Below are 144179 nucleotides of genomic sequence, written 5' to 3' on the forward strand. Positions count from 1 at the left end.
GTCTTGCCAAATATTACGATCCCTATCAGTCCATGGATACAAATTTCGGTATTTTGGAGTTGTTATAAACCTGGCTTCGTCCGTGAGAAAATCAATTAATTTTGGTTCAGGTGGTCCTTCATACACTGGGGGAACATCCGGCCAACCTAGTACTGATCTTATCGTGGATTGATAAATATCAACGACGTAATCAGGAGAATGTATTTCAATCCTCGAGGACAGCGTCGGCTCATGAACGTTAATTGATATTTTTGCTTCTTTTCCTGTTATTGATTTTATTCTACGTTGAAATTCCTCATTGATATCTTCAATCTCATAACTACCAGTGGGTATTCCAACATCTATCCAGTGAGAAGTACCATCTGGTTTCTTCTTGTTAGCAAATACAAGCAAATTATTTGCTGGTGTACCATTAAATGACTTTGATCTGATATTTGGCCAGCTGTAATATACCCGTAATTGAGCCAGTGCTATTTCCTTTACTGGAATTGCAGTAGGAAAGTTAATACTAAATTCAGGATTAGTTGAACTTACCGAGATCATCGTTATCTTTGGCGGAGTTGTATTAGTCACGATCTGCTGGAGTAATTCTGTCATTATTAGTACTTGTATCTTTAATACCGATACCTTCGTGATATATTTTAGTTATCATCGAAAATTCAAAATCAGATATAATTCCATCACTGAGACTCGCTGATAACAACGAAGATAATTTCGAGTATGCTACCGTCGTTGTGTGTAATTTTATTATGTAATCGGATAATTTTTCATTGGTGCAAGTACATATTTTTTTGCGATGATATTGAGCACACCTGCAATCGTTGTTGCTGCTGAAATACAAATAGTTACGGCTACTGGTGCCATCATTGTCACCGCTGATAATATAACACCTATTCCAGCAACAGCAGCGGATACTGAATAAACAATCACATCAACGATAACTAATCGTCGTCGATATTTCTTTACTTTTACTGTATACTGTTCGACTCGATCTTTTAATGCTGCCTGCCATTCACGCGCTTGATTATACCTGTATTGTGCACCGTCCATATATTTGTATGCAGTAACCAATTGTGGTGTTTCAGCTACAAATTCCAAACACCACCAGTAAGATGTTGCAGTTAATTTCTTATCAGCTGCTTCCAGAATAAATATTTCTTCGGTTCCGCTATTTAATATAACAGATACAACCCCGGAAAACTTATCAGTTGAATGACGCCATGGATACGTTGTAAATATTTCAAATTTTGCAGCACTGAACACAGATAGCCTTTACACGCTAGTGACTGTTGCGGTATATTTGATAGTTTTATTTTGCTGCGACCAGGTTGCGAATCCCGATGATACAGTGTATACGATGTTTGTGATATGCCCAGAGTTATTCCGGCTGGAATTTTAATCAAATTGGTTTTATTAACGATCTCAGGAATCCCCGCTACGATGTCTTGCTGTGTTCGTTTGATCGTGTCTAGGTTAGTTTTGATATCAACGAGTTTCATGTCGATGACGGGAGGAGTTCCAAAGAACTTATCCGTGGCATCATCGGTTTTTTGAAAGTTTCTTCGAAGTCTTCCAAAAGCGCCTACGTGAACGTCATACTCGGCCCGCAACGTGGATAGTTTACTATCTACGGTGTTGTAGTTGACGTCGACATATTTTTTTGTTGCTGCGTCTTCGTCGGATGTTGGATCTCTTAACACTACTATATTATTCCCGTTCATGCTGTGTTCACCTGTCATTGTGTCACCAGTGTTTCTTACACGATTAGCAACGCTTCTTGCAATTTCATCTCTGATGGTTGTAAACGATATACTTGAATCCCTGATTTTGCCGCTGTCAGTAAATACAGGAATATTATCCGTAACTGCACCGAGTACTCGTCGAACTATATCATTCCATCTGATGTTGCTCGTTTTTAGTTTACCATATCGATCCTGAAAAATAACAACCTCATCTGGGTCAACTTCAGCAAGATTCATGATATCAGCAAGTTCATCTTTAGTCGCGTACTTTGACAGATCAACGTCGCCGGGTTTTTTCTTAACGCGCGAAGATCTTCTTCCTTAAATATCAACCATTATATAAGATCTAAGATCCAAGATCTGTTTAAAATGAATCGGTTGCTTGTATAATCGTGCACGACTTTATGTGGCGGTTTGGATGATTTTGATATAGCGTTAAGTACATTAATTGCTTCACGGCCACATATTGGCGGATCTGTCATTGTTTGTGTGGGTAGCGTTGAATACCAAACCTGCGCGTGAAGTGGTTCGACATACTTGATAAATTCAACAGGTGGAGCTAACCCGTATGAATCAAAATAAACGATTCCACGTGGATCAACCGCGTATGATACCCAATGAGTACCGGGTCCTGAATTCGAATCGAGATTAATAATACCTGTTTCGAGTTTGTTTGGTCGGTCCGGCAAATGATCTCGCATAAAAACACCTCTAAAGGCTTTTATTTCTAATTTTTTAGCAACATCAAGTAAATCAAAATTTGATGCTGGAACATCTAACGTGGAAGCCTCAGACCTCTTCCCCAACGAGATCCCAGTAATCTTAGGCCGTGTCCCTTTTTTTGTATCCCTTTCCTGTTGCTTTCTTTAGAGCCTTTCCAGCAGCTGTTCCATCAGCACCTAATGCGGCTGCTTTTGCTACGGCTGGAACAGCAGCAGCTATTAACGCTGGAATAGCCGCAAGAAGTGGAAATATACCACCCGTTTTAACCATGTCCTTGATGGCGCTCGGAGAAAGATGGAATTGAGCTCCGGTTTTTGATTCTAGGGCTTTATTGAAATGTTTAATCTGATTATTTGTCAACGATAATTTGTTTGGACCACCACCAATCTGATCTCGTTTTAATGATATTTTAGTTCCACATTTGTTGGCGTTTTTTGATTGAAGCTTTTTTTACCTGATCAGGAGTCAGAGTAACATTAACATGACTATACGACATTTTTATATAAAATATATTTTTCTAAATAACATGATTAAAGATTTTCCACTGGTGCATCAACGACTCTCATTCAACCACTACCACCTTCAAGTAACATGGCTTTATCGCTGAGTATAACCGCGATTACTTTGTAGGTGCCGCGAATAAGGGGTGGACCAGCTATATCAGGAGGAGGTCTAGTAACATGAGCTCGAAAGTGTATATCAACGACAGATTGCTTGGATAAATCAAGATGCTCCAGCGAAAAGTAATAAATCGGATATAATGTTGTAAAATCTATCTGTGATATTTGCAGCCCAGTATCCACGTTTTGATCACGTCCCATGAATGACATTAAACGATGATATACACGCGCTACATGATTTTGATCAAAATTTAGTTGTATATCTTCAGTTGGTTCTTGCTGTCCGTTTATCCGCAAGGAAACTTCATTAACTCCAAGTTTGTCAAATATCATATGTGAACGAGTTTGATTATTCGTCTTAGCATTATCTTGCAGCGCAATAAAAATATGCCGTGGTGCAGAAACACCTTGTTGTGATGCTATATGCCATGCAAATAAACCATTAATAGAACTTTGAGCAGCATCTGTGGTTACTGTCAACCATGATAACAATGATTTACCGCCTTGATCCATAAAAGAGAGCAATTTTTGTTCTTCAGCAACAGATGGAATCGTTACTGGCATCCACAATGAAAGCTTCGTTATATTTACTTTGCCAGCATCAGCAGCACCAGCACCTCGCCAGATTGCACCATTATCATCACCTTTTCTTGCGAGCACAACTGTGTGTTTAGCTCCAAAGATGACCTTTCTAACATTTCTGCAAAATCCAAAGATATGAGATAATGGAATCGCACATGAAAAACTTCTATTATCTCCTAACAACGCTGCTCGGCGTGTTGCAAACCCCAAGTTGTATCTCGCATTAACACTTTTTATAACATCAAAAGCAGCAGCTGCTCTGACTTCGTGTTCAAAATCATTTGGTTGTGGATCAGATGCAGTATCTTGCGGTGTCCGTAACTTAATATACTGAGCATGATCAGCGTTGTCAGTAATATCCTTAGAAAACATCATTGCTGGACCAGCTGATCTTGTGTAATCATCGGAATATCTCGCTAGACCAATTATTGTTGTAGCAACAGCAACATCATTCTGAACTGATTCAATATTTTTTCCATCAATCATGTATGTGGCGCTACTAAACAGTGCCATAATCCCATTGTTGATAAAACCAACTCGGATATTCATGTCGTAGTTAGTATCATCCGCCTTTACAAGTTCACCTTCTACTTCAATAAACGCCTCAGCGGGCAAGAAATATCTACTTGTATCCTGAACCTGTAATTCGATTCTCCCCCGCTGATTTGGTTGTCTTGCGTCATAGGAATAAAACTGATAATCACGTACCGATTCATACTTAAGGACAGGTGCCTCCATATCAAATGCTGTGTCTGATTCGCGCTTGAACATTTTTATTATAATTACCATTTTTCCAAATGGTGATCTAAATTGTCGTCGGCGAAGACCGCTTCCTACTATTACATTTGCTGTTATATTTCTTTCTGCTTCTTCAGATAATTCAGCTAATTTTTGATTTGCAGCCTGATTTATTATTCTACTGACATCTGCTGGCATCACTTCAGTACTTGGTAATTTTACTGGTGGTTGTCGTTTTCGTCGTAATAATCGTGCTAGTCTTTCCCTGATTGCCGAGAAAACCCTACCAGCAACATTGACAATTGCACCAGGAGCTTTTTCACGAACAATATCAATAGCTTTCATCGATAATTGTTTTGCAACAGGTGCTGCTTTTGGAGCTATCCTTGCGAATAATCCCTGAATAACATCACCAAGTCCATCTCCGTAAATTGCTCTATAGATTGGTAATCGTGAGTTTACCGCTCTGACCTGTACAGGTTTACGATGATTATTATGTATGATCATCTTATTTTATTTGTTATTTATCTAACAACTAGTCATCAACAAGTTCATCGATAAGCTCTCGGTAAACGCCGATATCCATGATACCGCCTTGAAATAATCGTCAACAAATATCAGCTGCTTCGTTAATTATTTCTAATGAATTATTTCCAGCTCGTTTTCCTCCTACGAGGACTTCTAACCGTGATACGTCATTAATGATATTATCAGGACAAATAAAATTATTTCCCAGACCACTCCCCCATACTTCTTTTTCTTTTTCTGATTTTTTAGGTGGTGTCATTCCAAACATCTCTTTAATTTTCGACATCATCGGTGAATAAGATTGTGTTTGTTCTGTTCGTTGCAGAGGTGGAGGAAGTTGATACTGGGAGAGTTCTTCTTGTTTTTGTTGTTTTGTTTTCTCTCTATGAAGTATTTCTACTTCTTTATAAAGAGCTTTATATTCCAAATCATCACCTTTAACCTGTTTTTGTTTGCATATACACGATATATCCATTTAATAAGATCATCATTTTTTGTTTTTTCATAAGGGGGGTTTAAAATACCAGATTTGTCGGATATATAATCTAATATTTTTTCGGGTAATTTTTCTCTTTCAGTATTTCTAATTTCTTCAACAACCCCTTCTTTGAATCTTGCAATTAATTTTATATTTTCTTTTACTGGCCGGGTTCAGGTGTATGTTCTTTCTTCACGCCAGTGACTTCAGTATAAAGTTTTCCAATACTTTCAAGTATTTCCTCACCAACAGGTGGAGGTTGAGCCGCAGCTATATCAATTGGAAGATCTCGTAATATCTTTTTTGTCTGTTTAGTTCTTCTTGCTATTTTTTCAGTTTGTTCTGCTGTTTGTTTTGATACCGGAAGAAGATCTTCTTTGATGACAGTTGGAACTTTTTCAGTAGCTGCAGTGACGGGTTTAAACAGTTTTTAAGTGTCTTCTTCGTACTCAACTTGTGCTTCTTGCTGCGTTTGTAGATTTTTTCTGAATGAGTCTCGCACGGGAAGAAATTTTTTAATTGCTTCTAGTCTCTCTCGTGCTATTCTTGCAGTATGAGATTCTGGATGTACCATTATTTTTTAATATAACATTTTTTTTATTAATAGCAGCAGAGAGGGCGCCTACCAATATTGGTCGTCAAAAAAATAAACAAAAATAAATAAACACGTAGAGTACTTTATTTTTCAGCTACTATTTCGAACTAAGGTTTTATTAATATAATCGGCCATTACAAAAATAAATAATCTCAAGGAAGAGTTTATTTGTAAAAATCTGGACCTTTCTGCGGATTAGATTTCCATGAAGGTTTTATTTTTTTGTCGGAATTCTTTGGTCTGTTCGCCCTCTCTGCTGCTTGTTGTCACCCCCATGGACCTCCTTCCTGCACAAAAATTATAAATTTTTATAGACAGTCATGTACAGTAACTCATGGTGTCACCCCCATGGAACACTTCCTGCACAAAAATTCTAAATTTTTATAGACAGTCATGTACAGTAACTCATGGTGTCACCCCCATGGAACACTTCCTGCACAAAAGTCGAAAATTTTATAGACAGTCATTTGGGTGTCACCCCCTCCGATGGTGTCACCCGGTGCGGTCCGCACCTCCCGCATCGTATCCCAAGAGAAAAAAGTGACATTGTGATTGACCCCTAAAATATATAACATTTATTGTGTCAATTCCCACCGGTTACAGAAGAATAGGGAAAAAAGAAACTATGATTGCCAAAGTTCTTTAGTTCCAAGATAAAGAGGCATTGCTTAGTTCAGGTTATAAAACGAATTTGTCGCAAGATATGACTAACAACATATTTCCCACAATGAAACAGTAAAATCGATATGACACAAAATGCCTATCAGTTGCAAATAGTCCACGATTCAGATCAGAATTAGAGAAACAGGAATGTCACTAATTCTGGAGTTTAAGAAAAATGGCAAACGGATAACAGAACGGTCTCTTATTTCTTCGGAACTATTAGCTTATTGTCACAAGATATTATCGCTTTGGATTAACCTTTTCGCAAAGATGACACAATTATGATTTCAAATTGCACATAACAATATGAACGGCATCAAACACAAACATGACACAGTTGTGATGTAAAATTATGCATAACAAGATGTAAGACTTCCAACACAAACACAACAATAAATTAAATAGTTTGAGAAAAGGTTATGTAGCGCTTTGATTTTTGTTATACCTTGTAATATATTCTTTAACTCAAAAGTACAATGTAAGGGTTCTGTAGTCTTCTCCTCAACAAAATTTATTGCATTTTACAACTACAAAGCTCAGAAACTATATTAAATGCATTTAGCATGGTCATTAAATCAGCTGCGTAAAGATTCATATATACAAAAGTGTTTATCTGCTTCCAGAGTTTGTACTTTATAGTCTATCAGCGTTGCTGTAAAAGTGTAAGACAGGTAATCAATAAGATATCCGTAGCTGCCGTGTTCGTCATACACTTCGATTTGTTTGCTTATCGGTTAGATACAAAAAGATACTTTTTAATTTTTCCGTTTTATTTTGTTGATTTTTATGATACTGCTTGTAATTTTGGTAAGAATGCAACAGAAAGGTTAGATTTTTCAGTTAGGCCAAATTACATATGAGCTTTCAATTGTATCATCCAGTATCATTCCTTTCGAGTGCGTACTATATAGGTACATCGCAGGTTGGATTCAATTCTTAGTATCTCGAGTGGCTTTACGAAATATCCAGTCCAGTCGAGTTGTAGCGGTTGCAAATATTCGCGTTCATTTCGCATTTTGAAATATTTTGTAATTATTCATTCGCTTTCTGAAATGAACGCTTTCGCTAACATGATGAGTGCCACATATATTTTCGTGTTAGAAGATAGCTTGCGTCTTTGGCTAGACATCCTAACTTCTGATTGATTGTGTAGCTAATTCCGGTGGTCGAGCAACTTAAATACAGTTCGGTCTCGTGCATATGTTTGCAAATTAGGCAATGATTGTCTTTGCGGCGGTATGTACCCGAATCTGTGGTCTTGTTTGAAGTTACACTGGCACGTACCAGATGGTCCTTGAGATTTTTAGGTTAACGGCACGCAACCATGAGAACTTCTTAAAATGTACCTTTCATATGTTCGGACGATTCAGTATAGTGCAAATGCTTCCAAATGATCTGTTGTAGGTTTGGGGAATCAGACTGGAAAGTTATCACGAAGCGGACGAGGTAGTTGGCTTTGTTTTTTTATTTCATGAGGGTTCTTCTATCGAGGAGTCTAATTTTGTTAAAGGCGTTATCACTGTAGCTCCTTTAGTATCCCCTCTTTTTAAGGATCCCGTTGATCTCTCGGTTTGCCTCCTCAAGATAGCAGGATTAGAGCATCTGCGTTTTTTTGTACCAACACAAATACTGCATAAACGATTGTTTTATTGCATGCTTGGGGTGGCAGCTGGTCGGTAGTAGATACTGGTGAGAGGCAGTAGGTATAGAATACACGTGAACTTCTATGTTCCCCTCCAGCAGGGGAGATTGAGTATATCAAAAAAGATGCTGGACCTGACTGATGACTCCGACATAAATTTAGGGTGGAAGTTACTGAAGAATTAAAACTGTTTTGAGATTGTCGCCCGATTTTATTTCGTCAATGAAATGTCAACAGATTAGAGGTCTAAAGGGTAACTCGTTGAGAAGCATTTGCTTGATTCTTCTCTTAACATATTGGCATACGAAAGTGCCCTTTTAGTCCTCGTTGCAACTTCTCTTAATTGGAGGTGTTGGCTGTTGAATACAAAATTATTAAACAAGAACATGTATTAAATGTGTGACCAAAGAGAACGTTGATAGGATCAAGTCGATTATCACATGCTTCCTTGCATACTGCGATAACCTACCTAGTGTTGGTGAATAATGAACATACATTCTGGTGACCAGGTGATTATCTGGAAGGTTAGTTTTTGGTGTTTTGTTTAGATAGAGGTTGTATATTTGGATCAATCAAGGCAGGTTTTCACGAGAGGCCGAATGTGATATTCAACGAATTCAAACATTTTTTCACTGGAATTCTTGTTTCCGGATATGATCGGCCTCTCCGTGTTTACATCCTTGTGTATTTTAGGGAATACATATAATCTATCTGATTTGGGGTCAACTCGTAGGAGGTAAGTTAGTATTTGTCATCGCTATGCCCTGAATGTCGCCCGTTCATCTCAGAGATACAGTCTTGATGACAATATATTCCTACTTACTTAAATTCTTCAGCGAATGTCTTTCCTGTCGGGTTTAAATTCTCATTTTTGATATGGGTCTATTCGTGAGATCTTATTTCATTTTCCAAAACGGACAAGAGTGCCTCCTGAGCTGGAACATTACTTGGGGTGGAATATAATCGCTTTTTGGGCGAAATCTGTGGGACTCATCGGTGATGACACTACTGAAATCTCCAGCATCGTCACTAAACATTTTCTTGGGTCCCAAACTCACGAAGACTTCTTTCAATTACAGCAGATTCGAAGCTTTCGACTGGGGGCAAAAGCTGAGGCCCTTAAAGAGGAGATTCATGACTGAGTCAGACAACTTATTTATATGACAGAGTATTTTTAACTCTTAAAATAACATTTGTTATAAGACTCTTGAAAAGCAACACAAAATGTCCCAATTACCTGATATAATTTATCCCAGGTAGAGAAATTTACCTTGTATTGTGTAATGATTTTCACTTTCAGACTCTTTTTTATTCATTGCGAAAGGTTTACTCCTGCGCTCAAAAAACTACTAAATATATTAATGTTTGGATACGGTCCGGGCCTGCGATGTCTAAACAGAAAAGCGATATCACGTAAATTTCCTAATTGTTATTGAAGACACACCCACTTCTGGCACAGTGAAACAGCAGCATCTATAGATGAACCAGTATCTAACTCCTGGACATTGCATCCTCATTCAGACTAAATCAACGCTAAGTCAAAACACTTAGTCCGATTGCTGCGCCTTATCTAGCACGTTGTCCCACCTGGTCTTATACTTTTATTTTCATGTTATTTTCGTTATCGACTACAACAAACATCATACTGTTCGCTCAAGATTTCGACATCTATATTTATCCTGGTAGAGATTTGAATAGAATGCGAAACCAGAACGAAATTAAGTATAATACTTAATAACAGAGTTCATGTACATGGCACAATCAAACAGAACATATCTCTCTCTCTCTCTCTCTCTCTCTCTCTCTCTCGTGGTTAGAGCATCCGCCTCGGATGCGGGAGGTCGTAAGTTTGATCCCCGGCCGATTCATACCAAAGACATAAAAAAATGGTACTGACAGCTGCCTCGCTTGGCGCTCAGCATTAAGAGGTTAGTGTTAAGACTGGCCGGCCTGGTGTCAGGATAATGTGACTGGGTGCGACATCACGCTACATGTCTGCGGCATGATGCCCCAGTGCTAGACAGCATTTTAAACTGCCACACTGCAGACATCGTGGCGATATGACTGAAAAATGGTTAAAACTACGTTAAAAATCCAAATCACACACACCCTCTCGCTCGCTCTCTGTGTGTGTGTGTGTGTGTGTGTGTGTGTGTGTGTGTGTGTATATTATATATATATATATATATATATATATATATATATATATATATATATATATATATATATATATATATATATATATATATATATATATATATATATATATATATATAGTGTGTGTTTGTACGAGTCAGAAAGAGATAAAGAGAAAGAAAATCGTAGCTAAATGATGCTATTTGGTATAAGTTAAAATTTGACGTTATATAGAATCTATGTTCGGGTTTGGACCGAGACAAGGATATCCCACTCAAGGGGTTGCATATAATGTAACCCCACGACTGGGATTTCCTAGTCTCGGTCCAAACCCAACGTAAATTATTTTTCTCACCCAATATTTTCCTTTAAAGTAAAAAGAACTGTTCACTAATGTAATATAGTTCAAGTGCAAATGTTTACATAAGGCTCATTAATACCAATATGTTAATGAGGGCTGTGGTGTGACCGTTGCCTCTGAAGTACACAGAAAATACGCGTGAGGAAAGAAAAATAACAACAAAAAGACGTCGTATAGTAATGAGGTATTATCACATTTAATATATGGATGTTATATGACATTGACAATAAATAATGAATTTTTATTACAAGAAACTGTTTCGTTTTCATCAGTTCCAATTTAGAAAAGTTATATTGTAAATAATGAAACGATACTGGATTCTCAGCTCTTCTGTAGTTATACTTAGTACAAGCTGTAACGAAGAGTAATATGTTGCATTAGATTATTTCTGGGTAATTAGTGATCTGTGTCACTATCGTATATAGCTCTCCTTTTCTTTGGAGGAGGTAAAACTGTTTGTGACATACTTGTGTTGTAATTAATATTGATTGTAAAATTATCCCCGTGTATAAAAGAACCTCCAAATATGGACCCTAGCGGATAACTATGTGCTAAACTTTCAAGTTCATGGATTCTTTGAAAATGTATTTTTCTGTCTTGGAAATATGGCAAGTGCTACAGTGAAATTTGCTTATGGATAAATGATTCCTTCTGGTCGGTAAGTGCATTATTTGTCATTAAATATTGTGGGTATATTTTGATTCAACTGGGGTACAATGGAGATGCTTAACAAAACTAGAATAAAGCATGTTTGAAATAACACATTTCTTGCTGTTGCTAAGTTTTCCGTAGTTGTTAAGAGAGTTGGGAGGCTATGAAGTGTATAGGTCTATCGTCTGTGTGCATTGGTCAGTGATTTCTGTCATAGTTCATTTCACAAAGCATTGAGAATTTTATCAAATCTGTAGCACAGTCAATTTTCAGGTCAGCGTCATTAAATGTAGCTAACAGTATATAATTTGTTTCACATGAAGTATTTAAAATTAGCTAGGATGCTTTAGCTACATTTAATGACGCTGACTTGAAAATGTACTGAGCTAGGCCTGCATATAGGATAAAATTGACCATGTTGTGTTGAACAAACTAGCATTTAAAACAAAGCTCGACATCGTATGCGTATGTCTTTGTCTCTCTCGAAATGTTTTTGTATAGTGTTTGATTGACGTTAAGTTACTAAGTTTTTGTTATATATTTTTTTGTTGTTGTTGTTGTTTGATTTTAGAACAACTACATCAGGCACAGCAGAAGACAACAAGGGTTTCTTTTTTAAAAGTTGTTCGGAGCACGTGGACACCTTGACTGAGACGACTGCTCTGAGATGACTAAACTGAGATAAGAAAAGTGAGGTTAGCAAAACAGCTCAATTTCTCTGTCGCATGGGTGGGAAATACGACAGTATCTTTTTTTAATCCCTAGTGGTGACCGCTCCACTGGCTAAGGTGCTTAAAGCGTCCGCCTCGACTAGAGACAGCGACTTTGAACCTTGCCGAATCATACCCAAGACTTATAAAAATGGTACAAGCAGCTGTCTATCTATGCGCTCAACATTAGGAGGTTAGTGTTAGGACTGGTCGACCTGGTGTCAGGATAATGTGACTGGGTGGGACATCATGCCACATGTCAGATGAATGATGCCCAAGTGTTATACGTCAGTAAAAAAGAAAATGTCACAAAGCAGACATCGTAGCGATATGACTGGACAAATTTTAAAACTATTTAAAAAAAATAAAAATCGCACACACACACACACACACACACACACAATTCCTAGTGCTGATATTAAATCGGTTAACATTGATCATTGTTGATTGGCTGTTTTATTTCGCTGATAACGTAGGTATCCGAACCGTCAAGTGCCAAACAAAAAAGAAATGTGAGGCTAAGTGATCACGTGAGATGAAAGCGAGGAAAGAAATTACAGTCTTGGAGTTGGTTTGCATTCCGTGTTCAAAGCAACTGTCTGCCCCAGAATATAACTACTTCCAGAGATATATAAGTTTTCTATGTTGATGTTCTTCCGTCCCACCAACAATAAACAGCCTTTCATTATGTTGAGGCTGTGACAAGTATCGATCTAAATTTAGACAAGAAAGCTGTAAAGACGGTACAGTATTCTCAGGCGTGATCTAGTGCACGCGCTGACTATATTCCTGATGTGCATTAGGGATTTACCAAGCTTCGGGTTTGTTAAACAACGCCAGATTTAAGGTATGTATACGTTTTCATATTTGAAACTTTCCCTTCTTTGAATGCAACGTTTGAGTCTAAAATTGTCATGCATTTTATAAACATTAAATAAGACTTTCCTATACACATGAGCGTAGACGGTTTTGAAAGTAACTATCTGAAAGGTCACTCTGCCATAGAAGTGGTACAAGAATAGTTAGTTTGATCGATCCGCGAAAGACGACCTTCAGTATGGATTTTCCTTTGAACCTCGAGAGTTCCGGAAAAATTGTATATGTAATCTGCAGTATATATGCACTTTAGAGTCGGGATTACGGATACACCAAAGCGAACTTTATGCATACGTATATTCACTGCACATGTTCGAGAGCAATCTTTGCGTTTATGTAAATATAAGATGCTGTGTGTATATATATATATGCGCATTATTGTACATCTCAGAGATATGCCTAGGCATATATATATATATATATATATATATATATATATATATATATATATATATATATATGAACATGTCAGAGATAAACCGATGTGTTTGTTGCTTTGTAATGGGTCGTTGTTCCTTAGAATCAACCTGGAAATATCATTGTACCTTTTGCATTAAAAATAAGATTATTTTTGCATCCTCTACGATTTTTCATGGTGTATACGGTATTAGCTGGTTATTATTATTTGCACTGCTATAGCGTGCTTCAGATTGGAAGCACATCATCAAATATATTTTCCAAATTGAATTCTCGCGTTATCTCGTTATGGGGAAATAATATACGCTGTATATCTAACTGGGACGTCCTACGCCGTTTCCATGGCTTGCGAAAATTAACTTGGATGCAATTTAATTAGTGTCCGTTGATAACGGTTAGACAGTAAGGTAGCAGCAGAGGAGGCGAACAGACCACTTGCTGGAAGGTCCATTTTTTAAATTTAGGCTTCCTACGAACGATGAAGAGAAAAAAAGGTAGGGTGTAGATATCACTGCTGGAAGGTTTATTTTTGAAAACTAAGGCTTCCTACGAAAACGAAAGTCAATAACGTCAAACTGTTGTTTGGTTTTTTTTTTAAAACTTTGTTTACCCGTCAGGACACTTATTTGTGGTCGCGCCTCCTTTGCTGCTATAATTAGATCATTATTGTATCAACTAAATATTTTATCAAGACCTTCACGATATCTTGTTCTGGGATCGTGTAAATTTATTGTTATAAATCCGTGTGGGGTAGTTTGTGCTTTTGAAAAGAAATTTTCACATCTAATCATGTCCATATCTCCCCTGTACCAGGTTTGATGAATATTTCTTAAGGTATGTGTATCAACTCCTTTAAATACAATTAAAATATTGATGTTATCATTGATCGCTTTTGGTATTTGTGTACATCGTTGAGTGACATAAATTAAATCAGTATTGTTATGTCTGCCTCGAGAAAATATTCTAGCTGGATTTGATTGCTTGTCCAGCATTACGTCGTCATATACAACTAAATTATTAATAAATCCATCTATTTTATCAACACTCGGCGCTTCATCAGTATCGGTTATAAAATTAATAATGTCTTCGCCATCTTCATTTAACAATTTTGCATTTTCATTAAAATATATAAGTACATTGTAGCATCTCTGATCGTCAACTGATGGTGCACCTAAATATAATTTATCCCACTTTAACCATCGCATTATCAAATCAAGCAGTAATTGTGTCTTTCCACTTCCAGATGGACCTACTTTAATTATTCTGAGGGAATATGGTAATGCTGAAATATGTTTTACTAGCTCTTGTTTTCGTGTCGCTGAGAAATCAGTTACATCCATATTATAAATATACATGAATCTATATTGTTTACCTTGTAGAGTTAAAACTCCAACCACTGATTTAGTCACAGTGCCAACAAAAAATAGAAAAATGGCATATGGTGGAAGATGTGCAATATGTAACACAATTTTGTTTTCGTTTTTACCTAAACTTCAACGTAAAGATGGTGGTGATATTGCTACATTAATGTCAAAATTTCCAAAACTTCCTTGGGCTAAATACCCAGGAGAAAACATCTACCAGGATATAATTATTGTGGTCCTGGTACCCGACTTGATATTCGAATTGATAACCAAGATCAACCAAGACCTGGAGAGTATCCTATAAATTATATTGATAAAGCATGTCATGCTCATGATGTAGCTATTGAAGGTAAAAACCTGCAAGATAGACATATTGTAGATGTAAAGTTGATTCACTCGTTAAATTCCATAAAAAATAAAAATATCAGAGAATCATTAGCTATTTGGTTAGTAAGATCTGCGATGAAAGGTAAACTAGCATTAGGAGCAGGTAATTAATCAACTAATTATTACAATAATGGAATCGATTTATTATACACCAAGGGGATATTGGAGAGGTAGAGCAGCAATTAGTAAACTCCACCACCTAAAGGAATTCAGCATACATGTTTTGATGTTAGCACTCCTAATGAAGTTCATCAAGCAGATATTTTGTTTTTACTACATGATACTATTAAAATTCGTAGACGTCAAATACCATACAAATAACGCGTTAACTATCGTTGATGTTGCAAGTATATATAACGAAGCAGTGCCGCTATCAACTAAAACAGCTGCTGAGTTATATCTGCTTTTGAGCGAAATTATCAAGGAGGACCCTTACGATGGCCACAACTATTACAAGTTGATCCTGGCAAACAATTTCTAGGTGCAGTATCATCTCTGATGAAAAAATATAATGTCGAAATCAGACGAGGACATACTGCAATTCATCGTGATCAGGCAATTGTTGAACGATTTAATCGAACACTCGCTGAGCGGTTATTTGGATATCAGTATGCGAAGGAAATAATTCAAGATACGAGATCTCGTGAATAGGTTAAAAAATTACGAAATGTGATAGCTGCATTAGATAATGAAATTACTCGAACAACATCTATGAAACCTGTTAATGCAATTACAAAAAAATATATATACCAATAAAACGACACGATTTTTCAAAACAACCAGTTTTAGGTAATGTTACTGTCAGGTTTTTATATGAACCCGGCGAGCTTGAAGGTGGTAAAAAAGAGCGACTGATCCTATTTGGAATGTAACGACACATAAAATACCTAGCGTGGTAAGATCTACTAGTAGTATGCAATCTATAGATTAGATTCAACTGCTCCTCAACGTGGATTTACACGCGAACAATTACAAGTAATTCCTGAAGACACGCAATTACCACCGTATTCACTTAACTAGCACATCGACGTCGATTACATTCAAAACAGGTCATCATTACATGTTCGTGTGTATGACCTAACCTAATATTAATTCTGTCTACGGTAAATTGTCTTGGATCATTACTCGAGTATCGCCGCAACAGTACTGTATTACAGCTCGCACAGTGATTATTTTGCTGTTGTTTCACCGTAATTATAAATACAGCATCAAGATCAGATTCGCGTTTGTTGTTTTTTTTTTGTCACACTGTTTATAGCCAACTACTTTGTTTCTTATTATATCATTGTCAATAACATCGCCAGTGGTTTCTGTAACGTCTATAAAAACCCTCCGCAACTGAGATATTTTTTTTAACTCTAGGCAATGCGTGATAAACTAAATTTGACCATTCGATACGATCATAGACCATCCAAACTCGCGTATCAGAAATAGTTAACCATTGAGATGAATGAATCGGCATAGCGTATCTTAGCATCCATGGAGATTTGTCAATAGATAACACGCTCTCAACAACATTGACATCAACTTAAACAATATTATTTAGTACAAGATTTTGTTTTTCTGACGATCCTGGTATATCAACGTCGATATTCTGCCTTCGCGTATCAACCGGTCGAAAAAGTTCAATCGCGCGAGTTGTTTTACCAGAATCACCTAGTCCGTTGACATAAACTGTTTTATGTCCAGCTACGGGATAATAAACTGACGGTGCATACGATAGCTTTAATGTCTGATATTTATTTTCTGCAATAAATATCTGTAATCGGAACATCGGCGGATTCAGAATAATCGAGTATATTTTCCTGTTTGATTCACCATTCGCCCCACGATGCTTAATTACCGATATTTAATTTTACCAGTAAACCTGAATATTTGTATTAATATAAAACGAATGTGTAGCGACTCTGACAGCAAACTGAGATTTATCGAAACGAACGCGAGCATTGAAGATTTTAAATGAGTAAATTGCGGCGACTCACCGTCTGTATAACTCACAATTGTACCTAATTTAGTTCCATTTGGCAAAAAAGCTATTTCTCGACTTATAAACTTATTTTTTCTTCGTTGTATCAGCGATTATAAAATCTAACTCAGCATCGTCCATAATCAGACTTGTACACTGTCGTTTATGATCGTATGCTCCTCCTTGTGTGAACTTACCGATTATTTTTTCTGCCGAGATCTTTTGCCATTTTATTTTCGTAATCGGTTGTATCAGGATTTTCATCATCCGAATATTTCTTTTGTTGTGGTAACCAAACTTCTTTCTGCGGACGATATGATATAACTTGCTGTCAAAAATATCAATATTTTTACATCGAGCATATTGTTACGTATATCTGATTTAATATATATATATATATATATATATATATATATATATATATATATATATATATATATATATATATATATATATATATATATATATATATATATATATATATATATATATATATATATAATTGTTTATTTGTCAGTTTTAAATTTTTATTTTCTTATATGGTATTGTAATGTAAATTTATTCACTAGAGATGGTACTTTTTCATACTTTTTCAGAACATTGTCTGACCTTGACTGTTAGTTTATAAACAACAGGTGTTGATCTAAATTCGGAACTGGATTCAGAATTAGTAAACAAAGTTCTATTTTATTTTAAAATGGTTGGTTGTTGTCAAGGTCATGATGGTTCTACGTGGGTTAAGAAGTAAACACTTTTTTATATTCTGGAAATAAAATCACTGGTCTAATCAAGGCCATATTCTGTGCATGTGATATAAACATGATCATGTGACACACACACACCCGACTTCGCAACTTGGGGGAATTTTAAACTGCGTCTTATGATACAATATAATCTTTGTTTTGAGAGAGATTTCTCAGTTTTGGGGCTTTTTACACTGATGTCAAGTTAGTTTGTTGTAGCCAGAGTTTAAGTTATAATTTTCTTCAGAACAGTTGGATTTCAAAAGGATTAATTTTTTATTCTCTGGAAATATTTTGAGGGGTGCTCACATATAAATTTTGGAAAGACATTGCTTATATATTTAATTTGGATTTCCAACACCGGAGTACCATTGTTTGTATTTTTACAAGGAACTGTAGATAAGCACTGTACTGACTACAGTATACGTCATCGTCATCCATCTTGGATTTTACATCAGGATTCGAATTTGAAATTATTATAATATTTATTACTAGGACTTTTGCAATTTAATTCGTGGATTATTCTTAGATTATTTTTGGATTTGATTCTTGAAATCGTAAGTTCACCTTTTTTCATTTTTGCAAAATTTTCAAGGAAAATAAATTATTTGTTAAATTTTAAAAAGCTTGTTGTTTCCACTCTTTCTGTGTTACTGTTTATTCGAGCCTAAACACGTAACAATATATCGTAATAATACTGTTGGTACCCACAATTTTTCTGAAAAATGTTTGCCAAACCAAACATAACAAATAGGATGAATATCTTTAGCAAACTCGAATCACTCGATACAAGCGAATCCAGTCAAGTTAAAATCTGACAATTATCCGTTTAACGATAATCTGGTCATTTCGTGTGTCGGATGACCGAATTTTTTAAAATATGCAGAACACTCTCCCATACCAAGAAAACATCCGGGATGACATGCAGCCATATCAACAGAGATAACATCTTTATGAGCGTATTTACTATTCCATAATCCACCCTGTCCGTATTCGACACAACTCGATATTATATCACTAATAAAATCAAACCGAGTTGGTTTCCACGAATTTTTTTCTCTAGCAAAATGAGCTGCAACTGACGGGACAGTAAAACAATTACTGAGCAATTGTTCAGCATCATTGGTATATTTGAACGCAAGATTTTTCATTTCTTCTTGGAAAGAATCTATTCGATAAGTAACACCATTAGGTCGTATAAATTGATCATAATTTTCAATCTTCAGAATTCTGAAATAACCATACTGATACAGGATCGTTTTTACTTATTTCATTAATAAAATCAAATATGTCATCGCCATAAAATTTAACAGTTCGATTTCGTGGAAATATTGTTGCTGCATTAGTCCACGCATGCGCATTATGATTAATAATTTCAATCGAAGCTCCTTTGGATTTATATTTTGATTCGTACAAAATCTCTTCGATTTTCGTTTATAGTGTTATTGGAAATTTTAGTGTTTTTTCCTAGCTCAGCGACATCTTTGATAGACGCTCCGGTTTATTTAACTATTTCTCCCCACTCGTTTATTATTTTACGTCTTTTATCTGTTAGACCGAGTCGAAATGGCAAAATATTCCGTTACTCGTTCGGCTACACAATTTAGTCTTGAAAATTTCATCGGTTTTAGATTATCAACGCTGGGTTTTTCATTTATCGGATAAATTCCATAAATAACTGCTGTTACAGGATACGCTATTTCATAATACGGTTTGTCAATACCAGTCAACATTCCTGGTTTGGAATTTTTACTCAATGTGGCAATTTTTCCATGATGAAGGACAGGATCATATTTCTCACGGATAATTCAATTGTCTGTTTCTGCTAGTATACTAAATTTTACTTTAAAAAGATATTTTTGATTGTCGAGATAATTATTGATAGTTGCAGATCGTTTGTCGTTCATCGTAGCATCGACACCATCGGTGATTTTGAATGTTGACCATACGTGAGATGCGCCATCCTTGCGAAATTCCTTCTTGCCGTCGTGAATTTTATTAATCAAGGTTTTATTCTTCGGATCAACCAGAGCTTTTATCGATAAGTCAGGGGGTATTCTATCAAGATTAATTTTATTTTTAGAAGGCTTGATCTTGGATAATCTCTCAAATTCGTTAATATTGTAATTACGACAAATATTTAAATTGAAATATCATATATATATATATATATATATATATATATATATATATATATATATATATATATATATATATATATATATATATATATATATATATATATATATATATATATATAATGATTCAAGCAAAGGATAAATGCAGATGATTAATGATAGGTTCTACGACTCCTTGTAACAAAGCCTGCGTAAACGACTTCTGCGGACATCATTTCGTTCGTAACGGAAGTCTAGGACCAAAACCATGTTTGAAATGCGGTGTTGCAGTTAGAAGAAAAACGCGGTTGTGTTTGCAAAGTGGTGGTAAAAAATACAGAGAACCGAAAAGATACTATGACAAAATAAATAATGACAGTGACAAGGTTATACAAAGCGTACAAATATTATCTAATAAGATTATCAGAGTAATAATTTAGACAAATTACTATTTAAACAAATAATATTATAGATATGTGGAGCAAAATACGTTTATGAGACATCCTATTATAACGAATTATGAAGCAAATCGTGATGGTGTAATCCCAAACTGTCGACTAAAAAGACCAGTTGGTTTTGTTGATAATTTTGGTTATTTAAGATTCACTGTTGGGAGGAAGAATTATTACTGTCATAAAATATACGAATGTTTGGGAGGGAATCGAAGACGGTCTTGTGATCGATCATATTGACCAAAATCCTAAAAATAACTCCTTATTGAATTTTACGAGTTGTCACACAAAGCCAAAATTGAAAATCCGGTAATACTGGCAAATATTCAAAAATTGCAAGATCAGTTAAATCAACAAATATAGATACTGGCGAAGAAATAACATTTCAGTCAATGAATGCAGCTGGTAAATATGTTAATATTGTACCGATTTCGGTACAACGTGTCGCAGATAAAATATAGAAATCTGCTGTCTCTAAGTAATATAAACAAAATATGATTTTCCATTATTGTTAGAGAGAACTGTCAAGCTACGCTATCTCCGGTAGAGTTAAGTTTGTTACCTCGATTCTATTTACTAATTATTTGTTTTTCATTATTCAGTAATTAATTATGATACTGTTACTCTGAGACCTTCAGTATGAAAAATGCGCTAAAAATCTCCATCTATATACTACTGCTCCTTCCTTATGATGTGACATGAGGGAAGGGAGATACTTTTGTAGTATATGTTTCTGAGTAGATAACAATTCATGTTGCCATGGTGATTATAACCATCTATGTCATAGTTAATATCAGTGAAGTAACATGTTTATATAATAGTTCAAATTAGTAAAAGGATAATTTAGGTTTTTAACTTGCAAGAGAAATCAAGATAGAAGTACACGCGTACATTTAGTTATTTTTCGATTTTGTAACATCACGGTCACATGTAAGTTTTTCGATCAGTAAACATGCAATAAAACTATCTGAGTAATAATTAACACGCGTGGTTCAAGAAAATATTTCACTTACCTCCTGTCCGCTTCAAAATGCTAATTTCCAGACTGATTGAGAGAGAGCGATTCACTGTCTTTTATAGTCAAACATTTTGGAAAAAAAAACGTAACGTCTGGAACGTTCCAAATAGTTCGATCACATGATTCTGGAAGGTTCTGGGTTGATGATGGATGTTTTTTTCCAGAACGACTTAATCACATTATTCTCTGGAAGGTTCTCGAAGTTTGTGGGTTTTCCCAAAATACCTGACTATAAAAGCCAGAATTTCTCTATCCCCCTAGTCGGACTACAGCTGAATTCGAGAGAGAGAGAGCAGAGGTTAGTAAAACATTTATTCAGTAGTCTAGATGTTTTGTTAGCGCTATAGTACATATGTACTATTCGTCTTGGTTAAGGAATATAATTTATATATATATATATATATATATATATATATATATATATATATATATATATATATATATATATATATATATATATATAATAAAATGAATTTTGAAAATATTAATGCTATTATTTCTGCAATAACAAATTAAAAAAGATGGTATAAATATTCAACTTGATCCTGAAAAGATCATTTCTGATTTTGAATCATTACAAAATCGTAAATTTCAGGGTTGCATACACACTATCATCTGAGTTTCGATTGATGAAAAATACATGAAATTATGTTACAGTCTTCATCAACAGTGAACGATACAGAATTGGAGCTATTCGTCCCTCCTTCTATCGCAATTGATAATATTAAATCAAAATTATCTGACGAGTACGAGACAAAAAAGATTATAATCACACGCGTGAGACAACTGAAAAAAAAAATGTCAGAAATTCAAAGCGAAAACACTCTCGCTTATGAAAATGACAGTGATTTTAGTAACAACGTCAAGATTCTGTTCTATATATATATTTTTAAATATACCGAATTATTCAGAACTAGACAATTTTTTTTAAGTTGATCGAGTTTAATGCAGGAGTGTGCATAATTTAGAATATGATCTCTATCACACGTGATCATAGAAATATGTTCTCGCCGGAGCTGATTTAATTGTTCCTGCGTCCATAAAAAGTCTTCCTTACCGTATTCATCAATAACTATGTCAACATTAAATTGTTCAGCGTTTACTGGAGACTGTGTCATTATTGTTCCTATGGCGTTTGCAAGTACCTCCCCTTGTCGTGTATGAAAACCCTCACATGTTGGTACATTATATAATATACTTTTTGATTAATTGTAAACATCGTTAAGATTTGACATACAGATTTAAATTCCGATTTTCATTTCTTAAGTCAGTTAAGTGTCTGCTCTGGTCAATAAGTTTGAAACGAATTATGATACCGCAGATAAACAGGATTAATAGGTTCTTGTAGAATCAAGTATCCAGGAGATACTTGCGGAGTAAATGAATATAAAATATATCCTTGCTGAGCTTGATTTGATTTTTCAAAATCTGTTTGATAGCTGCCATCAATTACGTCACAAACAAGATTGACTGCAATCGTTGAGGTTATATTAAGGATTCCTGGTGAAATATGACGATTATTATTGTGTCTTAGAATAGGTGGAGGAGGTAATATTTATGTCCATGGCTCGAGTATTTTAGGAAAGTTTTCGTTGATAAGATCGTTGAGTGATTTTTTAGTTCATCAGGTTTATATCCTGGTGTTACAAACGTTGGTAATTCAGCATCACTTATTTTGTAATAATCAATAAATAATTGTTTTATTCCATATTGTTTTTTGACATATCCTTCTTTTCCTGTTACTGCAAAATTGCTTACTAACATTTTTTCAATTAAAACCCGGTTGATATATTCGAGCTCGGATGTAACCTGGTTTAGATGTTGTATCATTTCAATGATCTCTTGTTTTATGTCGATATTATAATATTGTGTGATACTGGAAAATAAATTTCGTAGATCTATAAGTGATTTAGAGCGTTCAATTGATAAATACCTACAACGTAATCTGGAGAATTTATCTCTATCGCGGATGATAATGTTGGTTCGTGGAGTGCTATAGCTATTTTTGCTTCTCTTTTCCAGTTACTAATTTGATTCTCCGTTGAAATTCATCATTGGTTTGTTCGATCTGATAACTCTCTGTAGGAATAGAAACAACATTCCAGCCAGGGGTTCCATCATCTTTATTTTTATTTGCAAATACAAGTGAATTATTCGCCAGTAATCCATCAAATGATTTCGATCTGATATTTGGCGAACTATAATATACACGTAATTGTGCTAGTGTGATTTCTTTCACTGGAATCGCAGTTGGAAAGTTAACAATTAATTCTGGATTAATTGAATGTACTGATATCATCGTTGTTTTTGTTGGAGTCGTATTCGTTGCGATTTGTTGTAGTAGCTCGCTTGGCGATGTCATTGTTATTTAAACCCTGAAAATTCTACGACAGACGCAGAAAAGATGCACGTACTCAATACACCCCATAATTTCACATACGTGTCACACGAATTGATGATCCACAATTTTCAGCTCACTTTCACATGAGTTGATCATCCACAGTGTTCACCTCCCTTTCACATGGGCTGATGGTAATTGCATATAGAATATCCCCTCAACGTCTAGAAATTTGATCTTGAATGAGGCACAAAAACACTGAGACGTGACACAACCATGAGACCTTATGTTAGATGAGAACCAGACAACACATTATATGCAACATCATGATATTTTCCCACCAATCTCCTGGATCTTTGATCTAAAATCCTGCCAGCTGCTTGATAAAGCATGGATTTGGATAAAATTTCATCAATGCGGTCCAGCTGGAACCAAAACACCATTAATATGTAACATAGTACAACAACTTGTGCAGCAACAAACACTTCTCCACTGCAGTTCGTATCATTTGTTGTTGTTGGTTTTGTTTGGTTTTTTTTGGTGGGGGGAGGTGTTCTGGTGGGGGTGAGTTGGGGGATGCTCATCCTTTGCACTTTAAATCATATGTTATGTAATGGAAAGTTATAATATTTAGAAGTAATGATTGGAATTATACGCCTTTGAACTATTTACTGTTATTGCAAAGACAGTTTACCTGACAATATAACTGGGGCAGGGCTGTAGAGAGCAATCATGGGCACTGGGGTAAGAAACACCCAGGCCTCTCCTAGTACTTGTTCAAACCAATTATTTTTCTTTTATAAAATTAAAAAGTGTTGTTCGGCCCGGGCCCCCACCTCTTGTTGGCCCTGAACTGGGGTGTCGTATAAGGTAATGAACACCTCTTCAACTGCTGGATCTCAATGTTGCAAGTATAGAATACCATCTTATAACCATTAGCCATTGAGAACTATAACTTAGGATTTAAATCAAAGATAATCTACTCTTTATTTGTTTAATATAGTATTTATAGTTACGACCGTCAGACAAATGAGCTGTTTATGCTGCTTGTTTGAGCATGTTGAAATAAGGGCAGATAGAGTGTGGTCCTGGGCATGTTGAAATAAGGGCAGATAGAGTGTGGTCCTGGGCATGTTGAAATAACGGCAGATAGAGTGTGGTCCTGGGCATGTTGAAATAAGGGCAGATAGAGTGTGGTCCTGGGCATGTTGAAATAAGGGCAGATAGTGTGTGGTCCTGTGCATGTTGAAATAAGGGCAGATACGGTGTGGTCCTGGGCATGTTGAAATAAGGGCAGATAGTGTGTGGTCCTGGGCATTAATTGGTAAAGTGAGAAGGAAAATGATGTGATGGTTGTGGTATACATCTGTTGTGAACATAAATGTATGGTTTTGTTTGTGGCATATAAAATTATAGAAATCTTGCTATCAACATTGTGTGTGTGTGTATGAGAGAGAGAGAGAGAGAGAGAGAGAGTGGGGGTGTGTGATTATGACTATTCTTAGCATTGCGATGAATATAAAATAACTTCATAAGCTTGTTGAGAATGCAAGGAATTGCATAAATATAAGATTTTCCAGTTTTATAATAACTGGAAACGACGGCTTGAGGACCTCCAATATTTTCATCTATTGGAAGGAAACAGAAGTCAATAAAAAAAAAGTATTGATGTGATGAGATAACCATTTTGATATGGATAAAAAAAGAAGTTTGGTTTAGCCATTTCCCTGAACAAGAAAATTAATTATGTATAATCATCCACATGTAGATGTTTTCACCAATCTCTCTCTCTCTCTCTCTCTCTCTCTCTCTCTCTCTCTCTCTCTCACACACACACACACACACACAGTAACATATTTATCATTCGTTAAACAAGGCAGCTGCTTAAGGTGGTTAAATTCAAGGGCGGTAAATTTTAAAGTATGCAAATCTGACTTCATTCAAAACTGTATTTATTTTGTACAAACAGAATGTTCTAGTTAAATGCTTCTATTATTTAAGATTTAAGGGGGCAAAGGCCTTTCAACGCTCTAGTTTTAAGGCTTTGTGTCTCTCTTCTTGTTGTTGTTTTTGTGTGTGTGTGTGTGTGGAGGGGGCAATTCTGACATTGCCGAGAGGCGGCAACATTAAATCCATCACTGCACACACACACACACACACACACACACACACACCAAGCACCTCTTCCTTTACAATCAGAAATAATGACCATGTTAGGATTGAATTATCTTGTAATTTTACGAAATGTAATTTTTATTGTTTTAACTCCATATTGTATAGTTTTAATATAAATATGTATTTGAGGTTAAATACGGTAGTACAATTTACATTGTACCAATATACGTTACAGAGTTTCTCGCTATTATACATTACTGAATCAAGTAATATTTACACAGACCAGATGCCACTTGAAGGAAGTTGCCTGTTTGGCTTCTCAGTACATGTATGCTAACGTTAGAAGTTAGATCATAGATAGTGAGAAGGTAGTAAATTCGAAATGAATCAGGCAGCAGAATTCTCGCCTTCAGCCTTGGGAAAATGAATTTATACGAAGCAGCTTTGTATTTTTCCGTAAGCTTCCGAAAACGAATTCGGCTTATTACCCCTAGCTCTGAAGATCTCGCCCAAGATCAGGGGTCTCAAACACGCGGACCGCAGGCCATATGCGACCCGCCAAGCCGTATCCGTGGCCCGCAAAATGACTGGTGTCACAAGGTGTCGTGACTTGTGTTTAGGCCATTGGGCCATCGAAAATGCCCTTATGCGGCCCTCAGAGTGGTTTGAGTTTCATACCCCTGCCCTGGACTTCATATAAAGCAACTGTCCGAACGTTCTGAAAAAGACTTATTACGAAGTTATGCTTTTTCCCATACAGGTAATAGAAAATACATTATTATATTGTATTATATTGTAAATGCATCTTTTAAGTATCGCAATGAGAAATTATGTCATTTATTCAATACTTTCTTCAACCGATTTGCGTCATTTTATTTTGGAACCTAATGTGTAATGGATTGCATAAACTTTACTAAGAATCTTTCTGTATCTGTAATCGTAGAATTTACTTGCCACGTTCGCTAAGCACCCAGCAATAAAGTCATGTATAAGCTATAATCTACCTGTCTTGGGAATATTACCGCGGCCTTGTGTTTGATCTCTAAAGATTGCCGCGGAGTTAGTTTTGAACTCTTACGCAAGGTTACCATGACCAGCCAGAGAGCGAAAACTTGAGTTGGCATAGGCGAAAGGTCGCGTCACTTAACAAAGGCTTGCTGTTATCACACCTAGTTAAACGTTAGTTCAATAGGAAAGTCCGTAAGTATCTTCTTTTCCGTCCCCACGTTGACAAACAGCGCGAGGGAAATTGTCCTCTAAGCTTGATTGGATCGGTCCACAGCGATATCCAATAAAAATTTAGATAGAAGGCGTGATTACAATTCAGACCTGAATATACTTTCCGAAACCGTAAGAGTAATTTAGTATTTGCCTTGAAGATCAATAGGGTTTACTCCGAGAAAGAATCCCTCGTAATCTGGCGGCCGACCAGAGATATACAAAAATAACAAATTAACCAAAAAAATCGAAGTGCCGCGTAAATCCATAATATATAAGAGAAATACTTTTAAATTATAGGGACAAAACAGGGCTATGGCAATTATAAATAAGTAAAAGTTATGGTTGGATTAGAGAGGAAGTAACAAAAAAGATAAAATGCAGAGTAGAGCAGGACAACTGGGGATAAACTGGACAAAAACTTGGAAAAACTTGGAAAAGATAAGATCTGTAAAAACACAAAGCATTATTTTTAAATATCTGCATAACGCCTGGCTTACAGGCGAAGAAGCACTCAAACGGCGTATGATCAGGATAATGCCGAAATGCCCTTTATGTAAAACAGCAAACTTCACCAAACTACATACGATTGCCCAATGCGATAAAACAAAAAACAATAGGATAGTGCTAATAATAGAGAAAATTTTTTTAAAAAATATAAGTATAATAAAAACAATATTTTATATATGGATGTAGACTATGAAAACAAAATTGTCTTATAAATAATAGACTACATAGTAATAACAATGATATCATGTGGCCAGGTGATACAATTTTTTAAATAATATATGTATTATACAAAAACTGAACACCTATTACAATACGAAACCAATACTTCTTACTACAAACATATATGTAGTTTTAGTTTGAGACAACACAATTTTTGTTAGATGGGGGGAGATGGAGGAGGGACTCGGCAATACCGACCAGTGTGGGGACGCGTAACGCAAATGCGAGCTGAAGCCCTGCCTCCGTCTCTCACCCCAGAGTGTCCATATTTCAAAGTCAGGCGAGCTTAATTTTAAAAAAATTGAAAAAATAAAAAGGAAAAAAAAATGTATTACATGTTTTCTTTGAAGTTTAAATTTTAAAATTTTATAATCATCACCTCTTTTTTATTTTTTATTGAGCCATATAGAGTAAGGGATACAGGGAACCCCCGTGTGGGTGAAGTTAGTTGCATAGACGTCGCAGGGCTAAGTCACAGGGCGCTACGCGAAGTGGACAGGCCTGCGAAATAGTGACAGAAAAAACCCACACGGAGGAAATTTACAAACAGAACAAAAACAAGGTATAAAAATAGATATTATAATTAAAAATGTAATAATACTAATCTAGAACTAATACCAAATATACATGGAAATTTCTTTAGTCTTTTGGAAATTTTATTTACACTTTCAAAAAATAAAGATGAGAGCTATATTCCGCTAAAGGAGAAACTTTCAGAAATAAAGAAAAATGTGGATCCTTCCCCGGATAAAGCCTCTCATTCTAAATTAAAGAAAAAGCGAGAAAAGACACACAATGATCACTCAATTAAAACAATAAGTTTCTTTTAAAAATTATTATATATTGCACCGTTTTCTCGACCAAATTTCAAACAACTCAATTATAATATATTTAAATAAAAATTTAATTATTACTAAACAACCATTTTAAACTATATGAGATGACAACTGGGGAAAAATCTGATTATGACTGCCGTCCCAACAAAGAAACGTATAGCACACATACAATATAGAAAACACATATAGCATACACGGGACTTAGGGATCTCTGGCAAAGATCACCAAACATACTAGGGAAGGAACTTCGACACTGGGATTATAACCCAGTGTCGGATGAACAACCTTATAAATCACACTAGGGATTAAATACCCCATCAAAAAATCTAATACAAAAAAATTATAATAAATTTTTGATCAAAATTTTATGATAAATAATACAAACACACATACCTTTAGGGGATTAAAAAAAAACTTTTTTTAAATTTTAAAATGGGGGGATCTGTCTGGTGCCCCCCCCCCCCAAAAAAAGTAATCTGGCGGCAAAACTTAGAAGTAGATTCTAAAGAAAGACAAAGCTTCGTAAAGGTCAGTAAGTTATTTGCTCGATTTTGCAGAATATTACGGCATCATAATTGTAATTATTGGTAGTATGTACACTTAATTACTATGACTGTTTAGTATGTAGAATTACCTTTGTAGTGTTTCATTTACATACATATTTAAGACATGGACTTGAGCCTTACGTAGAGAATTATTAGATGAGAGACGAAATTATGTAAATTGTTAGCTTGTAGTCAGAATTAATTTTGTAATCCGCTAGTTGGTTACTTCGTAGTAAATCAGTGCATTTATTAATGCGTTATGTTAGAATTTACACATGCTTGAATTGTGAATTTTTAAACATAGTTTATGTATGTAAGATTAGTTACTATGGACGTATGCATATATTAGATCATGAATATTTGAATATTTGCGTACTTTGTAGGAGTTGTAAGGTAAAGAAATGCGTCTGATTATTGTGATATTGTTTAGTATAACGAGAATAGGATTATGTAAGGATGTGACGGAATTTATTGGTGTATGTATAATAAGTAATTGATACCGTGCTGTATTATGATGTTTGTTTTAACATTATAACGTATGGGTATCTCGATGTGAATGAATGCGTGACCGAAGAAATTTAATAGCCGTTATCTGATGATAAGCTTTGTGTATTGTGAGATGATAGGGCTAAGTAAAACGATTTTACCGTACTTGTGTTTACACAGGAAGCATTTTAGGGGACAGAACTTCCGGTTCCATTGGGTCGCAAATCTTCAGAAGTTTGAGACGGAATTGATACTGTAGCCGAGACACTCGAAATCGACAGAAGTGTAGTCGTGGGGAGAAAGAGGAGGAGAAGGATTCTTGAGAATGTCGAGGAGGAGGAGGAGAAGGAATTTGGAGAAAGGTCGGGAGGAAAACAAGGAATTGGGGTTGGAAGAGAAGGAATTGGAAGAGAGGTCGGGAAGAATTGGAGAAGAAATTGGGAGAAAAAAGAGAAAGAAAGGATACAACATATGACTAGAAATACAAGGACAGGTGGAAATCAATCTCACACTGCTAATCGAATAACGCAATAGGCTTATTAAAGTAGAGGCCGACCGAAACTAAATTTCTGGTTTCGGCCGAAAACGAAACCAGACCGAAAGTTATAAACTGACTTTTGGCAGAAACCGAAGCCGAAACCGAAAGTTTAACGACACCTTCGGCCGAAACCGAAACCGAAAGATAAGCCGAAGTTGCCGAACACAAGATTTATTAAACAGACCTTTGTCATGATGCAATGCTACACTTCAACAACTGAGTAGGGTAACATGTCGACAACGATCAAGTCCATGATGCACTTATCAATTCGCTGAACTGCAACGTGGTCATCAGGCCAGACCATTCTGCTCTCGACCATTGGTGTCAAGGACGTCTGCACAAAATTCGGTAATGCATGTTTAGTCGCTTTCTCTTCCATCATCATCTTTTCGAGGCACGCTCTGCTCCGTCGTTTATGGACCTCTTGAGATACGTACCATGGAGCTCCTTGTGGCAGCTGGCCAGATGACCTTTCAAGCCTGAAACTGTCTGAAGTCTTGGTTTATCGCTGCCAAGTGATAACAGTTTGTTGCATTCTTTGCACTGCGCCTTGCTTGCATCAGAATCGATTTTTGTGAAGTAATCCCACACTGCATTTTTCGACATTCTTTGCGGTGATTAACTAATCCGTTTATTATTAACTTCAATTTTCTACTTCACACAGATTAATTCGCTACAGCTTAACTAACTGAAATTATCAATATTGTCAGACTTCGAAATCTCTGTATTCAACACGCGAGTAGACTGAAATGCAACAGTGCCTAGAATTGCCTAGCGCCGACTGACCGGCCGACAAACAGAGTAATAGACGCAGCACTGGCGTTGCATTCTGAGAGTTAAAATAGATTTTCGGCTGATGACCGAAAGTTAATATCAGTTTCGGCCGAAACCGAAAGCAAACCGAAAGCTAACTTTTTGGTTTCGGCCGAAACAGAAACTATGCCGAAAGAGGCCATTTGCCAACTTTCGGCGCCGAAACCGAAACCGAATTTCGGTCGACCTCTATATTAAAGGGTCGTTCAGAAGGAGTGTAGTTGGAAATATGAGTCATTTGATTATTGTTATTAAATTGTTATTCTTTGAATTGCAACCTTTCTTGTATATTTAACCATCAGACCGTGGACATTTCTGACTTGGGGCTCGGATCATTACATCTACCTTTCACGAAATTTAACTTCCAACAAAATAGAACCTGTGTGGGACTTTTATAATAGTTTAAATAAAATATTAGGAGCACCGCACCCCAACGATATAGTTCGTTACATTAATATTGTAGAAATGATTTCGCTACTAACTTAATGCTCAATTAAGTTAGAATGGTGTGTGTGTGTGTGTGTGTGTGAGAGAGAGAGAGAGAGAGATTTGGATATTTAACGTTTCGTTAACAAATATTAATTCATATCGCTACGATGTCTGCAGTGTGGCAGTTTATAGTGATATCTAGCACTGGGGCATCATGCCGCAGACATGTAGCATGATGTCCCACCCAGTCACATTATCCTGACAACAGGCTGACCAGTCCTAACACTAACCTCTTAATGCTGAGCGCCAAGCGAGGCAGGTGCTTATACCATTTTAACAAGTCTTAGTTGTTACGCGGCCGGGGTTTGAACCAGCGATCTCCCGCATCCGATTGGGACGCTCTAAGCACCTTTGTCACCGGATCGGTCTAATTTAGAAATAAAATATCTTTAAAGTTACAAAACATGATAGTTCGGAATTAAAGGTCTAACATTCAAGTTATTGCTTGTTCTACAAACAGTTTTGGTATTCGTTTCAAACATTGAATTATCAAGTATTTTGACTTTAGTTATTTCATTCGACATTTACTTATTCACTGTATATCCCAAATGACAGAAATCCCAGAGTTTTATGGAATTGGTAAGCTATGTATAATAATAATTGTGCATGCATTCCTATTTCTAAAATGTACAACTTCATGTGTATAACTCTCCATACCAAGTGCTGTGTGATTTCATTAATGACTGTTTCCAGACTTTTTACAGACTTACGTCTTTTCTTTTACAATTCGAACCCGTTCTCTCTCTCCCTCTCTCTCTCTCTGCATCCCAATGCTGTCAAATAATCTGATCTTCATCACTAGGAGTGATACCTCAATAAGAGGGAGGGGTGGACTTTAATCCCTCTATCCATCTAAGAGTACCCATCAATAAATTCAGGATGATGAAGAGAACTTTACCATAAATGGTCATCACAATGTGGTGAAACCACCAGTCAAATCTCTTCATAACAAGTCACGAGGAAAACCTTTCCATAACAACTGTATTTCATTCAGTATGCCCACTAGGTCAAAGCATTTTGCACGATATCTTTTGTGTCATTGTCGTCGTCATCTTCGTCGTCGACTTTTCTAAGTATCATGCATGTGTCCTAATACATTTTACCGAGTTATTACATAGCTTCCATATAAAGGAAGCTTACGCAAAGGTTTTTCTTAGACGTCCGAAATTTTCCTACGGATTTCTTTGTGAAAAGCTCTTGCGAAATGGCGCGAGATTTCTTACACTTAAAAACACGATAATGTTGAGCGTAGAGTTGCTTGATGAAACATTACCGATGTCCTAGAGATGGGTCCATAAATGTGCTTTATGCCAAAAACATCAGGTCAGGAAGTATATCTGTACCAAGGTTAATATCGGTTATTTTTTTGAGTGGTTTTGAACTACAGCTCCAAACAAATACCATGACCATTGTGTTACGTACTTGTAAAAGTGTTCCAATTTTCATACAGCTCATTGCACGAGTTTCAGAGTTGCAAGCAGCACACAAATAGTAAATGTAACCTTGATCTGTGGCCTTTACCTTCAAGAAAAGACGGCAACAATCCGACTAATTTACAGAACATAATCCAGCAGATATGATAGTTACAGTAAACTCTTCCTAGCAGAACAATATTAGAAGGTTTTGTTCACAATTGTACAAGAATCAATGGACACTGATTCCGGGTTATCACGGGTTGTCACTGGTAGAGCTTTCACACTAGATTCTTGCATGGATAAACATAAAATTCATTGTAATTCAAAGTGAGATGCAGAATAAAGCTTTAGAATTATGTAAATGACATTGCATATTGTCACGCTTCCAATCTATGCATCAAGGGGTATGGCCTGACCCAAGGGCAAATGGTTCAATACTGTAAATGTGTATTTCTCTTTTCATATCCAGTTAGTGTAAATGTGATCATATGATCTGAATATGGATTGTTTCCAAGTTACGAGTCAAGGACAAGCCACTTTCTTCAGGGGCATGGGTCAGGACATGGCGTTGGATGTGCAAGTACACATATCCTCCTGCGTCCATTAAATGTATACCGAGCCGTAAGATGAACACCCTGAATAGTTTCCAAGTTGAAAGCCAGGGTAAAGTTCACAACTCCACAGACACAGCCCAGGATCGATGATATATGCCTTGTATTACTTTGTCTTGCCCTTAAAACCTAAAGTATGTGTATGTAACAGGATTTGACCTGAATGGATGCTTGGATTAAATGACAACGCAACACAATGTGATGAAAGATGGAAGTTTATGAAATGAATTAATAAAAATATGTACAAATACAATGCGATTCTTTCATGCTCTAAACACACGACTCATTCAGTTACTTTACACCAACATTCACAAATGGCAAAACAAAAATGTGATTCATATAATCATGTAATGAAAGCAAGATTGATATAATCTCATGTAATGAAAGCAAGATTCTTATAATCTCATGTAATTAAAGTAACTCAGTTGTACTCAGTTGAAACACACCATATGTTCCATGTACTCAGTTGAAACAATATAACTGAATCAAACATGACCAATTGTGATCAACATAATTATACCAAACATACGACTCGTGACTCAAGTCATTTCTACAGTAGTAGTGAATAGGGATACCCTAGCCTCAATGGGAATTAGCATTACAGGACACCCTGGGACAATCTAGCCTCAATGGAAATTTAACATGGGAAAAAATCGTGGGTCAGTCTAGCCTCAAGGGGAATTGAAAATGGAACAGGGTCGGGAGCCTATTTTAATAGGGTCCCGACCTGATGGGTCTATGGAAAGGGAACATACGAAAATTGAAACAGGGAGGGGTCTCTATTTTTTTTTAACAAAAAAAAAATAAAAAAATGGGGTAGGCAATTGAAAGTAGATCTCTTTTCGAGAAATGTGGGTGGCCCTGAAAACTGCCTTTGGGTTTCTTCTTCTTCTTCTAATTTCTTCTATTTCTCCACTAGCTTCTTATTTTCTGTCCTACACTTTTTCTCTTCTTTTCTTTTTTTTCTTCCTTCTTTTTTTTCTTCTTTCTTCTTCTCCTCCTATTCTTTCTTCCTCTTCTCATTTTATTCTTCTTTTTCAATTTTTTCGTTCCATACTCTCATCATTGTCCTTTCCTCTTCATCCTCCTTCTCCTCCTTTATTTCTTTCATCAGAGCACTGATCATTTCCTTTACTTTTCTTAAGTTGTTAATCTCCATCTTCACTCGATGGGGGCTATAAGAATCCTCGTTTAACCTCACTAACATTTGCTCCATCATACCCAAATTGTCCAGGACGTCTTGCAATGTTTTCATTTTATCAAGCTGGTTCGAAGCCATCTTCTTTTTTATTCTTTGCAGAATGGTGTGCATGACGAACGTTGTGGGTTCTTATAATTAAAGTGCGGACGTGAAGGAAAACATCCCCCTAAGTTAGTTAGTTAGTTAGTTGGATTATAGTGGTTTTCGTTCTTTTGAACATGTACTACTTTTTTATTCACGCACTGCGTGATTTTTAATTACTCCTGGGGGAAGGAAAAGGAGCCTCATCCCCCAGGCTTTTATGTACTCAAAGAGTACTTTTTAATTTAGCCACTCAGGTGTAGGACTAACTAGTCCTTAACAACCTGACTGAAAGGCTAATAGACATGAGTGGGAATAGTCACACCACACACTCGTGTTTCTTAGTTGGATTGAAATGCCCCAGGTGTCAAACCAAGCAGTATGTGACTCCCGCCACGATTGGTCGGCAGCGATGACGTCACATTAGGACACCCGGTCTTGTGGCATTGACGAAGTGGCCCGCTTTTTTGATATCATCAATTGCCTTTCCCAGTCCGATATTCCGGTAGACAGAGCCTTCCTTTTTTCCACTCTGTTGAGGTGGTGCAGGTTCATCAGCTTCATCGCCGCTGGATGATGATACTTCCAGGGCCGCTGCCAGCGTGGAAGTTTCAAATTCTTCAGTGTCGTCTGCCAACATTGCCTGGATTTGGCTGAGTATGTTAGTAGAAATAGCTGTGGAAGACACAAAATTTATATTACCTAGATCATTACTTAAAACGCGCGGACGTGAAGGAAAACATCCCCTACCTTTCTCATTTCATATTATCTACTATTCACATACGCTAACCAACAATAAACTAACCCAAAATCTACCATCCACACACCCAAATCATTAAAATCAAATCCCAATAATCTACTATCCACACTAACCTATGCTAGCGCTTATTAACACACAATCATATACATAAACTCATACACTCACACTAGGAAAAAAGAGTCATTGTTTATATTCACACTACTCTACATACACACATTAGCAAATCGATTACTATTTCTTTTCTAGAGTATTGGGTAGCCCTGAAAAGGGCTGTTTGTTTTTTGAACTCCATGACACCTGGTTAATGATGGCACCTTCCAAGCCTGGCTCCACACACACATCTTCTTCCCCAGTCTCCTTTCACTCTTTTTGGGGGGAGAGCAGAGGCGGGATAAGTGGCTTCAGAATCCCAATCTTCTGTCTCTGGGATGCTGAAATTTCCTCTCTCCTTTTCTTCCTCTTCTTTGTTTCTTCTCTCCTCCTCTTCTTTGTTTCTTCTCTCCTCCTCTTTCATTCTTCCCTCTTCTACTAGGGCCTCTGCAGCCAGCTCATTCACTATACGCCTGGCATATTCCAGGTGTACATGAAGTTCAAGCAGTTTTGCTAGTCTGGTGTTCATTCTCTTCATCAATCAACAAGGGTAGCTAGACTGCCGAGCGAGTTTCAATTTATACTAAAAGCGCGGACGTGAAGGAAAACATCCCCCTAAAACAAAATTGATATTACCTAGATCATGACCAAACAACGTGCGGACCTAAAAGAAACACTCACTCACTTTTTTACTACCCATTACTATTTTAAAAATTTTCATTAAAAATAATATGCTATCCACATGCGCTGAGCAGCAATAAACAAACCCCAAATCTACTCTCCCCACACGTCAAACAGCAAAAAAACATGATCATAATCTACTATCCACAGAAACGTACGTGAGTGCTTACAAACACACAATCATATACACAAACACATACACTCACACCACAAAAGAGTCAGTGTTTATATTCACACTACTGTACATACACACATTGGCAAATGGATTGTTATTTCTTTTCTAGAGTATTGGGTAGCCCTGAAAAGGGCTGTTTTTTTGTTTGCTGTGGCAATCATTTAGTTTCTAAGAATGCGATGTCCTCTGACGATAGACTTTCTGGCGATAGGTCTGCTTCTTCGGAAAGAGAAGAAGAATTCTTTGGTGTCGATACGATAATCGACAAAGCCTCTGTCAGGTTCAGGTTGCTGCTGCTGCTGCTGCTGTTGCTGCTCTCTCTGCTGTTTCTGAAGTCTGTACTTCTCTGTCCATTCTTCTTTCTCCCTGTTCACTTCTTCTCTGAAGAGTTCTTCTATCAGGTCTTCAGTGACTTTTAACATTCTCACATTCTCTATCTCTTCTGGCTTCGGTATCAGACTGTGTCTGACCCTATGCAAATTCACGTAGGCTTCGTTTTGCTTAGCTAGTTTGGAGCACATCTTCGTAGGAGGATGAGTCGACAATGGATGGTTAGACTGGAGGCTACCCTCGGCTTTAAAGTCAACGGCGCGGACGTGAAGGAAAACATCTCTCCACGGTTTTCGAGCTGCAACGTTCAATGAGTGTCATGAGAGGGATAGTAAGAAGTCAAAGAGCATGAATCAAAATTCCTATAGCCAAACAAAAGACAAAGGCATTTTTTTCAAAACACAACATTTTTTATTCAAAATCACTTAACACTAACAAACAACTCTAACATTTTTAATAATAATTCAACAATATAACATCAAACATTTTTTTTCAAATCTCAAATTTTTTTTCAATTAACACTCTACTTTAAACAGGGCTGACAACGTTGTGAATGAAATTGTGATTTCCACTGTTGGAAGTCATTAGGCCATTGATGGACACTACGTTTCCTAGCTTGAGATAAAAGATAAGCATAATGGTCACAAAACCATCGATCTACTTTCACATCATTTCTAGAAGAAGAACGAGGATCAAAATGAGTCACTAAATGTTCTAAGGAATAGCCCAGGCTGCGATGATGCAGAAAATACACGCAATATTGTCCACACACCAAGGAATCTGTGCCTTGTAATTTCACATTATTGAATCGGGTGGTCTGAGCATTTCTTCTCATAAAGTCAATGATATCGTCTTCCAAAGGGGGCAATCCGTACGAATCGAAATATTCCACACATCCTTCTTGAGGAAAGTAAACGGCTACCCAGTGGGTTCCTGGGAGATAAATGTCGTCCGTGTTGATCACATAAGCTTAATGGTCTTGAGGTTTGCGATGAGGGAGTTCATCTTTAGCACAGACGACAGGATTCCAAGAAGCCGTGTACGAGCTGTGGTTCAAAAGGTAATAAAGTTCCCAGGTATCCATTGATTTGTGTGGGTTTTTTCTTCTTCACAGGTAATAATAAGTGATCAATTCGATCCTGACTTTTTGGTTGAAAATGTGTGACAAATAACCGTTTCTTCGCTTCGTCTCCCCACTCTGATTCAGGAAAGCTTCCATACGATGAATCTCTTGAGTGGTTAATGGTGGACAAGAATGTTCACGCAAGTCTTTATACCACTGATGCAACACGACTTCGTCCGAGATGAGACTCCAAGTTTCGTCCAGATACTCGTCCAATTTTTCTTCTTGACTCAGCATCAGGCATTTATTGTGTTGAATTTGACTGGGATGATCGTTTAGACATCCATAGCAATCTTTCTTGATCAATTCCGTCATTTTTTTGACCAAGTGTTTGGCAAAACATGAGACTAAATGGGCTTCTTGTTCTGGCCATCTCGACTTCATCATGATAACTTCTTCGTCTTTGTCTTGGGATTCTCCTTCCACGGTCTCCTCACATTCCATCTCCAAAGTTTCTCCACTAGGTAAAGAGGGATAACAGTCTTCTATGGCTTCTAATAATCTAGAATGACTTCTCTCAAACTGTTGATTTCTATCGTATTGTCAAATTCTGCATACAGGATGACGTTCGCCGTCTCTTCCAGCTCTTTTGCAAACTGAAGTTCCAGACGAATCTGGCCAGATTTTATAGGGTGGAAATGTCCCTCGTCGCTGCCTTGGTCTGGAGTGAAATCAAATGCCCACAAAGCATAGCCTCCTGCGTAATCGTCGTACGTAATGCCGTGACTGGTGTTGGTCCCTAACTGTCCAGTGGCTTCGTACAGGGACAAGTACGATCTCAAGTAATTCATCTTTGTGGGATCAAAGTCCGGTTCGAAAGGTCGGGTACACAAGATCTTGCCATCGCGACTGACTTCGATTTTCTTCACGTCGAAGTGTTGAAACCGGAAAGGATTTTCAGCGAAGGCTCCGTTGAAGGCTGAATTCAGGACCATACCAAGGATTAAACGCTTGGGTAACTGTCCTTGAAACAGATGATCTTCAATCATGGAATGATGGTTACGGGGAATGGTGAACGTTTTCACTTCCACGCGTCGTATGGGATACTTGGCAGTCGTTCTGCTCAACATCTGACTGATGTCGTTTCCCACTTTAGGTAACACTTCCACACGTCGTACGTAGAGTTTGACCTCCTCGGTTTTGCTTTTCGGATTGCCACTAGTATTATCAGCCAACAAATGGAAAGCGGCACTGCTACGATTCAGTCTCAAGCGGACATTTACACCGTTCAGCAAATATTTCTCTTGCAACCACATGTCCAAATGCAAACGATCCATCAGTTCTAAACTCTTCTAATTTAAGATTTTGCTTTCTCTTTCCTCAAAGCCGCTATTGCTTCCATCTATTTTGTCGAACTTGTTCGCTTCGTCAGGTTCCCATAACACACAGGCATTGAGATGAGTATTCCTGGCGTCTATTCCGTACGTCAAGAGATTTTCCAGGTAGGCACGGTAAGGGTAAGTATCCATGCTGCTGCTGACCAGTTTGTTATTCAAGTACAAGTCCACTGAGCTGAACAAGGAATGCATAAAATTGTTGACGGGAGCTATATTCTCACCGTCTTCTACTCCATCATTATCCTTATCTAGAACTTTGACTTTCACGTACAAGTAACTGCTATTCAGATCGATGTAATCTTCGGGCTGTCCTTTGATTTCAAACTCGATGGGAACGGAATCTGTCAATGAGGAGAAGGGGTGAAATTCCACCCATTGGGATTCTTGCATCGTCATCATGGTGGGGGGCATGGCAAACAGATCCAGTTCCGACTTAGAACAGGCGCAAGACTCTCGGTGCATCATTTTTTTCTGTTTCTCAATAATCGAAAACGTCTAAGTCTCGAACAGTTCTTATTTTCTTTGTCTTTCTAGCTTTAGACGTGTGAAGTCTGGTGAAAGGGTGTTTTCTACGTCGTCTCTTTCTGCCTTGTCCTTGCTGAATGCCTGACTCGGTAGCATGCAGGGCATTTATAGGTGTTTCTAGTTGGCCCAAAAGGTCTTTGCCCGTTTGCAGCAAGACAGTTTTGCCTGCCCTCAAGAAGGATTCTTTAGGGTTTTGTTTGTCGATGATGACATTTTGGAGAAATTCTTTGCCTTGCGTCAATGCCGCATCTTTCAAGGCGTGCAATCCGTGTGTCACCATCGGTTTCAACACCGGGGACACCGAACGAAAGGCCGATTTCAACATATCTCCTAAACCGTGTCCTCGCTGTCGAGCAACCCCTCGGTACACTGGATACATGACTTACGAGTCGTGAGAGAACCGTTTTCGAAAATGGAGTTTCACCGTGACTTTTCCTTTGGTGAATGGAATATTTTGTCCTAAATCTCCTTTTATAGCAATGTTGACCGTGTCCAAATACGACTTGCTGACAGGCAAATAATGAAGATGTATAAATTCGCGGTGAACGTGATAAGTGTTTCCACCTTCCTCGTCAGTGTTCGTGGCAGAATTTACTTTGAAAGGAATGACGCGCAGTAACGGCACGGAGGTGTGTCCCACCACGTTGTACTCCACCACATCGGAGTACACAAAGATCAAATTGAGTCCCTGGTTCAGTTCTACCGGGAAACGAAAATACCTCGCAAAATGCCCGTCGTTGTCAATGTCTGCGATGTGAATCCTTTTGGTCTGCTTATCCGTGACCATATTGAGGTCTCCACCCAAAATGTGATACAGTTGAGGGCAAAATTTAATACGTATACTTTTTTCCTCACTTTCAAATTTAATGAGTAGACGATGAGACAGTTTGTGGTACTCAATGGAAACACGTTTTTTTAGTCCGGTCAGAACTTTGTCAAATGTTGCATAGAATTTGTCAGCGATTGCCTCCACCAGATGTTGACCACTAAAATCATGGCCTGAGTTAATTTTAAAGTGATAAACGTAAAAAGGAGAAGTGTCACTGCTGCTGCGGGGTAATGAGTCCTTCGCAAGAAATGATTTATGTTGATTAGTGGTCATCATGGTTTGCTGCACTGTTTGGTCCAGAATTTCGACGTCAAAAGTGTTTTGAGTTTCAGTGATGTTTTTGATTTGTGTTGGATAAATCATTTCTACCAAAGCTACTTCCCACTGGGCTTCGTGATCTAATGGGATGGCTTGAGGTAATCTGGCCGTGTAACAGCACAACGTGTTGTGGGGAAACACCTCCATGGAACTGTCAATGGGTAAGGTTAAGTAAAATTGGTTTTGGTGACTCATAATTCCAGAGTTCTGTGGCTCTCCGAGGGGTTACTGGACGTCAGAGGCGTGTCTCCGCCCAAAATGGGGCTGTTGTTGTTGTTGTTGGAGTGGTGACTGACACTGGTACTGGACACAAGGTTCCCGTTGTTACCGTTCGAGGAGAATTTCAGGGAGGGATTAGGAAGCAGGTAACCGATGCAACTGCTCAATAAAATGGTCCACAATTGTTTGTCTCCTTGTTGCAAACTCAAATTGGCAATGGCTGCCCCGATGACACAATACACCACGAAGATTTGCAGAAAAAGACGATTTGCGTTTTAGGCACACGTTCTCCACACCACACCCACAAGGGTTGTTTTTGTAAATCTTGCAGAGAAGAACTGGGTGAAGGAGTGGTAGCCGTAGTAGCTGCGTCTGTGTGAAAGGGCATGATGGTCACTTCTTTTTATAGTCAATGACTTGCGAAGCGTCGATCCAAGAATCAAAACTGGGTGGATATCCTTTCCAGCGTACTTTGACTTCTTTGACACGTCGTTTGCCCACTTTACGGGTTCTGCGTTCCAGAATGCTTTCGATGTCGTACACGTCGTCTTCTTTTTTGGTGACACGTTGTAACTCGGGCAAATAAAACGTTCCTTTGAGCACTTCTCCGTTCATGTCTTCTAATTTATAGACGGCAGGATCACGACCATGCACTCGTCCAGTGACACGAAACAATTCGGTCGTCCAGTTAGGTAAGTAACCTTTGTCGAAAGTGCGTTTGGTTTTGCCAGTGCGTACCCAATCTCCTACGGCCAACACTCCACTTTTCTTGGGGACAGCCCTCGTCGGGGACGTACCAAACATGCGCTCAAACACCAGCACTTCGTTCTCGGGAGTCACTTCTTGCGGGGCACGTCCGATGCTTCGATGGTAAGATTGGTTGTACGCTTGCACCAGGTACGGTAAGATGTCGAGGTGTGGTGATGCGTAAAATATTTCCACATGCGTTCTTTCAAAGTGCGTTGAAAACGTTCCACGATGCTGGCTTTGGTTTCGGGATTCTCGGTGGTAAAAAAATGAATGTCACGTTTCTTTAATTCTTTTCGGAAAGCTTGCTTCAGAAATTCGGTACCTTTGTCCGTTTGCCATCGAAGAGGGTGACGACCGCTTTGTTTCAACACCCGTTGCAGGGCTCGCACTAACTCACTGCTCGATTTGGAAGTCAAGGGCACGACCCAGGCAAATTTGGAAAAGACGTCGATGACACAAAACAAATATTTGTAGCCACGATTGTAGCTGGCCAAATGAGAGACATCGGCTAAATCGGCTTGCCATTGATGATCGATGCCTTCCTCTCGGGTGCGACTTCTGGAAAACTTGCGTCGAATGGGTTTGTGTAAAGTGTAAGTAGCTTGTTCTTGTAACCATCGTTGCACTTGAGGTAAAAGGAGACTTTTCAGTCGAGTTTTGGCAGCACGATACAATTTTTGAACTCCTGCGTAACCTGCAGGATGGGAGGGATCGTAGTAAATGCTGGCTAAGACGTTTTCCATTTGTTGGTTTGTGTGTTAATAAGGCACCCACTCTTGGAAGATGCTAATCTTTTTCTCAGGGGTAAATTCTTGGATTGCAATGATTTCCGTGTGCGACCAGCAATAGGTGTCGAAGAGGAGGATGTCTGAACAGGGGATATCGGTTCTTGTTTCACTTCTGTCTTCACTTTCTTTTTCTCTTGTGACGAAGAAGGGCTGGCCATCATCTTTTTAATCCATCCAATTCTGGATGTAGGTGGTGTTGTTAACTTGCGTACTTTTTCTGGTGGAGTTTGAAACCCTTTTTCTTCTTCTTCTCTTTTTTCTGTCTTGGTCACTGGTAGTGGTGGTTGTACTGGTGATGGTGCTGGACTTTTCATGAAGGTCTTAAAATCTTTCAGAGTGGGTAGAGCTGTTTCGTCTAAAGCTTTCTGGTGAAAGAGTTGCAGTCGTTGCAAGAGTTGACCGTACTTTTGCGATTTTTCTGTTTCGGACAAATCTTGTCGATCCATCAAGGACTGCAATTCGTGTTGTAACTGGGACATCTCGCTCAAATGAGGATTGGGAGGTAAATGCGGGGTGCGTTGTTCTTGCCAACGATGGTATTCCATCCATCGTTTGTAAGGCACTAAAGCTAGTTTTCGTCCATCCATGGGGTTGTCAGGGGTCGATTCTGAGATCTTGGGACTTCCGAGGGCCTTTTTATCTTGCTCCCACCAGTCCTCCCAACATGGTTCCCAAGACTCCTTTCAGTAAGGGACCTAACAAGAGGGGTAAAATGCCTCCACGTTGGACTAACATCTTCTTCTTTTGACGAAGGGGGATTTTCTTTTGAACCATTTGACGAAGAACGTGGCGATGTTTGCCTAAGCATTGTTTCTGGTGTTTGGACAAAGGGATCGTACCTTTCAAGACGTTCAATCAACATTCGCACACGGTATCGATGACCTCTTTGGAAGCTGATTGAATGAGTTTTTTTCGTAGGGGTGGAGAAGCTTTGGACAGGACAGATAACATGTCCCCATGTTTGACTAAACGAGGAGGCAGTCCTTTCCTTTTCTTTCCTTGGGGTTGTTTAGAAGAGGGATGTTTTCTGGAGGGTGACATCTTTGAGTCTTCAGCACCAAAAAACACTGATACACTACTTGGTCACACACCTTTTTTATACTGGAACGCGTCGCCACTGATTGTCTTTACGTCGTATCAACTTGAGGACAGGCATGACACGTCGTGCAGGGGTACGCAACGGACTAAATCGAGCCAGTTCTTGCTTGGACAAATCCAGTAAACTTTATAACATGCCCGATCTTTCTTGGACTTTGATTTTCGGAGAAGGTACATTGTGAGCAGCAGCCACTGCCACTAAATTGGAGGGTCCTGCCACAGGGGAAGTTCTTGGGGTCATCAACGGAGAAGTTCTTGGTGTGATCAACGTCTCCAAGTACTCTTCAGTTCTTGGTGTCATCCACGGAGAAGTGGATGAACTTGAGGATGCCGGACACGCGGTCACCGCCGTGGCAGGTCGTGGTTTGCGAGTGTAAGGTTGCGTCCTGGCCGAAGTGCCTCTCTTGCGACTAGTTTTCTTCTGTGGACTTTTCTTTTTCTGGGGACATTTTCTCTGTTTCTTTTTCTGGGGGCTTCTTTTCTTTTTCCGGGGTGGTGTCTGGTAAGAGGAGGGTCCCGACACTGGAGAAGTTCTCCTTGGGGACCTGGTCTTTTTCTTCTTCTTGGAGCTTCGTTTGACTTTTTTCTTGGGGAGAACTTTGGGGGCATTAGGATCCCATCTTAAGAGAGAGCGAATGATGACCCCTCCTAGAGTACCGCTCCCTCCAGGTTTCAAAATGATTTGTTTTTTGGTTTGAGTGTCGATGCGGGGATCGGCCAGTTGGGTCAAAGCGACTTTTGTTTCGATCAAAAAAGCGTTTGGTTTGATGAGGAATATGAATGATCCCTTGGAGTAATTGACGTGCCGTCACCGTGAACCATCGTAAGACTTCTTTGAGACTAGCTTCTAAGACACGAGCTCGTATTTGTGGATTTTTTCTTCGACTGATGCCATACAAGGCACGAATCAATTTGACGGGAAGATGCGACTGAAGGGACGTCATGTTGACGTTGTGTGAGACAGACGAAAAGGGTCTGAGGTTTTTATAGATTTTTTTGTGGAATGAAGTTAAGTCGAGGACGGAGACATGTACAGGACAGACCTTCCGTCTTGGCACCAGTGGTGAAACAAGTGGGTACGAAATCGCAAATCATCGGGGGTCGTAGGTTTCAAATCGACGAGTAAATAGGCGTGTGGAGTTTGAGTGGCATCGTCGTACGCCCGAGTCAGCCAAGGCGTCCCTAACTGTTTGTCTAAGACTTGCACTTGCGATTTATCATGAGGGCTTTTAAACAAGACCACGTAATGCGCATTGAGACTGATGGTGTGATCGGCTTTACTTTGTTGAAACAAATTTTGAGTGATGTAAACGACACTGGCATTACGATGATGCACTTTGCGCGTGAACCACAGTTTAATTTCTTCTTCGTCTTCTCCTAACATGTCGTCGAAAATGACCAAATGGGTTTGACGGGAGTCAGAGACGATGCCGTCGTCTTCTTTAGGAATGCCTTCCACAAATACGATGGAATCGCCTTGACTTTCTCGCAAGAGGCTGTACGCCGATTGCCACTCTTTGTAACACCACACGATGCGCTGAGGTGGTCGATCGATCAAATGATGTTTATGTTCGATCAAACGTTTGACGAATTCGGTTTTGCCTGAACCGCTAGGTCCAGCAATGAGCATGTTAAAGGGATGGCGAAGATACAAAGCCTCCCAACTGGCACGATCTAAGTGTTCGTCGATGACTTTGACAGTAGAGAAAGAGGGAGCAGAGACAGCAGAGGTAGCCATAGTGTTAGGAATGTCACTTGTGACACGAAAACAGACAAGACAAGAGTTTATATACTTTTTTCAGAACACGTTTATTGAATGTTTTAAACATGAACACGAAAGACAAAAATACATAAAAGCCAAAGGCTTAAGTACAACGATAAAAGGCACATGATAACCATCAACGTGGAATAAACACAAGAGTCTGTACAACATGTTTTGGGTAATGTTCTGACCAGTTCTATAGGGGGTAAGGTCACACAAGTGTCCTCCCGAAAGGGTTTTTCAGGCATGTCCACGACAGTCCTGTCCTGGGTGACGGGTTCTTCTGGTACTGTCACTAACACAGGTTGAAAAGAAACTTTTTTCCTTGAACAACTCTCGTGCATACTGGGCCACTTCTTGGGTCCAAGCCTCAAAACCCCCTTTTTTTCAGTCACGGACATCTGTCCAATGGGGGTGCAAGTCACAAGCTACACACACATCGTCATACACGTCTTGGGTAGCTAAAAGTTGACGAATCTTTTTTTCCTGTTGAGGTCGAGAAGTATCCAGATGAAAACGCAAGGCTTTGAGCAAAAGGAGTCTTTCGTGACCATTTAAGGCCATTGGGTTGGTAAGTACTGTTCGTAAAGAGTCCACAAGGAATCGGCTGGTAAACGAAATCCCAGAAAACAAGTCACTAAGACACCACTTGTCGACCCAAATTGAATGGATACAGTTCTTGTAATAATCGATGGTAATGATCCACGGTTTGAATATGGTCATTGAGTTCCTTCCACGGAATCTGTTCAATTACATGTGACATAAGCCGTGGCATGGCAGCCTGATTTTATAGTCTCTTTGTTTCGGAAGCAATTAAGGTACTTTCTAACTAGACATCTTCGTTCTCCAGTAGGGAATCTAAATCTTGCATACTGTAACCGAAACGTCAGAGTTTGTCTAGATGTTTCGTCTTCCGCTAAGCAGATTTTACGTAAAATATGTTGGTAATCCTTTAACTCGTCTTCCTCAATACGTTGCACTAGGTGAATCTCGAAGTAACCAAAATTACGAACGTTTAGTTCATTCACTAACTGAAAGTGTTCAACAAGGTCTGACCACTGAAACAATTTCTGACGAATCAGTCCTCTTATACCATTCAGGTACCAGTGGTTAAAGATCTGGTGACGTAACGGATGCAACTGTTCTTTACGTTTCACTTGTATTTTGACCAGTTCTAGCTAAATGTGTTCTCTCAACTCCACAGGCAACGCACGAATGTTCTCTTGTAAAGTATCCATGAATACGTCAGTCCGTACAATTCACAATCTTCTCCTAGAGCAAAAGTAAGCCACATAGTGAGTAATTTCTGAGCACTGCCATTCAGGGTAACGTCCAAGAATCTCACTGAACTCTTTTGATGTAAACGGTCTAGAGTGATATAATAGGACGAATGCACACTTGACCCAAAGAAATCTAACACACTGGTTGACTTTTTTCACTTTCCTCTTGTGAATTTCTCGGCACAAAAGTTCTACAGTCACCCATTGAGATTTCACTCTGTGAAGTCCCTGCCAAACGTCCTTGTAAATCTTCTCTTGCAGTTCTTTAGGTAATGATTCAATATCGTTTTTGAAATGAAGTTTAAATACCGGTCTCGGTGATGTCCAACATTTCACTCCTAGCCAATCTGGTTTCTTCTTCGTCAACGACATGGTAAGTTACTTCAATGTCTCGGTCCCACTAAGGGTAAGTAATGACAATTCGGTGACCATCGAGCATGTTCTACGTAGGCCGAATCTTGCGGTTCCCAGTGGTGAAGTGACAAACCGCAACTGAAGCACTTGACTTTATCCCCTTCGCCCAAGTAGAAAAAATCCGGCTCTGGCTAATTCTTCGGGGGTCGGGCCTCCCAGATACTTAGGCCATTTTCCTTTGAACGACTGAAGACGATTTTCAGAGTCGCAGTATTCCGACAAACGCACAGGAAACGAATATTCGTCTTTCACAGGTTCGTTTCGATGAGGGTTGGGTGACATGGACAGGAGTTTGCTCAGGGCTGGATGACATCCGTAGGGGGGTAGACGTGAAAGTGAACATCCACCTTTAAAACGAAACCCAGTAAAGTGTCCAAGAGGACAAGCGGCATCGCTTTCACATCCCTCAGGTTTGACACGCACAGCATCACTTTCCATGATAGTGGTAGCGAGAACAAAGTTAGCATGATGCTTTACGGCATCCCTAAGGTCACAGCGTACAGCATCGTTCCCATCGCAAGGATCACAATCGCATTCCACTTCAGAAGCCCGACACTTGAATTGTGCCTTTCTAAACTTGTTTTGTGTTTCTCTGAAAGTATTCATCTTGTTCGCTTGGTCTTGGTAGTCACAATGAACTATCGATCTTGCCTAGGGTTCCTTTTTATATACAGACCAATACCGACGTGTCCATACGGTAAGGTGAAATGAGTGGGAAGTCGCACTCGCTTCTGGTACACGATTTGATAGACTTTTTCCAAGGGTCTGCTGACGATGTGGTGAGTGGGTAAACGTACAATCTTATTGGGTTGATAGGTGGTCACTTTAAAAGTGTTCATCCTCTCCAGATTGCAAGGCTTCTTTCAATACCCGAAAGTTAACCACACGACTGGTACGATAATTCAGAGTCAATCCTTTCACTTTACACTTCGTGTGCACTTCTCCTTGTGGGTCCCGGTATTCGTAGCCGTAATTTTTGGGACCGCCACTGACGAAACTTAGAATCTTGTCGTCGGGATGCTCGTCTGTCCAGGCTCCTAAACGGTCTCCTTCGATGTCAGGATGCTGTTGACTCGGGTGATGGATGTAAATGTAACTGTCCGTGTCAAAGCACAGGACGCGTTCCCCTAACAGTTCTAAAGCTTCGTACAATTTTAAGCGAGCATGAGCTGTCACGTAAGCCGCAATGATGACATTTCCAAAAGGGTCGTCTTGTACAAAGTCCAGATCTTCTTCGTAATTGACCAAGATCAAATCCTCGCGAACGACGTCCACGTGTTTCATGAATTTGGTTTTGTCGTGAATCATCTGAAAGTAGCGGGAAGGTTCTGTCAAATATTCCGTCTTGGGTAAGCACGGACGTTGTGCCATTTTACCCCACAAGCAATTTAACATCACTTTGGCAAACGATCGCCTGCCTTCGTTTTTCTCGATGTGATCTAAAGTAATGCCTTCTTGTGCCCAGTATTTCTCTTTGAACTTTATTTGGTCTTCGGGAGTGTGAACCAGGATGGATAGCCACTGGCTTCTTGTTTCAGTTTCAAAAAGGTATCCACGTAGTCGGCGAAAATGCCTTTCTGCGTGGAGTCACCCTTGTGGTATTGTGGTGTCTTGGGAAAGTGGCAAATTTTGTACACTTCTAACAGTTGGTATCCCATGTCCAGAGCTTTGAACAATTCCACGCTGACCCACGTCCCCGTCAAGGCCCGTTCTTCCTGGGTGTGCTGACAAGGTTGGCCTTAGTTGCACGTTTCAGCACAAGTACGGCACAAAGGGAACATCAGTTTGCCTTGGCAATGGTGAGGTAACACGGGATGGTACAAGTCCGTGGGAGGCAAAACTTTACACTTGATCAGACCTTCGTATTGTCGAATGTTTTTCAGGTCGATGTGTTCCGTCAACAATTGTGGGTGTCTTACAGAAAAGCGACAATATTTGCACTCGTAGGGATACAGCGAACACACGTCCAAGTATTTCATTTCTTCTCCTTTCTCTTCGTCGGCTTGGTACAGCAAACAGGTGGCATTGGTCCTTCCTCCGTACAAACTATCCCTCGGGTTCAGCGGGTCCATGAACTGGTAACTTTCCACGAGGCGTTTAAACTCGGGATCGGTTTTCAAACGGTGATCGTACTCGTGTTCCCACATTTCCACCACTTGGTATCCTTCCTGTTCTAACTTTAGGCGTCGCTGACAAGTGGCCTGGTACAAGTCTTCCATGGTTCGTTGTAAAAACTGATTTTTAGTGTCGCGGTCAGTGTAACAGACGGGACATCCGTGAAATAAGCAACCATTAAACTCGTACACGATCTTGGGGTTTTCTATGTCCCAGCTATCGACCGAATGCGTTCCGATGGTCTTTTCACCTCCTCCTTTGCGGGCATGCTGAATCCATTTGTCTTCCTTGTCGCACAAGTAATGTAACCAACGTAGGGCTTTGACCGAGTATTGACGTTTGACATAGTTGGTCGTTTGAGGACTGATGACAGCCACGATGTTTTCAGGCATGAATCGTTGCCGGTACACTAAGGAACACGCTTTGGCAATGGTGCAAGCTTCTTTCAAAGGATCGACCCCTCCGTGTTCCATGAACAGTTCTCGAAATTTTCCACAGCATCGCCGTAAAATGTCCACGTCGGAACGACAATACTTTAGCATTTCTTCCTGAAAGTCGAAAGGGTCGGAGGCGTGAGCCTGGTACCAAGCGTAGAAAGCTTCTCGTTGTTCGGTACGCATGTTGTCGGGGTCGTAATAGTGAACCTCAGGCAAATGGTGTAGAACGGCGTGTTGATTATCTTCCGTATTGAAAAGGTGTGGAAAGTACCCTTTAGCCATTTCTGTCATTCCAAACGTTTTAGGCATTCGACTCAAAGGCATAGCTAAGTAACTCATCGAATCTTTAAACTGCACTTGTCCCACTTGCATGAAAATGATTTTGGCTCCGTTCAAAGTGACTTTAGGACGTTCGGTGCCATGTTCCGTATAGTACCTCAAAAGAAACTGTCCATCGTATCCGGAGAAATTGTGAGCCATCACTGCGGCATGACGATGACAATCTCCATAACGTTCGATGTCCTCTTGGCTCCACGTCTTGTCGATGGGATCTAAGACCCATCGGGCGAAATCGTCTAGCGTGTTCGGTCCTCGAAAGATTTTTTCACGCCCTCCAGGAATCTTGCTGCAGTGAGGGCAATGACTGAAGATAGGTTCTTGAATGCACTTCTCGCACGCTCGATGAGCCACGCAGAAATTAGGAATGTGAATGCCAGTCTCTTGCATGCATTCGAAATCGAAAAAGATGAAATTGCCTTTCTTCTTGTGTCCATCCTCTTCCTCTGGTTGGGGTTGGTATTTTTGCACGTAGCATTCGTGTTCCAAGTCCACGATGTGGTGACAAATGTGACATTTTTTCTTTCCTGAACATACGTGTCCCTTGGCACTATTGGTATATAGGCCTTGTCCACACGTGCGGCACAATCTCAGCAGTTGACAAGCGCATTTCTTCTGTGAACCTTGCGTCTTCAAATGCTGTTGGTAACAGGCAGAGCTGACAAACGTGCGCAGACAAGTGAAACAATGCACTGGTTCTTGTCCTTCGCTCTGACAGGGTGGAGAGGCCAAACATCCTGAGCATTTCAATCCGCAATGCTTGTGTTGCTCTCGATTGTTATAGCCATAGTCACATTTCTCACAGTAATAACCGTATCCCAGGAATCCAGTGATAGTGGTAATGGTATCGAAATGGTCATCGTGATGATTGACGTGAATGTATTTTCCATCCTTAAAGTCTTTCCCTCGAAACAACAGAGACCCGCGCATTTCTTGAGGATGCACTTTCAAGGTGTATCGTGGAGCTAGGGCATCTTGCAATTTTTGCATTTCAGGAATGCCACAGGGTGTGTCTTTGGGCAGGCCAGCTTGTCGTAACAGGAGTTCTGCTTCGTTTCGTTGTTTGGCTCGGTCCGATTGTCGAATAGTTTTCCAGGCTCTTTTCCATTCTAACGTGTCGTTCTTGTTGGCATAGGTTCGTCCCACCACGATGGCTCGGGCTAAGCACATCTGGTCTTGAGGGTTGTGAATTCGGACGAGACTTGTTTTGGTGCTCGAAGCTCGTCCACCAATAACATCTTTTTGCGTCCAGTCCCTTGAGGAGGAGAGACGTGGGTCATGTCCAGTGTGGCTTTTCCATCGGTGATGTCAAACTGGTCATTGGATTGTTGTACGTGTTGAATCTTGTCCATGACTTTGGAAGCAGTCAATTCTGCAGGGGTGCTAAACTCGATCCAAACAGGGGATTTCAAACCGTCGTGTTCCATGGAAAGTCTCAAGCGATCGTCTTCTTTGGGTTGACATTGTCGCTTGAGTGTGGTGAGCAAAGAATCCCACACCCCGGTGATGAACCCTTCTGCTTTCTCTAACGGTACTTCAGCCTTGAAATCTTTAAACTTCACCGTGTATTTGTAAGCCGTGGTTCTAAATTTTCTAGAGGAGCGCTTTTCCGTCTCTCGAATGGAATAGTACTTTTCAGGGTTGACTAAGGGTTGTGAACTTCGTTTAGAGGGTTTGGATTCTGGTTCACTCATGTCCTCTTCAAAATCACTGGCATGAATTTGTGCCAAGACTTCAGCCCTGGTACGAGGCGATAGATCACGTTTCTGCCTCTTACTTTCTTCTTCTTTCTTCTCAAATGAATAGGATCGTTTCATCTTGAGTGAAAAACGCCAAATGACTCAAGTTTAAACACCATGGACTAATTTATAGTCATGGCAAACCAGCGTATATAAAAGGGTGTGTGTCTTGTCCTTTCACTATTCATTTCACTCTCAAACCGAGCACACCGATGGAAGAAACTACACAAATCGAACATTTCATCAGAGCTTTGCGAGGGGTCATTAGAAAATTCTCATCTGACCAGCTGACGGACTACTCTCCTTCCTTTCGAGATAAAAGTCAAGATACTTGCTATATCTGTCAGACGAAAGGGCATTGGTCTTCAGAGTGTCCAGACCGTTAAAAAAGAATAACATGGGTTAAAAGAGACAAAAGTCAAAATACGTGTTATTATTGTAAAGAAAAAGGACATTGGTCTCCAGATTGCCCAAAAAAGAAACAAGAGGAGTCAGAAGAAGAGAGGGATTCTTCAGAGAAAGAAGAAGAGGAAGAAGAGGAGGAAGAAAGCAGACAGGTGAAGAAAAAGAAACAGGAGAAGAAAAGAAGAAGGGAAGAAAGTGAGGAGGAAGAGGAGGAAAAGCCTGTGACGGTGAAGAAATTTAAAAAACAGAGAGACTAAACAATGAGACAGAAGAAGTGTATGAACTTTTTATAGTGCTCTGTTGTGAATTGTGAATTGGATTGTAAATATTTATAAAAGAATAAATTAGGTATAAAAAGGTAAGTGTCTTTGGGTTTTGATTTTAAAATAAGAACGTACACTCACGCACTCATACACAGACACGTACTATAGGGGTAAAATGGTTTTTTTGAGTTATTGGCAATTGAAAGTTTATCTCTTTTCGAGGAATGTGGGTGGCCCTGTAAAGGGCCTTTGGTTTTTGGTGTAGGGGTGAGTTTAAGCAATCAACTTTAACTGTCTTAAGCCTTTGCCACGGCCGAGGCCTACTTCTGGACTGCGTACTGTTGATGATGATGATGATGATTTGGTTGAAATCACTAAGGGTGGTACGGTAGGCTTAGTCACAGGGTTGGAGTGTTTAGCTCGGGAAGGTCGTATTCTCTTCGGTCGTGATAAAGAAGTCTGATACATTTGTTTCAGACTTCTTAACTCCGCTAAAATGTCTAACAGTACCGTGACCGTTGGATTTTCACACCCTTGTTTCTTTGCTGCTACTTCTTCTTCTTCTTGTTTTTTTTCTTACCTCTTCTTCTTGCTGTTGTTGCTGTAGGAGAAAAGCTTGTTCCGCTTCCTTTTGCTGTTGCATAAATTTATCCAATTCTTCTTTCTGTCTCTGTCTAAAATTCTCCACGTGTGGTAATGAAGAAGGAGACGAAGGTTCCGGAACAAATTCTTGCGAGGTAAGAAAATCCACAAAATCCCAATTTACCTCTTCTGAAAGTAAGTCCGGGTTCCCTTGGGCGGTCTCCACTGCTGGTGCACCCCAATGGATCGTTTTCTGAGTTTCCGTCATGTTGAATCACTGTCGCATAGATTGACTGCACACAGGCGCTAGCGAATCTATACAGACCACGTGACGTCACAGACTGCTCTCTTCGGATTGGATGCGGACTGACTGAATTTTGTAACGCGTGTTTGGAGTGGTGAATGAACTCAATCCGTTTCAATCCTTCCTGCCCCTATAAATAAACACAGTTCACTGCATTGATTCACCTGTTCTCGGCGCCTCAACATGTGGACCGACGTACACTCTTCCACCCTTGTGTCAACGATGATGTTCAGGACGGACATACCCATGTATGTCCGATCCAAATGGACAGTTATCCATAGGACAGACACCAGTCTGTGGATACGTAGGATTTACGTGGAGAGGCAAGGATGCCTGAAAAGAGTGTTAGTCTATGGACCTACCATTAGACGAAGCCTAAGACGAAGAAGATGTTGCAGATGCCCTTTATGTTAAGGGCATATTAACATAAACCCAAGGCCCTTTTCAGGGCCACCCACATTTCTCGAAAAGAGATCTACTTTCAATTGCCTACCCCATTTTTTTATTTTTTTTTGGGTTAAAAAAAAAAATAGAGACCCCTCCCTGTTTCAATTTTCGTATGTTCCCTTTCCATAGACCCTGTTCCATTTTCAATTCCCCTTGAGGCTAGAGTGACCCAAGACTTTTTCCCCATGTTCAATTCCCCTTGAGGCTAGAGTGTCCCAAGACTTTTTCCCATGTTAAATTCCCCTTGAGGCTAGATTGTCCCACGATTTTTTCCCATGTTAAATTTCCATTGAGGCTAGATTGTCCCAGGGGGTCCTGTAATGCTAATTCCCATTGAGGCTAGGGTATCCCTATTCACTACTTACAGTCCGTACGATTCATAACCACGTATGACTCATATAAATATTTGTCTAAACTTGCAAACGAAACATTTGACCTAGTTCATATGTCCGCTGTCAAACCACACAGTTTTCCTGAATTCTTGGGTTGGCCATCACCTGTACTGACTACACACCTACCTTATTGAATCCACCATGCGCACAAGTTTACAAATCAGCACTTCCGTCCTTGTATGGCCTTGATGGTCGCACCTGCTTCCATCCCCATACAAACAGCCAGACCGACAGCTTGATACATCCGCACACACACACACACACACAGACAGCTAAAATAAAACCAAAATTTTCATAATAACAGGTACGAAATTAAATTCTATAGACACATGCTACTAAATTAAACTCTTAATAGCATCTTCTAACACTTCTAAAGTTCATAACGTGTCAAATCCGCGTGGTGATAAAGGCAACATTTCAAGCTACGACATTAAAGTGAATATGCTTCAAATATCAAATAAAGTAAAAATGTAACACTTACCCCTATGGCTGTAGAACAAAATGGAGAACGTACACTACTTGACAAGATCCCAAAAGACAAATGTGTCAATTAAAAAAGAGACTTGCCTTAAATCAAATGGAGAATGAGTAATTAGAAAGGGTAAAATATCCGTGCATACCGCACTATTGTGTCTCTCGCCGCAAGCGATCTACGACGAGATACATGATAGTGCAGTCACTTAACTAAAAAAAAAGAATTATCCACCCTAGGTAACGTTGTACACATGTACGACGAAAATGATCAAATCGTTCTAAGGCGAAACCAAGTTAGTTCTTGCCTTATTCTGTGACAGTGTACAGTTATAAGCTGGGGATTTCAACAGTTCCAAATCATGACGCAGGACCACGCACCCCCATACTCCATGGTATCTACTGAAAATAGTTTTGATTTTATTCCATGTACTTCAACCAATATGTGATTAGAAGATGGGATCTCGACTGTTTCCAAGCTATGACCTACGGAAAGGTCCCCAGCGTGAGGGGCATGACCCATGATCTATATTGGATTTATAGGTATCTTTGATTTCCTCTCATTTTATTTAAATCTCAACGGTGTCCAAGTTGTGACCCAGGGGCAACATTAATCCCCGAGGCAAGACCATAGAGTGTAAATTATTATCGCGTATGTAATGGGCCCTGGCCGTGTTGAAGACAAACCAACTTCCAAATCGCTACCTACAATACCTAAAATATTTTTAATGTTATGAAAGGAATAGACCCAGCCCCTGTACCAACACTTTAAAATGGATTGTCTTCAAACTTGGATGAACCATCATGAAAAAAAGACAATTCATTATGTGACATGTGCGCTTAGTCATTTTGTCTTCTGTCAAGGTCATACGTATTACATCAATGTTTTTGGTCATGGGCTCGGCATGGACACCACGCATTTCTAAGAATGGAATGAGAGGAACTAATATTGCCCTTTCATTCGTTCGCAGGCCGTTAGCGCGTACGGTTACGATATCGAGCAATCTGTGTGTGTGTGTGTGTGTGTGTGTGTGTGTGTGTGTGTGTGTGTGTGTGTGTGTGTGATTTGGATTTTTAACGTAGCTTTAACAATGTATCAGTCATATCGCTACGATGTATGCAGTGTAACAGTTTATTGGGATGTCTAGCAGTGGGGCATCATGCCGCAGACATGTAGCATGGTGTCCCACCCAGTCACATTATCCTGACAACAGGCCGAACAGTCTTAACACTAGCCTCTTAATGCTGAGCGCCAAGTGAGGCAGCTGTAAGTACCATTTTTGTAAGTTTTTGGTATGACTCGGCCAGGGATCGAACCCACGACCTCCCGCATCCGAGACGGATGCTCTAACCACTAGGCCACCAGATATATCGCGCAACAGAGAGACTAAGATGTAAAACTAGAGAGAGTGTGATTTGGGTGTGGAATGTAGACATGGCAAATGGTCTTATAATCTTGACCCACGGTCCAGGAGTGGGGGTGGGGTAATGGGTATTATTATTATTATTAGAAGCACTTAACTAGGCTTGAAATATTTAACTGAGATATATTTTCTTTGAAACAGAAGTTGTTGTGCAGTTACAATGAAAAGTATATAAAATCCCAGTACGAATGGGGAACATGATACGGAAATCTAAATAATTACACCATTTAACAGACACAGAATGCATACATTGCAATATCAAGAATTCATTTGTAAAATGATCAATATGTGTTACATTTCATAACTGTATGTTTCACAAGGCAATATATTATTATTTTTTGTTTAAAATAACATATTTCAATAGATGCCTTTCGAAAAGGTCACTAGCAGACGATATTCTGCCCATTTTACATGGACGATGGGCAACCAAGCCATTTCTCACATATGCGACCATGAAAATTGTCCATTATGAACATGACACACTGAGGCAAAATCAACTTATAAATTACAAATATAGATACTAAGATAAAACCTGATGTGCGTTCTCCTTATACATGTATGTTGGGTTTTTTTGTGCAACAGTATATTGAGATTCAGTGAATTTATTTCAACTTTTAAACTCGAGTCCAAGGCTCGGCTAGTGTGGGTACGTGGAAAAGCCTGCCAGTAGCTTCTCGTGGGTCGGTGGTTCTTCCATGGGTTTTCCAGGGTTCTTCCTCCACCAGTTATAGTGGCCGCCATGTATAGCCTATATTGTGCTGAAAAATGGCGCTAAACCCTTGAACAACAACAACTTTTAAACACCATGTAAACTCAACGGAAAATCTGCCAGTATACCACAAATATGGCTACTGATGACGTCATTCGGGATCCATCTATTTTCTCAGATATTTCTATTTACTATCATCGGTACATAATAGGTACATTACTACACCCAGCCTAACATGGTGTCTCCACTTTCAGAACGCTTTACTAGCTACTGGAAAATACGATAAAGGAAGTTCTTTCTCTGTTGCCAGTAATGTGAGCCTCTTATGTAATCTCACGTCAGTATACATTCTTCCCTGTTTTAATGGTTAAATGTGGTGATTGGTACAAGATAGCTCACTGTATGTAGTATTTTATGACGGTTCTTAAAATACGTTTTTAAATCTTTAATTATATAGTTAATTCCTAAATCAACAACATTTATGTATTGTTTTTGCTATCGTTGTTGTTTCTGTTATTACTGTAAGTTTGTCTCCTTCGATATTTTTAACGATTTGAGATAGCGGCTAATTTAATGAAAGACTGGAGGAACAAGACCATGTTATAATCATTCAACGTGTCTGACATTATCAGCATCATCATTGTCTTTATTTTTGCTATTGTTATTAGTATTATTATTACTGGCTTAGGTTCAGTTTGGGGTTTTGTTTTCTTTTTTAAATAATTATTTATGGGGGGGGTACATTTAGTTCACGACGACGTAAGTTTTTTCTGGCATACTATGTTCATACTATTCTTTCTTGGGGGGCCCCGAGTGGTCTAAAGCGCTCTTCGTTATGGATCATTGCCAACTTACCTCTGTCTGCGTGGGTTTGAGTCTCGGGTTCGGCCAATGTAGGTATCTGAGAAAGCATGCCAGTGGCTTCTCGTCGGTCGGTGGTTCTTTCCGGGGTTTTCCCAGGTTCTTCCTCCGCCATGTATAGCCTATCTTGTGCTGAAAAATGACGTTAAACCCTACAACAACAACAATTATCTTTTCATAGTTTATCTATTCCCTGAACGGTGTGTTAACATTATAGTCCGCCTGAGTGCGTGGTAGCGATCCATGCTCTGAACGCTGTGTTAAGATTATAGTCCTCCTTAGGGTGTCTTATTAATGCATGCACTTAGAGTGTTTGAATCAATCGTATGGATTAGGAGAGCATGTAATCATAAAGTCGTGTTGACTATGGATCTTTTCAAATCTCAAGTCTATATCGTATCACGGCAAGATAGTATCACGACAAGATCACGAGAAGTTGGTATCACAAAAAGATAGTGTCACGATAAAAACAAAATGAATGGCACTGTGTTATTAAGGTATCTTAATGGCAAGATTTGTCAGGATTTGTTATATTTGTTATGATTGGTCGTATTTGCTTCTTTTTAGGTCTGATAGCCACCTTAAGTCGAATGATGCAGACCCAACTCTTGTAGTACAGCAGTTTTTTTGACCAACATGGGGGACGGAAAGTTCATGTCCAAACGGTGTTGCAGAATTTATATTGGTAATCAATAATCTAACCGTCTTAGTCTTTCTTTCCCCCTTATTGGGTACAGGCCAAACTTGAGAAGCTATTGCTCCCAGATTATTATAAAATAGACTATTTGCCGATTCCTAGCTAGATATAACAAGCTTTTCGCAAGAGTTGTCTCTCTTTGCTACTTAATCCGACAGAATTTATTATTACGCACGTTTACTGGGTTTTATGCACAATTTGAGTAAAGGACTCACGGTACTAATTCAGTTCCCATAGTAAACCTATGCAAACACCATAATATTAAAACTTCAATAACTTAAAATTATTGAGTGCTCATTATCAAACCTATATTTATCAGTATAGATGAAACCTGGATGTCAGCTTCTGTGTAGAGGAAAGAATATGAGCCGTGGCATTTTCTGGACCAGCATGTGTTTGAAACATGTGCTTTCAATTCCGCACCAAAGAGTTAGGTGCTAATTTTAGTAATGAGTGTTCCAAATTCAAGACTGTTAAAGGACTGAAATTCCATCAATAAAACAATGTCTCTATTTTTATTCACTTACAACTAGGATACGCTCTCAAAAGATTCTTTTTTCTACAACATAACTTAAATTATTAACCAATCCTGGTCAGCCTACAACATAACTTACATTATTAACCAATCCTGGTCAGCCTAACCCATATATACTCTATTTTATGTTCACCCATTTCCAGGCTGGTTCCCATTTTTCCATACCATTAGTACCGTGTGTCCTAAAAAGACACACACACACACACACACACACACACACCACTTAATATGATCGGCCTTGCAAATTAGCTATATTGGCACATATTCCATCTAGACTGTTCGAGAAAAATAATTCTCTAATTGAATAAAATAGAAATATGAAATAAAGTTTCCTATACAGCTGCAGTATCTTTCATAAAAGGCCAGCAACATATTTTAAAAATTTTATATTATATTATATTATATTATATTATATTATATTATATTATATTATATTATATTATATTTAGCCTTAAGGGACTAATTTCCATTCGATGCATATGTAGAATATGGTTATCCAGATTAGTTGTAATTTTAATCGCCACGTAATGAAGGCCAGACGTTCCAAATGCTGTCAATATTAGTTCAACTTTTAATTTACATTCTCTCATTAATGGCATGGATATGATTGAGGTTCATACTATTTAAGAAATACATACAGTGTTGGACTTAGGACCTTTCTCGAGCCAATGTGTGTGTGTGTGTGTGTGTGTGTGTGTGTGTGTGTGTGTGTACTCTGACAATAACAGCTATGTATCTCGTCCAAGTATGCAAACTATGGTGGGTAATATGTTCCACTGGTTACGCTGCGAATACAGTCATATAGCCATTTCCAGATTTTGTTTCGGAATAATTAAATCGAATAAACCTTTTGATCTAGAATACTAAATCTTGAAGGTTTTATTTACTTTACAAGCTCTTATGCAGTCATCAGTGACCTCACATAAATATGCTGTATGGAACAGTTAACACAAAGTTGACGGTATGAACAATCTTTATCACATACCGTGACTCGCATTCAGCAAATTTATGTCAGAGCTCAGTTTTTGTTTTGATTTTATTTATTTTATTATTTAATTATTTTTTGGGAGGGTGTAGATTTTTTATGTTTCATTGTTTGTTTTATTTTTGTTTTATTTTTTGTGGGTTTTTTTTTGGGGGGGGGGTACTGGAAGATTGTGTGCATTTAAACGATTGCTACTATAGGGTATGTTTCTGTATGTGTGCATTTAAACGATTGCTACTATAGAGTATATTTCTGTATGTGTGCATTTAAACGATTGCTACCATAGGGTATGTTTCTGTATGTGTGCATTTAAACGATTGCTACTATAGGGTATGTTTCTGTATGTGTGCATTGAAACGATTGCTACTATAGGGTATGTTTCTGTATGTGTGCATTTAAACGATTGCTACTATAGGGTATATTTCTGTATGTGTGCATTTAAACGATTGCTACCATAGGGTATGTTTCTGTATGTGTGCATTTAAACGATTGCTACCATAGGGTATGTTTCTGTATGTGTGCATTTAAACGATTGCTACTATAGGGTATGTTTCTGTATGTGTGCATTGAAACGATTTTTGCTACTATAGGGTATGTTTCTGTATGTGTGTGTTGAAACGATTGCTACTATAGGGTATGTTTCTGTATGTGTGTGTTGAAACGATTGCTACTATAGGGTATGTTTCTGTATGTGTGTGTTGAAACGATTGCTACTATAGGGTATGTTTCTGTATGTGTGTGTTGAAACGATTGCTACTATAGGGTATGTTTCTGTATGTGTGCATTTAAACGATTGCTACTATAGGGTATGTTTCTGTATGTGTGCGTTGAAACGATTGCTACTATAGGGTATGTTTCTGTATGTGTGTGTTGAAACGATTGCTACTATAGGGTATGTTTCTGTATGTGTGTGTGTTGAAACGATTGCTACTATATGGTGTGTTTCTGTATGTGTGTGTTGAAACGATTGCTACTATAGGGTATGTTTCTGTATGTGTGTGTTGAAACGATTGCTACTATAGGGTATGTTTCTGTATGTGTGTGTTGAAACGATTGCTACTATAGGTATATTTCTGTATGTGTGCATTGAAACGATTGCTACTATAGGGTATGTTTCTGTATGTGTGCATTTAAACGATTGCTACTATAGGGTATGTTTCTGTATGTATGTGTTGAAACGATTGCTACTATAGGGTATGTTTCTGTATGTGTGTGTTGAAACGATTGTTACTATAGGTATGTTTCTGTATGTGTGTGTTCCTTGGCCTTATTAACATGCAGCCACGATTGTAGCACTCCGCCTCTACACAGTGTCTTAAATACGGCTACTACTTAATTAATTATGACTATTTAAAATAAATTTCCCCATGAATTGTGGTATTTAATGGGTGACTTTAATGCAATAGAAACCAAGAATATATATTTGACTGTATTTCCAGCGTAATCGATGAAATGTGTGATGTGGAGCAATCGAAAATAGACGGCAACAAGACTTCAAACACAACCATAAAAAATGCTCTATGCTGGTTTGATGTACCTTAAGGTATCACGGTACCAATTGTTTTTCCATATACCTCAATGCTAATGTTTTGTGAAATAAATATTACTTTCTGTCCTACTTGGGCATGCGTGTCACACACTGTCATATAGAACAATGCTAGATTGTCAATTTGACAATGACATAACCAGGTACTCCATTGCATTTAAGAGAGATAACTCTACTGGAACTAGACAGGGGTAAGAGTTATCTAGTCACAACAAGCACATTTTCAGCCATGTGTACCATATTTTTAAAAAATCATAAAAAATAAAAAATATGATCTAGATAGAAATTAACACAAGCTCACATGTTGCCAAGAGGCTCAACTTTTTTTATAAGCCAAACAGAAAGTACAACTCTTACATAATGCACCAATCACAGCTAGTGTTGTTCTTTAATTCTGAATGCAATGTTCCATACACCTTAAGCTCCGCCCACCTGGACTTGCGCAATTGGTACCGTTATACCTTAAAGGACTGCAAAGGCAGATCTAAATGAATATAATGGAAGACAGGAGGAAATAAGGATTGGTTAGGTTTGGTTTGATTAAATGTTACGAACATAAGTAGGTTTTTGTTAGTGCCGAGGCAACTGGGTAACGTGCCTTGATCAAGTGACACATCACTGTAGCCGACTGGAACCGATGACAGGATTCGAATCTTTTCGATAGCGAGTCAGGCAGGCAGATAACTGAGCCACATAATTTTAAATAAATTCTTGCATGCGCTAGATACAAAGTATCCAACTAATTGCAAAACTAGGACTATTCAAGACCAGAGTATCTACATCGTTCAGTGAGCTACTTCTTTCCTTTTTTTTTCTTTTTTTAATTTTTTTTTATTATTAAAGAAAATATAGTCTAAAGGAGAAAAATGACCAAACTTTGATGAGCTTTGAACCACAACTTTAGAGGGTATTCCGCACTTAATTTAAGCAAATCCCTCATATACAAATTAGACGAAACTGATAATCGTGCTTCACCCAAATAGGTGTAGAGGGCTCAAGGAGAGAAGAGGTCCCCCGTCCCATATTGTTTTCAATCATGGAGGTTGGAGGAGGTGGAGGCGGAAAGCTAAAGGTTGAAGAGATATGTATTTTAGACTTGAAAATTTACAAGTGTAATAGTTTCAAGAACAAATAAGTGGATAGGGACTATAATTTCTTACATGCTGCAGAAAAGATATAATGGGTACAGTTATTAGGAAGGCACGGAGCAAAAGTATATGTAACTCAGCAGGTTTTTATTGTGATCGCGAATGGAATTTATTGTCAATACATTTAAATGGATAAACCTGAAGAAAAAATTGACCTGTCAGACACATCGCACTTACTGGCCTTACTGACCGCTCCGGTGGCCTAGTGGTTAAAGCGTCCGCCTCGGATTCGGGAGATTGCGGGTTCGATCCCCGGCCGAGTCATGCCAAAGACTTATAAAAATGGTACTAACAGTTCCTCACTTGGCGCTCAACATTAAGAGGCTAGTGTTAGGACTGGTCGGCCTGGTGTCAGGATAATGTGACTGAGTGGGAAACCATGCTACATGTCTGCGGCATGATCTCCCAGTGCTAGACATCACTATAAACTGCCACACTGCAGACATCGTAGCGATATGACTGAAAAATTGTTCAAGCTACGTTAAAAATCCGAATCACACACACACATACAAACACTGACCTTGCTCAGCAAGTCATTACGTCGTTACCTATAACCATTTATAGACGGGTTGGAGTTTATAAACTGAATCTTACCTCATTATCTATAACCAATTAGGGACGGGATGGAGTTTATAAACTAAAATTTACCTCATTATCTATAACCAATTATAGACGGGGTGGAGTTTATGAACTGAATTTTAACTGATTACCTATAACCAGTTAGGGACGGGGTAGAGTTTATAAACTGAATTTTACCTCATTACCTATAACAAGTTAGGGACGGGGTGGAGTTTATAAACTGAAATTTACCTCATTATCTAAAATCAATTATAGACGGGATGGAGTTTATAAACTGAAATTTACCTTATTACATATAAACAGTTAGGGACGGGGCGGAGTTTATAAACTGAAATTTACCTTATTACATATAACCAGTTAGGGATGGGGCGGAGTTTATAAACTGAAATTTACCTTATTACATATAACCAGTTAGGGACGGGGCGGAGTATATAAAACTGAAATTTACCTCATTACATATAACCAGTTAGGGAAGGGGCAGAGTTTATAAACTGAAATTTACCATCATTACATATAACCAGTTAGGGACGGGGAGGAGTTGGCAATCTGATCTTGATCTTTATCTCATTACCAATTAGGGACGTAATGCAGTTTATAAACTGAAACCTGGGTGAGCAGTTACATAATGTGGGACAACATTCGGAATATCTGCCTCAAACTGAATTAAAATAAACATATAGTTATATAATATGGAACATCATTCGGAATTGTTAACACAAATTAAATTAAAATACACAGATATGTAGTAATTTGCAGTTACACAGACTCAAAATTTTGTATTGAAGTTTCCTCGAATCTGATCTTTGCGTACATAAGAATGTAAAATTTCAATATTTTTGAGATGCTAGAAAAGATTTTCTTATGTAAATGAATTTGTGTGATGTTAAGAGTAAATTTCGGAAATGATGTGTCATTTACATTCATCGAGTGTCAGTTGTATTAGCTATTTACAGACTCCAATACACGAGTTACAAGCGACTTTTATGGAATGTATAACTAAAGAGTTCAGAGACCTGGGCTCGCGGTCTACGCACATTCAAAGTTATATATTCCGTTCTATTGATGTAGCTCTATCTTTTCCTTGTTTTATTTCTTTTGTATTAGAGAAGTTTTAGGGAATCATTTTTCTTTTTGCTCTCAGATTTTTTAAAGTTTTGGGAATTCTGTCACCCTGAGTATATCCAGAGTTCAGAGTTGTGCAATGACTTTAAAAAGTAATTTTTTTTCTCCAAAATCTGTATGCATATTAGCGGCAGATTGACATGTCATACTTGGGTTCCAACAAGCCGAGAGTTAATCGGACTGGTCTGTTACCAAGTATCATTTTACCATTTGTTACTAGTATTCGCTGTGGAAAGATGTAAAATCATTTTTATCAGATATGTTCAATCATGCTGTCTTTTCATTGTCATAAAAAATATACAACGGCAACATGCTTTGTATAACCGACCAATCAGATTCGCTGTAGTTGTAATTTTGTTGTGGATTTGTTAAAACTTAATTAATGGCATGTGAAGCTGGCATAAACCTAAAAGAATTAAACTTTATTGATATTGTTTCCGATGTTAGCGAGCAGCAGTGATAAAAAGACACACGTGAGACAAATTCATAAAATGTTTTGATAATTTTCGCTAATGTTTGTGTATGGAAATATATTGTATTGCTTATTTTACGTATAACCGTAAAGACAAGAACATAAACTGTAAATATTTTGTATCCCGCAGTGTTTAATGATTAGATAATAATTTAAATGTGTTAGACAGACATACAAACAGACATTTTTTTTAATGAGGTTAATATTTATTTTTTTGCAGTTCTTAGTTTAGTTGGCTTAGGGACTGTTTATTTCCTTTTAACAAACTCTATGACAATTCCGGGCTTAATTGCAAAATATGGATCCACTGAGCAGAACAAGAAAAGTCGACAGACAGAAACAAGTATAGATTGTGACTCAAACCAGCTCGCTAATAGCAGTAATACGGATATAGTTAAACATAGGCAACTGCTCTTTGGTGACAGTTCAAAGACGGAAAATAGGTCACAGTTATTAAATGGACGCATATGGAAGAAACCCAAACTCATTTCAGATGTAAATTGTTGTACGATTAATGAAGAAATCCGGAACATGTGTAATATTAATTTGACGAATGCTGGTCTGTTACACATTTATACACCCAAGAAAAGATTTCATGTGAACCGGACCACTGCGTTGAATTGCATCCCTACCAGGACGAGTCCTTCTTTTAAAATCTGTATCTACCCACGAGAAAGGGATATATTTATATCAGCATCTTTGATGACCCAGGGCGTATGGGATGGTGGACAAACAAACTTAATCCAAACGGCGTTAAAAAAATTCCCAGAAGCCATTTTCATCGACATTGGGGCTAATATTGGATACTTTTCACTTCTTGCCAGGGCCATGGATCGAGCCGTAATTGCTATCGAACCAACCAATGAAAACTTCCTCCATCTTGAAGAAAGTGTGGCTAGCAACAATTTCCTCGGCGATATTCTTCTTCTGAGGCATGCAATAACGGACAGACGGACATCTGTAATTATGGGTCAAAATAAACGAAACCAAGGAGGTGTTCCGATCATCAAAGAGGGGAATCGTGATGTAATTGATTGGAACAGTTTGACATCAGTAACTATGGATGACCTTTTGAACCTTCTTCTTACCAATGAGGTCATCATCAAAATGGACATAGGTAAGGTATTTCCCCGTGAAAAGCTGCATGGAAAATGTCCGTTATTAAACAAAAAAAAAATACTTAATTTTTTTCTTAAATATTAATTGATACAGTTTGGAATGGATAGACTTGGCATTTTCTTTTTTGTGGAGTATTTGAAATTTATAATCTCCAAAAAGATCAAGAAATGGTTAGAATTATAACACATTTGAAATACAGACAGATACAAGCAAAATGTTCCTATTTCATTAGTAATGTAAGGATTACCCAGTGGATGTTACAGCTAAAGCATCCACAACAAACGGTATTTTTGCACACAGAACGTTTATGGGCATTATTAATGACGTGTACCCTACTACTTAACTCCTTTTCATAAAAGAACACAGAAAACATTTGCGTCACTACAGCATATTATACATTTTAGTTTTAATATTTTTTGTGTATCAAATGGGCCAATAAGTATATGATTATACACGTGTGACAGTTGTATCTAAATGATACCAAAATTGTTAAAGATCTTGAAGAAATGTAATTTTATATGAAGTGATAATCAATTTTATATACTTTTTTTTTTAAATTAAATGTAAGTAGCTGCAGATGGAACATCGGTAGAAACAATCTAGGCATCTTAAGCAATGGACATTTTTGGATCTTTTGCAGTCTTTGCATTAACATTAAATCTCAGTTGATTTCAACAGTTTGTTGAAATATTTCACAAGATCAGAGGACGTCTGAAAAGGAAACCAGCTGAGATAAATAGCTGAAACATTATTATCTTTAGTCGTTGATGTACAAAGCTAACCTTGAATCGAATGAGTTTTTCAAGATGGCAGCCTTCAGTTTGAAGAAAGCATTTTCCCCATATTTTTACTTTAAGTGATATTTTGAATTAATGGTTTAGTGCAACAAATAATCCGTCTAAAAGCTATTTATTTTGGCCGATTTTCTTGTCTGAGAGGCTCCGGTTTCATCAAACGTTCTGACCGACTGCAACGATTGGTTGAGGCATACGGCCACTGCGAGAATGCTTTAAGTAGTCTGCACGCTCGCAGTCTGTAAACAGACAACTGGGCATATCTAATACTTCTGTTATTCCTCATTTATAAGACCTCCCAACGGCAGTAAATCTTACAGGGGTAAATTTATAGAGAATTCCTTTTATTAAAAATGCCATTGTGGCGGAAAAGCCGTAATAGTTTCGTTCCGTCTGAAAGAAATATGCATATTGTCTGGAACGCTCGTCACTCAGGATGGCAAAATTGTGTTAAAGCAGCGGAGCATCCACATGGAAAATCAAATGAGTAACATAATCACTCTGAAATAAACACGTACAAGTAACGTTTGGTAAGAAATGAAAATATAAATTATTCGAGACTTTAGATATCACAGCTGCATTTCATTACAAATATTGGTGAATTTATATTCCTGGTGAAGAACTTAAAAACAAATAGTAATATGTTTATATGAATGTGTTCATAAAACACGATTCCGTAACCATAGTGTCTAAAAATTTACATGACCCGACGATCAAGGATAACATGGCGGGGAGACAGTTACCTTAAAGCAAACTAATTTGTTTTCTTTTTCGCTGTTCTTCATGCACACTCATCACGTGGGCAATGTTAATAACTGACCACATGATCATCGTGGTACATACAATGATATACACCCTACTCAAATTTAAATTGAAGCTTGACCAAGCAAAACGGTCAGCGCGTATTCTTGCCGTCCCTTTCTAACATTTAAAGAACTATTAAAGTTTTAAAATTGTTCAAGGACATAATATAATTAAAACTGTGAGCATAGTAATGTTTCCAGTCTGGCACTTATGACAGATTGTGAGCCTTACTATCAAAACTATGTTATTAATTGTTACTATTTTAATCCCGACAGCGGCTAATCAGGTAGACCTGGACATGCTGAGATTACTTCGGTGGCAATGCTTCATTTAAAAGTAACGAGCCACAAAGAAATACATGCTTTGCGACATTTTAAATGTTATCTCTTTTCAGTGCTAACCTGAGTGAGGCATATCATGACCTATTTTGTCATTCGTATGCACTATAGTACGCGCGCGCGCGTGTGTGTGTGTGTGTGTGTTGTTGTTGTTGCTGTTGTTGTTGTTGTTGTAGGGTTTAACGCCATTTTTCAGCACAAGATAGGCTATACATGGCGGCCAGTGTAAATGGTGGAGGAAGAACCCGGGAAAACCTCAGAAAGAACCACTGACCTACGAGAAGCTAATGGCTAGCTTTCTCACGTACCGAGATTGGCCGAGCCCGAGACTCGAACCCACGCAGAGGTGAGATGGCAGTAATCCGTAGCAGTGAGCGCTTTAGACCACTCGGCCACTCGGGTCCCCTCTGTGTGTGTGTGTGTGTGTGTGTGTGTGTGTGTGCGTGCGTGCGTGCGTGTGTGTATGTAGAGAGAGAGAGATCAGACATGTTATGAGCAAGTTGTGAACTCTGACTTCACCTCTATCATCACAAGCAGTATTGCGACTACTTCAACAGACAATGAATATAAGGGAACAAGGCAGATGGATGGATGGATTGTAACACGCTAGGTGTATTATAACATCTGACTATCACGCAAAGTAAACAAATGCGTCGGTCTGACTTAAGATCGATGTTTCCCCTATTTCCAAATACCTCAAGACAACAGTCGTTGTCAACTGAAGGGTTTTTATATATCACAATATTGTTTCGTTTAATCAACTAATGACCACACACATTCACGAGACTCTAATTTCACACTTACATAGCTTTTCTTCCTTCATGTTTGTATAATTTATCAGTCATAGATCGGTATTTTATGCCGCGTAAGACAAAGCATGATACAAACATTTTATGAACGCTCCTATCACAAAGGGCTAAACATTTATAAGTGAGAGTATCCAGAGAATTCCGTGTGTTAAGAAATTAGTGACGGTCCTCTTTACGAATCTAGTCCATGCTATCATGAATACTGTATATTATGACCTATGATCATAATAATTGCTTAATTGCTTTGTTTGATACATATCTTCCCAACACCAACTCCCCGTAAGGCAGAAATCAATAAAATCTAATAAAACTATAGAGAGGAATAAATAACATATACCCCACGTTTGTTACAGTTATTTGTTATTATTGTTATTTGTTATCAGCACATTATTGTCTACATGTGACAAATAAAGTAAAATTCTAACATTTTAAAAGTGAAGAATTGCACCGAATAAAAACCCCATTCGGAATATAAGCCCCTCACAATAAATGTAAACTTGACATACAACAAGCTAAAGATATTATTAACATTCTATAAAATTTTCTCTGAAACAAAATGTAATGATTAGAAAAGTCAAATCCATAAAAGGTTCCAAGGTGACAAATTTTCAAAATATCGTTTTTTATATTCGATTATTCGATCTCAAGCTTTGGAAAGCAGAGGTTGCGTTCAATGTTGACAATTTATGTCCTTAACTGTATTGTAAAAAGAGCAGTAACACAGAACTGAATCGTGTCATCCACCTTATGCATGTCTTCCAGGTATTAAAAGTTAGGTCTATGGGGTGTCAACATTTTTTTCATAATGTTTCACGTTTTAACAAGTGATGTCTTTGTCTTATGGTTAACCCACTCATAATCACCATCCCCTTCATCATCGTCATCGTTATCATCGTCGTAGTCATAATTGCTATCATTATTATCATTATCGTGGTCCTAAAGCGTCGGGTCTATATAATCATTTTCGTCTGTGTGATATTTTTAAACGTCCAGTTAATTCTGTGTAATCCAGATATGTTCCAAATGTATTCCGAATGAAAACTGAAATGTCCTTATGTGCTAACACCACAGAAGAATCAGTTTTAAATCCAAATGTCCTCTACTTGAATTCACGATCAGTCCAAAGATATTAAGTCCAAAATGTTTCACAGTAAATCCAAATAATTAAATCTAAAATGTCCTTGAACTTTTGACCATAAATCCAAAGGATATTAACATATCTAAGTCTTGAATAAATGTTATGGCACTGTGGTTCCAACGAATGATATCAAATAAAATAAATAAAGCCTCCCAACACTCTTTCAAGACAAATATCAACTTTAAAAATGAGTGTTTCCGCATTCTACTTCACTCTACATAGAAATATATATTGAGCTAACTGAGCTCATACGCCGTTTCTAAAATGTGTTTCCAGACTTTTAAGTCACTCATCTGAATTTTAAAATAGCAACAACAGTGAACAAGTCAATAATTGCTGCCAATCAGGAACTAGTTCATTCGGATCTCTTCGGAGTACGAATGTCTTTCTTGGATCATCATCACGTGATGTTTACTACATTGATTAATGAAATAGTACGACATAGTATACATGATTCATTTCTGCAGTACTACCCATTCATAGGACATTACCATTTGAAATAAATGTCATTGACTAAATGACTCTTATTTAACTCATTATTTTAAAAATATTATACATAAAAGAGATATATGCAAAAAAATAAACGCTCCATTCTAGTTGTAGTCGCTTCTTAACACTACTACTACTACTACTACTACTACTACTACTAATAATAATAATAATAATAATAATAATAATAATAATAATAATAATAATAGCAAAAGAAGAAAATGATGACGTTGGCGGCGATGAAGGTATAAGAGAGAGATTTAGATTTTTAACGTAGCTTTAACAATTTTAGTCATATAGCTACGATGTCTGCAGTGGGAAGTTTATAGCGATGTCTACCATCATGTCCCACCCAGTCACATTATCCTGACACCAGGCCAACCAGTCTTAACACTAACCTCTTAATGCTGATCACCAAGCACGGCAGATGTTAGTACAATTTTTTATAGTCTTTGTTATGCTTCGGTCTGGGTTCGAACCTGAGACCTTCCGCATCCGAACCGTACGTTCTCACCACTTAGATCACCGGAGAAGGCTACACGATGAAGGTATAGAGCTGGGTGGTGCAGTGCAATTTGCGAACCCGGATTCGAGTCTCATTCTCTAGATAGCCGAATGATAAATTTCTAACATGCATAATAATTCTCTCTCTCTCTCTCTCTCTCTCTCTCTCTCTCTCTGTCTCTCTCTCTTATTAGATCTTTTCATCTTTTAAAACGATAGAAGGATTAATCCACCTTGTTCTATTTCTCTTTCAGAGGGCTACGAATGCAGAGCTCTACGAACTTCCAATGAGTTTTTCAAGCATGTGAAAGTCCGATACTTGTTCATGGAATGGTTCATCATGGTTGAATTCAGGAACCTACCCGACACAGCCTGTACACCACAGTTTATTCTAGACACCTTAAAAAATATGGTTAACCTCGGCTTTTCTCCCTACTCGGAAGAAACCGGAGAAAAATTGGATATTGCAAACTGTTGGTCGTGGAAGACTAAAGATATATTCTGGGCACCTCAAGACTCTCCAAAGCTGTTTTAATACTGACGACGTAGATGCCTCCCTTTCCAAACTTTACTCCAATATAGCGGCATTAGTTAAACATCATTTATAACATTGTTTGGTTAGGTGTTTAAGTGATAGGTAATTTGGTGCCTAGAAGATTGGATGAAAGTGGAGTAAAGAACACAACAAGTTAGCCGATCGGGACTAATCCTCTGCTAGGATTCCAACCAACACCCTTTCCATCGCGAATCCGGCACACTAAATTTTAAAGTGGTTTTGCTATTATTAGCTGAAACAAAGTGAGAGACTGTTTTCTAGATTTTTAAAATTAGCTTTCAATGATAAAATTATTTTCCACTGTATAAACAAACTTTAACCGGTGGGAGCAACAAAGGGTAATAACCAATGTAACTACCGTTATGATATTGTTCATTCATGGGTACTCACTTCTAATATCCACGACAAGTGTGGTCTCGCACGAGAATGATACAAAATTCTCATCGCAAGTCATTCATGTGTACTATTCAATCAAATATACAGCAAATATTAAACCTGTTGAAGGTCAACTAAAAAACCACAGTGTTTCAGATTCTTTATATTGATAGTGCACACTAGTGTGTGTGTGTGTGTGTGATTTGGATTTTTAACGTAGCTTTTACAATGTTTCAGTCATATTGCTACGATGTCTGCAGTGTGGCAGTTTATAGTGATGTCTAGCACTGGGGCATCATGCTGTAGACATGTAGCATGGTGTCCCACCCAGTCACATTATCCTGACAACAGGCCGGCCAGTACTAACACTAGCCTCTTAATGCTGAGCGCCAAGCTAGGTAGCTGTTAGTACCATTTTTATAAGTCTTTGGTATGACTCGGCCGGGGATCGAACCCACGACTTCCCGCATCCGAGGCGGACGCTCTAACCACTAGGCCACCGAAGCGGTACAGTGCACACTAGAATAGACATTAGTCATTTTCAGATGACCTCTAAGAATTATAAAGTTATTGCACTACTCCCGGATCAGTGTCCGCATTACAGTTGGTGTCCAAAAGCATATACATGTATATGTCTTCGGCCTCACTGACCCTCAACCATTCCTTCTTCTTAGGACCTAGGCAATATTTTGGAGTGGGTTTCATACCATGTACTTCCTGGAGAGAGAGCTCATGGGATTACCTTTGTATTTTTTTTAAATATTGGTTATTTTTTTTCCCGTAGAAATTTTTTTTTTTTTTTTTTTATCACACTATAAACACTGTCATACCTGGAACCAAGAAACTTAGTAAGAGACGAGTTTTCACAAATACTACACCTTCATTGCAAATATTGGTCACTGACATATTTCACGCCTACAATGTTAGGTTACATTTTGTCTTTTATGTGCATTTCTCAAGTACTATTCAAGCTAGAATCGTCAGTCTAGTTGATTGTATCCATTTACACCCTCAACAAAAGTAGATTATATTTCATGCTTTACTGACTTAAATTCTGTGTGACCTACATTACATTTCGCATTTTTACAGGCAAAGGTTGAGTTTTTGTATCTAGAACTATGAAATTTTGGGAGGTGATTCGTCTTGATACGCACTACAACCTCGTTATAAAGTGGGTCACAGTGACCCATATTTAACATTTTCCTCGCTTATGTTAACATTTTGCATTCACTTCCTTTATGCACGCCATGTGCATCTTATCATGACTAAAATCATGAAATTGGATGAGGGGATGCATCTTGATAAGCGCTACGCTATGATTTTATGAGTAGGTCGTTGTGACCCATTTTGAGGATGATATGCGACGTTGTTGTTTCCACACCCTTCCAACAAAGAAGCTCATCGTGACCTATATTTTGCCTTTTACTTTCTATTATTAAGTCATTTCATTTAAATTGTGCCTAAATGAGATTTTGGCGTAATATGTACATACTGTCGTATTTAGAATCATGAAACGTGGTGACTGGATGACCCTTGATAAGTTCTAAGTCTTTATTGCAAAATAGGATGTTTGTGGCCTATATTTAATGCATAAGTGACTTTGTTGAAAATTTGTGTTTTAAGTTATTTATCGGGTGCTGTGTATAATAAAACTTGCATATCGGATGCGTCGTTACTAGTAACACACCCTAAGTACGAAAAAGAGTAAATTGGCCAAAATTAATGTTTTACCTACATGGGATAAATACTTGGTTCATATTCTTGAATATGTTTCTCCATGCTATATACACCCAGTCCTACTCAATGGGTTCTTTCTGATCAGTGCAGCTGACATTCGGAGTAGCTATGTTTATTCCATTGTAAAATTTCCATTTTAATTACTTTGCGTGTTAAAGAGGTTAGGAATTAAATGAATCGACACATTTTTTTTCGTGTCAGGCCTAATACATAGTATTTAATCATGGTAATTATTCGTGCACCTCAGGCTGTTACTTCAAGGTTTCTCAAAGTCTGTATTTCAACCGTCAAGTCGAGCTCCTATTGGTAATCAATTATAATATTATTTTAAGCAGTGTTTAAGGACAGTCATTTTAAAAAATATATTGCGAAAACAAACTCTTTATAGTACCCTAACTTTGATATCATAGAAAAGAATGTACATACAATTGTATATTTTTACGCCCTGTAACAGTACGTAGGTAGATATGTTGTGTGATTTGTTGACTGGTTAGTAGGTATGTAAGTAGGTAAGTTGGTTGGCTTCAGTTTTACCTTTACAAATGGCATGTCAGCACAATGCTGGATACATAGTGAGAATTAAAAGTTACAATTTCAGCGAAAAAAAAAATCTAGAAAATGGGCCAATATTTCCTTCTCAATATCACTTTAGTCTGAACTATTTTCTGCGCCATAATTAATGTTTACAGAAGTTAATGTAGATTGATCAGATGTTTGTAGAAGTGAGCTAGGTATTCACTGATTCCACTGTAGTTTGCAAATGTACTGGATGAACAAGGCACCGCATGCCTCTAAATACACCAAAAGCCTTAAATACACCGCAGACCTCTAAATACACCACAAGCCTATACATACACCGCAGGCATCTAAATACACCACAAGCCTTAAATACACCGCAGGCCTCTAAATGCACCAAAAGCCTTAAATACACCGCAGGCCTCTAAATACACCACAAGCCTATACATACACAGCAGGCTTCTAAATACACTATATCAATTATGAAATTTGCTAAATTTTCTGTCCAAAGAAAGACGTGAGTAATTAGAAAATCATCCAATTTAATCATTAATTGTTTTTATTTTTTTTCTTCCCTCATCTCAAGCCAGAGATTAAGATGATTACCGATATACAGATTACTTAGTAATGTGGGATACTAGAGGGCACTACAAAATTAGCATTACACGGTAGGTTTACAGTCTGCGGCTGTCTGTGGCACAGCGGGAATTTAACATTACACATCCATTTTTAAAAATGTGTACGGATTTATACAGAGGGATATACTAAATGGTGATCTAACGTCCAATACTTAGTGATCTACTAACAAAACACCGTGTGTAGTTACCAACACCTCACACTATACCGTCATTATGCGCCGTGTAGTGACCAATAATCAGACATTTGCTATCCAGCAGGGGCCCCGGGTGTCAGAGTGGTTTAAATCTCTCGCCTTTAACGACCACTGCCAACTCACCTCTATCAGCATGGGTTCCAGTCCCAGGATCGGCCATTGTGGATATGTGAACAAACTTGCCAGTAGCTTCACGTGAGTCGGTGGTTCTTACCGTGGTTTTTTGAGGTTCTTCCATCACCAGTTATTCTAACCGGTATGCATAGCCAATCGTGTCCCGAAAAATAGCTTTAAACCCACAACAACAACAACTATTCAGCATTACAATCTATACCATCAGCATGTTGTGCGTCATCTACTATCCAGCACCCCACATTGTACCATTAACACGCCGTTTGTAGTGACCAATACCCGACACGTACAATCCAACACACCGTGTGTAGTCACTAATACCTTACACATACACATACCAATACTCAGTCATTTACTATCCAGTACCCCACACAATGTCATCAACATGCAATATGTAGTTTCCAATAAACAATTGTTATCAGAGACTGAAAATTTAAAGCTATGGCTTAAATTAGAAGTAGTAATAAGGTTTCGAAACTTATATGGACTTTAAAAGGAGACTAAAATCCCGAACACAAGTTTAAAACCTGACAGAGACTAAAAGTAATACCAGTTTAATGGAGATATATACACCGAATTTAGCGAAGACTTAAAACTGTACGGGCAAAAGTAAAATCTGCAACGGTTAAACCAAAGATAAAATTAAAAAGGACTTTAATGGAAAATGTTTTTAAATTGCGAAATATAAGTGTAAGAAAATAAAATTTTCATGCTGTTTTGAGCCCACACTTACTAAACAATGAAAGAGGGACCAACTTTCAGTCATCTACTATCCAACACCGCACTTTACTATCCAACACCCCAGACTCATCCAACACGACACTTTGTAACTTAAAAGCTTGAGTATCTTATTCATACTAAATAATCAAGTCATGACAAAGATACACTTACATTTTTGTAATATTCTTGTGCATAAGAAAAAAAGTTAAATTGGAAAACAAATATCAAATTCCATTCATGGTTATGAGTATTTTTCATTGTCTTTCCTTTATGGATTTCTCCACGGAATGGGTTCTTCTGCCTTTTCTTCAGTTTGTTTTGCCTTTCGGAATTTCTTTGCTCGAATGAGTTCTCGTTCTGTTTTTGCTTCTTAACGATCATTTTCCTTGTTCTCCTTTTCTATGGAACACTCTATGGACTAATATCCTTTCTCTTGACATGGATAACAGGTATTTTTTTTTACTCTTGTCAGTCTTTTCTCTTGTCTAAGGGGCTGCTTTCCTTTGAAGATGTGTGGCCCAGTGTCCTTTCTTTCATATATATATATATATATATATATATATATATATATATATATATATATATATATATATATATATATATATATATATATATATATATATGTGTGTGTGTGTGTGTGTGTGTATATATATATATATGTATCTATATATATGTATCTATATATATATGTATCTATATATATCTATATGTATGTATATATATATATATATATATATATATATATATATATATATATATATATATATATATATATATATATATATATATATATATATATATATATATGTAACCTAGACAGTCCAAATATGAATCATCTACTGTCATGAAACGGACACACATTTCCAAAGGTGAAAACAGAAACCAGACGACAACGACGTTATTTGTCACCTAATACTTCTCGAAATCCACGCTAGCGTTATCGAAGAAGACACGACTGGCTCATATTCAACACTATCCACATCTACCTTTACTGCAAGAGAGAGAGAGAGAGAGAGAGAGAGAGAGAGAGACAGACAGAGACAGAGAGAGTCAAATCCAACCAAGAAAGTCGTTCGGTAGTAACTGAGGATTGTTTTCACATTCGAGCTGCCAACAAAGTGAAATAAATTTTGTTAGAATGACGGTTTAAAGTAAACGGTCAAATGTAAAGAAATAAAGTCTTACTTTTCAGCAAAAAAACCATCTGTCATCATTACGGACTTAACTGGAGTAGATGTTATCGGAATTTCAGCGACAAAACCGAGCTGAACATCACGATCGTTTGAGACTATCCATCACTCTCGAGAGTTTGAATCTCCTGTATAGATCGAGATTAGAACACATGCGGAACAAACGTCTTTCAAGATCACGGACAAAATTCAACATTTTCATCATATCATCAGTCTAACGACGAGTTTGACACGACTGATAGAAAAACCATACTTTTCTGCGAGAGGCAGCATGTATCTTTCTCTAAAGAAAAAAGTGAAGAAAAAAAAAAAACAACAGAAAGATCAGTGTGACTTGAGGCCTTCATCAAGAATGATGAATTCAAAACAGTTCATTTAAGTCGAGTGTGGAGCTGTGCCCTGTGTCAGTACTGATTTTTTAGCATGATATATAAGGGATGCAGTACGACTTTGCCCCTCTACTATCGAAACCAATGCCGTTCGTTTACCTATATATGGATCTCATCCATACACACAAAAACCACGCTGGATACCGCAAATACATCAAAATTACAAATCAAAGAAGAACACGCGTTTTCTGGGGCTTTGCGTGGCTATTGCAGTTTCGAAAGCCATTTTAGAAGTTAAAAAGGGATATGGCTTAAATAAGTTGATGGACCTAGTCCAACATCTTTAGCCTGATCAGTATTTGTGCACTCGTGAGAACGAGAAAAAGTAGCGTTTCTGTTTTGGTGTAAAACTTTACGAATAGGATTATAGAGATTTCTTTCGGAGCTGTGAGAACTCATTTATAGAGAGTTGGTCAAGATTCCGGTGAAACGCAAACTCAGAATCAGTTCTCGATTTTTAAACTATTGATATTTCCACAGTAGAAGAAGACTGATTATTGAGAAAACTTCGACAGACACAAATTCTACGAGGATATACATCTCTAAATGCCACAACTACTGCCATCAGTGTTGTACCGAATTAGATCTTTGTAAAGGGATCGCTTAGAGTGGAAACTCTGAATATACCGCCTGAACTGGGCAAATGCATTTGCAGAGAGTTTGTACAGATTAAAGTGAAACGCAGAGAACAATTTCATCCTCAGTGACATTAATATTCTAACTATTGTTAACTGAACGCTTCAGAAATCTGAAAATGTTGAAATGGTCAGCAGTTGATAAAGTATTAAACGGATCTTACACGATTTCGGATGCAAGGACGTCTACCTTCACTGTTTTAGTGATTGACATTATTCCATGGGAGGAAGTCCAGGAAGAGGCTCATTACTTTCAAGAACACAGGAAAGAGGTATCGCCTTGAGAAGAGACTTCGTCACGACGGATGGCGTGAAATTTATGGCTGAAATAGTTTCATATGATTTTCCAGTAGATGCTGTTTGGCAAGAAGAAAGAAGACATTCTACCTGCGAATGACTATTTTATAAGAACACATCCGGACGCTACCACCGGAACTGCGAGAAGGCACTGACATGGTTCAAGTGAAACATGAAGAGCAATTGCATCCACTATTAATGAATAAACACTGAGTACCTGCATACGACAAAAGGTCTGACTGAACAAGGTGTAGCATAGTCGGAAAAGAAGTTTTGTGCTAACACGATAAAACTCTTCTGCGAATAGGTTATAATGATTGCCATGCCACCAATGGAAATGTAAAGTGACAGTTTAGAAAATACCATGCGGAATATACCAATGCAAATGCGACAACGCATTTACAAAGAATTTGTAAAGATTTGAAGTGAAACCCAAAGGACCATTTCACTATTTACTCAGGGACATAATAATACACGAAATGTAATATCTAAAATGACCGAACAGATTCAAGACAAAAGTATTTCTTTTATATTTTGGTGACAAACAAGTGATAAGACTCTTCTGCGCAGACATTATAAGACTCTCCATGCCATGACTTCTGTCATCAGTGTAGGAGGTCGACGACTTTTCGAAACCTAATAGATTACCAAGTACGCTAATAAGAACCTACACCAGTACTGTTCAACCTGCGGCACGGGGGCTGATTTTAAATGGCCCGCCAGAGCTCGAGCAATTTTTTTGCATCTATGTAAAAAAAAGGTAGATGACCTACTTTCATAGTATATCTTCTTAACCAGGTAAACAATTCCGAATAATTTTTATAGTCATTGCTTTTAAGTTTTCTGCTGCGGCCCTCGGCTTCAAGAAAAATTTGTCAGTGGCCCATGGTGTCAAAAAGGTTGGAGTGCACTGACCTACACGATTCCTTTAAATTTTGGACGACGTGTCTTGTGCATTAGTAACTACATTTCGTGGATTTCTTTTACCAACCGATTCTTTGTGGCAAATTTCTCAACAGTACACCAGAGCTTATCTGTGCACGAAAAACTCACTGTGAAAACAATTTTCACGATATTCATTTGATATATTGATTGCTGGCCCAAGTCACTCAGCTAAAAATAAATTGTCAAACGTGTGATAGAATTCAAAGCACGTTTGCTTGACCGTTCTCCACAACGTGTCGTGCTCTGTCACAGGGAGCGACAAACGGCTTAAACGTTACTGAAGGAATGTCACGAGAATCCATTTCATTTGGAGAAAGAATTCCACGAGCAGACGATGAGATCGCATCTGACTGATGTTAGTCAAACACATATTATATTCTATGATACATTCATTACAAGAAGACGAAAATAAATTAAAATTTGCTTTGCACAAAAGGAACATCATCGTAATGCTAGTTTTATTTGCATTATTCAAAATTCATTTCTTCAAAGGTTATCACATCGCACCATCAGTCACCATACCGATTATATTGTGCTGTTTAAATGTTCAAGAGACAAATCTCAAGTTCAAGTGTTGGTCAAACAACTAGGAACACTTTGGCTAACTTATGCTTATGACGATGCCACTCAATCACCACATGCCTATTTAGTCATCGATTTAAAACCTGCCACAAGGGATTATTTCAAGTTTCTTACATATTTGTTTCACAACAGGTGCCAGTTTGTCCAGTAATTTATATATTATAGATGTCACTTTTCTCCTTTACGTATGTCTAAAAAGACGACTATAAAACGCCAGTCATTTCTTTTCTTTTCTGACAGTATTCAGCGTGACTTCCGTTCAATTTCTTCCTTTTACCAAACTGATTCTTGCATAGCAATGCCATTAGTCGCGAAAGATAAATATGCAAGTGCGTTCAAATCTGTTTGGAGCAAGTTTGAAAGAAGTGTTAAGATAGTTTACATTGACTGTATGTAATTATTTCAAAGTATCAGTCGCATACCACATCAAACAAGAACCTTTTCTGAAAAACAAAAAACTGCATTGTCGCAACTCTCTCGTCCAAAATTAGCACAACAAAAGCAAAGCATTTTGAAACCATGTGACATGGATATATAGGATGTTTCATTATTTGTTCACTGTTAAAATGGGATCATAATGCCGATGATAAAACACAAACCACAAAACAACAGACAAAAACAAAAGGATGGACAGCATGTGTATACTCTAAGAAGAAAACGATTTCTTTGAGAAAAAGAGATATTGTTGCTAGAATGCACACGTATTCAAGAAAACCTAGTTTGGTCAAGACCATTAATAATTTATCATATTCAGGGAACAAATACTTTTACCTTTCTTTTCCATACATTGTCCTCTGATGTGATCACCTTCGTTTGCTTTGGGACGATGGAATGTTCCATATCGCTACAATGTTCATGTATGACCAATGACTTCCTAATGATGTGTTCCTTGATCCTGGTTTCTAACACTTGGCCCGTTTCCCGATGTAAACCTTCTCACAATCATTATTTTGATATAATAAACCACGCCACATATTTTTTAAATTTTCAGTTTTGTCCTGTTGTATGGTTTCTAATATGTGTTGATCCCATGTTGTCTGACTACTCTTGCTTGGACCTCTGATGTACCATGGATATATGGCATGCCAATGTTGGTTCCATTTAGGTTACTCCTGGCTTTGTGTGGTGTTCTTTTCTGCTTTTCTCGAAGTTTGAAAATCCACTTCAGATAGCCATTTACATTGCGTGCCGATTTCACATGCTCTACTTCCTCCTGTCCATCTGCCTCATCAGGGACAATAGTCGCTGAAGAAGGCAGCGTGATATTGCCGAAAATTTCGAACGCCGAAGATATTTATGCTCTGGGTATGACAAATTATTAATGACCATGAACTATCCAGAGCAAGGAAGCAACCTCTTCAGTTAGGTCAATTTCTTCTCTTCTTCTTCTTCAACTCTGCATGAAGGATTTCTACCCTTACTGATGTGACCGCTGTTAAAACTGCCTCATCCTCCTCTATTGTGATTTATTGCAAACGATTAATGGTTCGAAACATATACAAAATATTTATCTAATAATCCGAATCTCACCTAGATGTCACAAATTAAAATAAGAATTACAATCAATAATGGATCGAACAGAAGTAGTTAAGTGGGATTCCCTAGGGACAATGGGACTTACCATTAAAAAACACATTGGGACACTCTGGGGACAATGGAAATTTAACATGGGAAAAATTGCTGGGACACTCTAGGGACAAGGGGAATTGAACATGGGAATAGAGCGTGGGTCTGTCTAGGGACTAGGGAATTTAACATGGGAATAAATCGTGGGACTGCCTAGCGTCAATGGAAATTGAACATGGGAAAAATTGCTGGGTCACTCTAGGGACAAGGGGAATTGAACATGGGAATAGAGTGTGGGTCTGTCTAGGGACTAGGGGAATTTAACATATGGAAATTGAACATGGTGGGTCTGTATAGCGTCAAGGGGAATTGAACATGGTGGGATTGTCTAGGGACAATGATGGTAGAGGGTCAAACACAACAGAGACAGAGACATACATACACTAGTACAAGCGTGAGATTTATATATAAAGCATTACCAAGACCTGAAATCTTGCTGGGGGTGTTCAAAAATTTGCATAATTGTAATGATGCTATAAATAGCTATAATCAAGGAAATGCTCAACGACAAAATGGATGTGACTAAAAGTAACGCTAAAATGACGAAATTGTCCCAGAATTTAAAGGAAAATAAACATATCCCCGAAAATTAAGTTACAATGGTTTAGACTAAAATGGATAAAATTAGTAACTACTTACAATATCAACTTGTGTGACGATCGTGGATAAACACCCATGTATCTATTTATAGCTATAATCAGCTAAAATTCATATGAAATCCCACCATCTATTTATACTACAACTTGTGGGTTATTCCTTTGGAAAAACCCACTATCTTTTTATAGCCTCAGCTTGAGTGACGTTCCTGTTTATGAACTCTAGTACATATGTATAGCTACAACCTGTGGAAAACCCCAAGTCCATATTTATAGTATCAAAATTTCCAGCGTCAGTGACGTCACTGAACTGTAAACTAGGGGATAAATGGCAACAGTGTTGCAAGTGGCTGACCTGAATACGCGCTACTGTAGGTAGGTAGGTAGAATGTATTTGATAGGGATAAAGGGAGTTTTATAGGGACAAACAGAGACCAACACACACACACACACACACACACACCACAGAGGGAAGAACAAAAAACAAACCCAAAATATACTATTCCCACAGGGAAGAGGAAAAACCCAACAAATATACTATCCAGACGTTCTTACACTAACACACACACACACACACACACACACACACACACAACAGATTGAAAAATAAAACCAAAATTAAAATATAGTATCCATACAAACGTACGCTAACGCATACAAACCCCAAATATACTAACCATAGAAACGTACGCGAACGCATACAAACCCCAAATATACTATCCAAACAAACGTACGCGAACGCATACAAACCCCAAATATACTATCCACACAACGTCGCTAACGCATACAAATCCCAAATATACTATCCACACAAACGTACGCGAACGCATACAAACCTCAAATATACTATCCACACAACGTCGTTAACGCATACAAACCCCAAATATACTATCCACACAAACGTACGCGAACGCATACAAACCTCAAATATACTATCCACACAACGTCGTTAACGCATACAAACCCCAAATATACTATACACACAACGTCGCTAACGCGCACAAACCCCAAATATACTATCCACACGGAAGGGAGGGAAAACAAAACCAAATATACTATCCATACAAACGTACCCGAACGCATATAATTTCCAAATATACTATCCACACAACGTCGCTAACGCGGACAAACCCCAAATATACCATCTACACTTGGGAGGAAGAAGAAAAAAACAACCAAATATACGATTTACATAACGTACGCGAATACAGACACACACACACACATACACACACACACACACACACACACACAGAGGGAAGAGGAAATAAACAAACCCCAAATATACTATCCACACAGAAGGGAGATAATACTAACCCCAAATATACTATCTACACATGGGAGAGGAAGAATACAAATCCCATACCTACTATCCACACGGAGGTGAGATGTAAAAAAAATAAACCCCATATCTATAATCTAAGCAGAGGGAAGAAGAAATAAATAACCCAATATACGCTATCCTCAAAGAGGGAAGAGGAAAAAAGCCATAATATACTAACCACACAGAGGGAAGAAGAAAAGCATTATACACTATCCACACGGAGTGAAGAAATAACCCTTTATGTATACTATCAACATAGAATGAAGAAAATAATCCATTATATTCCATTAACACAGAGTGAAGAAGAAAAAGTTTTTTGAAAGCACCTAAACCCTCACCTACAGTGACCAACTCTGCCAAGCACCTACACCCCACCCCACCCCCAACACTACAAAACCCATTTAACCCGTTATTTTATGGCATCAGTGTGTGATTTAGGAAACATCAAGACACAAAATGATGGATGAATAGACTGACTATTGTTTACCGACTTGCATGCCTAAAGAGCGTGCGTGAAGGAAAACATCCTTTCATTTCAATTCTAACTGAAACATGTTCCAGAGGGATAGAGATAGGTGAAAGAGCACAATTTCATAAAGTGTGAGTAAAAAACAAAACACGTCATCCTTATTATAGAATGTCAAGACTAAGAGACAATTACGTTTTCTTTCTGGTCTATTCTCTTTTAGAAGGTAGTGTGAAATTTCACATCAGGGCCAACGCATCGGCTAACATTGTCAATTTTTCCATTTCCATGTCTTTACTGGCACAAGTTCTTCATCATCTTCAATTTCTTCTTCTTCTGAATCCATCTTCTCTGTTTCGTTAAGTTTCTGTTTCTTCTCTTTACTCGTAGGGCACTCTGAATCCCAGTGTCCTTTCTCCCGACAGCGATATTAGGCATATTGACTTTTGTCTCTCTTTCTTAGACGAAGCAGGTATTCTGGAGACAAATACCCATTTACCTTTGCAGATATAGCAAACTTCATCAGCACTTACACACTTTCGTATGACTCTCATCAAATCAACGACCAAAAGAGTAAGTTTTGTTGCCACTTTCGCCTGTGAATTATGCTTTCGTATGACTTTTAGCAAATGTTTGACCAGCAGGTCGATCTGTGCTGACTCTTCTATCTTCTTGATCGTTTGAGAGTGGAATGAATACTCTGACGCTAAGACACTCTCCCTATGTACAAGGATGGACCTGCTGCGTATGAAGCCTAGTCAAATGTAATTTTGCAATAAGATGAAACGATTTCATTGATAAAGTAAAAGGCAATGACGTGCCGTATCGCCTCACACAAGAGCTGTTGTGTTAGCTCAAATCCGTGTCAGCGATTTCGAAGACGACATGACTGAGCTTTCATCAATGTTCTCCACATATGCCACAAAACCACGAGTCCTGCTTCACGCCAAAAGAAATTTCGTTCAGTCCGTAAAATATAGTATCACATCTGAGAAACGCAAAAACGAACTTCCAGAAAACTGAGAACGACGACTTACACCTACAACGTAAATGTATGAGTTCAAGTAGTGCGTAAAACTTAGTCAAATTAAATTTTTATAGTCAAGACGAAACGATCTCTTTTCGAACAAGAAAGCAGACACCAAGCGACAATGGCGATCCGTGTCACACAACACTTTTCAAAATGTATATTATCAGAGGTTTGTTCTAGCGATCTGCACGGTTAAATTAAATGTTGATGTATTTTGCAATAAGACGGACACAATTTCCATGGGATCGCCCATGGTACGATTGTTCGTGCATTAGTTTAATTTTTAAAAATATTTTTTTTATATAAATCGCCTATAGGATAGACTCAGTAAAGCATGGCCATTCTCGTCACTGTCTGAATAGCTACTCAAGTCAATTCGAAGCGTTCGCGGTAAGAAAATAAGTATAGCCAATGAAATGGCTTACAACGGGTGATGCATTGTTTTGTTCTAGGACTGTCTGGCATAATAATCCCTATGTTCTTGCGTTGTTACCATTACAGTGCAGACAGACTGAAATGTGAACTTACAAACCCTCTTTGTGTGTGTTGTACCATTTCTTCTTACCACATCAAAATACTGAGCGTCACAGTATTGGTTCGCGTTTTTAAGCTGACCATATTTTTATATCTCACTTAAACATTTTAACATAAACACTCACACTCACATCAGTAGAGTCAGAACAGACGTGTTACAGTATTGAGGGGCATGTTATCTTTTTTTTTTCAAACTAATAAATTTGGGGTTTGTATGAAGTAAAGAACCGAAAGTACAGTGAAACTCAAGGATGATGACCCAATCTGTCTTTCTATTGATGCGTGTATTTACTTAAGAAGAAATATGACCTCTAAAACACAAAGAGATACGGCAAGCATGATTAGATTAAACACAACGATGTTTTCCTTCACGCCCGTGTAATTTAGAGTTTCAATCGTCTTTGAAGACAAACTTGGTCTCCTTTTGTAGGGCTTGAAATAATAAAAAAAAACTGAAAAACTTAAGTACTTTGCTATAGATAATTTCATCAACAGACTAAACAACATAAATACCGTTACAACAATAGAAAACCTTAAATCTTCTATCAAAGAGAAATGCATAAAAAAAATTAAAGATTAACGATAACTAACCAATGAAACCGAATTTAACAAAGGCAATGACATGTGAAGAAATGCCTCTCACTTTGGAAAGGTAGGCGAATGTACTCTGTCATGTACCATCAACTTGAAAAAAATTATAAACAGAGAGAAACCTGAATTCAAAATTCAGTTGTTTTTTTCTTCAAAATTGTTTCGTTTCTTTTTTCTTTTTTTGGAACAAATCTAAGCACTAATATAGAGTGGAAAAGGGAAAATGCACATACAAGCTTTGATATTTCTGAAAAAATGAGGGGATATTCCTAACGTTCATAACCACCTATATATGCTTGGACTTGTCTGTGACTTATCCACAAAACAAGATGTACATATTTCTGGTCAAGTTGCAAGTGTGTGCGTGTTTTTGAAAATGGTAAAAATTGGATATACAATTTTCTCGTGACACTTATAAAGTGAAGAGTCTGTGCAAGTGTCAAAAGCCAAAATCATATAAGTTTTGTATTTTGTACGGCTTGTAAAGATTTCCACTTTAGAAAATGTGAAGTATCACAAGTTATTATCACAAACAGAAGTGGAACATAGGGGCTTGCAAGGAAGAAAATAACCCAGACAGTTGGTGTCATCAAGAGTGCTAGAGACGCTACCCGAACTTGCTTGCTTGCTTACTTGAATTAAAGTGATTTTCGCTCTAATGGAGCATGTATCACTGGTTTAATAACGCACCGCGTGATTTTTAATTACTCCTGGGGAAGGAAAGAGAGCCTCATCCCCCAGGCTTTTATGTACTTACAGACTATTTTTAAATTTAGCCACTTAGGTGTAGGACTAACTAGTCCTTAACAACCTGACTGAAAGGCTTTAAACATGAGTGGGAATTGTCTCACCACACACTCATTTTTCTGTCCGAGCGTGGTAAAGGAGGAAAAAGGTGTTCAGCAAGACAGCCATGGATGTTAAGTACTCACCAAAACGCTAGCCCGTACTTATTTCAAATCAAGTCCCGTTTTTGCTAATGGACAATGAAAAGTACCAATAATGTGTTAACCACCTGTGCAATTAGTTCAAATCGAACGAGTCTGTTAAATTTCCTACTTCCTAACATATCTGTCTAATATTAGTACTTAGTGTACATAAAAATAGCCATACTGATCTTATTTAAATTATTATGTCTAAGCGACATATACCAGTTTGGTCACTGTTAGGTTTAAAAAGTTAAGTTTGTTGCGGTGTTCACATGGGTCAAGTTTGTTTCGAGAATAGTTTAGTCAAGGAGGGATACCAAGCCAAATATGGTTCCCTGTTTAATAATAAGCAATCTTTTGGAGTCCTAAAAAAATTTGTTTTTTCTGTTAGAAGGTAACACGTCTCTCTTTTGCTTTCACGTTCTTTCCTGCACTCCTAGTCTCATGATTCTTGATATCAGGAAATGCGTAGCCATGATGGGCGGTAATGTAAGCAGCGGCTTCTACCAGTTGACTGAGGGGGTATCCAGTGTAGGCTTGTCTGTAGAATTGGGGAAGAACTCTGACCCCTAATCCCCATTGAGAAGGTCTTGGTTTAAAGGTGTCTAGAGATTTGTAGGCAACGTATTGTATGGCTCTAATAAACTGCCCTGCTTTGTTGACGTCATACAACGCTTGATCTAGCCCCATTTCGGTGTACTTCTCAACGAGGTTCAGCGCCCCCCTCCTCCTCCTCAACCGCCTCAATTTCCTCTTCTGGTTCTGATACTAATTCTTCAGTGGAGGTAGATAGTTTCAAATCCGCTGCTATGGTGTCTGTCGCTGTTATTGTTGTTGTGGTTGTTCTTTCAGCTGAGATTGCCTGTAGTATCGGAGTGAGAAAAGAACGTAGTGCCTCCGATAATTACATTTGAGTTTGCCATACCGTTTGTCTAACATAACTGGCCCTTTGTTTTGCCACCACTCTTTCCGGGGCGGGTTGTTTGTTAGGTATAGTCGGCTGTTGATTAGATGTTATTTGTGTTCTCGAGGTGGGTGGAGTGCTAACTGGCTAGGTCTGCATTTCTTGCTCCCGCTGCTGTTGCGTATATTTCTTCCCTCCACACCGAGTTCTGGGCCTAATTCTTTTAATTTGGTTGTACCCGAACTTACATTATCCATATTATCACCAACAACAAAAAAACGCACAGACCTAAAAGAAACACTCACTCACTTTTTACAGAACATTACTATTTTTAAAATTTTTATAAGCGACGGAAACGAACAACTTAGAGTCACACTTTCTAACCAAGATAAAGAAATCATGTGCTGATAGACTCACTTCTGTATTTTTTCTTCTAACTGACAAACATATCATAGGCAATGGAATGTTATTTCTTTTCGAGAGTATGGGGTAGCCCTGAAATTTTTTTTTTGTTGGGAACTTGAAGCTATGACGATCGCTTAGGTTATAAGATGGCGGCCTCCTCTGACGACAGGCTTTCTCACAGGATAAGGTCTGCTTCTTCGGAAAGAGAAGAAGAACTCTTTGGTGTCGATACAACTGTTGACAAAGCCTCTGTCAGGTTCATGCTGCTGCTGCTGCTGCTGCTGCTCTCTGCTGTTTATGAAGTCTGTACTTCTCCGTCCATTCTTCTTTCTCCTTCTTGAATTCCTCCTTGAAGAGCTCTTCTTTCAGGTCTTCAGTGACTTTCAATATTATGATATTGTCTATCTCTTCAGGTCTCGGCATCAGACTTGTCATGACCCTATGCAAATACACATAGGCTTCGTTCAACTTGGCTAATCTTGAGCACATCTTCGTAGGAAGATGAGTCGACAATGGATGGGCAGACTGGAGACTGCCCCGTTTTTATTTTCAAAGCGCGGACGTGAAGGAAATCATTACTACTAGGTTTTCGAGTCGAACCGTTCAAATAGTGTTATGGGAGGGATAGAGAGAAGTCAAAGAGCATGAATCAGGATACCTATAGTTAAACAAACCACAAAGGCATTTTTGTTCTTCTTCAAAACACAACATTTTTATTCCAAATTATTTAACACTAACAAACAGCTCTAAAATTTTTAACAATAATCAAACAATATAACATCAAACATTTTTTTCTAATCACAAACATTTTTTTTAGCTCACACATTATTTTGGACAGGGCTGACAACGTTGTGAATGAAATTGTGATTTCCACTGTTGTAAGTCATTAGGCCATTGATGGACACTACGTTTCCTAGTTAGAGACAAAAGATAAGCATACTGGTCACAAAACCATCGATCTACTTTCTCATCGTTTCTAGAAGAATGACGATCAAAATAAGTCACTAAATGTTCTAAAGAATAGCCCAGACTACGATGATGCAGAAAATACACACAATATTGTCCACACACCAAGGAATATGTGCCTTGTTATTTCACATTATTGAATCGTGTGGTCTGAGCATTTCTTCTCATAAAGTCGATGATATCGTCTTCCAAAGGGGGCAATCCATAGGAATCGAAATATTCCACACATCCTTCTTGAGGAAAGTAGACGGCTACCCAGTGAGTTCCTGGGAGATGACTGTCGTCCGTGTTGATCACATAAGCTTGATGGCCTTGAGGTTTGCGATGAGGGAGTTCATCTTTAGCACAGACGACAGGATTCCAAGAAGCAGTGTACGAACTGTGGTTCAAAAGGTAATAAAGTTCCCAGGTATCCATTTGTGTATTGCTTTTTATTCACAGGTAATAATAAGTCATCAATTCGATCCTGACTTTTTGCTTGAAAATGTCTGAAAAGTAACCGTTTCTTCGCCTTGTCTCCCAACTCTGATCCAACAGAGCTTCGATGCGATGGATCTCTTGAGTTGTTAATGGAGGACAATAATGTTCACGCAAGCCTTTATACCACTGTTGTAACATGTCTTCTTCCGAGATGAGACTCCAAGCTTCGTCCAGATATTCGTCCAATTTTTCTTCTTGACTCAGCATCAGGCATTTACCGTGTTGAATTTGACTGGGATGATCGTTATGACATCCATAGCAATCTTTCTTGATCAATTCCTTAATTTTTTTCTGTCAAGACTACAGCATAACAGGAAACTAAATGTGATTCTTGTTCTGGCCATCTAGACTTCATCATGATGACTTCTTCGTCTTTGTCTTGGGGTTCTCCTTCCTCAGGATCTTCACATTCCATGTCCAAAGAATCCCTACTATATAAACATTGATAAAAGTCTTCCATGACTTCTAATAGTGTGAAATGACTTCTCTCAAACTGTTGGTTTATATCGTATTGTCAAATTCAGCATACATGATGACGTTCACAGTATTATCTGCGCGTAGATTTTCTGCAAACTGAAATTCCACACGCATCTGGCCGGATTTTATAGGGTGAAAATGTCACTCGTCGCTGTCTTGACTTACAATTCGTTAGAGAACCGTTTTCGAAAATGGAGTTTCACTGTAACTTTCCCTTTGAAGAATGGAATATTTTGTCCCAGATCTCCTTTTATAGCAATGTTGACAGTGTCTAAATACGACTTACTGACGGACAAATAGTGAGGATGTACAAATTCACGGTGTACATGATAGGTGTTTGCACCTTCCTGGTCATTGTTTATGGTACTATCCACTTTGAAAGGAATGACACGCAGTAACGTCACAGAGGTGTCTCCCACCACGTTGTACTCCACCACATCGGAATAAACAAAGATCAAATTAAGTCCTTGTTTCAGTTCTACCGGGTTTCCAAAAGCTCTGTAAAAATCCATATTACTGTTGATCTTGGGGCTCAAATTGTTTGCGACCATTTCTGCATGTCCACCCAAAATTTCAAACAAACTACCATTGAACCTGAGGGACAATGTGTCCGTATCTTGAAATTTGATCATGAGACGATGAGTCACTTTATGGTACTCAATCTTCACACTTTTTTTGGTTCTGTTCAGTGCTTTGCCAAAGGCTAATTTGAACCTGTCCGCAATAGTGTCCACCAAATGTTCACCACTAAAATAATAACCTGAAGGAATTTTCAATGTGTAGATAATGAAGGCTGGATTGCTGGCTGGTCTTGTGTCCCCTGAAAACCCGATTTTATTGATTTCTTCCTCCAATTGGGCATTCAGGATTCCACCTAGAAAGTGTTTTGCTTTTCGGTGATGTTTTTGATTTGTGTTGGGTGAATGATTTCCACTAAAGCCACTTCCCAATGGGCTTCGTGATCTAACTGGATGGTCTGAGGTAATTTGACCGTGTAACAGCACAACGTGTTCTTGGGAAACACCTCCATGGAACTATCACTGGGTAAGGTTAAGTAAAATTGGTTGTTATTGCTCATAATTCCAGAGTTTTGTGGCTCTCCGAGGTGTTACTGGAAGTCAGAGGAGTGTCTCCGCCCAAAATGGGGTTGTTGTTAGAGTGGTGACTGGCACTGACACTGGACACAAGGTTCCCGTTGTTCCCGTTCGAGGAGAATTTCAGGGAGGGATTAGCAAGCAGGTAACCGATGCAACTGCTCAATACAATGGTCCACAATTGTTTGTCTCCTTGTTGCAAACTCAAATTGGCAATGGCTGCACCGATGACACAATACACCACGAAGGTTTGGCAGAAAAAGACGATTTGCGTTTTAGGCACACGATCTCCATACCACACCCACAAGAGTTGTTTTTGTAAATCTTGCAGAGAAGAATTGGGTGAAGGAGTGATCGCAGTAGCTGAACCTGTGTGAAAGGAAATGATGGTCACTTCTTTTTATAGTCGATGACGTACGAAGCGTCGATCCAAGAATGAAAACTTCGCGGATATCCTTTCCAACGTAATTTGACTTCTTTGACACGTCGTTTGCCCACTTTACGGTTTCTGCGTTTGACAATGCCTTTGATGTCGTACACGTCGTCTTTTTTGGTGACACGACTTGATTTGAAATAAGTACGGGCTAGCGTTTTGGTGAGTACTTAACATCCATGGCTGTCTTGCTGAACACCTTTTTCCTCCTTTACCACGCTCGGACAGAAAAATGAGTGTGTGGTGAGACAATTCCCACTCATGTTTAAAGCCTTTCAGTCAGGTTGTTAAGGACTAGTTAGTCCTACACCTAAGTGGCTAAATTTAAAAATAGTCTGTGAGTACATAAAAGCCTGGGGGATGAGGCTCTCTTTCCTTCCCCAGGAGTAATTAAAAATCACGCGGTGCGTTATTAAACCAGTGATACATGCTCCATTAGAGCGAAAATCACTTTAATTCAAGTAAGCAAGCAAGCAAGTTCGGGTAGCGTCTCTAGCACTCTTGATGACACCAACTGTCTGGGTTATTTTCTTTCTTGCAAGCCCCTATGTTCCACTTCTGTTTGTGATAATAACTTGTGATACTTCACATTTTCTAAAGTGGAAATCTTTACAAGCCGTACAAAATACAAAACTTATATGATTTTGGCTTTTGACACTTGCACAGACTCTTCACTTTATAAGTGTCACGAGAAAATTGTATATCCAATTTTTACCATTTTCAAAAACACGCACACACTTGCAACTTGACCAGAAATATGTACATCTTGTTTTGTGGATAAGTCACAGACAAGTCCAAGCATATATAGGTGGTTATGAACGTTAGGAATATCCCCTCATTTTTTCAGAAATATCAAAGCTTGTATGTGCATTTTCCCTTTTCCACTCTATATTAGTGCTTAGATTTGTTCCAAAAAAAGAAAAAAGAAACGAAACAATTTTGAAGAAAAAAACAACTGAATTTTGAATTCAGGTTTCTCTCTGTTTATAATTTTTTTCAAGTTGATGGTGCATGACAGAGTACATTCGCCTACCTTTCCAAAGTGAGAGGCATTTCTTCACATGTCATTGCCTTTGTTAAATTCGGTTTCATTGGTTAGTTATCGTTAATCTTTAATTTTTTTTATGCATTTCTTTTTGATAGAAGATTTAAGGCTTTCTATTGTTGTAACGGTATTTATGTTGTTTAGTCTGTTGATGAAATTATCTATAGCAAAGTACTTAAGATTTTTCAGTTTTTTTTATTATTTCAAGCCCTACAAAAGGAGACCAAGTTTGTCTTCAAAGACAATTGAAACTCTAAATTACACGGGCGTGAAGGAAAACATCGTTGTGTTTAATCTAATCATGCTTGCCGTATCTCTTTGTGTTTTAGAGGTCATATTTCCTCTTAAGTAAATACACGCATCAATAGACAGACAAATTGGGTCATCATCCTTGAGTTTCACTGTACTTTCGGTTCTTTACTTCATACAAACCCCAAATTTATTAGTTTGAAAAAAAAGATAACATGCCCCTCAATACTGTAACACGTCTGTTCTGACTCTACTGATGTGAGTGTGAGTGTTTATGTTAAAATGTTTAAGTGAGATATAAAAATATGGTCAGCTTGAAAACGCGAACCAATACTGTGACGCTCAGTATTTTGATGTGGTAAGAAGAAATGGTACAACACACACAAAGAGGGTTTGTAAGTTCACATTTCAGTCTGTCTGCACTGTAATGGTAACAACGCAAGAACATAGGGATTATTATGCCAGACAGTCCTAGAACAAAACAATGCATCACCCGTTGTAAGCCATTTCATTGGCTATACTTATTTTCTTACCGCGAACGCTTCGAATTGACTTGAGTAGCTATTCAGACAGTGACGAGAATGGCCATGCTTTACTGAGTCTATCCTATAGGCGATTTATATAAAAAAAATATTTTTAAAAATTAAACTAATGCACGAACAATCGTACCATGAGCGATCCCATGGAAATTGTGTCCGTCTTATTGCAAAATACATCAACATTTAATTTAACCGTGCAGATCGCTAGAACAAACCTCTGATAATATACATTTTGAAAAGTGTTGTGTGACACGGATCGCCATTGTCGCTTGGTGTTTTCTTTCTTGTTCGAAAAGAGATCGTTTCGTCTTGACTATAAAAATTTAATTTGACTAAGTTTTACGCACTACTTGAACTCATACATTTACGTTGTAGGTGTAAGTCGTCGTTCTCAGTTTTCTGGAAGTTCGTTTTTGCGTTTCTCAGATGTGATACTATATTTTACGGACTGAACGAAATTTCTTTTGGCGTGAAGCAGGACTCGTGGTTTTGTGGCATATGTGGAGAACATTGATGAAAGGTCAGTTATGTCGTCTTCGAAATCGCTGACACGGATTTGAGCTAACACTATATTTTACGGACTGAACGAAATTTCTTTTGGCGTGAAGCAGGACTCGTGGTTTTGTGGCATATGTGGAGAACATTGATGAAAGCTCAGTCATGTCGTCTTCGAAATCGCTGACACGGATTTGAGCTAACACTTCAGCTCTTGTGTGAGGCGACACGACACGTCATTGCCTTTTACTTTATCAATGAAATCGTTTCATCTTATTGCAAAATTACATTTGACTAGGCTTCATACGCAGCAGGTCCCTCCCTGTACATAGGGAGAGTGTCTTAGCGTCAGAGTATTCATTCCACTCTCAAACGATCAAGAAGATGGAAGAGTCAGCACAGATCGACCTGCTGGTCAAACATTTGCTAAAAGTCATACGAAAGCATAATTCACAGGAGAAAGTGGCAACAAAACTTACTCTTTTGGTCGTTGATTTGATGAGAGTCATACGAAAGTGTGTAAGTGCTGATGAAGTTTGCTATATCTGCAAAGGTAAATGGGTATTTGTCTCCAGAATACCTGCTTCGTCTAAGAAAGAGAGACAAAAGTCAATATGCCTAATATCGCTGTCGGGAGAAAGGACACTGGGATTCAGAGTGCCCTACGAGTAAAGAGAAGAAACAGAAACAAAACGAAACAGAGAAGATGGATTCAGAAGAAGAAGAAATTGAAGATGATGAAGAACTTGTGCCAGTAAAGACATGGAAATGGAAAAATTGACAATGTTAGCCGATGCGTTGGCCCTGATGTGAAATTTCACACTACTTTCTAAAAGAGAATAGACCAGAAAGAAAACGTAATTGTCTCTTAGTCTTGACATTCTATAATAAGGATGACGTGTTTTGTTTTTACTCACACTTTATGAAATTGTGCTCTTTCACCTATATCTATCCCTCTGGAACATGTTTCAGTTAGAATTGAAATGAAAGGATGTTTTCCTTCACGCACGTTCTTTAGGCATGCAAGTCGGTAAACAATAGTCAGTCTATTCATCCATCATTTTGTGTCTTGATGTTTCCTAAATCACACACTGATGCCATAAAATAACGGGTTAAATGGGTTTCGTAGTGTTGGGGGTGGGGTGGGGTGTAGGTGCTTGGCAGAGTTGGTCATTGCAGGTGAGGGTTTAGGTGCTTTCAAAAACTTTTTCTTCTTCACTCTGTGTTAATGGAATATAATGGGTTATTTTCTTCATTTTATGTTGATGGTATATATAAAGGGTTATTTCTTCACTCCGTGTGGATAGTGTATAATGCTTTTCTTCTTCCCTCTGTGTGGTTAGTATATTATGGCTTTTTTCCTCTTCCCTCTTTGAGGATAGCGTATATTGGGTTATTTATTTCTTCTTCCCTCTGCTTAGATTATAGATATGGGGTTTATTTTTTTTACATCTCACCTCCGTGTGGATAGTAGGTATGGGATTTGTATTCTTCCTCTCCCATGTGTAGATAGTATATTTGGGGTTAGTATTATCTCCCTTCTGTGTGGATAGTATATTTGGGGTTTGTTTGTTTCCTCTTCCCTCTGTGTGTGTGTGTGTGTGTGTGTGTATTCGCGTACGTTATGTAAATCGTATATTTGGTTGTTTTTTTCTTCTTCCTCCCGAGTGTAGATGGTATATTTGGGGTTTGTCCGCGTTAGCGACGTTGTGTGGATAGTATATTTGGGAATTGTATGCGTTCGTGTACGTTTGTATAAATAGTATATTTGGTTTTGTTTTCCCTCCCTTCCGTGTGGATAGTTTATTTTGAGTTGTATGCGTTAGCGACGTTGTGTGTATAGTATATTTGGGGTTTGTATGCGTTCGCGTACGTTTGTGTGGATATTATATTTGGGGTTTATATGCGTTAGCGACGTTGTGTGGATAGAATATTTGGGGTTTGTACGCGTTAGCGACGTTGTGTGGATAGTATATTTGGGGTTTGTATGCGTTCGCGTACGTTTGTGTGAATAGTATATTTGGAGTTTGTACGCGTTAGCGACGTTGTGTAGATAGTATATTTGGGGTTGTATGCGTTAGAGACGTTGTGTGGATAATATATTTGGGGTTTGTATGCGTTCGCGTACGTTTGTGTGGATAGTATATTTGGGGTTTGTATGCGTTAGAAACATTGTGTGGATAGTATATTTGGGGTTTGTATGCGTTCGCATACTTTTGTGTGGATAGTATATTTGGGGTTTGTATGCGTTCGCATACTTTTGTGTGGATAGTATATTTGGGGTTTGTATGCGTTAGAGACGTTGTGTGGATAGTATATTTGAGGTTTGTATGCGTTCACGTACGTTTGTGTGGATAGTATATTTGGGGTTTGTATGCGTTAGTGACGTTGTGTGAATAGTATATTTGGGGTTTGTATGCGTTCGCGTACGTTTGTATGGATAGTATATTTGGAGTTTTTACGCGTTAGCGTACGTTTGTATGGATACTATATTTTAATTTTGGTTTAATTCTTCAATCTGTTGTGTGTGTGTGTATGTGTGTGTGTGTGTGTGTGTTAGTGTAAGAACGTCTGGATAGTATATTTGTTGGGTTTTTCCTCTTCCCTGTGGGAATAGTATATTTTGGGTTTGTTTTTTGTTCTTCCCTCTGTGGTGTGCGTGCGTGTGTGTGTGTGTCTGTGTGTGTGTGTGTATGTGTATTGGTCTCTGTTTGTCCCTATAAAACTCCCTTTTTCCCTATCAAATACATTCTACCTACCTACCTACAGTAGCGCGTATTCAGGTCAGCCACTTGCAACACTGTTGCCATTTATCCCCTAGTTTACAGTACAGTGACGTCACTGACGCTGGAAATTTTGATACTATAAATATGGACTTGGGGTTTTCCACAGGTTGTAGCTATACATATGTACTAGAGTTTATATACAGGAACGTCACTCAAGCTAAGTCTATAAAAAAGATAGTGGAGTTTTCCAAAGGAATAACCCACAAGTTGTAGTATAAATAGATAGTGGGATTTCATATGAATTTTAGCTGATTATAGCTATAAATAGATACATGGGTGTTTATCCACGATCGTCACACAAGTTGATATTGTAAGTAGTTACTAATTTTATCCATTTTAGTCTAAACCATTGTAACTTAATTTTCGGGGATATGTTTATTTTCCTTTAAATTCTGGGACAATTTCGTCATTTTAGCGTTACTTTTAGTCACATCCATTCTGTCGTTGAGCATTTCCTTGATTATAGTTATTTATAGCATCATTACAATTATGCAAATTTTTGAACACCCCCAGCAAGATTTCAGGTCTTGGTAAGGCTTTATATATAAATCTCACGCTTGTACTAGTGTATGTATGTCTCTGTCTCTGTTGTGTTTGACCCTCTACCATCATTGTCCCTAGACAATCCCACCATGTTCAATTCCCCTTGACGCTATACAGACCCACCATGTTCAATTTCCATATGTTAAATTCCCCTAGTCCCTAGACAGACCCACACTCTATTCCCATGTTCAATTCCCCTTGTCCCTAGAGTGACCCAGCAATTTTTCCCATGTTCAATTTCCATGACGCTAGACAGTCCCACGATTTATTCCCATGTTAAATTCCCTAGTCCCTAGACAGACCCACACTCTATTCCCATGTTCAATTCCCCTTGTCCCTAGAGTGTCCCAGCAATTTTTCCCATGTTAAATTTCCATTGTCCCCAGAGTGTCCCAATGTGTTTTTTAATGGTAAGTCCCATTGTCCCTAGGGTATCCTACTTAACTACTAACAGATATGTCGCCAAGGTAAAGGCACTTATTGCAGTGTTGTCAACTGTTTCTTCAGAAAGCGTTAGACGCAACAGCTAAACGTATTGTGCTAGATTTCAAGAATGTGGTGTAGAAAGAAAAAGAAAACTACGAAGAGGACGATAGAAACAACCAGCGTAATGGAAAAAAAAAACAAAACAAACAAACAAGAAAATTGTTTGAAACTCAGTCTATTCCTTATCTTCATCCTCTTTGCATGACAACCTTGTTGATTCCCCACCTCATAGACGAGAAGAAATAGAAGCTTATGTCAAGACGAAAAAAAAGAACTGATAACCACTTCCACTCATATTGCTCGTCGAACATCTTAAGCCACACGAACAATCGAAACTGATTTATCGAACAGTGAGTGCATTATTGGGTGACATCACGAATACGCGTTTAGCTGCAATCAGTGATGTGCTGCCTACGGAGGAATTCCGTGCAGCGAGAAACAAACTTAAAATTTAGCATTACGTCCGGACGTTGTACAACAGGGATTACAAGAACAATCGACGTCCACGTTAGACAAACCAATTTGTCGAAATGTTTCCAGAAGTAAAAGTAGAGTAGTCGGAATTGATCACCAGAAACAATGAGATTTATCTGGTGTCTTTCATTTAGCTTAGTACAATCGAAATTGCAAATATGTTTTGTGTCAACGATATTAAGCTTGGTTAGCTCCTTTTACTTTTAAAACAAGTTCAGAGATAGTGAGATCTTTAAAACTTTCTTGGAAAAAAAAACGGTCGACATTCTTTACCATCGGAAACAGAAAAAAGAAATAGGTGTTAAACTTTGGAGATTGGAATCACATTTTTCAAAGATTTTTTACAGAACTGGACAACAGATTTGTTTCATATCATAGGAGAGGTGCTTGGAAGTGATCATGCTGTCTAGAAAGTGGAAGAGATAAACGGAGAAATGTTTAAAGGAACTTTTTATCTTGTTTGAGTTACAAGTGACTAAGAAGGAGTATAATGTGTATGACATGGAAAGCATTCTGGATCGACGAACATAAAGTAGGAAAATATATCGACTTCAAGAAGTAAACGTTTTTGTTGGAAAGGATATCCACTAAGTTTCGATTCTTTGATTTCCGCTTCACAAGACATTGACTATATAAAGAAATATAAATGACCACCATGCGTTAAACACAGCAGCTATTCAGTATCTCTATCATGAGAATTCCTGCAGTATTTTTATTTTAATGCTCAACAGTTCATCGATACGCTTTCAGCTATTTTCCATACTAAGTATGGGATGCACTGGGATAAGCTTGTCAAAATGGACCTTTCCGACACAGAAACGTGTTTATCAGATTTTCTCCCAGTATTTTCGGGATGCAAACACGAAGAAAGCGCTGTAGTTAAAAGACATTCACATCAGCTATCAATCCTTAAAGTATTTTCTCAACATGAATGGTACTAACAGCTGCCTCGCTTGGCGCTCAGCATTAAGAGGTTAGTGTTAGGACCGGTCGGCCTGGTGTCAGGATGATGTGACTGGGTGGGACATCATGCTATATGATACCCCAGTGCTAGACATCACTATAAACTATCACACTGCAGACATCGTAGCGATATGGCTGAATGTTTTTAAAAACTATCTGCGTTAACTACTTCAAAAATCCAAATCACACACACACACACCGTTTCAGTTACAACGTTAGAGCTGATATATGCCCTGATAGAAGGAAACCAATAGCTGCCCGGCAAAAAATGAAGCTGCTGATTAAAACCAATGTTGGGTACATCCAAAAATAACCTCGGCAATCACTCGGCAAATCGCCGCGATGTCGTAAGTGATTTTTAAGGCAATACAGCAGCCTGAATGTACTTATGTCCGAGTTTACAATTTGTCATATGAAGAAGAAAAGTTAAAATAAAGTATCTCTATTGACAAAAGAACCTTTTCAATAAAAAAGTTACATTTATGGTGATAAGAAAAAGAGATATAGATACATTTAAATTAATTGTATGTTTGGGATATACTGTTTACACGATGGACAGCTTTTTATGCTTCATACTGAAATCCATAGTCACCAGATGGCAGCAACTTGGTGTAGCGGTAAGAACTGTATGCTGGAACTTGGCTGCTCGAGCGCTGAAGACATTTTCATACAACTAGAAATCTTTGGTAGAATGCTGAAGGTAGATGTTATTATGTGTTTTTATATAAGGGTGCACACCAATACAGTGTGACACAGAAGAGTGTGGGAACAATGAAATCAAAAACCAGGTATGTAGATTCCGCTCACACCAAGATGAAAAAAATTGTGTAAGTAATTTGACAAACATTCATGTTTTCAACAACTGGCACACTCAAGTTGAATACCAATAGAATTGTACCTGATTGAAAAGAAAACAAAGGAATTTGTAATAAATATTACATCACATTTCGAACATAGTTGGATCGATGGACGGACGAACAGTTTGAGGGATGGGGATTAATTCACTTAGACATATATAGAGAAAGGTATTCGTGTAGGAAATAATATAGTTTTGGGCTGTTTAAAACAAAATGATAAACACAAGCGCAAAATGCGAGTGTCTACTTTTCCCCTCATAATACACCTGCAACTGTTATATGGTATCTATAACACAAGATTCTCAGCCAAATAGATGTGTGTACTTCCGTTTACGTATTTTCATCAAGGATGCGTTTCAGTACTTCCAGGAGACTGTGCTGACCAAACCATTCAATCATTTTCATAATGCTTGCCTCCAAAGTTGCTCAAAGACTGTGTGAATTTTATTTCAATACGTTCCTGCCACACTGTCTATACTCACTTACAAGATGTTACAAATGGCAAACAACAAAGATCCTGCTCTGCCATAGCAGAATGAGCATGCATATCAGGGTCTATGCTATTTGTTCTACTGATTATTCCTACGAAACTGCATAGATCCAGACATGATGACGCACTACGCGACATCAATCTTGGTCTGTGCAATTTTGCAGTTGGATTCGTCTTACAAGCGAGGAAAAACGGGAACTTTCTGATCATGAAGGTCATACTCCTCCCCATTTTGCGGGTTTCGCTTATTTTCACATATTTGCTAAGACAGTTTGCGTAGTAAACGTCACTATAAGTAGGGAAGACTTGATGTGGTAATTTGTAGGTTTATTTTATTGGGAAAATGAAATGTCTGTATCACATCATGTATCCTAGCTTTGAATCATGGTAGAGGGAGATAATTTCAAACTTTACAGTTTTAAGGAATGTAAGATTTCTCTCCCAGGGAATTACAGAGAGAGAGAGAGAGAGAGAGAGAGCAGGGTTATGAGCCTTAGCAGGATATGCTGCTCCCAGTTACCAGTCCCTCCCGTTATTGGTCAGCTACCTGTTAGAGAGATCTGTTCCATGATGTGCACTGCCTGTGGTGCCTTCATAGCTTTTGTCATCGTGACCTTTATCGTGCATTTTACTCTTTAAAATACACTACAGTACATTCTGATTTGAAATAGCTGCATAGCTAAAAGATTTGTTTCCCGCATGTTGAGGTTTTAAATATTGGGACATCTAAAATATTTGAATATCAAAAATTATATTTATTGTGTTTAAACATATAAAATCATCTAAACGTATTTGGAAAAGGCAGAAGTGCGTAATAAATTAAAAATCTCATTTGTGCTTTATTTTGAGTCGGGTGAAACAATTCGTTTTTACAGCGTATGAAAATGTTTAGGCCTGATGGCCACACAATATTCCGACGCCATATCAAACGAGTTCTTTACGCCGGCGACTCGAAACAAAACCCAAATGTAATGTTGTATATGCATGATATGCCCAAACTGTGATGTATTTCATTATGGCAATCTAAATCCACTGATTTCTACTGACGGTCACTTTTCTATTGGAAATTTTTTAATGTTCAATGTCATTCCTTGTTCGTTCATTTCTGTTCATATTCTTAAGTTAGAATAGTTCAGTTTGACAGTGATGTCATATGACATTCTATGAATCAATGCTTAAGAATTTCATATTTTTCATACTTTGTATTTATTACATACCCCTTAATTCCGGCTGCTTTATTCGTTAGAGAATATTGAAAACTGTATGATTATAATTTTATGATTGTTAGTCACTGAATGCCAACTTTTTCAAGTATTCAGCTTAAATGTCATGCCACGTAAAAAAGTTGACAAGGTTAGGCCTGGTGTGTCAATAGTAACTTACGCATAGTCAGGACCCTCAGCATGTGGCTTGTGATCCAATAGACCCCTGATCCCTGCATGTCGTCCCCATTAAGACAACCTCCCACCCTCTGAGCCCAGTTCATGACGATGATTGGGAAGAGGAACACAGACAAAATTCCGTCACTCATAAGGTAGGCGAACATAAAATACTGTTCTTGGCAACTTTGTAACCACTCAATGGCTACAAGAAATACGGTAAGATTCTGGTTCATTAAAGAGAACTTTACTTCATGCATTTCGTATGAATGACCAAAAAGTAAGCCCATCGCTCCATGTGCTCTTACGTCATTATAGCTCAGTTATGCATATTGCTTATTTGTGTAATAGTCATGTCTGAAATCAGGTGACACATTTAAATGAAAATTTGGTGGGCTGTTTGTTTTCGCTCAAGTGACAAAATGCATAAATGAATATGACACAGATACATAAAAGTCTCAGTGAAAAAGACGCTTTAACTTTAATTTCAGAGAAATTGTAATTACCTGCTAGAAATTAACTCTCAAATTTTGACATAGATTAACTTCTCAAAATTATACATTTTAAAAGGCAAAATTATAAATTTTAACGGATATTGATTGGTATACATTTGTCGGAGATTATCTGTAAATAGCGGTTTGATTCAAAATGCTTTGTTATTTTTTTACGTGATGTAACGAATAGCGCACAATGCGACTAGAGACACGGAATAATTAAAGTCACATGGCATTTAGTTAATCAAAGTTAAATAAACACTATATTGCAAATTCAATACTAGGTAAACATAAATAGACAAAAGAGCATGGCACAACGTCTTGTATTTTTGGCCATTCCGTGCTCCAGATCAAGAAAAGAAGCTATATTTTTAACACCAGTGATGAAGCCATAACTAATCCTAGTCTAGACTAGGTCCTCGCTTCGCATGCTGTCTGCTACATCACAGTAGTCTGGTTTGCTTGCATGTTTTGTATATCAGATTTACATAAGCAGTGAGTATACGAAACTGGAACCAGATTACCGTAACTAATAGCATATTATGAAAGAACCAGTCTTTCTGTTTATGGTAATGGACCTAACTAAATATATGAGCAGATTTTTATTTAAATTTATCAAATACCGTATAAAATGGATGCAAGTTTCAGTGTAAGTGTACTTTTTGTTACAAATTAACGCTAGTAGTTACTATACTAATACTATCACTATGACGACTACCAGGGCTGCCATTACTATCTGTCATGAGGTAAAAACACGGAAAAGAAAAATAATTGCAGCAGCATTGTCTTCATCATCAAAAATATTGACACGTACTTTATCATAACGATAAGAAGAACCATTAAACTTAGAGTGAAGAAGATTTGGGTGTCGTAAAATTTATTTTCAACCACGGAGTTGATATGTTTGGCTTAAAGGATGCATACGGAACTGCTAAACGGAGGTTATCGTCGACAAATAAGATGGTACGTCAACATGTGTGATCTTTACTAAAGCTTAAGTTTGCAGACAAGTTATCTCTGCTGGCTAAACTTAACATCAGACAAAAAGTAGATATCTTATTCATCTGATCGTAAATAAAGAGTACCTTTTGTTGTGTATTATTATGTATTACTTTCATTCTCTTTAACTTTGCACTGCTTTTCGTTTAAAAAAAATATTTTCACCATTTTTTACATGATAGTCTTGAACTATATGCGCATATCACCCACGTGATGTTACACACAAGAACAATATTTATGCCTAATGTCACTTCCCATTCGCCTTTGGAATCCGGAAAATCCACTGGAGCTTTCCAAGTTATTGTAGAGCAGGGTCTTGAAATTGGTACTGTCCCTACGGAAGGGAAGACTTGGGACAGAGTCTACTTCGGAAACGGCGCCTGCAGCTGCACTGCACTCTAAAACGGAACAAATGATAGTTGCACCATAAAACAAAACAATAGCATCGCAGAACACAAAGAAAAATGAAGAAATATCAACAACTGCTTCTCGCCCAGTTACAAAATCGTGCTGTTTTATTGATCCAAACATAATGAATCTGTTAACTTCTATTTACTCTCCATAGACCTAAGTCACGTGATAATCTGATTATTCGTGATCTTACGACCTCGCTTATTTCCATGCTGCATTTATTTCTTACCCAAACAAACGCTGCATTGGGAAAAGCTGTAAGCCTCGTTTACGTTTATAGCAAAACTCTCCGACGAGATTAATTCATTTTTAAGTTTCTGAAAAGGCGCAGTCGGATTGGTCAATATTTATAAGATCATTAGAGCACGGCTCTTGTCAGATCGCCATGTAAAGTCTACAGCGATATATCTAATTGCGATCGGATTTGCTATCATTTTCACTCTGTTGGCGATTGACATAGCTGTTGTGCTGGTGTTACGCAACGTTGATGTCAGTTTTTCCTAGTCATGGTCATGACATGATCGCACCCACCCCCGGAGAATATTTCATCTTTGTGTAGTTTTCAAAGTTATTATTATCATTATATTTTGACCTTATATTTGGTCATATATACACTTATGTTGAAATAAATATTTAATAGTATCGTTCGACACCCAATGGGTTAGGTGGAATTTTCCTGGCCACCTGCTTATTTGAGCTAATTGGTTTTCTCAGTTATAAGGTCTAGAATATTCGACGCTTTTTGTCCGGCACTAAAAAACTGTAAACGTTGATGCATAAAAACCTCTCCAAAGCCTTACTTACAGAGTCTAATGATTCAATTAGATCATAATTCAAACGAATCAGAATAACATAAGTTTGGTGCGAACTAAATTTCAAACTTTCCAGTAAGAAATTAAAGGGGACCAACATGCAAAACTGAAATTCTCGCAAACTTCATATATAATTTGCTATATGTATAAGGTTCATTTTCTAAAAATTTTTAACTTTTATTCTTACTCGTTACGAAGAAATTTATGAAAAACCGATCATCTCTCCCGATCCGTCTTGAATAGAACAACGCGCATCCCTCCCCTGTAAAAATAGCGGATGTGACGTCATTTGAGACACTGTGTACACACTGGCATTGTTGATCATGAATTATGGAGAACTCGCCCTGGTTGTTAAGGCTTTATTTATTGTTGTTTTTCTTCAACTAAATAACTTATTAAATCTATAAAATTTGCAACTTTTCAACTTTTCCATTTGATCAACTCCGCTTCTGCACTTAACGAAAAAGAAGTGGCATCTATCCCTTTTGCTCTGCTCTGCAAATCATTAAATGCATTTTAATTGGAAAATTAGAGCGGGTGTAAGCATGATGTGACATCTGCAGTTTTTTACATGAAAGGGCTCCAACCTAATAACTAAAATCATCCTGAGACGACTTTATGGCATGGACCTCTATAACCCGAAATCGACTGAATTGGCGATGACCGTCAATAAGCCAAAGGGTTATACTATCATCTCTCTAACTGAACAATTTAATCTGATATTTCATTGAGATTTGCTAACCATTGACGAATGATACTTGAACTCAATAGAAACCATCAATGACGCCTAGTCAGGAAATCCGGTCGCTATTGAGTTCAACATCATGGCTAATGCACAGAATTCGGACGGTTTCTGAAAGCTATCATGTACTACGCCCATCATTTAGTTTATTTCTTCTTTTTTGTCAGTGTTCGTAATTTTATTATTTCTCAATAAAACAAACTGTTTAAAGTTGAACGAGAAGTTTAAAAAGTATTTCACCACTAAACTGCCGATGCACAATAAACATGATTACGTTATTTTATTATATATAACAATACCATGATCACGTGTACTAACGGTATTTTGTTACTTTAAATGCATATTTGAATTGCTCAATGTACTTGGGACATAATGAGAAGATCATCTTTAAAAACAAATTTAAATGTCACATTTAAATCCTGGACTAAACTGAATAACATTTCACATGGTCCGAATCAGCTTGGAAGTTTGGAGAATCAGCCAGATATATGGGCCGAATCAGTCAGCGATTTGTACCGAATCAGCCGGGTCCGAGTTTGAGAGTAATTACCACATTAATGAATAATGTTACTATAATAGATTTATCAATCAAGAAAGTTAACAGTAACATTTGTTTAAAAATTTGTTTAAAAAATTGTATCGTGGTATTCCGGTGTGTGTAGTTATAAGAAATCTAACGAGTTTATATGAACACACAGACTTTCAATTATAAGTGATTTATTTTTCTATTATTGACATTACACAAAAAAGATAAATGCAGAATGGAAAGGATGGGTTTATTACACAACGAGTGGAAAACAGTCTTGAACTTAAGTGTGGAAGAAAATGCATATTCATCCGATGCAGTTACATACAAAATCAAACGTGCATAATAAATTGATATTGGAAACATGGAATGAAAAACCATAAACATTTATTTAATGTTATTTCATTTGGTAGATAATATCTTACTTTTCAAAGATGGAGGGGAAAAAAAGAGTAAAATAATTGAAGATTGTTCCAGAACTCATTCACGCAATTTAGAGCTGTGCATTGAACTATCTTGTTTCTACTTGACACTTCGCTACACAAACTGAATACAACTCTTATACGTTAATCGTCTCAAATGACGTCACATCCTGCTTGTATGGACGGGAGATAACAAATTCGCGGCAGGTTCTTTCCGTTTGATCTCGGAAGAGAGGACAATATTTTGTATGAAATGTTTGTGCAAATACAATAGATGCAAAGAAAAAAATAATCGGAATAGATTATATACACAAACTACTTTATATCCTTCTATTTGCAATAAAATTGTGCAGGTCCGGGGTTTCGTCCCCGTTAAGGTATTTCTTGAGTTTTATTTTCTTCAAAAGATTCGGTTCGATAAACTGTATGAGGAAATCAAAGTGTTTTTAGAAGACTTCTTCCATCACAAAACAATTAAATACTTAATCTATGCGGCGCCTGAGGCTACATGGAAAACTGCAGGATGATACATGTGTGAATTGTGAGCGCCGTACATCCGTTTGATCTACTATGTTCACTTCCGATATGAATAAAACAGAGAGCGACATAACTGAGATCTGACAGGAACCAATACAAATTCATGTTTTGGTCACCTTTGGAATTACAGGACACTTATATTTAGTAGCATATGAGATAAACACGTGCATTTTATGTCAAGGTTGCAATAAGTAACGGTATATTCCAAATATTTTTTTTCTTTCTCTTTCATTAGTATGATAGCTGTAATTTGAATGGTAAATATAAAAGATTAACAGAACATAACCTTGCATTTGACACCAGTCAGATCTAATTATTTATAAGTGGCTCTCGATTTTAACACTAAACCGTACATTTTTAATTAAATCAAAGCTGAGCAGCAGTTTTGTATGACATGGGGTTTACATCAGTGAAACGTCCCATCATAAAGTTAGTCTAATATTTTTCACAAACGTAAAGCTTTATGAAAGAAAAACTCCAGTATTCCAAAACCCTTTGCACCAGAATGAGGAAAACGGAACAGATGGATGGATATAATAGGCATGTTTTGGGGTCAATAGTGGCGGTATTAGAGAAAATGAAGTTGTGACCTTGTGTTGCAACACGTGACTCTGAGATTTATGTGCCCACGACTTGAACTATGATCTTCAACTACAATGTAAATTCCTTATGATCTCCAACTGCACTGCAGATACCTTACGATCTTCAACTACACTGTAAATTCCTTATGATCTTCGATTACACTGCAGATACCTTATGATCTTCAACTACAGTGTAAATACTTTATGATTTTCAACTACACTGCAGATACCTTATGATCTTCATCTACACTGTAGATACCTTATGATTTTCAACTACGGTGTAAATACCTTATGATCTTCAATTACACTGCAGATACCTTACAATTGACATAATCATTATCAACAGCACTATCTTGATAAACAACCACGATTACTCAGCAGCAGCAGCTGCTACTGCCACTATTACGTCTTCTTCTGCAATACAATTTTGCACGTGAAAAGGTTAAACTGGGAAGCTCTTTCTGAAAGAATATTCATAAAACCTGGAAATAAAAGTCATATAATCAAAGACTAATACCGGTATCTGCAAAAGTCGGAGTAGACTATTTATCATCACGGGACATTTGCGATAAATGTCAGAGATACGACCATTTTCAGGCCTGTAGTTCCTTAAACTGTCGAGCTTTAGAGTTTGTGCTAACCAGTCACACCGGACATTGCATTTCCAACGTTTGACTGGTTAACAATGGAAACATTATCTAAAATTCAGGTTCTAAGTTTCATGATCTCCAGGCATGTTCCTTCAATGTGTAACAGAGACAGATTCGAACATAATTGCAATAACTCTCTCTCTTTCTCTCTCTCTCTCTCTCGCGTTACTTGTCTTTGAAATTTTATTGTATGTTGATCTTCAGATGAACTTTACGATTGGGTCCAAAGAGCTCTTCAAAGCTTGGAGCATAGAAAATGGTATTTGCCGCCAGATGACTCCCAGCCTTTTCTAACAGCCGAACTGTTCTTGAAGCGGATGAACTAACCATTGTTTGAGTTGCAATCTCACTGTCTGTAAACAGGATTAACGACACTAAGGAAAATACGAAGGGAACTCGAAGACAATATGAAATAACGGATATAATCAGATATATATTCTGTGTTAAACAATAATTTTAGGTAATCAATATGTTTTGTGTTAAACTGTGACTTTAAGTGATCAAGATATGTTCTGTGTTAACAAGTATGTTCACGTGTACTTTTCTCGAGTAGTTCACTGAGACATTAAAAGTTCGTTAACAGAACCAACACTCCCTTGTTTATTAAAAATATTCATATGAATTATTAATGTTTCCCAATCATATAAAATGTTGACGGTTCACAGCCATGTAAAATATTAATGGGGAAAATTGCAAAGCAGCTGTTGTGCGACAGACCATTTAGTTAGCGGAAATAAGAATTTTGCGTCGTCTTGGCTTATAAGCTTTGATACTCTTAGTTTCCTACCAAAACCTTCAGTTGTATTTTTTTTCTAGAATTTAGTATTTTGGCTGACTTGTAAAATAGTACGTCTCTGATAGATATGTGATAGCCCTTGGCTTCATTATGCTCTTTTATGCTATTGGTATAGACCATAGAGAGCTTTGGTCATTGTCTGTTTGCGAAAATTTACGAATATTTCTCCTAAATAACTATTTAGATGATCAGAAAGGTATTTTCAATACTGCGTCTCTCACGTTTGTTGTAGACATTGCGAATGTCACGTTCATTCGTTTGCTTGTTCGAAAGTATCGTTTGTGACTCATTGAACTCGTCCACATCGTCAACTTGATCATCTCTACATTCGAATGGACAAAACAGTTTGTTTAGTTCATTCACAAGTAAATCTAATAAACCAAAAGCTAAAGCGTCTACTACATGAGTGTAAATGGTTTGATTACAAACTAGTTCCTAATAAACGATAATATTTCTTGACACACGTGTGGTACAGTATGAAGCCGTGTACTATAAAAAAAATAGGGTACGGTTCTAGCACTGTAAAATTAACGGAGAAAACAAAGAGCATATAATTAAAAAATCCTAATCATGTAAAATATTTGTTTCCTATTTATGTACAAGAGTTATGTGTCTCGCCTTTATCACGCTTTAATTTCGAACCGTTCTTTTTGTTTTTTGTTTTTGGTATTTGCTTTTCATGTTACTGTCCCATGAAATGCACTGACAAGCTTTACATGTGATTTTCATGTAAAAATATACGATCTGTGGTTTACCTTTACTTTAGTTTTGTATTTCGTTGTAATGCACAGTTCTGATATGCTTTTCAAAACTATTTTCTCATGCGTGATAAACCTTGATCTCAGTCATGACAATGAAGATCTTTTCTCTTTTGTTTTCTCTTGTAGTTGCTTGGGTTCAATAGCTTTTCACGTGACACTGGCTGGTAACCAGCACTTCGATAATATCCATCAATATTACTTAAACTTGTCTCGTTATCTGTGATAAATAGGAGGGCTGTTGTGCCTTACCTGACATAAGTGATTGTTTGTTTGTAGTTTTTTATAGCATAAAACATATTATTTCCTATGGTCTTAAACTGACATAGTTTCCAGCAAACCCGATTAAAACACAAAGAATATATAAAAAACTGAGCTTTGGTAACAAAAATGATTTAGTACAAACTTTATTTTTATTTAAAGATAACACATTTGAGATAACAAATACTTTTTATATACAGTTGAGAGTGGAAAGGGATTGAATTATAGAGTGACACAATCAATGCAAACATAATTTTCATTTTCCATTCAACCTGAAAATAAAAAAATCAAATGTCTACAAATTTATTCGGAAAATACCTTTAAGCGGCGTCAGAGTGAAAATGTCTCTAAATAATCATATAAAACGAAATATTGTTAATATAACTTACTCTTTTAATTATTTGGTGTAAATAGAGAATTTAATCACTAAGCTGTTGAAAATGATTAATAAGAGTCATTATATGCAATTAAGCAAATTCCGATTTAAGTTCTGAATTTTTTATTTAAAAAAATCCACAATACACGAGCATGCCATACATTCTGAGGCAGAGTGGAGATATTTAGGATTCTGTTTTGATCCATCAATTCAGTTGCTGACTGCGTATCCGAAAAGACCGCTTCGGTGGCCTAGTGGTTAGAGCGTCCGTCTCGGAAGCGGTAGGTCGTGGGTTCGAACCCAGCCTAGTCATACCAAAGACTTACAAAAATGGTACTAACAGCTGCCTCACTAGGCGTTCAGCCTTAAGAAGTTAGTGTTAGGACTGGTCGGCCTGGTGTCAGGATAATGTGACATGATGCCCCAGTGCAAGACATCACTATAAACTGACACACTGCAGACATCGTAGCGATATGATAAAAAACTTGTTAAAGCTACGTTAAACCCCCCCCCACACACACACTATAGTAGAAATCAATAAAAAAAACCACAACAAACAATAATTCATTGTGAGTACAAACTTGACATGTTTCAAAGTTGAGTGACATGTCCGTTAAAAAAAATAACAACATTCTTTATTCATGTTAGAAAAATGGACCATATATGTTGTTCATATACCTCGATCATTATGGTAACCGGATGTTCTTTTTCCATTTTATTTCCATGGAGATAGTAAACCTGACGGCATTTGCATACTTTTCACTCATCAAGTACATGTACATATATAGTTATGATAATAATGCTTGGAAATAACACATAATCTCCTTCAATTTTAGGATAGTGAATTAAAGTATTAAAATATGAATTTTCTGGATAAGAAATGTAATTTTTGCAGCTGTATTTCTTACATGAATAATTCAATGAAATATTTGATATTATGAAGATTTTTTTTTTGATGTTCCAGTTTTCTACATGTCATATTGTAAACTGTCTGCTTTGGAGAAATAAGCACATGTATAGATTTTCATCCAAGGAAAAGTGTTCAGGTTCCATTTTTCGTGCGATATCGCTTCGGTACGTCATATAAAATATTTTGTTATATACTAAATCGTTTTTCTGTTCAAAACTGATTTTGGACAACCTGACCACGTGATTAGGTGAGATAAATGTCTAGATAGCTGGTATACATGTCAAGAAAAATGACACTGGGTTCCAGAAATCCACAACGTCAAAGAAAAGGAACATCAAAGACAGGAGAAAAGAAATACAAATATAAAGATACGTGCTATCATTAACTGTCTTCAACATGATGTTTGAAGAAAGTAAGATCAAGAGAAAAATAAGGAAATTTTAAAAGAAGAGAAGCAGTATGGGGAGAAGACGGAACAGCAGAAAAACCATTCCACATACAAATTCAACGCAAATCATGCAGAAGAAGCAGCAGAATAACATATGTTCACGTTTAAAATTTGGTATTTGTATATGAAAAGGAAGGGACAGCCCTTTGTCCTACCTCTTCATTTATGTTGGTTCTGAAAAAATTGTTCTTCACTACGTCTAATTTTCTTAACTCCTCGGTCTCCATCTCCCCCCCCCCCCCCCATCTATCTCTCTCTGGCAAAACACTGCGCGAGGCTACATTATCGTCTCCATGTTAAATTCTCTCAGCCTCTGTCTCCACACACACACACACACACACGTACTTGAAATGTAGATTATGTTGTAGTCTCCAGAGTTCTTGCCCTTGATATAAAGCGTGGGTACTAATAATAGAGACGAATCCTCCCAGTTTCCTATCTACTAAAGATAACTGGTTAGACTTTCATTTCTTATTAATGTCTAATATAGATAACACATATGAATGACGATGAAGGTCCTGCGTGAAATGAAAATGGCAATTTTAAACCGAGTCAACCCATAACAAATCAAGAAAGATAGTGTTCATTCCTTGAAAAATTAAACCCCATGTCCCATTTCACTGTGATTTTTGTTCACGAGATGATAAAACAAAAAGTATCTACTTGTCTCAATTTGTTTTCTCTATGAATAAGGTAAAACGCACACATATATAGTATATATGATTGGGTGTTGAATAGTAATAACTATTTGTTTGCAAATTGGTTATGTTCCTCTGATTGGTTTGCTACGTCTGTACTTAGAATCTATTTGCTCCAGTATTTATACTATGCTGGATACAGTGAGCAATCTGAAATTGGAATTATTAAATTTTTAATGTATTTATTTTATTAGGAGTGGTAAAAGCCTTCAGCGTGAAATTCCCAATTTTAATCAACTAGTGTTCCAAAATTCTCAAACATTACATACTGTCTGGATTTAGGATTTTTGCATATTAATTTCCGTTGTCCAGACTTTTCGCATATCCATTCTTTGTATAATTTTCACCACCTATATATTTCAATTCATTGTCCGCTTACCAGATTAGAAACATGACTAGTTTCGTCTGTCATGAAAATGAGCAAGAAATAGTAAGCAATAAAGAAACTATAACTATATGGAACGTCTACCTGTAAAAAATTTATCTTAATATCTTTAAATGTTCTTGAATAAACGTGGACTACTCATTCGTAGGATGCAAAACGTCCAGACAATAAATCCTCTTATTCAATTAATTGTACTGCGAAATGCTGAGAGAAAAAAATGGTATTTTTCATTCTTTCGATAAATGGAGTTCTGGTTATTTTAGGATTCCCCTCACCTGATAAGGGGACATGGTTAGTAAATAACCGTGTACTAGACAGTAAATATATGGATGCTGAGTAGTAAATACACTGGGAGGTTGACAGCAGAAAACTGGATGTAGTGTAGTAGATAACTGGCTGGTGGATAGAAGAAAACTGGATGCTGGCCATTAAATAAACTGGATACTGGATTGTAGTTAACTGGCTATTGATAGATAACTGGTTGTTGATAATAGATAACTGCGTGCTAGAATGCAAATAAACTAGGTAATGGATAGGAGATAACTAGGTTTTGGATGTTGATAGCAGATAAACAGTTGGTGGATAGAATATAACCTGGTGCTGGTCAGCAGATAACTGGGTGTTGGCTAGTGGGCAACTATATGTTGGTTAGTAGATAAATGGATGTTGATAGTAGATAAATGGTTGAATGATAGTAGATAATTGGTTGGTGGATAGTAGATAACTGGGTGCAGGATATTAGATAACTTGTGCTGGATATTAGATAGCTGGATGTTGAATAGTTAATGACAGGGTGGTGGCCTATTGCTAATTTCCGTTGTCTTCAGAATCCCACAAAATAAAACAGACAGACTACTCATGTGAAACTGACGTAATACGACATTTCATTTAGTGAAAAGACAGTCGTATGCTATAGTGTTACAAACATGCATTTGAAAATGATGGACTGATGGTTATTTCCGTTTTGCCCCATACATAGTTGACCCTTTTTAACATAAGGGTACCTGTTTGTCCGTAACGTGTCATATTCCACTACCTGTTTACAGTTATTACTAATTAATAGCTGCTGTTGAATGTTATAGAACAATGAAGCAAATTAAAACTGGTCTTTGCCATATATAATAATGTAAATGAGACCTCTCATTTATTTTAAATGGATTAAATTAAGTCAAAAATATACATAAGATATTCTTATTGAGATGCTCTACTACTATTACTACTACTAATATAACAACAACAACAATAATAATAACAACAACAATAATAATATAATAATAATAACAATAATAATAATAATAATAATAATAATAATAATAATAATAATAATAATAATAGTAATAATAACAATAATAAGCAACAACAATTTATAGGTACCAGAAGATGAGAAGAATATATCTGAAAGTAATCTACTTTGGATACTATATTTGCAGTTTGAAAAGGTCTATTAATATGTCAAGTTGCATCCCAGCAAATTGTGTTGAACTTTTATTGTCCATTGAGAGTATGTGAACTTGACAATCAAAGATTTGCATTTCTGTGCATCTGCATTGGCTGATAACGTAGATTCATAACCCTCTGACTTTCGTATCGAACTTTGTGGCAAAGAAGCTGTCTCCCAGTGGGCTAATTCTACCTCATCATTGGCGTTACTGCTACCACCTGTCTCTGGGTTGTCATGCTCATAAAATTGTCGCCAATTCCGTTGTTTCTTCTTCTCTCTCATGTTGTATCGGAACTGTCCTTATTTTAAATTTAAATTTCAGTCTTCAGTTGATTACAACAAATGTTAGTAAAATCTTGTTATTAACATTCGGTGTAGAGTTCCATGTCCATGGAGTAAATGATGACTGAATCGTGGAATCAAGGTACTTGCAGGCCGTGGTGTATATGATGAATGAATCGTGGAATCAAGGAAAATTGCTCATTGCTGGCCGTGGTGTATATGATGACATACATACATACATACATACATACATACATACATACATACATACATACATGCATGCATGCATGCATGCATGCAGGCAGACAGACAGACAGACAGACAGACATATAGTTAAGCTGCCCAACAAAGTTAGAAGAACAGGTAATCAGGGGCCGTAACTCGTCTAAATGATGACAGGGAGTTCTGGAAATTGAATTATTACAAAATTTGGTTAAAATCCAAATATTCCCAGTAAAATTATCTGGCCGTGATTACTCTTGGGCTATGCCAACTTTCAACAGTAATGAGCCCGAACGCTGATATAAAATGCTGGTAATAAAATTCAGGCAAGAGTTCAATAATATAATGCTACACAATAAATCTGAATGAAATCCAATAATAATTTGTAACGCTAGAGTAAAAAACAAATTTTGATAAAGAGGACCACATTCTACCAGGTAAAAAAAATTATATCCTTAAAATTACCATCTTGCGGTATAGCTGGTTGAAAATTTAAATCATCCTGGATCTCGCCAGTGTAAAGTGGCACATCCAACATTCATAGTAAACTTATGCTCGGGAACCACTCAATGGAAGCGGAAAATCAGGGGATATAACTCCTCTATATCGTGGTTTAGAATCCCGGAAATGGAGTTCATCAACGATCTCATTAAGACCGTGCGCATATTAAAATTAGTTGAAATCGAACAATCCTAGCTTACGTTATGTTGCACCATGGTTTCAAATGATAGACAATCAGGGACCATAACTGTTATCAGTGATATATATGACGATGGAAATTAAACTCACACAAGGTCTCGTGAATATAAAGTTGGATGCAAATTAATTTAAAATGCAACTAATTCTGTTCCAATTAAATTGGCTGTCAAATAATCCGCCACCCTCAGTAAAGTAATCATTATAATGTATCTGATCGATTAGGAAGAAATTCAGATGTGAACCATTCCAAATCTTTCCAATTTGAAACTACATCCATTGGAAAGGAACCCATGTTTTCACAGCATACCACGCGGTCAAATTAACAGATTAAAAGAAGTCCTGCTATTGACCTGGCATACTGAACTAATTGACGTCACTTGGAATTTTCCGTGGAAGTGTTCACATTAAAATGAATCTTTCTTGTTAATTGTGGAATGAATATTAAAGAACAATCTTTCTTTAAGTTGCATTTTGAAGAGAAAAAAATACGATTTGAAAATGTCGGATCCGTAAACTTTTTTGGTGTTTCATGTAAAATCAATCGTGACTATTTTTCTTCATGCATTAATTTTTATGTAAAACGTTTAAGAGAACAGTAACTATTGTTTAAAATAAATACATGTATTTCTGTGTCTTTACTTTTATCTCTTAAAAAAGATGTAAGCTATTAACGGAATCTGAAACGAGCAATCGTTTAATATTGAATTTCTAGTTTTGCGAAATCGTTTGCTTATTTACTGTCCATTTTCAAGACAGAACATGCTGTACATAAATCTTGTTCGAAGAAAAACATAAATTTGCAGCGTTTGAAATGGCATTTGTTTTCTTTTGGCTTAGGTTGAAAATATTAGAGATGTGCTTAGCCTAATCCTCAACCTTTATTTCCAGACAGCCATCATTCCAATCCAGACTGAGTTGCCCTTTTACTCATTAATGCGCGCCGTTCTCCTAATTTTCAGAAAATTTTATATCTCGATTCTGCCAGTGTCCACATGATCTTAGGCCAAAATTTGGTAACTTACCCCACAATCGACCAGTCCGTAAATCGCACTTCTACTTCTGTTTGCTACACTTTCATTGGATTTCAACAGCTTTCCCCAAAACGACGTTCCTCCAAAAATTAACACCATATTGCAAAATCTTGTAACATAGCACACTGATGTATTTTACTGACATTGGTCCTTATCGGTTTATCTTTCACCTTAACATTTGTTTCATAAATGAAAACCAAACAAACTCCTGTTTACTCGACTCACTTTGCATGTTTTAATTCACTTTGCATGTTTTATTTTCTTCTTATTTCTGTTTCTGCAACTTAAAAAACAAATAAGTGTAGACAAATAGAAAACTAGTTGAAAATATGCATAAAGGTATGAATTCTTATTAAACCTGTACTTTTAAAGAAAAAACTATATTTCTTAAAAATGCATGATTACAAAACAGTTCTGCGTCGAATTCACTCGTTACTAGTCATTCTGTTATCAACCTATCTATATTTCCGATGTCATTCTGGGATCATCTTAACTATATTTCCGGTGCTGACGCGCCTGACAACCATTAAATATATTGACTGTTATCCATATGGCTTATTTCATAATAAAGCAAGCCACAACGATATGTATCATTTTAATAAATTTTACTTCCACTCATCAATCAAAACAGTTGTGTAAGGCTTTTTGTAGACATGTCGATTAAGTTTCAGCCTTAATTTTTTGGTAGCTCTACAGTTAACGTATAGCCAGGAGGACAGGCTGGCATTGGGCATGCGCTGCCTGGTATCGTCGTCATGATGCATTCCTTAGGCAACTTCCAGTCCGGACAACTGAAGAAAAAAATACGATCAATTTATTCATGAAATAAGCCCACAGTTTTATCTTTTGGTCACAATTTTATTCCTTCATGTACAACCGACCTAGGCCATGTGACATAGGCAGTCATTAAGTAAATAAATCCTTGTCAATCGACAACACACGCACACACACGCACATACGCGCGCGCATGCGTGATCCATACAAATTGTCAATATATTTGACGAAATTAACGCAAGGTTACAATATTTTTGTTTCCATAAATTTTATAAAATTAAAATTGGCCCGGCGTGAGCTGACCTTAAACTGGACCTGTCCCTTATAAAATAAAATATGGGTTTTCGTGAAATTTTGCTGCATTTATTTAACAAATAAACGTTTTATTTTTTCCTCTTTGCACGTTGATAATTACGTCAATCATTAAAGTCATTAAGAAATATATATAATAGTTCATCTACACAGGTAGTTAGGTAAGGAAACAAAGTTAGAATTTATATTTGATAGCTGAAAAGTAGAAGGCCAAAGTAGTTAGAACAGGAAAGACTGGTTCATAGATAGAAATATATTCTATACATTGGCTGCAGATCATTTGATCAGTTACTAAGTCAAACTCAAACTATGTTTACCTATAAATCCACGACGAATGGAATTTTTTGCAAGTTTCGTATCATAATACTGGCATTTTGACTGCACAACACATTTATCAGATCTGATCGTAGGAATTTTGTCAAGTTTACTTTTCATTTTGTTTGTTTATGTTGCAATACGCTAATACACTCATCCCTCCGACTGAAAAGAACAACGCAGCAAGCTTGACTTGTAAATGACAACGGTTTTGTATTTATTTATTTTACAGACCTGCATGTTTTGCCCACACTAATTTTATCTCTGCAATTATTTGCCAGACAGTAATTATGAATCAGTGTCGTGTAACACAGTCACACCTTCTACTCTTTAACAAATACAACGGAAAGGAAGAAACGAGACTAGAACGAGAAGGATTGGGTTAGGTTCAGTGGCCTTCTGGCACCCGGAGCAACCGCCCCATCTCCCCCCTCGTTAGTTAGCTACTGTTTGGGTTTGTATATATTTATCGATTTTAATCTATGTACGAAATCAGTTTTGAGAACCTGTAGTAGTATGTAGTTAGTACGCAGTTTTCTCCTGTACATTTCTATATGAAAATCTTACTTAAATAATTATTGCCATATCTACTACAGTTTCTCAAAACCGTGTTTTCGTACATAGATCAAAATCAATAAATATAAACCAACCCGATTGCCTCCTTCTTATCCTATTCACCGAGTTGTTTGTTCCTTTCTGCGGTATTTATCTCCAAAAAAAACCAAACAACGGTTGTGATTGAATTATTATGTCAGTTATAGATGATTAAAACCGCTCTTGCATAATAGATTCTTCGGTATATTTAGAGAAATACGTGTTGCTAATCATCATAGATGAATGTCTTTTATTTCGAAACATACCTGAAATATAAATCGCGAAAGTTACGTCATTAAAAAAGACATAGCCAAATCACCTTGAAATTGACGACATGCATTAAAACAATCATTGGCAAACCAACCTTGGCGGCAGGCTCGTCACATTTCATTGGAAAAGAAAATCGGCATGCAGTTTGAATGGTCAGCACTATGATTAGGGAGGGAAGTGTCCAAACACTGCATGCTGCTAAGTTGGGAGGCAAAAGTCGACAAGTTCATTACACTTAAAATATTACGAGATCAACATACATATCAAAATAAACAATAAATCTTTATTTTATATTTATCAAAACTTGCTTAAACACTCACATTATTCTATCTACGCAAGAAAATGCGACACTGACTTGGACACGGATAGCACGACCGAACTGACGAACTTTAACAGTGGGTGGTAACACCGAATGGATAGATGAATAAAAATGGTAAATAAGGGTTCTGATATTCGCACAAATTGAAACTTGCAGTACAATTAAGCGCGACCTCTCTCTCTCCTTCTATCTCTCTCTCTCACAAACACACACACACACGCACATACATACATACACACACACAATGTTTTAAACTTGTCCATGGGCAAGTAGTTTGCAAACTTATAATGCCGGACGAATTTGGGCTTGTCCCTGAGGTTGGGTAAGTTGATATATCTCTGTCTGCCTCTGTCCCTGTCGCTATAATTCTGACTCAATATTTCAGATTTGGTCATGGGCAAAAACGTTTGCAAATATAGTACGCACGGGCCGAATTTGAGCTTGTCCCGGGCGTAGGGCATTCTGTATGTTCTGCCTGTAAGTACATGTGTCCGATATCTTGAATGACAAATTCTTTTAGCAGTGGCCTACGAGCGTGCGATTAGGTTATACAACAAAGAGTACACAGTACAAATACAATAACATGTATGTGTTATGCTTCAACTTATAATAAACATCAGTTACCAGCTCCAAATTATAATGAACATCAGTTACCAGCTCCAACTTATAATAAACATCAGTTACCAGCTCCAACGTATAATGAGCATCAGTTACCAGCTCCAACGTATAACGAACATCAGTTACCACCTCAAACTTAATATGAACATCAGCTACCAGCTCCAACGTATAACGAACATCAGTTACCAGCTCCAATTTATAATGAACATCAGTTACCAGCTACAACTTATACTGAATATTAGTTACCAGCTCCAACTTATAAAGAACATCAGTTACCAGCTCCAACTTATAACATCAGTTACCAGCTCCAATTTATAATGAATATCAGTTACCAGGTCCAACTTATGATAAACATCAGTTACCAGCTCCAACGTATAATGAACATCAGTTACCAGCTCCAACGTATCACAAACATCTGTTATCAGATCCAACTTATAATAAACATGAGTTATCGGATCCAGCTTATAATAAACATCAGTTACCAACTCCAACTTATAATAAACATCAATTATCAGATCCAATTTATAATAAAGATCATTTACCAGATCCAACCTATAATGAACATCAGTTACCAGCTCCAACTTATAAAGAACATCAGTTATCAGATCAACTTTCAATGAACATAAGTTACTAGTTCCAACTTATAATGAACATCAGGTATCAGATCCAACTTATAATGAACATCAGTTCCCAGCTCCAACTTATAATAAACATCAGTTACCAGCTCCAACGTATAATGAGCATCAGTTACCAGCTTCAACGTATAATGAACATCAGTTACCAACTTCAACGTATAATGAACATCAGTTACCAACTCAAACTTAAAATGAACATCAGTTACCAACTCAAACTTAAAATGAACATCACTTACCAGCTCCAACTTATAATGAACATCAGTTACCAGCTCCAACTTATAATGAACATCAGGTATCAGATCCAACTTATAATGAACATCAGTTCCCAGCTCCAACTTATGATGAACATCAGGTATCAGATCCAACTTATAATAAACATCAGTTACCAACTCCAGCTTATAATAAACATCAATTATCAGATCCAATTTATGATAAACATCATTTACCAGATCCAACTTATAATGAACATCAGGTATCAGCTCCAACTTATAATGAACATCAGTTACCAGATCCAACTTATAAAGAACATCAGTTATCAGATCAACTTATAATGAACATCAGTTACCAGATCCAACTTATAATGAACATCAGATATCAGATCTGTTTTAGACATTCTTCAAGAGGAGAAATTAGAATTATTTAAATAAATATACCCTTTGCATTCTTTAATCAGCTTCATTCATAATTTTAATCATGACTCCCTTTTCGGTGCTCTAGGTGTCATTTGAAGGAGGAGAAATGTTCTTTTTCAACGCTGAATCATTTATTTTGAGTTAGACTTGTGAGAAGTTAAGCTGTCAATAGTGTACTAAGGATAAATGGTGCATAGGGCGGCGATGATGCACCTATGGGTTTTGGCGCCCCAAGATATTTGGCTTTCGTACATGACACACATCTGTATTTATAATTTGTCTTTATATATTCATTTGGTAATTGGTGTTCCGAATATCTTGTCATGGCAATGTATAGTCAAGAATCTTACGTGTAGTTTCCGGTTGAGGCCTGTATACCCTTTATGACATTGTAATTAGTGCAGAATCCGCAGAACTCTGCACAATTTTCTTGAGCCCAGGTGCGATAACTCTTCTCTGTACACGTGTTATTGTTATATTCGTGGCAGTTATTAAGCCTGTTCCGGCACACACCGTCTGACAAAATACAATGCAATTTATGCATTAATTGAGTCCAATATCTCTTGATCGATGCACAAGCAATTTAGAAAAACTTACGCGAATGAATAAATCTCAATTTAATTAAGGTGATGTCGTTTATAAGTTTATCGATTAAATCCTTCATTTGGATATTTTATTGCTGCTTATTAAATAGCATGGGATTGGACACTGTTTAACCATCTGATCTATTTCCTTTCCCAGAACATAAAAATATGTTCCTGGGGTGATATTAGTTTTGTAAAGACAAATTTAAACGTATTGTTATCTATATCTATACTATGCATATTATTTTCACATCTATATTTGAAAGGGCCATTTAGTTAATAACAATTTAAATACTAATTTTCTTATCGATCTAAGATCGCACCTTAAAGACGAGTCATTCTTATATAGTGCGTACTTGATTAAAAAAGTCCCAATGCTGAGATGCAATGAAATTCAAGAAAGCATCACGTGATCTGACTTCAGGACATGAGTTCTTGAAAAGGTCAGGCTGACCTAATTCCTGATCAGTCAGTGTTAAAACAGCTAATCGGGTTTACGAGTTGAGATTATTATTGAATCCATATATATTGTGTTTCAGTAATCTATACAAGAGAATTATTACGTGGAATTGTACATTCCTAGTCTTAATATTAATTATGGAAGGATATTTGGTTGTGATCATTTATTTACTTTAATAATCATTCGCTGAAATTAGTGCTCTAGCATTCATTTAAAGGCATTTTGATCTATAACAGCTATTAGGAATTACCGTGAATTTATTTAAGGACATTTTTGCATTATATCACTGGGATTCAAGAATACATAACACATTAGTGAAAGTCATTCGGAATAACATTGGAACTCATTCGGATTACTCGATACCTTGGACTTGATGCAGCATTTAGGATTTCACACACTTTGTAATTTAGAGACAAATTATAATTTTCAGCTTTACAAAACTTGTTGTTTTTCACTCTTTTTTTTACTTGTTTTAAGACCATAGAGTCATAATCTATCTGAAAACTATGTCATACTTGTTTTAAAAGGCATGTACTATTTTAAGTTAAAACAAAAGAAACATATACGTCTATAATTAGATCAACAATTAATAAGAGGGGGAAAAGAACAGTCATTTTATTGGTTACAGTCACTTTGGTCCATTTCTTTTATTTTGTTATTTTTAATACAGATTTATTCCTTAAAATATGATTAGAAGTACGTAAAATGCTAAGTTTCATAGATATATTTTTGAACATACGGGAATGTTATTGAGTTTGTTTCATTACTTAGTTCTACATCGCATTTTAGTAATACATCTAGCGTCAGATAAGGCGCGAGTTGAAAGACAGCGAGAAAAAGCTGGGATCTTTGAATATTAAATAAGGTGCAGTTGAAGAGTACTGTTCTGCATTAAAGTAAGCTAACTCTGTGAAGACTGGATGGGGGTGTCGATGTTATGTGTGTATCTATTAATGTGATGATTTCTAACAACATATATTGATGGCCTGTAAAGATTGGATTAAATAAACATTTTCAAAAATTGATAGATTAGAAGCATTTTGGACATCACCATAGAGAAAGAGAGTTCCAAAAACAATCGTATGTGGGGCAAAAAGACATCTGACAAATCTGGTAAGGTACGAACTGATGTGGTGCTTTGAGTGTTGCGAAGACGGTACCGAGGTGCCTTGCATTTCCTTTGTGGAAGACAATCGCTTAAATAGGTACTTGATTAGTTATAATCGAATATGTTATGGACAATTTCATCTTTTTCCTTCGTTACACACGAGTTTTCGAATCAGTAAAGAAACTCTTAGAACAATAAATCGGTAGACCTGTAACGATTCGTGCAGGTTCTATCTCAATTTTTCCAACGTTTTCTAATTTTACAATGTTTTCGAACATCTGACAATGAAGATTTTTTTGTCGTGAACCAAAATAATAACTAAACTAATGCCAAAGAGACGATGATAATTCTACCAAATATTATTATTATTTGCATTATTATTATTATTATTATTATTATTATTATTATTGGCTCTGTGTGTGTATGTGTGTTTCTCAATCACACTGAAAGTTGCGTGTTGAAGAAACGTAACTATTAAATCAGTCGTTAAAATATTTTTGGTTTTCCCTTGAAATCGTTTAAGAAAAATGAAATACGCACTTACCCGATGTTGAAGTTGACGGCGGGGTCGCTGTGGTTGGCTTCTCGTGAGGAAGGGTACCATTGCCTTGCAAAATATAGATATATCAACATCTATTACTTTTTGATAAAAGACAAGGAAATAAGATGCTAAGATGCTAAGAGAAATTCTACCAGTCTTTTAACCCATGAACCGCCATTATACTGTAATATCGTTGGCATCATGTGGAGCCTTGCTAAAGTTTTGTCCGTCTTAGATATTTTGGCTAAAGCTTAACAACACGTTTTGTCTTCGGCTTATGTTTTATTATTCGCTGTCCTTGGTTTTGTTATATCAGCATTTACAACCACCCACCTCGGACACTCGTATTCAGATATTTGAAAGTTATTCTCGTGCTGAAAGACACTCCTTTTTGTTTGTAATAAAAGACTGCATAGGTTTTATTGCGAAGGCATTCCAAATTCTGAAGTTTACTCTGAATTGTTGGAGCGGAATATTTAATCAATACAGATAATTAGAAAATCCAAAATATTTTGTTCTTTTACTTTTTCCGATAAATAGTTTATTCAATTGTCCGTCATAGCTGAACATTTTGTTGGTTGCATTTAATGCTTTGGGAGAGTCTTCAAAATTCGTCTGTCACCTCCAGCATTGCATAAACTGTACGACAGAGTTTGGCTTTTCAAATTATAACAGATGCCAATCTCCCTCTAAGTTACATACCACAAAGTGCACAGTATTTCTTGCAGTGTTCGGTGGTCCACTGTATCATACTAATCTCCGTACAAATGTAAGTCCCATACTCATGGCAGTTTGTAATCTTATCACCACAAGGAGCTTCCGTGGTCGTTCCTGTCATTGCTAAAGAGAATTTTAAGTTTGTAACAATATAGTATAAAAAAGTATATTTCAAACATTAAGACAATGTGATAAAATATTATATCAAAGAAATAATAATAATACTAATACTAATAATAATAATAATTTTAATAATAATAATAATAATAATAATAATAATAATAATAATAATAATTATTATTATTATTATTATTAGTGGCACACGTACTACTACTACCTATATTATTATTATTATTATTATTATTATTATTATTATTATTATTATTATTATTATCCGAAGAAATTGTACGGTCTAATGTTTTTAGGTATGATCGTTCTTCTTTATTAGTGTTTTGATGTTAGTAATGTGTTGAAATCCTTGCTCGCTGTAAAAACAAAGGATGAAGATAGAGGGTGGCCAAATTGCCATAGAAGACGTTAATGTGATGGTGGTAATGGTAGTAGCAACATCTTTGGCGGATATAGCACTAGTAGTAATGGTGGTGGTGGTGGTTAGGTTAGAAGTAGTAGGAGTAGTAGCAGCAGTTGTTGTTGTTGATGATATTACTACTATTTTTTCATTATTAAAATCATTATTAAAATTGTCATTGTGTATTGTTCTTTTTGTTTTTAATGATTATGATGATGACGAATGTGGTGTTGGTGGAAATTATGACATACCGTAATGTGGACAGAACTCACAAAAGCGCATGCAATGCGCCCGCGCCCAAGGCTCGTAATCAGAACATGCGTCCCGGCCATACGTTTCGCAGCCATCAATCGCGTCAAAACAGCCGTGTCTAGTGGTATCTATTGATGATGTTGTCGTCATGAACGGGGTCTCAACTATTTGTACTGAATATGAAGAGAAAAAAAAGCATAAGCTATAAATAGTGGAGCTGAGTATTACGAAACATTTTCTAATTATACCGCGATACGTACCACGGTATACTGCAATTATAAAAGAGACCAACAATTTAATGATTCCGGGAAGGGAACTGACACTTAATAATAAAAGACATTCCATCTGTCAATAGCTGGAAAAAAATCTTTCCCTGATTGATAGCAAAATAACACCTTATTATAATCATTATAATATCTGAAATAAAAGAAATTATCCTGAGATAAAAAAAAATATCTCAGTTCAAAAGAAAATCATAGCCCCCCCCCCCAATTTAAAAGGTCAGTATCTTAAAGTACAAATGCGAAGTGTCTGTGTTAAATGTTGTAGAAGTTGTCATCTAAAAACTGTTACTAAAGTGGGATGATTTAGCTAACACTATTGCCGACACCTTGTAAAAGGTATTGTGCTGACACTATAGTTTGTTGATACAAATAGGAAGTGTTCACTCTAAAGCCTACAATTTACTAGCTACATTATTGATATAATAGATCAGGAAACTTTGAGTGGGATGCCAACATCCAAGCATGAAATTTACCAGAGAGAGCCAGTAAACAATAAACACACTTACTTAACAAAATAGATAATATTTAATTGCTTCCTAAATTACTGTAAACCATCAAAATAACTTCTATAAATAAAACACTGGTAAAGTTGTTTGATTTCTCCGTGCATTACTCTGTCAAAGAAAATAAAAGCACACCCAAATAATTAAAAAAGACCTGGCAAGTCCGAAGAAACTAGGTGAAACATTGAGGTCAGCCTTGTTCTGCCTGTAACACTCCAGAGCTCCAGAGGGAGTAGTGAAAAAGCATTCAGAAAATATACCTTTGAAATTACCTTTGCTATTAAAACCACTATTATAAGCAGATGTAGAATGAATATATATATATATATATATATATATATATATATATATATATATATATATATATATATATATATATATATATATATATATATATATATGAGAGAGAGAGAGCTAGCTAGCTTCTGCAACTGTCCAGATCAGAACGAAAAATACCGCCTATGTCATATTTTATCTTCTATTGTTCTGTCAACAATACAAATTGGGAGCAAACATGTATTGTTCTTATATATGATATCAATTTCAATCAACTATGTTGTAAAAGAATGAAGTTTGTCAGCTAAATATATAGAACATGCAGAAAGCATAAAGGCACACATGACGACGCAAATAAACTATGGTAAAATAGATGACTGAAGATAAGAGACAAGAGGAGTTAAACCAAATATCTAAAACCACTTTTTATATCTTGGTCACGTACATTTTAATTTGAATTTTCAAAGTATGTTGGAATTACCTCCGCAAGTGGAATGTGCCACAATAGCATCCAAAGTCTTCAACGTATCAAAGTCTCCAACCTCGAAGACATACTTCGTTCTTGGATCGGGAGCTGACGCTATTGTCTCAAGTTCCTGTCTGTTTGTGTGGTTGCCGACGCCTATTGCAAAAACCGTTATTCCATGGTCCTTTAACAACATAGCTTGAATTTTTGTTGCATCTGGATTTTTAGACAGTCCGTCAGTGACAACGATGGCAATATTTGGCGCAGTTGCTCTATCGTATGCAAAACCGTCCGTCCGCAACGTTTCCAGTGCGGTGGCTGTGTTCGTTCCTCCTTGGGAATAAACTAGCTGGTTAATGGCTGCGATTAGTTCACTTTTCATATGATACCTGTTCAGCTGAAATTCTATTTTGGGACGGTCATTAAAGACAATCAGACCAACATTGGTGTAACTGGTTCCAATGTCAAAGAAATCGACGACCTGCTGAACAAACTGTTTCATCTTTTCAAAGTTTTCACTACCGACGCTTCCAGACGAGTCAAGAAGGAAGACTACATCCGCAACTTTTGCAATACACGCTGAAATTTGTTTAAATTACAATTAACACGGTGATATTTATAGATATAAAGCGTAAAATGTCTTCCACTGAAACTGTATTTTCCCAAAAAGAGTTAAAAATATGCATGGAAGAGAAAAGCGAATAACTTTCATTAGCGATGTTGCTGTACCTGCTTACTTTTAATTAACCATTTTGAAAGAATGGTTCTTTTCTCACGAGGACCTAATGATACCCCCCCCCCCCAAAAAAAAGAAAAACCAAAGCAACATTTAGAGATATAAATTATTTAAATTCGCCGCATTCTTGTACTGATAGACATAACAGTCATCATAAGATCAAAACTTCTGTTATCAAAAGGTACGAGTATTACCAGTACCTATATTTACCCTAATGTACCAGTATTACCGGTACATATAGTTACCATAATGTACGAGCGTTACCAGTAGCTGTAGTTACCATAAGGTACGAGTATTAACGGTACCTATAGTTACCATAATGTACGAACATTACCAGTACTTATAGTTACCATAATGTACGAGTATTCCAGGTACCTATAGTTACCATAATGTACGAGTATGACAGATGCCTATAGTTACCATAATGTACGAGTATTACCGGTTCATATAGTTCTTGCTTATTTTAATATGCGTCTTCCAAGATATGGCAAACAGTCTATTTTGAACAAGGCGAGTCTTCTTCATTTAAACAATCCAACCAACGGCACGCAGACACGGTGGCTTTACACCATTTTAAAAGGTTTGAAAAGAAAATTCACTTAACAGTCAATAACTAACAGAAAAAATAAATAGAGCTAGTAAACACACACACACACACACACACACACACACACAACCAAAATGAGGGAATGGGGAAATACTCAATCTGAAGGGCATCGAATCCGGCCGTTCTACTGTCGATACAATTCAGGCATTGAAGCTTTATCCCTTTATCAAATTAAATGTGTTGATGTTTAGATGCTTATATTAAAAGCCATTTACTCTTCTGAAATATCATATCGTTAAATGAAATCAAACTATGTACCACTTGACTGAAGTCAATCAAATTTATACTTACTCATTGTAGGTCTGATGGCTGTAAAATATAGTGAAAAGTGTGATAGTTCAACAATATTCAAGGACAACATACCTAAAAGTGTCACTGTACCACTAAAATTATCACTGTACCACTAAAATTGATCACTGTACCACTAAAATTATCACTGTACCACTAAAATTGATCACTGTACCACTAAAATTATCACTGTACCACTAAAATTGATCACTGTACCACTAAAATTATCACTGTACCACTAACATTTATCACTGTACCACTAAAATTATCACTGTACCACTAAAGTTACATTGTATAATTGTTTTAAATCAGCTTATTTAATGTTGAAAGTGTTCATCTATGGTTATGTTAAACTAACACTATGTTATTAGAAGAACAACGCATAAAAACAGCACGCATGTGCTAATTCTGAATTTAAAATAACCAAGAAATACAAAAGATTTATTCTTAATAAAATCTAAACTGAATATGACTCTCAGATGTCATGTGTGAAGCATACCTATGATAGCATTAGAGCGGGAAAACAATGCCTCAAGCATATACATTGTAAATGGATCCTTTTCCAGATTAGTTTGACTTAGCGAAGAAAAGATGAGTGTAAATTATATTCATAATCAAAAGGTGTAGAGGGCTTCGTTGATAAATAGTACTTTTAAACATGCTAATTTTTACCACAAAAGATAATACGAAAAAATGTTTGGGTTATATTAATTTTTGTATTGGCTGCTCTTTTGTTGTTATATTGAGAGTGCTTTGAATGGTTTAATTCAGGCGGTGTATACTCTAACTTTCAGGCTTTGAAAGTGAGAGTAAAACAAAGCTCCACTCCCTTCGAATATTTTCCGAGACAGTACAAATGTACTCTCACCTCGGTTTGATCAGCGACACTGAATACAGACAGGAATGACTTGAGTTGAGAAATACACTTAATACAGACAGGAATGATGAGAGTTGAGTAATATTTTAAATACAGACAGAAATGATGGGAGTAGACAAATAGAGAAATACAGACAGGAATGACAAGAGTTGAGAATTACACTAAATAGAGACAGGAATGATGGGAGAAGAAAGATACACAAAATACAGAAAGATTAGAGAAATATACTAAATACAGACAGAAATGATGGGAGAGGAGACATACACGAAATAAAGACAGGAATGACGGGAGTAGAGAAATACACTAATTACAGGCATGAATGATGAAAGTCGAGAAATACACGAAATGCAGACAGGAATGATGGGAGTAGAGAAATAAACGAAATACAGGCAAGAATGATGGGAGTAGAGAAATATACGAAACACAGACAGAAATGATGTGAGTAGAGAAATACACGAAATACAGACAAGAATGATGGGGGTAGAGAAATACACGAAATACAGACAGGAATGATAAAAGTCGAGAAATATACGAAATACAGACAGGAATGATGCGAGTAGAGACATACATAAAATGAAGACAGGAGTGATGGGAGCAGAGAAATACATTAAATACGGACGGGAATGATGGAAGTAGAGAAATACACTAAACACAGACAATAATAATGGGAGTAGAGAAATACACCAAACACAGTCATGAATGATGGGAGAAGAGAAATAAAGTAAACACAGACAGGTATGATGGCAGTAGAAAAATACACTAAATTCAGACAAGAATGATGGGAGTAGATAAAATACATTAAACACAGACAAGAACGATGGGAGTAGAGAAATATACTAAATTAGATATTCACAAAGAATATGTATCTTAAATAAATTCCAGTAATGTAAAGAAAATGACTCTAAACCTGACAATACCCTCGTAATACCTGAGAGTAAAATTAACACATGTAGACACTAAGAGAGAGAGAGAGAGAGAGAGAGAGAGATTCATTAAATAATCAATAATAATGATGACAAATTTATAAGATACAACTTTATATTTTTGAAAACTAAGCGTCCATTTTGAACAAGAAAAAGTTGGTAACACGTGGTCTAGTCTTAAAAAAGGAACAGGTGACATTATATTTACACTGAACCATCAACTTTAACCATTTCTGTGTTATTTAGCGATACATAGCTAAATTACTACAATGTATCGTTTACGTTACTGGTAAGAATATCGTATCCGTGAAAATCTCTACATACAGAAAATTCCCACAAAATTAACGTCAGTTATCACCAGCATAATAATCAAAACAAACACCATTAAACGGATAGAAAACCCATATATTAAAATAGTAACTACTCACGTGTCCGTTCCGTCACTTCTTTGTGAGTACATGTCCATGTCCGTCCATTTTTGAATATATATACATACATACATACATACATACATACATACATACATATATATATATATATATATATATATATATATATATATATATATATATATATATATATATATATATATATATATATGTATGTATGTATGTATGTATATATATATATATATATATATATATATATATATATATATATATATATATATATATATATATATATATATATATATATATATATATATATATATATATGCGTGTGTGTGTGTATGTATGTGTGTGTGTGATGCACGAGTTGTCTGTTTCTGTCCGTATTTCCAATCTCTTTCTATGGTTTCCTATAGCTGCATTATTCTGTTCAGTGCGGACACATATTACGAGACATTGAGAACTGACCTTTAAGGTTTCACTTACCCATAACGCAAAAGAGACGCGATTTATCCAGTTTAACCAAAGCATATGAACTAAAGGAACCACCATTTCTATTACACAAGTAGTGCTAGAAAATTCTTAATCATCCATGCAAGAATTATAAATAATAATAATTCACTAAATAATGATGTGTCAACCTCTTGTGTGCTTGTGACGAGGCACCTAAAACCACACTACATTCTTAGAGTGTAACAGTATGTAGTCTATCGCAGGAAATTAATAATCAATAAAATATTATTTTCGTATTTAAAATAAACCTCATCGCAATCTCACCTACCCTAATTATTAGAACAGTTTATGAAGTTTAACACGTGTCGTTATCGCCTTTGCATTTCAATTTTTTTTGGTATGATTTTTGCATTATTTTCTTATGTGGTTTGAAAGTATATTCTGTATTGTCACTGATATATTTTAACTGTCGTCATCGGAGTACTACTGTCCTTGGATCCGCGACAATCGCGGTTCTCCACCTCCCTTCCAGTTTGTATCAAACACCACCGACTCTAAAATAGTGCAGAATATCTCCTTGCTTTTGTTCAGTACTTTCAGTAAATCATTTACTTCGCATCTAAGCATTCCTACTCCGTTTCCTTCACATCTTACTATTCATACTCTATTTCCTTCACCTCTAAGTATTCATACTCTATTTCCTTCACATCTTAGTATTCATACTATGTTTCCTTCACATCTAAGCATTCATACTCTGTTTCCTTCACATCTTAGTATTCATACTCTGTTTCCTTCACATCTTAGTATTCATACTCTGTTTCCTTCATATCTAAGCATTCATACTCTGTTTCCTTCACATCTTAGTATTCATACTCTGTTTCCTTCACATCTTAGTATTCATACTCTGTTTCCTTCATATCTAAGTATTCATACTCTGTTTCCTTCACATCTTAGTATTCATACTCTGTTTCCTTCACATTTTAGTATTCATACTCCGTTTCCTTCATAAGCACGTATGAACCGAAAGGTTCAAAGCCATGAAACCAGTAGGCGACTTTTAAGACCAACCCCAATCGTATATCTTGCAAGGAAAAAAAACCAATCTTCAGTGTTTATGATAACTTTTCGATATTAAGCAAGTAACTAACATGAATAGACGAACGGACGAATGAAATGACAGTGTGTTTTATTCTTGGGTTTTTTCGTTTGATTGCAAAAAATACCCGAATAAACAGGATCACGAATAGCTCGCCCCTATACTGATCAGCTAATTCATCCATCAAATACCTTGATTTGACACTCACAAAGTATCATTTTAAAATCAAACCTTCTGCACTCTAGAAGTGGTAACGAACGAATCCCCATTTGAATAGAATATTTAAGATTTGAGTTTCAGTACGTACTAATTAAATGCTACCCTTAACCTTCAGAATGAACTGGAGATGTGTATTAGAGGTGTGGACTGTGCCTTATCAAAAAGAGTTTCTATTAATGTACCTTCACAAGCAGCTTGTGTCAGTTGTTTTACCATGCCACTAAGAGCGTTGAAATCGTCCACGTGGAACACTTGTTTAGTATCTTTAGCAATGCCATTCAATTCATCCATGTTTGTTTGACTGCCCACTCCTATGGCAAAGACTAGAATACCGCTGTCTCTGGCCGCCTTGGCCGTTTGCTGCGTTAGGTTCGGCTGAGTGGACAGTCCGTCAGTAATAACAATGGCGGTTCTTTTAGCGCCAGGGCGCATACCTTGGAACCCTTCTGCAGTTAGTAAGGTCAATGCTTTCTCAGTTTCTGTGGAACCACCTAAAGTTAAAATGGTGGATAAAAAACCCTATATTGGTTATATCAAAAACATATATTCATAGGCTACGTGATTACTGATTTTGTAAGGTACGAGTTGCTGGGTTTTTGCAAAGATAAATCGTTTTTGTTAATGTTAGCTTAATCTCATGATTTGCAAACCTCTTAACATTTGCCATAAGTACAAAAATCTATCTTGAAATATGTGACACATATTCAGTTATTAAGTAAATAAATAATAAGTAAACAATATAACAAAATGTTTACAAATGATGGATTTGTCAAACATTTACACGTTCTTTATTACGTGGAATTTTATTAAAAAAAAACACTCTCCCGAACCCACTTTGAAAATTATATTTAAATCGGTATCTGTATATACAGTTGTATATATCGCGTGTGTGTATACCTACATATGTACATACATGCTTACAAGCACACATACGTATGTAGGTACTTGCATATATACATAAACATTCCCTGTACATGTTTTTTAATAAAGAGCCTCAAATGGCGACTAGTTATTCTATATACCCCAACAAATATCACCACCCCAACTCCCACACACTTTTTTGTCATTTAATTATTGAAGAAGACAATGCCCTTGCCTTCGTATTGATCTATGAAACATTCTTTAGAATTTACCCGTTGTATATCCGATATTGTCCACCGCCTGTTCTAATTCATGAAGCGTGTGGTTATCTCTAATCCTTATTTGCATAATGGCATTGGTGTTGTAAGTGATGAGTCCAACACGTGTCTGGTTGGGACCTGGACCGATGTTCAAACTCCTAATGACGGTTTTAACAAAGTCCTTCACTAAGTTAAAATTAGCCTGACCGACGCTGCCCGAGGCATCCAGAACGAAGACTATCTCCTCTGCACTGAGAATGCATGCTAAAGAAGAAATGAAAACACAAAGACGGTATCAAGTCTGGGGAAATTTGAAATGAATTACACATGCCCTCTCCAAAAAGTCGTATTAGCTAAGTACGAAAATTACATTCGATAAATTATGTGTAGCTAGAGAGGTATAAAGAATTCTGTATTCAATGGGTAAAAACAATCCAGGTACTCCGATCTGATTAAAATCAGATCTCGACTGTCCTAAGTAAAGGTCTGACAGCGTCTGCTTAGGAGTTAGGTTCTGGTGACCTTTGAATTAGCCAATGTAAACTTTTAGAAATCTAAAAGTGAATAAAATCGTTCGACGCGGACTGATGCTCTTCAGCCATACTGTTCAGTCTCCCAGACTGAAGGTATAACACTTCCTCTGATTGGTTGATAAACGTAGTGATCATACCCAATTATGTAACATAATTTAGAACAAATCATGAGGCAGAGCATGAAAACGTTTTCTGAGTTCCAGACTTAGGAAGTCCGAGGACAGCTAAGTTCCACCCCCTTCGCTAGCTATCTGTTTCAGCGTAACTAACTTTTCTGGTGAACACGAAGATCAGCGACATTATGCAGACTGGAGTATGGATGAGAGAATCGACCTTAAAGCCAAAGCAGTAATTAACAGAATATATACTGTAAATACAGTTCATTAATGAATAACCTTAACCGCTGCATCATTCTGTGTGTGTGTGTGTGTGTGTGTGAGAGAGAGAGAGAGAGAGAGAGAGAGAGAGAGAGAGAGAGAGAGAGAGAGAAAGGAAGGAAGGGTGAGCTGCATTAAATAGTTAAAGACAACATAAGAGAAAACACAACGGTTTTCGATACATTTTCACGCAATGACTTTATGTCTATAAACCTTGAGCATCCTTTGAAAAATCAAACTCAGAAAATTCGAAAAAAAAAATGTAGAGAAAGGAATTGTAATATGCTGTTTAGTTATGCTACAGAAATATGTGCCGCTATATATTTTTTTAATCGACATTTCAGGTATTTATTTGACACCACCTGACTTCTAGTTTACACAGTCTGTCTCAGTAGATATAAATTTAATCTCTCTCTCTCTCTCTCTCTCTCTCTCTCTCTCTCTCTCTCTCTCTCTCTAATCCAAGCAGTAAAGGATTTCCAAAACTCTTCGGTTACAGGACAATGATAAAATAGTTATTCAATATTTTCAACTTCCTTTTCAAAAACGTTACAGGTATCAACGATCTTTCCCCCAGAAAATTGATTTGTTGCGATAATCATATGATTGTGTGTGTGTGTGTGTGTGTGATTTAGATTATTAACGTAGCTTTAAAAATTTTCCAGTCATATCGCTACGATGTATGCAGTTTGGCGGTGTATTGTGATGTCTAGTACTGGGGCATCATGTCCCATACATGTAGCATGATGTCTCACCCAATCACATTATCCTAACACCAGGCCGACCAGTCCTAACGCTAACCTCTTAATGCTGAACGCCAAGCGAGGCAGCTGCTAGTACCATTTTGATAACTCTTTGTTATGACTCAGCCGGGGTTCGAACCCGCGACCTCCCGCATCCGAGGCGGACGCTCTAGCCACTTCAATAATATTTTTACATGAATGTCAACTGGAAAACGACTGAGTTTATATCTTTGATACGCTTCTTTGCTCAAATTAGAGATTTTCTTTACAGGTTTGATCTCATACCTGGAACCTTCATTTTAACCAAGCCTCATATTTTCCATAAAGTATATTTGTTCTTCTTTTTAATAAGTCATTATATACAGATTTTAAATTCTTAATAGTACATTTTTTCTGAATTGACGTTGGCAAGAGCGTTCCTTTTGTTAATATAATTATATATTGGATTTAACAACGACCAGTTATTTTTTTTAAAATAATTTAAAAATATTCATTGAAATTATTATTGTGAGCAAAAAGTATAATAATGATCATTGATTACTAAAACAAATCAAACATCTTATTCCGTGTGATTGCCATTTGGTATAAAAATGAAAGCTCATAATATCAGCAAAATTTTGAATAAAATGAGAAAAGTATTAATCCCAAAACGAGGGTTCCTTTTTCCATTTCCTAAGACAATGATCATATCTTGCCAAATTTTCTTTTATAACGAATCCATTTATAATTGTAAATTTTGTCTATATACACATCACCAATATGTATGTATATACATATATATATGTATATATGTATTCTAACCTGTATGACATTATTATTTGTATTAAAGTATCAATTCTGCCTACTATTATCAAGCATTCTTCCATATCTTATGGATAGCACTTTCCGTTCTGTCTGGTGTATATTTATAATTCTGTATCTCTATCTCTCTCTCCCTATATATATATATATATATATATATATATATATATATATATATATATATATATATATATATATATATATATATATATATATATATATATATATATATATATATATATATATATATATAAATAATCAATGATTTGATCAAATCTTTCTTTTTTATAAGGTACCAATTTCTCCTCATCCAGCAATCCATCAGTGCTTTTAAACCTTCTTTTAATTTATTCGAACAATTTAACTTTGCATATCATCTAAACTTAAGGAGATCTCTATTACTAAAAGTCGAAAGAATTAAGCAGAAAAATTATTTCAGTATATGAGTATTTTTTTCTTCTTCTTCTGAAAATGGGTTCCTTTTTCTCCCATTGACTTTGCATTTTAACATATTACAATGTAAACCAGAGACTGATGCAAAACCGTTAAGTGTTTCATTGGTAGACCTAGAAGATTCTGAACAGCCATCCAAAAGTAAAAAGACATCATTCGCGCACTAGCTCAGTTTAAATTCTCTGTCATTTTTAAATACACTGGTAATATCTATGTTAGTTATGCGATCAAAAGAAAGAAATTTTATTCAAATAATAAATAGGTATGGGGCTAATGGGTCTCCTTGATGGCACCTTCTCGCTAACTGAAAGAAATGAGAGATGGCCATTGTTAATGACACATAATTAAGGCTTGTTGCAAAATATTCTGAACCACTAACAAACAGAATAACCAAAGTTAAAAGATTTCAGAGTATTTTCCAAAAAGTCCCATTCGACAGAGTGAAATGCATTTTGACAATCAGTTAGTAAGAGAATAGACTGATCTGTCTTGTCGAGGTGGTACATAAAAACATGTAAAATTCTAGTATTGTAGTCAATAAATTTCTCTTTCACAAAACCTTTTGGATTATCACTTATAATAGAAGGAAATACATTCTTAAGCCTATTTGATATTGAAGATGATTTTTATTATTGTCTTCAAGTAATAAAATAGGTATCAAAATTTCTTATGTATCTTCTTTTGGAATGCATTCGATAATTCCCTGTACTTGAAATTCGGAGACAGCTTTTTTTATCATACCCCAAGCTAATCAGATTCACAGCATGTGATACGTTACCCTGCTATCATATCAAAGATATTTAATTGCAAAAATTGCATGCAGAGTAAGCTAACTATGTCGTACATTGATTGTATACGATATCGAATTCTCGATAATCACTTTTCTTTTTTTACGGAAATATCATATGAAAATTTAAGTGAAGTTAGGATATGCTTCTGTATTTATCCTTGAGATGACAAATATTTACTTAATTCACTCTTCTTCCAATATTGCTCGTAGTTTGAAGAAGAAAACAATTTTTAATCCACTCATCGTCTTCCGATATTGTTCGCAAATTGAAGAAGAAAAAAAATATTATCTCAATAATGCCGCTCTGAAAGAATAATTTTCCTAACGACTTTTAAACGTTTATTTTCAATCGATAGCATTTTTCTATATTTTGAAGTACTATTTATTCTTCTCCTCCTTAAAATCATAACGCATTTTTTTATACCTGCAATTGACTTTTTTTCCGACACCAGAGTGACTTTTGTTCCGGTGGCTACAAAGTTTCTACAAGGTATAAAATATAAAGGGGAAGATGGGCTATTACCTCGACGGTAATTTAACAACGTTTTAAAAACGTATTCTTTGCGTAACGAGAGTATTCTGTCATTATATCCCTAACATCCGTTCAAAAGCTCGTGACGGTGACGATTTCGCCCAACAGGTATATATATTTATGTGTACATTGGCATAATCCTGGCAATTTAATGCAAAGAAAATTTAGATATACCGCAAAAAATCATCCAAAATTATGATAAAGGAAAAGAAAAGTAAACTCCTTCAAATTCAAAGACAGATTTTATACATAAATCACATGCTTTTAAAAGGTTAAAAACCTTGACCCCTAGAACAACATCACAAGACGAATCCCAGGAGAAAAATATTACATTAATTAGGCATCTCCTACAACATATAGTATGTAGTATCGGGCGTGAGGTTATGGGAGGTGAGATGAGATGAGAACTAGTTAATTAAAACTGAGAACAAAACATAAGTCATGGGATCTGCAATGGTTAATGACTAAAAGATCATATCAAATGTATCGGGCTAATCAGATCCGCATATGCGATGTTTGTATAACTTCTCAATAATACGGTCTTAGTCTGAGACAATCATTTTACAAAGAAATCATCGAACCTCGTGTAAAAGTGAACTTTACTCCTTTGTAAAACACCCATTGGAAAGATTGTCACTTTCCATTATGACCTCTCAACGAATTGCCACTAGTCGATTTTGTCGTCCGGTAAAATGTCGTATCGGTAAGTATCTCTTTAGGAGAAGTGTTACATTAGTGAGTTGTCCATTCGGCAGTTGTCGTGTGCACTTGTTTAATGTGGATGAATTGTAATCAGAAATGGGCGTTTTCGAATCCTTTTTATACTTTACTCAAATTCCCATGGCAAGACATAACATTTCGTCTGTGCGTGTTCCGTTTAACTCCAGACAAACTAAATGGTGTGCGATGGCATAGTTGAGTCTATGCTTTGCTTTTTTCGGATGGGATGCTACACACGAGAAAGGATGGGCCGTAAATAGGATAATGAAACATACAAATATTTACTTGTTTCGTTGCCTGTGTCCATCGGTGTAGATATTGTAGCTGCCTGTTCATCCAGAACGAGAAAACCTGAAAATTAAACGTATAAACAGATATCACTTTTTGTTCACGTTTGGAATTATTTACCTTAATCAACTTGCGGACCGCAAGGCAAGCCCGAATCGGGTTGCCACCGTGTGTCCTTAGAAAAGTTATCCAGCTAGTATTTCCTTGGAATCATATAGCTAATAAAGTGATAAAAGTGCCGTTAAAACCAATAAAACAAACTTCACCTCCCCCCCCCCAAAACCCCCGCATTAACATGTGTATATACCTCACCAAAGGTACGAAAATCACACGATATAGCCTGGAGATTAGAAAATTCTGATTTTGAGTTGGATATTGAATGTTCACTATCAGCCAGTCGAAAATGACCGTTGAAAAAACTCTGTAATTTGTGTTCATTTGAAGAAAAAAAAATCACCCGGAACATTATGTGATAGCAGATCTATGTTTCCGATGTTCGAGGTTGCGTGCGGAATTGACAAGGATAAACGCGTTAATACGAGATTTTAATGAAAAATCATATAACGTAATCGTGATCTTAGGCTCTAAGTCCACATTTTTTATATAGTGAAGCTTGAAGAAATTATCTTAAAGCTCGATTTCGAATTACATGCTTACGAATGCAGGTCTTTAATTGCTGAGTGATGGACCTTGATGCATTATTTTACCAAGAGGAAAGAAAATATTTTTATATTAGACTAAGTATGACGTTTTATAGTTCGACTCCCTTAAATGTGTAGAATTAGGACATGTTGGAAGTGATACAAAACTAATGTTGGACTTCCTTAAAATGTGTAGAATTAGGACATGTTGGAAGTGATACAAAACTAATGTTGGACTCCCTTAAAATGTGCAGAATTAGGGCACGTTGGAAGTGATACAAAACTAATGTTGGACTCCCTTAAAATGTGCAGATTTATGAAAGGTTGGAACTGATACAAGGTTAAATTTGGACTCCCTTAAAATGTTTAGAAGTAGGACATGTTGAGGTGATCCAAAATAACAATTTGACTCCCTTGAATTTTGTAGACTTAAAAGATGTTGAAGGTGATAGAGAAATAAAGTTTGACATTTATTTCTCAAAATTCAAATGTATTTCAATTATTATAATTAAAGTTTAAGCTAAATCAAGAGCATAGAATTGGAACACTGAATAGTCAATGTAAAAGACTCAGATTGATGTTTCATCGGAAACATGCATTTTAGAAATTAGCATGAAAGTCTAACAAAGTCATTTCATGTTATAAATTTCATTCAAGCATCCCATTGTCCAAGGATTATGAGAAAAACTCATCTCAGGCTGGATGGAACAGATGTTAGTTTCAATATATGCCTTATGTTACTACCTATACTACTTATTCTACTGCCACCAGAGTAATATGCACCAGTAAAGTGGGCTCTATGTTAATGGCTTGAAATTATAAGTCGAAAGATCATCGAGAATCCTGATTTGAAACGGTCATTATATGTAAAGAGAACAGCGAGAATCCTGATTTGACATAATCATAATAGGTAGAAAGAATAGCGAGAATCCTGATTTGACATGGTTATTATAGGCTGAAAGAACAGTGAGTTATAGGATGAAAGAATAGCGAGAATCTTGATTTGATATGGTCATTATAGGTAGAAAGAATAGTGAGAATCTTGATTTGACATGGTCATCATAGGAAGAAAGAATAGTGAGAATCTTGATTTGATATGGTCATTATAGGTAGAAAGAATAGTGAGAATCTTGATTTGATATGGTCATTATAGGTAGAAAGAATAGTGAGAATCTTGATTTGACATGGTCATCATAGGCAGAAAGAATAGTGAGAATCTTGATTTGATATGGTCATTATAGGTAGAAAGAATAGTGAGAATCTTGATTTGATATGGTCATTATAGGTAGAAAGAATAGTGAGAATCTTGATTTGATATGGTCATTATAGGTAGAAAGAATAGTGAGAATCTTGATTTGATATGGTCATTATAGGTAGAAAGAATAGTGAGAATCTTGATTTGATATGGTCATTATAGGTAGAAAGAATAGTGAGAATCTTGATTTGATATGGTCATTATAGGTAGAAAGAATAGTGAGAATCTTGATTTGACATGGTCATCATAGGAAGAAAGAATAGTGAGAATCTTGATTTGATATGGTCATTATAGGTAGAAAGAATAGTGAGAATCTTGATTTGATATGGTCATTATAGGTAGAAAGAATAGTGAGAATCTTGATTTGACATGGTCATCATAGGCAGAAAGAATAGTGAGAATCTTGATTTGATATGGTCATTATAGGTAGAAAGAATAGTGAGAATCTTGATTTGATATGGTCATTATAGGTAGAAAGAATAGTGAGAATCTTGATTTGATATGGTCATTATAGGTAGAAAGAATAGTGAGAATCTTGATTTGACATGGTCATCATAGGAAGAAAGAATAGTGAGAATCTTGATTTGACATGGTCATCATAGGAAGAAAGAATAGTGAGAATCTTGATTTGATATGGTCATTATAGGTAGAAAGAATAGTGAGAATCCTGATTTGACATGGTCATCATAGGCAGAATAGTGAGAATCCTTATTTGACAGGGTCATCATAGGTAGAAAGGACAGCGAGAATCCTGATTTGACATGGTTACTATAGGTTGAAAGAACAGCGAAAATGCTGATTTGACATGGACAGTATAGGTAGAAAGAACAGCAAGAATCCTGATTTGAAATGGTCATTATAGGTAGAAAGGACAGCGAGAATCCTGATTTAACGTAGTCATTATATGACGATGTGCTTCACAATATGGTTGCGTGCACACACCTTCAGATATGGTATACCCATAATTGTGCACCTGAATCTTCAAAAGAGTTATAAATATTATTCTGGGAATCAGTTGAATTTCAAAGATCAATGATCGGTTCATCACAACCTGTTATCCATTAGCTTAAATCGGTTGTAGATGTATTCCATATTTTTATAGACAATGTCATGCATATTTAGAAGGAAGAGTAGAACGGTTTATTGGCAAGTTTTTCTTCAAATATGATGTTTTGCGCTTTGGCCATACTAAACATAGAAAGACTATATTAATTCGGAGCTGTTCTATACATTGTTTGCTTTTTTTCCCTGAAAGATCTGGTCCTGAAAGGTCAAACATTTAAAAAGGAAAACTTAAACTGTTTATATTCGATTATGGACACTCATAATGACATTGATATTTTTGACCAATATTTTGTTGGATTAATCGTCACATCATTAAATAAATATAGTTCTCTACTTATGGAGAAAATGTTAAAGAAAAGACAGAAACAATTCAAAAGAAGAAATTTACTAATAAATGTTCTACTTTGAAGCTTTAATAACAACGAACTGTCTAAATAACAATTTTTAAAGGTCCAATTAGACCAAGTACTACTGAAATAAGCCTCTGTTAGGCACCCACTTTGCTTATGTGACAATAATTCATACTTGCCGTGGGCAGTTGCGTAAAACATAGATTATTTTACTCTTTGAAAGAAAACTTACCTAGCACCGAGGTGACCGCAATCAACAATATGAAAGCAGGCTGCAAAGACTTGGCCATGTTGTTTCACCTGTACGACAAGCAGACAGTAAGAATGAGTGCTATATTTGTTTATTCTATCAAGATTCAAAACCAGTCAAATATGTAAAAATTTCAGATTTTGGCAGCTGTGTATGAATTACATACAGATTGTGATATTCAAGTAAAATATTTTAGGGAAATGATGAAATTGAATCACTCTTTTATTATCTAAACAAAAAACACAACTGGTTTTGCGCGCAATGACATTTTCAAGTTGTTAGATTTTAGATTTTTCGTAAAACATTGTAGTGGACACTTTGAACTTGTATGCCTCAGCGTACTGTTAAGTGATTACTAAGACCAATAAAATTATTCTTATTCTTAATCGGAAACAATAAGATATCCTCAATATATTACTTCTCTCAAGGAACTATTGCGATTCTTAAAGATTGTTACCCAAAGTTTCCATGAACTTTCTGTTTAAACTTAGTTTTTATGTTTCGATACCTCGAAACCCTAACCATCTTTGTTTATCTTTGTTATTATAAATTTCTGTTCCATTGTTAAGAATAGTTGTGTTTTAAAGCATGTTCCTCACACTGTTGCAACAGGTGTTACCTGCCCCTGATACGAATGCAGAGGTAACGTATCACTAGAAGAAAGACCTCGATGACGTAGATATTATAATACGGGAAATTTTGATATCTGCTATGAAATGAACATTAATCATGTGGAAATTAAAGAACTAAAACGACTAATACTACTACATTTACAGTCAATATGGTTATCGATAGACTGAAATCAAATATAAAATAAATGATGACAATTATTGCAAAAACATAGGACAGTACTGTGCAATACAATGTAGAATATGATCTCGGCGTATGGTACATGTGCTTCAAACTCTCTTCAAACGTAATACCTTAACTCCATACGTATACACTTTGATATTTGCTGCCCTAGTATCTCCATAATACATTTTACACACTATAGGTTTGTTGAAGATAAGTGTCTGCAGTTCAGATTTATATCTATGAAATGGGGTGACTTATCTCGTTCAGAATTCTTATGTTTCTTGTCTTGCTCGCTTGCTCTTACATTTTCCACGCATGCTTGCGAAAATGATCTGTCTAAATGATTTGTCAATGTTTAGAAAGATTTATGATGCCGTGTTCATTTCATATATACGTGGGGGGGGGGGATTACGATCTAGAGATTTAGATGGCTTCGGTAAGACTTTTGTACTCGAAAATCCCAGAATGTATTACAAATGAAACCAATAAACATTCGCTGAATGGCAGCTTGATTACCACAAGCACTTGCATTCTATCGTTTGACTCAGCCATTGTACCTTCATCGATCAAAGCCTGGTTCTTGAACATCGTAGTTGACTCTGTCATCCCCACTCCTTTTGAGGCGCTTTAGCTGCTAGAAATAGGCCATCACATTGATCGTTCCAAGATAAAACCAGTCTGCCCCAGTTTCGGACAGGTGGGTCACGATTTATCGTCATGTACTGAGAAAATCTTTCACAAATCACCACGGAGAACATTTTTTCGTACTCTAGATATTTCCATTAACATGAAACAAGAGAAGGATAGGCAACGCACGAAACAAAGGAAATACACGATCTCCCTGAGGCCAGAAAATATCTGGAAACCACGGTTGCACTTAACATACAGAAAATCATATGCATGCGTGACTATGATGGATAAGAAACTTCCACAAATACTGCTTGTACCCATACAGATATTACATAGCCATAAGGCAAGACCAAGTTCAAAGTCTTGACTCCTCCTAAACCTGTGCTAGCAGCCGTCCAAACAGATAGTATAGTCCATAAACCCATCATTGTGACAGCGAAGGAAAAAATAACTCCACTGCTACAAAGTCAAGTCAAATCCAGTTAATGAAAAGAGCAGCAAACCCCCCTGGTGCCAGTGATAAATAAGATATCCAGCTTTGCT

General features: G+C 37.1%; 2 protein-coding genes across 6 annotated transcripts in view; one reads left to right on the plus strand and one right to left on the minus strand.

Annotated features, from left to right (window-relative positions):
- The first annotated feature begins 12729 nt into the window (after positions 1-12729).
- LOC149774888 (uncharacterized) lies at positions 12730-72043 on the plus strand. Of its 4 annotated transcripts, none has more exons than XM_089944637.1 (4): positions 12730-13016; positions 58456-58573; positions 65193-66089; positions 71222-72043. In XM_089944637.1, exons 2-4 carry the CDS (start codon positions 58525-58527, stop codon positions 71500-71502), a joined length of 1227 nt encoding a protein of 408 aa, XP_089800763.1. In that variant the 5' UTR covers positions 12730-13016; positions 58456-58524; the 3' UTR covers positions 71503-72043. The 4 variants fall into 4 exon arrangements, with proteins under 4 accessions (XP_089800763.1, XP_089800764.1, XP_089800765.1 ...); XM_089944638.1 differs by lacking the exon at positions 12730-13016 and adding an exon at positions 13875-13956; XM_089944639.1 differs by lacking the exon at positions 12730-13016 and adding an exon at positions 28227-28471.
- A 45062-nt stretch (positions 72044-117105) lies between these two features.
- The window catches only part of LOC149774889 (matrilin-1-like), a 30033-nt gene continuing 2959 nt past the window's right edge, over positions 117106-144179 (minus strand). For both annotated transcript variants that reach the window (XM_089944631.1, XM_089944632.1), the window contains exons 3-13: positions 142194-142261; positions 138648-138713; positions 133426-133677; positions 132475-132783; positions 128339-128356; positions 126720-127283; positions 125175-125348; positions 124380-124517; positions 123681-123743; positions 121335-121500; positions 117106-117306 (exon numbers count right to left, since the gene is read on the minus strand). In XM_089944631.1, the coding sequence (XP_089800757.1) occupies positions 117189-117306; positions 121335-121500; positions 123681-123743; positions 124380-124517; positions 125175-125348; positions 126720-127283; positions 128339-128356; positions 132475-132783; positions 133426-133677; positions 138648-138713; positions 142194-142251 (1926 nt within the window). In that variant the 5' untranslated portion in view covers positions 142252-142261 and the 3' untranslated portion in view covers positions 117106-117188. The remainder of the gene's footprint in view (positions 117307-121334; positions 121501-123680; positions 123744-124379; positions 124518-125174; positions 125349-126719; positions 127284-128338; positions 128357-132474; positions 132784-133425; positions 133678-138647; positions 138714-142193; positions 142262-144179) is intronic.

Source organism: Sinohyriopsis cumingii, unplaced genomic scaffold (genome assembly GCF_028554795.1).
Source record: "Sinohyriopsis cumingii isolate HCF-2022 unplaced genomic scaffold, ASM2855479v2 utg000088l, whole genome shotgun sequence".
Lineage (NCBI taxonomy): Eukaryota > Metazoa > Mollusca > Bivalvia > Unionida > Unionidae > Sinohyriopsis > Sinohyriopsis cumingii.

Bases quoted from the DNA above. Each gene is read 5' to 3' on its own strand.
- LOC149774888 (XM_089944637.1), top strand. From the start codon at position 58,525: ATGGGGGACGGAAAGTTCATGTCCAAACGGTGTTGCAGAATTTATATT. The intron at 58,574-65,192 runs GTAATCAATAAT...ATTTTTTTGCAG, and splicing joins GTGTTGCAGAATTTATATTG to TTCTTAGTTTAGTTGGCTTA. The intron at 66,090-71,221 runs GTAAGGTATTTC...TTTCTCTTTCAG, and splicing joins CATCATCAAAATGGACATAG to AGGGCTACGAATGCAGAGCT.